This window comes from Drosophila elegans, unplaced genomic scaffold, assembly GCF_018152505.1.
Source record: "Drosophila elegans isolate 14027-0461.03 unplaced genomic scaffold, ASM1815250v1 contig_183, whole genome shotgun sequence".
Classification (NCBI taxonomy): domain Eukaryota; kingdom Metazoa; phylum Arthropoda; class Insecta; order Diptera; family Drosophilidae; genus Drosophila; species Drosophila elegans.
In genome coordinates, this window is record NW_024545550.1 from 2,481,739 (window position 1) to 2,603,634 (window position 121,896).

Genomic DNA, 121,896 nt, shown 5'->3' on the forward strand with positions numbered 1-121,896 from the left:
AGGCTACACACTTTGAGGGGAGCTCAGCAGGCAGTTACCGAGAAGGGCGAGGTGCGGAAGTCAGGGAGGTCGCCCGCATCCCTTGGGCCGACCTCCAGTCTCTGATTGAAGGTGAGGCAATAACGATGTTCGGCGGCCGTGTCGTCCATTCAAAAACATTCTTTGCCGCGGTAAATGGTCGGAGTGGAGAAATCCGCACGGCACAGCCCGTCATGTTGTCTGCACCTTTGGTTTTAGACGGAAGCGCACCTGACGATGAAACGCGTGCTGTTTTGGAAACCATAGAGAACGGGAGCTATCGTTCCGAACTCCATGCTCCCGTGAGAGAACCGGCCTTTGAACGTCTTGTTGCAGAAGTTAAATCTTCTGGCAGCACACCTGCGTCAATTGAAGCAAAATTTCCGCTCATTGCTCAGGTGACAATCGGGTTGTCCGTGGAGGCAATACCGGGGAATGACAATACCCTGATAAACTTCCCATCGCGGCGGCCGGAAGAAGAAAAGACACCGTTTACGCTCATGCTCCGTGATGCGGCCATGAACCCGAAGCCTGGGTACGAGAAAATACCTTCTCCCCGTCCGCCCCTTGATGGTGTTCTGCTTGGAACATTGGACGCGATTGAACGCGCAGTTGATCCCAGACCAGGCATTGGCCGTAAGCAGGCACTTCTGCTGCTTGGGGTACGCGATCGTGTGATTGACGCGCAAAAGCGCTACGAGGATGATATTTCCTCACAGATGGATCACAAGGAACTGGCACGTCAGATACATAAGCTTTCGAAAAGGCTCGTTGCATGAATGATATTGTTGTCCTCCCCGGAGGAGAAAAACTGTCATTGGAGTGGAAACTATCCGATCCAGAGCGGTTTCAGCGACGGCTCAAGGCAAAGCATGCTGACAATGGCAAAGCAGGCCCGGGGGAAAAAGCACATTGCCTCTGTGTCCACCAGGGACGTTATCTGGAGCTCCAGATCAGGGAGCTAAAAGAGAGTTACTATTTTGCCTGCATGGCAAATACAACACCATACCACAGACCAACCTGCCCATTTTACAAACCTAACCCCGAAAAAAGTGGACAGGCCGCCTATGTGGATGGTGTCATCAAGGAAGACACAGAGCGCGACGAAGTTACTGTCAAACTAATTACCTCTTTAAACCGAAATAGCCCTACGAGTTCGGAAACTTCCGCTCTTTCGTCTGCTGGGACACGGTCAGGCGGAAAAACCCAGAGACGCATGACCACTCTTGGTTTGCTGCACCTCATATGGGAGCGTGCCGGTTTGCACTACTGGCGGCCACAGTTTGCTGGACACCGTACTGATCCAAAAGCGCTCAGGCGGGCTTACGCAGCATCTCGCAACATCAAGGTCCAGCGTGGCATCAAGCTGAATCAGGTGCTCTGTCCAGTCGTCTCCGGTAATCAGGATATTCTGTCCTCTACCCGCCAAAAAATCAAAAACCATTCAGAGAAATTAAGACTGTATGTGATTGGGCGTTTAAGTAGCGTTCAGGTCCATCCTTATGGAAAAGGATACAATATCGAACTGTCTGGAATACGAGATGGATACCGAATGTTCATGTCGATTTCACAGGCCAAATGGGAGCGATTGGAAAAATCGTATTCAAGAGAACTGGCAGAGTTTTCTCGGAATGAGGAAGGGCTTTCAGTTTTTGGGTTATTCCTTGTCACCATAGATCCAATAAAAAAAGGAAAGTATAGTAATTTTAGTACCATTCAAATAGAAGATGCTGCTCTCATGACAACGACTGAGCAACTTATTCCAGTCGAAAGCCGCTATGAAGCAAAAATTGTGGAATTATTAGTTCAAAAGGATAGGACCTTTATAAAGCCGCTCCGCTTTGATGCAGCACGAGAGCTTGTCCGGCCTGACTTTATCTTGACTGATATGAGCAAAAAAGAAGGCTACCCAATGGAAGTATTTGGGCTGACGGACGAAAAATATCTCGCACGCAAAGCAGAAAAAGAAAGATACTACGCGCGTGTTTTTGGAGTTGACGGATGGTGGTCATGGGACGCATCCCATAACGCACCCATTCCGCCTTTACCTGAGGTTTCTCTTACTCAGGCTGCCGACCCGATCAGCTGATCGAATAGCATTGAGACGTTGCAGGTTTACCGGACATGTTTTCTACTTCGCATCGATAACGGCCTTGAGGCGTCTCAATGATATAAAAGCCTCCAGATGCATCCATCATAGCAGCCTCCACATGACCGTCTTTCAGGAGATCTGACATGGGAGTTGAGACCGGTTCGTTTTTTGTTGGAACTTTTGGTGCTTCCGTTGTTGGCTGGTCAGCCATTGCGTTAGGTATCGTGGCGCAAATTAATGACGCCAAAGACAATGCTACAAGAAGACTTTTTCTCATCATGAACAAAACTTTCGTTTACTGTAGGCCTATAAATTTTATTATATTACAATGTATCGCCAGTTAATAGTCACATATATGAAAACATGATAAAAAATTAGATACTTACAAGATCTATTGCAATAAGAAAAAATTACTCGTTGTAAATACACTTAGACTTCTTTAGCGCCAGGGAATAGGATTGAGTGCTTTGGCCAGGGTATCCAAAAAACGGCCGGTCCGGGCCGCACGAGCCTGATGACCAGATCCAAGCAGTACGGTTACAGGTGCTTCCGGCAATGAGTACTGCGAAAGAATTCTAACCAACCGTCCACTACGTATATCTTCAACAACATCCCATTCTGATCGAACAATAATACCACGCCCTGAAATGGCCAAATTCCGAATAACATCTCCATCATTACTCGTAAGATTGGGATGGATGCGGATCCTATACTTTTGCCCATCCAGACCTTTGAACTTTAACAAAGTAACATCTTCTTCATTTTCTCGTAAAGTAATCCACGAATGCCTCAGTAAATCATTAGGCACTACTGGCGTGCCATATGTTTCAAGATAATCTGGTGAAGCACATACGAAGCGCGTATTAGCCGCGAGATTACGCATAAAAAAACTAGAAGGTGTATTGTTCAGTTCTTCAACCTGAACTGCTAAATCCCAACTACTAGAAGGCACGCCCGTGAGACGATCTGTTAACGTCAGGTCGATTTTGACGTTCGGATATTCCTGTTGAAATGCAGCCACAACAGGAGCAACGTAACGGCGCCCAAAACCAAGTGGAGCAATAATTCGTAATAGTCCTGTTACGTGCCCTCGCCGTTCAGCGAGTTGCTCATCTAACTCGCTTAATGCTATCAACACCCCTCGCCCACGCTCTACCAGCAGCTCTCCGTCGTTGGTTAAAGTCAGTTGGCGTCCAACACGGTCAATCAGATGAACTCCTAAACGTTCTTCAAGGGCTCGCAATCGCTGCGTAACAGCTGGAGCTGAAACATTTAGGGCACGTGCTGCAGCAGCCAACGATGGCGCATTGGAAATTGCTATAAAAAATCGTATATCATCCGGTCCAATCATTAACATACGTCTTAACCTAGAAAGCAAAAATAGTTAATAGATTTTGTCAACGTGCCAAGGAACTTCTATAATTCCCTTAGATGCATACACTATCGATAAAAAGTATGTAATCAAATGCATGCGATAATTTTCATTTATATAAATAAACAAATTTTATAATAATGTTAATATAAAATTATTTTGGGCTTTTAATCGAGGTATATTTGTAAAATATTTTGCGTTGAATGCATATTATTTATCCCCCTCACCATTAAGTCCGATCTTAATCTAGAAATTAGAAGTCATTAATATGAAAGCACTTCTTCTAGTGCTTATTGTAGACAATGTAATTAGGAGAATAATTCCGGTGATTGCTTCTACTCCCGAATTTTTTCGAAAATTCCCATCAGTAAGTTTGGACTCAGATAAGTTACAAACGCCCTGCCTCCTGCTTGATGAGGGTAAACTTCGCGCTAATGTTAAAGCTATGAAGACACATCTTGATGTCGTCTTTCGTCCTCATCTGAAAACTGCAAAATCAATTGATGTCGCCCGCATCGCCATGACAACGCCACAGGGCCCCGCAATGGTCTCCACACTTCGTGAAGCAGAGTATTTCGGTCGTAATGGTGTGCTGGATTTAATCTATGGGGTGGGTATTACACCCAATAAGCTGCCGCGCGTTGCTGCCATCCGTACAGAGGGAATTGATCTGGCGATCATTCTCGACAGCCTTGAACAAGCGGACGCCATTGCGACTTACGTAAGCCGTTTTAATGATCCTCTTCCTGTATTTATTGAGGTTGATGCTGACGGTCATCGCTCCGGCGTAAATCCACATGATAGCAGCACTCTTATCGCCATTGGGAAGCATCTCCTAAGTAATGGAGCAGAGCTACGTGGAGTAGTGCTTCATGCCGGTGAAAGCTATGCTCTTAGTAATCCCACTGACATCGTTGCTGCGGCAGAAGCGGAACGAATAGCTGCCGTTACTGCTGCACAAACCCTTCGAACCGCAGGACTGCCCTGCCCTATTGTCAGCGTCGGATCCACGCCTACAGCGCGTTACGCAAAAGATCTGAGCGGCGTAACTGAGGTACGAGCTGGTGTTTTCATGTTCGGGGATCTATATCAGGCTGGCGTTGGAACAGTCGCTGTAAACGAAATCGCATTGACAGTTCTTTCCAGTGTCATCGGTCATCAGAGATCAAAGGGATGGATTCTTATCGATGCCGGGTGGATGGCTATGTCGCGTGATCGCGGTACGGCAAAACAGAAGATCGATCAAGGCTACGGCATCGTTTGTGACCTGAACGGCCAGCCTTATGCCGATCTTATTCTTGTCGATGCCAATCAGGAGCACGGTGTTGTAGCGCTTCGTAAAGGCTCGAGCGCATCATTGCCGGAATTGCCAGTCGGTGCACGAGTTCGGATTTTACCAAATCATGCCTGCGCTACTGCAGCCCAGTACGACAGTTACCATGTGCTCAACAGTTCGAATGAGATACGGACAGTCTGGCCACGAATTAATGGGTGGTAAGAAAACTTATGACAGAGATTATTGAACACATCATTGCAGCAGATCTCATGCCGCCCGCAGGGCATTATTGTCATGCGACAACTTACAAAGATCTTGTCTTTGTTTCTGGCCAACTTCCTGTACAAGCTGACGGGACGCATATGTTTGAGTTGTCGTTTGAAGAACAGGTCCAGCAGGCGTTGTCTAACGTCTTTTCTGTCCTCAAAGCAGCTGGAAGTAAACCAGAACATGTGTTGAAAATCACAGCTTATATTGTTGGTGTTGAGAATTGGACCGCTTTCAATAAGATTTATTCTACAACCTTTAATCAAATACGCCCTGCTCGTTCAGTCGTCCCTGTTTCTGAACTACATTTCGGTTATTTAGTAGAACTGGAAGCAATTGCTGTTCGCGCGTTGGCAGCAGACTAAATGCTTAGAACTGGTTGATCGTCCAATTCTCAAATTTCCCCGTTCATAACAGCATAAACCTGTGAACTGCTTTACCAATATTTAGGAATAAACGATGAATCTCCCTACTGCCATTATTTTTGACCTTCTAACGGCCTTACTAGATAGTTGGTCCGTATGGAACAAGGCCGCGGGCAGCGATGAAGATGGACGTCGCTGGCGCAGTCGTTATCTTGAACTGACTTATGGCTGTGGAAAGTATCGACCATATGAAACTCTTGTAGCGGAAGCTGCCCGTGATGTCGGCCTCTCTGCTGAAGCATCTACAACACTTCATAAAATTTGGAATACACTTCAGCCATGGCCTGAGGTTCCCGACGTTTTACGTAAACTCAAAGCTCGGGGCATATTACTTGGTGTCGCCACAAATTGTTCTAAGGTGCTAGGACATCAAGCCGCAGCCCGCTGCGGTGTCGCCTTTGATGCAGTTATTACCGCTGAAGAGGCCGGTTACTATAAACCTCGTCCCGAACCTTATCTTGCAGTATTGCATGCGCTAAATGTTACTCCTGAAGAGAGTATTTTTGTTGCAGGAAGTAGTGCTGACGTTCCAGGGGCATCTGCTGTTGGTATGCGAGTAATCTGGCATAATCGGATAGGACTAAGCGCTCGTCCTGGGGCGTCTCCGCTTTTAGAGGCACGATCCCTCACCGCATGTATGGCAAATTTTGTATAGTCGATAAATCTCAGACTTAAGAGATGAAGTCTCGCAATGAATATGCCTCACCGGTGCTCTGGATCAAGGCCAGAGACCGTCGGATTGAAGGTTTTCTAGTAATTTTAAGCTTCAAGTCTGTACATTATTTACTAAACTAGTATAACGACCAAAGTCTCACTCCATAATCACAAGTTACGCTACATCAGATTGTCGTTTTGGCTCGAGAGTTCTTCCCATAATCAATTCTTATAAATGGAAGAACTCGCTACCTGAATTGCATTTATGAGGCTTTCACGTGTAGCTGCATTAGCTTTAATATTTGCTGTAACTTCAGCATGATCTTTTCTTCAGGCGTCATATCTTGATGAGGAAACACTGTCTCACGCACAGCTGAGCGAAGAGGTGACTGCGATACAGATGATACAGGATCATCAAGGCGTGCAAATCTAGCTAACAGACCAATCAACAGTCCCAGAGCAATCATAAAACTAACCAGCACCAGAAAAAGCATTATGTCGGCCCTTCGTCACCGCGTGTTCTAAAAGAGGATTTATCTCACATTGAGAAAGAAGCAAGTTTCAGGGCGTTGCCCTCGGAGAGCCAGTCTGTGATGTCCTGATCTTCGCATATCTCTGACGCAGTTCCAGCTCCTTTTGGCTCATCACCTCTGGAGCTGTATCCAGTATCTTCTTAAGTTCCGCATTCAGACGACCAATGACATTAGCATATGCAGTGTTAATCTGACGACCTCGGAGAGCCATCTGGTTCTCACGTCCAATATCCCGGCCCTCAAGACGGGCCTTCTCTACTTTACGGCCGATCTCAATGAGTTCACGGACTCTTTGATCCCGATCCTTTTTCTTCCGATAAGGCAAATCCATACCCAGAGCCTTATACGGCTTATGCGCCATCTTTTTAGCAACATAATCCCACAACTGGTCACTCGTGATTGGTTCTTGATCTCCCAGAGCGCGGCCGTTGCGAACCGCTTCAAAAGTCGCCCCATCTGAAATCATCGTCCAGGTTGTCCCTCGTGCACGACTTTCCGCCACATAAGTTGTAAACCCCGTCGCCAGATCGGCACCACGCGGCATGGCATTGATATGCTCATCAGAGGTCAACCCCTGGGCAGCATCAATTGTCATGGCATGACCAAATCCCAACAGAACACGATTTGAGCGAAGATCTGATAGCCTGCGCCATTCCACTTCCGCTTCCTGCCCATCCGCGAGCCTCAATTTCAGCCCTTTGTCAGATGCACTGAGAACCTCACAGATATCTCCGTTATTCCCTACCCAGGTGCGCTTATCTCCAACAAGACCCCATACCCGACGATACAGTCGCACCTTGTCTCCAACAGCAAGAGCCATGTCATACTCTTCGCCACGCTGATCAATGGCTTTGATGATCTTCTGATCTGCACCAATATCTCCGCGTTTTTGTAACACCTGACGTACCGCAAGACTGAGATCCGCAGCATCCTTGTTCGTCAGCGCTGACATGGTGATCGTCTTGAATGATCCATCCGGCTTCGGGCCTTCAGCCTTCAGGGCATCTTTGCGGGATACATAATGTTGAGCGATGGCCTCCAGAACATTCTGATGGTCTCCTGCAACCAGACTGATGCTGCCGTCCTGGCGCTTCATCTCGATAGCCTGCCTGACCTCCTCGGTATGGAAACGATTCCTCACGTCATCATCGCGATCCGCGTCTGTCTCTGCTGCAACTGCTTTGCCCTTGGTCTCAAGGGCCTTGAGCTGATTTTCGCTAGGTTCTTCTCCACGAAAAAGAGCGGCGATGTCACGATTGCGCTTCGTTTTCTGGCGTACTGTTGACAGCAGCTCAGCCTGATCATTCGGCTCCAGCACTCTCTTGATTATTTCAAGGGCATCACCAGCCTCGATAGCCTGAGCCTGCTCTCTGTCACCCATCATACGCAGGGTCAGTCCCGTATCACGCTGTAGCTCAAGCAGTCGTAGCATCTGACGCGGTGCGACCTGGCCGACTTCGTCAAGAGCTATGACGGTATGCTCATCCAACTTGAGGTCGCCCCGATCAATACGGGCCAAAAATGGGGAAAGCGCGTAGGTTTCATCAATACCAGCATCTTTCATGGCATCAGCCTGTCGCCACGCATTGGCCACACCAATGATGCGCCGTCCTGATGGGTTGGCCTCTGTATCATTGCGCCATGCGTCTACAAGAGGCTTGAGAAGTGTGGTCTTGCCGGCACCGGCCACCCCCGTAAGCATCGCTATCCTGCCGCTCTGCCCCAAGGTATGAACGGCTTTACGCTGCGCCTGCCCATGCTCCGATGTAAAATCCAGACCTGAGCGGGCAATCGCATCCTCAATGGCTTCTTTTCCGAGAGCCCCGCTCCGATCAGATGAAGCACGAGCAATATGTATGGCGAGATCTTCTTCCAGTCTGATTTGCTCAGTATGTGTGACCCTCTCACGCTCTCCTTTCATCTCAATAATGAGCTGTACTTTCTGACCGCGCACCTCAATGCCCCGTTTTTCCGTCAACTCAACAACGGCATCTATGTCAGATATTCCGCCCTCAATACCCGTAGCAATCAGGCCTCGTGCAGCATAAGTCCGCAGTTTCTGGTGATCGATGACAGCGGTTGTTTCAAACTCCTGACCAAGATGCTTGGCAACGAAACGCCACGCTTGATCAAGCCGCTGATGGCGATCCAAGCCGGTATCAATCTCCGGCCCCATAAGGCTTTGATCTACCCAACCCAACTCCTTAGCCTGACGCTTCCAAATATCGTGGTCGTCAGCGTCCAGATCCTTACCCAATCGGGCGGCCAACCCCGCCATTGAAAGCATTTTCTGCTTTCGTTCGATTGACAATCCCTCCCACTCCAGACCTTGTTCCGAGGCGTAGGACTGAGCAGCTTTCAGGACGTTGCGGCGACCTTTGCTGAAAAAATCTGAAATCTCCTGTGGCACGGCAGAGATGACGGTTGCCTGTTCATTGGCGTCATACGTCTGGGCAATGCCAATTTTACGCAATTCCTGAGCAAGGATGGCCTGAAAGTAAGCGCCAAACTCGTGAACACGCGATCGAAGCTGTTTTGTATCCAAAGACCCGACATGACCATCATCTGTGACAACCATGTTGAACATCGTGTTGTGAAAATGGGCATGAGGATCACCACCAGCCGGCGTGTCAATCAGGTACGTCTGATTGCTCTCAGGATCTAACGCCTCGACCGTTGGCCGCGCTGTCGTGTGGCGGTATGTTACCCATGCAACATGCCCTTCTTCAGCACCATCCTTCCCACCCCGGCCGCGTCTCGCTAGTCCCAGTTCACGGGCCACATACCGCATAGTTTCGTCGTTAGCGACCTGCATTGCATGCCAGATAGCGGCGCGTTCTGCGTCAGTTTCGGCAAACTCTGCCGCCAGTGTGACGGACTTATGAGGGGCCAGTGTCAGATCATAGGCGCTGATTTTGCGCTGGTGCGCTGACCATTCCTCGCCATTGTCAGCCCGTTTAGCTTCATAGAGGCGGGCAAGCTGCTCTCGGGTGGGAGGCTTGAAACGGTCAATGCCTAATGCCTCAGCAGCTCGCCACGGCATATCTGGACGCCAGGACGCACGACCGTCGCGCCCGGTATAATAATTTGTCAAACGTGCGCCGTCGCTATCGGGCGTCTTTGACGGATCCAAACGGCAGTCACTCTCCGGATCAGGAATATCCTGTAGGTAATAATTAGAGATTATCTGTCCTCTGCAGGCCGCAGAGATTTTCCGAAAGGTCATCATTCCTCTGCACCGTCCTCTCCCGCTGAATCCGGGTGAGAACGTGGCGTACGTCCTTCAAGAAGATCCAGCGATGCGCCCGTGGTATGGTCAATGCGGCGAAGAACAGGTCTTTGGTCAGCTATGAGGGTGACAATGCGTGCCAGCAGATCATCCAGCGAGGGCCCCTCTCGTTCTTCTGGGGTCAGCAGTTCGAGTATGAGTGTCTGGCGTTGATGCAGAGCACGCAGTGATTCATGGATCGCATCAAACTGCTCATCAACGTGAGCACGCCATTCTGCTGTTGTTGGTTCTGAAGGCTTTGTCATCACTTTCTATCCTGTAGGCCCAAAATGATGCCTCAGGATCATGAAAGATGATGCGACGAGAAAGGGCTCACGGAGAAAAGAGCGCTTTCTTCGTGTATAGAAAGCGCTCTCACGTTTACCAGCAAATACGTGTTGGCGCCATAAATTTGGAACCAATACTCTTCCTTCTCATGGAAGCAGATTAGGCCCCTTCAGGTGATATAGCTGTAACGGGCTCAAAGTAAGGGCCAGTGCCAAGTTTATCATCCAGCAGCCGCATAACCGTGGATAGACGGCACATATACTGGCGCATTTGATCCGACCGCTCACTATTTTGCCCGAAAGCAAACCAACTGATTTGCACGAGCTTCACCAGATGAATGAGTTCTAGAATATCCAGATCATAAGACCACGGACGTTTTGCTTCGCTTAACGCTCTTTCGACAGAGAATTTTCCGTTCATGCGAGTCACCAGATGACGGGTTGATTGATAGATATCTCCCTCTTTCAGCTCCTCTAGAAGACGTAGATCTTCCTTAGTGAGACTAGCCCGAAGGTCAACGTCATCTTGGCCTTTATCAGGCCGATATTCTCCAGTGCGACGTATCTGGGGCAGAACTTCTTCCGTAACCCAGCGACGCACCCTCTTCGCTACCGGCTTACGAGAAATGAATGTCAAATGGTAAAGACCACTTTCGTTCACCACTAGGACTTCTTGAGGCCCACCAATAGTTTGAATGTAAACGCGCCTCCATTCATCTTCATCAAGCCTAGAAACAGCATCTCGGTAGTTCCTCAGAGAAAGCATATTACAAATTTCTTTCGCTACTACCCATTGCTGGCTATCAATAACGACTACTCCCAATTTTTCACTCTCAAACGAGAGACCATTTTTTTCAATTTCAACGCAATTACTTATTTGCGACCGTTCATCCACTCGCATTTCTTTAGTCATCGCTCTGGTCCTTAACGGGTTAAGTAGACCTCTCGACCATGCGAAATGATGATGCGACGAAAACCAAAAAAATAAAACAGGGAATTTTTTCCCGAGAGTGACCTACTTTGCGTCTCAGCCAGATGGAGGCGGTAGGAGGATTTTGACCTCGCGCCTGCCTGACGGCTTTAACGTATTCATGCACCGGCTCACTCATATAGTCATCTCCGTGAGAAACTCATCCCCCCATTCAAATTTCCCGATCCTCCTATGAAACCACCCGTCGGTAATGCCGACACCCTTTCTCCGTTTGCCCAATCCTGGCGGCGTAGCCGCCGCACTGAGGGTGCAATGGTGTATGAAGGGCCTAAATTTGGTGGAACGGACGTGGGACGCATATGGGGCGGAAACGGAACGGAAACCCCACAGATATGGGACGCCATGAGGAACGGAACCCCCACGGAAATGGAACAGAAAGCCCCACAATCGTGGAACGGAAAAGCGGATATCGTTTTCGGTCGCATCTTGGAAGCGCACCCTCAGAGGACACTGAGGCCAAGAGAGAGACCCATGAAGTTCGCAAAGCTGAAAGAACGACTCAAAACGCAACCGCGCAAGCGCACGACAGGAAAACTCTATCAGTGGCTGTTTGAAAACCACGCAGAACTGTTGGAAATGCGGCTACCTGGTGAAATGTGGTTGCCTTACATAGAACTCGCCATTGAGGACGGCGTGCCTATCAAGACTGATACCAGGTCGATACAGCGTGTGCGCAAAACATGGCACCTCGTTTGTCGAGCCAAAGCCAAACGGGCTCAAGCCCTTGCCACCTCAGACATGGAAAAGCCAAAGAATGATGAGAATAACGACAGGCCCATCATGCCCAGCCGCTTGCCCGCCGACTGGACACCAGAGTTTGTTGATATCCCACAACCTGCCCCGCCATCTGTTCAGCCAGTGCCTCAAAGCTCCTCTCTGACGCTCAAAACCGAGACGGTTCCTGCAGGTGCCCCCATGACGATGGAGAAAAAAATAGACAAAGCTCGTTTCACCCTTGGTCAGGCCAAGTTCGATCTTACGTTGGCCAAGGAACAGATCAGGCGAAATGACAGTCAGGGTGCGCCGATGCTCGTCAAGGAAGTAGAGGCAAAGCTCCCAGAACTAAGAGAGATCATCAAGCAAAGGCGCGCCCTCTATGATCGTCTTCTGGCAGGCGAGGATGTTCCAGAGGAAGAATTGGAATTCAAATCGCCACGCGAGAGGGAAGAAGAGCAGTATTCTGGCTGAAGAGGCTTTTTCATTTTTTTTCTGTGGAATTCCTATCTGGTCGCATGATGAAGCGGTGAAATCCTTCTGAACGGCACTCTCATGATTGCGCGGTACCGCACCAGAAAAGGATGATTCAATGACTGCAACCAGAACGGATCCAGCAAAGGCCCAACCTGCCAAGCCAGCCCGCACAAAACCCCCTGTGCTCCTGACAGCAGTCGGTCGGCAACGCACAGGCAAGACTGTTTTTCTGAATGCTCTGACTGAGACAGTAACCCGTCAAGGCGGCGATGTAGAAGTCTGGAATACAGACCTTTTGAACGTCTCCCATTCCATCGCGCACTTCCACCCCAATACAAGGAAACCCGCAACCGGCAATCTCAAGGAGCAGAAATCCTGGCTGGAACAGCAGATCGAAGGCATGGTGAAACGCCAGAAAGACGTGATACTTGATATCGGCGGGGGCTGGACTGCCTTCCACGAAATCATCAATAGCACCCCTCTTGTGCCGCAACTCGCCAAGCTGGGGATCAAGGTTGTCGTGGTCTATATGCTCGGCACGGAACTGGCCGATGCTGACTACCTGCAGGATCTGCAAGAGAAACGGCGCTTCCTGCCCGGCCACAGCATCATCGTGATGAACCGTGGCTTACTGCCGCTTGGTTACTCAAACAACAGCCATTTCGACAAAATCCGTCAGACACCGGCCGTCATGAACGCCACGGTAGATGCGTCAGATGACAATGGCGGAATTTACTTCCTGCCGGAATTGGACGGTATGGACGAAATCACGGATCGTCGGATGTCTTACGCAGACTTCATTGATGACAAGAATGTCGAGGGCCATCCACCCAGCGGTCTTTTTGACCGGATGCGCGCAGAAGTCTGGTTTCACCGCTCTTTCCCCGAGTTTCTTGCACAGATTGACCCTAGCTGATTTGAGCTTGGTATTAATTAGGTAAGTAATGGATACACACTATTAAAAAAAATTAAATATGTAAACTGTTACGTCCTTGTACTAACTCTTTTAAGCTCGTTATGTAAGTGCAACTGACTTAAAAAACAAGCGTATTTTTATAAAAAACGTACTGTAAAATTAAAACCAAAAAGTGTTAATTTGAAAGGCAAATTAATGGGGCATATTAATGACTTGTGTTTTTAACCTTAAACCTAAACTACTTCTAGTACTCTCCAAAATTTTATTTTAAGTTTAAACTAAATAGATAACTTAATGACAAGAGGTTTATTAATTGATGAAATCGAGCTGCTTATAAAAAAATTAAATAATTAAATAATAAAAAAATAATTAAATATTTTTCAAATGTAAAATAAATAACAATAAGGTAATACAAATAATTACAAAAATGATGTAACTTTATTCCAATTTTCGTCTTGTCAAGGGGTCTAGTCTGCAATCTATTCTAAAATCAGAAACTTGATTAATTCTAGCTGCTCATAAATAAAACCAGAGCAGCGCCGAGCACTTTAAACGCTGAATCTGAATTCCGCTTAATTGATCACTACTCTGGGCAATTAAAGTCAGCGGGGAGGCATTAAGTAGATCAGATTAATTGTTTGACGTGTTTGTGGTTTCATTACACGCAAAGATTCCCGAGAGTTGAGCATGCATACATATATATGGACGGATATGTGTGCTTGTTCTGTGGTGTGGATGGTCAAGTGTTTGCTGGCCAGTGTGTTTGAACATGCCACCTGTCGTATGCGTAATGTGCCAACGAGCTCTTCAAGGGCTGGGTGAGCACATGTCGTTGCCAAACAGGTTTCAAGTGCCCTGAACACACTCATTGAAGTCCCTGGATTACTGAAGGATTGGGGACTGGGAGTTTGGGGCTTGCATTTGAGGGATTAAATGGTTCGAATGGGTTGTGATGATATTTGTGGCATTTCTGCAAGAATCTGACCCATTGAAGAGCACTTGTTTCGGATTTATGTTTTTCACAGATTTCAAAGTGCGGCGGCGGGAACTTCACGTTTTGGGTCAAGGACACGACGGGTTATATAGTCGCAGATGTCACCCACCGGACATATATCCAAATCAAAGACGCCCACGCCACACGATAACGATAACAATAGCATAAGCGACGACCGCGAAACATGGAGCGGCAAAGTGGATTTTTTATTATCGGTTATTGGATTCGCCGTCGATTTAGCAAACGTCTGGAGATTTCCCTATTTGTGCTACAAAAATGGCGGTGGTAAGTACTTCTCTTCTATATTAATGCAAATATTATATGCAAAAAAAACTTAACAAAAAAGAAAGTACATACCTCTGAATGTATCTGAAATATTTATTTTTAAATGTGAAACGAAATGTGTTTAATTTAATTATGGTAAAATATGATTGTTGTTAGAAGATTTAAATCTCTGAAAAATAAAACGTTGTTATATGTTTAAACAAAAACTTTTTAAACAAGTTGTTAGCCATAAACAACAAAAGTTGGGACCTAATTTTAATATTTATATAAATCATATTAAGGAGGTTTATGCAGAACATTTCTTTAGAAGCTACTTAGGAAAAAGACGTATTACAATACCAAAGTCAATAATTGAGATGACCAATGTAGGTGATTTTTTCTCCGTGTGAGCTGGCCAATTAGGGGATAAAGACATTTCGTGAACCGCTTCGGCTGAGTGAAAATAATTTATATGGCTTTACACATCATTGGGCTCGCCACGGAACCCGTCGCTTTCCGCCTTCTGCATTTCCCTTTCGGCCTTGTTAACACTTTGTCAAAGTGGTGCGAAGTGCTGCCATTGGGGGCGGAGTGGGGCGGTGGTGGAGCAGCTTTCTTTTGTCAAATGGCAGGGTTTTCCCTCGCTGAAAGAGCGGCAAAGGACATACACTTGAACACTTACTTCGCTTCCTGATCCTCGTCGACAACGACGCCATCATTCAAAACAATTCCAAAAGTTAAGTGCTTCTGTATGACAACTAAATCTGGCAGTCATAATCGCATTTGGCCTGCTTACCCTCATTCACTCTCTTTCACCCCATTTCAGGGCAATATGTCAGCCTGCTTTTGTGGAGTTCTCTAGGCTTTTGTTGCTGGAGCACTTTCCACCATCGCATTGTGGGAAATTCATGTGCGAAACATGTCTCCATCTCCACCTCCAGTACCCCCATTTTCCCCTGATTGCGGCACATTCCCACTGATGCGTTGTGAATGGATGTGGCTCACGGGGCCGTCGATATAGTTATTGCTATTTTATGAGTTTCTGTTTTTTTTTTTGCTGCTCTCCTCCAGCTTGCTGTTGCCTTTAAAATCATAATAATAAATTGTTATATTTATACGCTTCATTGCGTTCAATCAGTGGCTCCGGCTCCAGCTCCAGCTTAAGTTCCACTTTATGTCCGTTGCCAGGGCAGGCTGCGATTATTACCGCAGCTTAGTCGGTATTATTTATTCTGTTTCCCATTTTCCTGCTGCCTGCAACGCGAAAGTAGAAGCTTTTGTGGCAGCAACAGGCTGTGCCCTCCACATTGTCCTGGATTATGGCTAAAACCCAAGGAGCAGGCCCTTGTCTCAGTCCGAGATCGCGCATATGTACCACAGGTGTTCGCACACAGCTTAAATGTGCATTTAAATGGTATATTCCAGCATTTCTAGTTCTATTAACGATTTAAACATCATATTACAATTAAAAGTTATACATTTCAAAAGAAAGAGAATACGATATTATAAAGATTTAGGATTTATGTATTTTCTTATATTTTATCAAAACCTCTAATTTTTGCAGTAAAGTAAAGATAGCTATGTGATTAAGACACTTTGCAAATACAATTTTTTAAATTATCGTTGAGGTCATTTAACAAATAAATAAACAATATATCTCAAGTGCCAAAGTGCCTGGCGAACAATTTGTTTTAAGAGGATGATTCAGAAATAAGATTTATTTTCAATTTTTATTATAAATAAATATTTTGTTTTCGATAAGTTTCGAAATTGAATGAAAACTTATCACAAAAGCTTTTTTACGCAAAAAAAATGTGTATGTACATAAACAAAACAGAAGTTTTTTTTGTTTTGAACTTTCTGAAGCCAAGTTTATAATTTATAAAAATATATAACCAAATTTTTAAAACAAATTTAATGGAAAATCAATCTGATAGACCATAACCAGCATGAAATGTCCGTAAAATAATGGGCAAGCTAGGACCGAAATATGACCAGGGAATCGAATTAGAGACACATATTTCCACAGTGTCCCCGACAAGCTGCTGGAAAATGGGGGAAATGCACTTGAAGCAACGGAAATTATGGCTTCAACAACAGTGACGGGCGTCATAGATGCCTCGACTTTATTTTAGACGGTTTTGTTTCCAACATTTTCAACATAATTGACACGACAGAAGGAAGCGTCGGAGCTGGCATTGCCTTTGTAGCTACCTACATATAAAATGCCCCTGCATATATATGTAGTAGACTATGTATGTATGTAATGGCCCTAGACGACTTTGTCGGCCACTTTGCCTGCTAATAGACATAATCAAATCATAAAAACATCATCCCCTGCCACTCGACAAAGTATCGATGGCACTCTACCAATTGTCAGAGCCAAAAGGGGGTGTAACGTTGACTTGGGTTTTCCGGAGGTGACGGAGATGACGGAGATGACTGCAGGAGACAGCCGAGCCACGCTTTCCCCCGCCTTTCCCCCGCCTTTCTCTCGCCTTTCTCTCGCCAGGCTGCTGTTAATGTTTTTAAAATGTCCTTAGAGTGGCACTTGTAGAACAATTTGATTTTGTGTACCATCGAACATACATAAAAGTCGGGTGTCTATGTCGGAAATATGTGTGTAATTATGTTTGTCGACAAGGGCAGAGCGAACAATGCAGAGATTGTGACACGGGTCAGTCTTTATATATGACGGTTATGCAATCATTATCATTAAAAAGTTAGTGACTGTGCCTGCACCTAAAAAGGGTAGTTATGGTAAGGGAAAAGTAAATGTGATTTGTTCAACGTTCACAAACATTTCCTTTGCATTTTAGGAAGTGATTTAAATTATTTTAACCTATTAAATCTACTTAAAAGTCCAAAGATATTTTGAAAACCAATTGTAGTTACTTACTTATTAGATATCTTTAGTTTTAAGAAATAAAAAATATGGCTTGAGTAACATAATTGTCGAATTCCAGGCGCTTTTCTTGTGCCCTACGGCATTATGTTGGTGGTCGGTGGTATTCCTCTATTCTACATGGAATTGGCCCTGGGGCAGCACAATCGTAAGGGAGCCATTACGTGCTGGGGTCGCCTAGTGCCACTCTTCAAAGGTAAGACCATAAAACTATCCCCATGAACCCACGAGTGAGCATTGTGTTTTTCTAGGAATCGGCTATGCCGTGGTGTTGATAGCCTTCTATGTGGACTTCTACTATAATGTGATTATTGCCTGGTCGTTGCGTTTCTTTTTTGCATCCTTCACCAACTCGTTGCCTTGGACGTCATGCAATAATGTTTGGAACACACCAAATTGTAGACCGGTAAGTGCATTTCGAACTAAGTATTGATAACTTGATAACTTCATCTTTTCTATCAGTTCGAGAGCCAAAATATTTCTCGTCTTCCGCTGATAGGCAACTACAGTGACTACTATGTGTTGGGCAACCAAACCCTGCTCTACAATGAGTCGTATGTAAATGGTTCAATAACAAGTTTGGAGTCACCTTCGGGTGGTCACATGGAGGGTTTTCAGTCTGCTGCTTCAGAGTATTTTAAGTGAGTACGATTAATGTTTTCTTTTCTCAATACAGCATGCATTTGTTTCCAAATATAGCCGCTACATTTTGGAGCTCAACCAGAGCGAGGGAATCCACGATTTGGGGGCCATTAAATGGGACATGGCGCTGTGCCTTCTGATTGTCTACTTAATCTGTTACTTCTCCCTGTGGAAGGGCATCAGCACTTCGGGGAAGGTGGTCTGGTTTACGGCCCTCTTTCCCTATGCGGTGCTACTAATTCTACTGATCAGGGGCCTCACACTGCCCGGATCTTTTCTGGGCATTCAGTATTATCTGACGCCCAATTTTAGTGCCATCTATAAGGCTGAGGTGTGGGTGGATGCTGCCACCCAGGTGTTTTTCTCCTTGGGTCCAGGATTCGGAGTGCTCTTAGCATATGCATCCTACAATAAATATCACAATAATGTGTACAAGTAGGTTTTGGTCTTAGTAGCAATTTGATTATATACGATAACTTTATAATTGTTCCACAGAGATGCCTTGTTAACCAGTTTCATCAATTCGGCAACCAGTTTTATAGCAGGCTTTGTGATATTCTCCGTGCTGGGCTATATGGCTCACACTTTGGGTGTGAGAATTGAGGATGTGGCCACTGAAGGACCTGGTCTGGTTTTTGTGGTATATCCAGCTGCCATTGCCACCATGCCGGCCAGCACTTTCTGGGCACTCATATTCTTCATGATGCTGCTCACTTTAGGTTTGGATAGTTCGGTAAGTCTTTTTGTTTTTTTTTTTATTAATCATTTTTTATTTTTTAAATATTTCATTCCATTTTAGTTTGGTGGCTCCGAGGCTATCATCACCGCCTTGAGCGACGAGTTCCCAAAGATCAAGAGGAACCGGGAGCTGTTCGTTGCCGGCCTGTTCTCATTGTACTTTGTGGTTGGACTGGCCAGCTGCACCCAAGGTGGCTTCTACTTCTTCCACCTGCTGGATCGCTATGCTGCCGGCTACTCGATCCTGGTGGCCGTATTCTTCGAGGCCATCGCCGTTTCCTGGATCTATGGAACGAATCGTTTTAGCGAGGACATCAGAGATATGATTGGTTTTCCACCAGGAAGATACTGGGTGGTGTGCTGGCGCTTCGTGGCTCCGATTTTCCTGCTCTTCATCACGGTTTACGGCTTGATTGGCTACGAACCATTGACATATGGCGACTACGTGTACCCACGATGGGCCAACGCTCTAGGATGGTGCATAGCCGGTTCGTCAGTGGTAATGATTCCGGCGATAGCTATATTCAAATTACTTTCGACGCCGGGCAGTCTGCGACAGAGACTCACCATTTTGACCACACCGTGGCGGGATCAGCAATCAATGGCAATGGTGCTGAACGGGGTCACCACCGAGGTCACCGTGGTGCGATTAACCGACACGGAAACCGCCAAGGAACCCGTCGATGTCTGAGCTCGACCAATGGCTCGTTTTCAAATTTACTACGTTTAGATTTGGAAATTTACCAACAACTCACGTTCACGTACTTGTGGCATTGCAGGAAAGTTAGTGTTTTTCGTTCGACATTAGGAGCAGGTCCTGCAGGATCGGCAATTTTCGCAAACAACGTACTTAGGTTTCGGCACCGAAAGTGAAAACCAGCAAGCGAGAGTAGCTTCAAACCAATAGTAGTCCTAGGTTTAAAATTAGCTTGTAGTTCGTATGGTTAATGCCAGCTATAGCATACACATATATATATACAATGCTGTGTAGATAATACCAAATCCGAAAGTACGAAACACTCGTCAGATAGTCTTCAAGTGGAATTCTCGAAGGGAAAGTTTGCATATGCCAATGGAATTAACGACACGATCACGGCTCAAATCGGGCATAGAATTTGTACATACACAAGTAAAGGTGATGTAAAAGCTTTAAACACGTTGTAGGACATCTCATGGAACTGAAGCAAAAGCTGCCACAGTTGAACCACAAAATGCCCTCAAACAGCCATGAGGGCATTTTGTCATATGCAGAGGTTTGTTCTAGACTAATTTCACCCCCGTCCAAGCAACTGCGATTGTTTGCTTAAAACAGCCATTTTAAGCAATCAATTGGGAGTTATCAAACATTCCCAATTCAAAAATCGTTTCTGTATATAGATTTTTGATATTTTAGAATTGTTTTAAGAGTTTTTACACGCTGAAGCAGAACTAACAGCCATGAGTTCTGTTTCAAATTGTTAAAATAAATTATTATACTTTCAGTTACTGAAAATGGAGTGTGGTTTTTGGACTTGGGGGTTGGTTGAACACCCAAATCTATCAGTAAGCTGTGATATTTCCTGAAAATTAAAAATATCAAATCAAAGTCTTTAGTGTACTCTTGATTATATATTCGGGGTTTTTATTCCAATTTGTTCGCTTTTGTTTTCTTGTACAATAATTTCAATTAGTAACGTATAAAATTAAAGAGGGAACCGTAACGAAACCAACTCAAATGGTTTCCAAATCGATGACTTGTATCAAGTAGCGCAGTTCTAGATAAATATTGAACTCTCTCACAGAATCGCAGCTTTTGAGTAGTATTCTTAGTTCGGGGTACATATGGCATATACGATATATTTGTATGTCGTGTACTTCATACAGCACTATGTAAGCTTTGCATTAAAAATATATATGTTATGTGTGATTAGTTCGGATGGTGGAGGTCTAACTCCCTGGTAATTGATACTCGTATAACATGTTGCGGTGTATGCAGATTACGTATGTTGGTCGGGTTTTTGGGCTAAGGTTGCGATTAGGGTGCGTCTAGTTGGGTTTGTTTTGTGAGCAAATATGCAAATATTATTAGTTCGGTTATGGTATGGCTATAGAGCGGATTCTAACCCAATAGAGCTAAGCATATGTACAGTAAATATTTTTGATTCTGATCTTTTTGCTATGGTATACGGGCTATGTATCGTATATATATTTGCTCAAAGTTTTAGAGATATTCTGTTGATGCGGTTACAACTTTTTGCGGGTAAAGGGAAGTTTTGCGATTGCGCCAACTTGAAATTTTGTGTGTTTACATATGTGGTTTTTTGTGCTCGTCGATGATTCGCTAACTAAGTCGTTAATATGTAGATGTATGTTGTGCAATAACGCCTAAAATCAATACATACAATGTAATATGCAATATGCAATAAGCAACAAATACAATCTTGCCACTGAAAGACACTTTCTGAATTGACAAATGACCTAAGTGAGTGTCTGATGGAATCACTTAACTGGCTCTGATTAGATGTATAACAGTTATAAAATCTAGTTCATATTACGTCCGTGCATTGAGATTTTTTCGGTGGATGTTATATATAATATATATTTTTATAAGGTATATATCTATTATTATGACATCAGCTATTACTTCAGTAGAAAATAACAGTTAATCCGACCTTAAAGCATTCGTTTTTGTTCGAAAATTAAATTTTCATTCGAGCGCACACAAAACATGTTTTATATTTAGATTCAATTTTCGTTAAACTTTCGGAGAAATATTTCTAGAGGATACAGCACGGAATAAAGCCTTTGAGGCCCACCATTGGAACCCTTTCGGTTCATTGCAAAAGCGATAAGTTTTATCGTTCCGTAAGTAAGGTAAGTGTAAGTAATTCAACTATAAAGGCTACATTGGGAAACAATCGATTATAAACAATACGAATTTGTTGTCAATTATTATAAGTACCAAGTCTACGTAATAGGAAAAATGCCTAAAGTAATTGCCTTATGTATGCTTAAAATTTACTGTAATGCACCAAGAGATTTCACTTTCAGTTTTGTCAGCGCCATAAATATATCCATATATCAGTATCCAATTACAATCATTCAGATCAACATACATATATACGCGTACTTGTTTATAATAAGTACAAGCAGACATCATGTTTGAGATACCTAGTCCAACATTCATATTCGAATTATTTGCTATGCACTTTACGAATATCATATATATATCATTTCAGAGTGAGTCCGGAAATCCTTGTCCTTATTTTGATTTACTTAGGTCTGTTGGATTGAGCTCAAAAATGCTGGATCCACTGAGGCCACTTTTGCCGTGAGAAAAGCATGCATGCAGAAAAGCAGACTTTGCAGGACCTGGCATTCCAGTTCCTAAAGGAAAATAAAGATAATAATTGGAAGTATTAGTAAGTGGATTCATAACTATTCTTTAACCTTCAAAATTTCTAAACTTTAAATATTGCTTAAATTAGCTTGTAAAGTTCAAAATGCCATAAGATTTCTCAGCTTACAATCAACTCTTATTTTATCATAAGTATACAAAAATTTAAGTTCTTAAGTTATTTTAAGTTAAATATATACCCTGCTGATCTCATCTGATTTTCCGTGTTTAAATTTTGAATTTTTAAGTAAACTTACCTTTGTTTCGATTGCTCGGCTATCGTGATCCTGAAAATGCAACTTCAGCTTGGATTTGCCATCATCGCTGGAGCCTCTCAGCTGGGAGAATTTATACTGCCAGACTGTGGCGGAATCGGCGCCTTCGGTTAGTGAAAAACCAGCTTGCCAATCCAAGGTGAGTCCACCACTTTTTCCATGATGCGAAACGGCAAAGGTTTTACGCTGAGGAAAATACAAATTTATTCCAAGTGTAGGCATGAGAAGCAAGTGTATAACTTACCCCCAACTTAATCACACTGGTCACAATGGCAGCATTCCAGCTGTTCTCGATCCTCAAAAGCTCCTGTCGCGTTTCCACGCTCAAATAGCGGGGTTCGTGACCCGAACTTTGCAGCAGGAAACAATGCTGGCGACTGTCCACTGTCTCCGACTCCTTGACAATTCGGAACATGGTCTGATAGACCTTGTAGACCACCAAAGCCTTGCTGATGCCAGTCACATTCAACTACGAATAAATCGAAATAATATATTAGTTACTTGCAATCAAAACTAAACATGACTAGCTGACTCACTGGTGGCGTTTCGAAAAGCATCACTTCAGTGCCTTTGAGCAGTAGAAATCTGGGCTTATAACTCTGCCACGATATATTGTTGTTTATGACACCCTCATTCACCCAACCCATATACTCGATGCGCTCGCCCACGGCAAAGTTTCTATTATATAGCTTCATCTGTTCGGGAAAATAAATATTTAGCAAGCAAATATCTATGTAATTGACTATTTTCTTACCTGTAACTGCGTCAGGCCCACCACATTATCCGTGATCAATTTTAGCCATTGACTAAGTATGGCCAGTTCATCACAGTGTATGACACCAGTTGTGATTCCATTCAGACCACGTACTTCGAAGGCGTTTTGGCGCAGCTTATCGGTGCCATAAATATATCTCGTTACATAGGCCATCATTAAAGGTACTACGGGTTACAAGGGATATTATATTGTTTTAAATAGATCGGGTTATAAAATAAATTAGATTTATTAAAATTATTTAAAGAATGAAAAGATTTCTAGTGATATCATAGCAACATTCAGTGAAAAGCAGTTTTGAGAAGGGTACAATTTAAAAACTATTATCGTCTTTGACTCTAAGCTAGAACCAGTGATTACTGTTATTGAAATTTGTGTTTTTTTGTTTGTTTAATGATAACAATGGTAAAAAGTAGGTACTTTTACTATACACAGTGAGTCTAAACACTATTTCCAATATTTTTCGAAAGAAACCAGTTGGTTATCAAGCCATAAATGATTAATTACTTTGTGTTTTATTTTCAATCTGTTAGTAAAGTAAATATATTTTGGTTTTCTTTGTTTTTAATGCTAGAAACCTACCTGCCACCACATCGGTCCATCGTTTTTCGGGCTCCGAGCAAATGGACATGGGGCGACTGCAGCTGCGACTGATGGTGCCACTGTTGACGGAGGACTTGTAGCCCTCGTCGGCCTTCAGTTCGGCACAAGTGACATCGTTGTCAGAGTCGGGCGTGTCCTTGGTTACTAGGATGTTGAAAAATGGTTCAATTGATAATTACTGAGGTATACAAACACACTACTCACATTGCTTTTGAAGGAATGGCGTGGCAGCGCGATAGTGCTTCACAGTGAGCACTACTATATCCCCAGCGTTTCTCAATATATTGACCGCATCGTCGTGGGGACATGCGGTGATGTATTCCCCGTTCACCTTGATGATGGCATCGCCCACAAACAGCTGACCCGTAATGTCCGCCGCTTGATCTTTATAGATGCGCGATATCAAGATGGGCAGCTTGTGCTCGGCTCCACCTTTTATGCTCAGTCCTAGGCCGCCTTGTTTTTGGCGCGTAATTTGAACCATGCGCTCCTGATAGGTTAGTTCTTTAACATCTGAACAGGTCACATATTTAACTACCAAATCTCACCTTCGATTCCATGGGCGGTCCATTGGGATGACAACTACTGGGGGTAACCACTTCCAGCTTTTGCAGCGAAAGTAATTCCATTGTAAGATTTAGTCGCAGGGGTTCTGGTCTGCTCTTGCCATCGCTCACATGGACCATGCCAGTTCGCACCTGTAAAATATAGAATCTTGTAGAGATCCATACCATTAAATAATATTTTTGGGGTTACCTTCAGGTTTTGATCGATTTTTTCTTCTATTGGCGTCGCCATGGTGTCAGAGAGCTTCATAGTTCCTAAAATCATAAAGAGAAGAGTGATTTTCAATGTGATTTATGAACTAAAACAAGAATGTTGTGGGCTTTAAGATTTATAAAAAATGATTTATTACCCATTTACATCGAGAACACATACAAACATATATTAATACTATTGTTAAGTGACTCTTAAGATTAAAAAGCCATAATCATAATGCCAAAAACCCCAAATATTTCCATTTTTAGACACGAATTAAATTATGTAAAAGGTCAAAAGTGACATGTCAATCTTTTTAGAACTTTCAGATTAGTTGGCTTGATTGATTTGCGGGAATAATGAGTTCACTGCGAAGGGTTTGCAAAAGGTTGAGCTGTTGCCTGACTTGTGGCAATAATAGGACGGCTCTACCCTTGTTAACCGATCCGCTGGCCGCCAACCAAGTTGGCCCAGACAAAAAGGCCATTTCTAAGAACTTGTCGACGTTTGCGTTAACATAATCGTGTCCATGGCAATGGATTGTGAAACAATTGCAATCAAATCGGGAATCCGGCTCCAGTGGCCTTTATCGATTGCCATTTTACACGTAACAGACACCAAGTAAAACAAAGCAACGCAGTTGCAATCATCGCATATTGAATTACGTTTACCCACTGGGCCACTGATGAGCCGATAGTTCAAGGTGAACCATGCAATTGCCTTAATTTAATTACACATGCAATTAGAAACAATTAAGCGCAATCAGTCAGCGGCGAAATGTAATAGAACGCATCTAGCTTGCAGCCTGATGATGGGATCCATGGCAATACCTATGCCAAGTGCGTGTTCTGGCGAAAGGCATGCATGCGTCGGCATATGTTTTCCATTAAAGTGGAAAATAAATATGCTACCGGAAAACTAGATATGAGTGAAAACACATTGAAGTGTGCCCCATCTGCAGAGGTTGTTATTGTTACTGTTCTTGTTGGCGGTGCTGAGTGCCGAAGTGTGGCCGCAACTGTTCGTCAGGAATGGGAAGCCAGAATAAGTATTTCGGATAACCACTTGTGCTCCATAAATAGGTGTTTCGCTGGCGGGGGGTGATGGTCTTTTTTGGGGGGCGGTGAAGCGATTTGAGCGCCAAATATGTGCGTGCATATGGTGCCAGCCGCAATGCCATCTGAGATTGAGAAATTTGAAATTCGTGGGGGTTTCCCCTTTCACTTTAACAGCAAACTGCTTTGGGATTAAAATAAATTTTATTGCTAAATTTAATTAATTTTTGCAAGCTATCTAAAAAGTAAATAAATAATTAGGATAGTTTCTAAAAAGTAATAGAAATCTTTATAAGAACCGAAATAAGTAATAAGTAAATATGGCTTGGTTCAATGACAGACTATTAATATAGAAATAGAAAAAAATGTATTGAATTATTTTTCTTTACAGTTTTTACTATACATAGCGCGACAAAATAAAATTAGGAATAAAGGAATATTTGCGCATAGTTTCTGTGGCCATTTACTGGCAAAATTTAATAATAAAGCTTAGAATTATTTTCAAAACATAATTCAAAATAGTTTTATATTAAAACTGTTCTCCCTAAGTCGACTTGTTTCTACTAAAAAGAAAGAATATAAACTACTGTATAAAATACGTTTTTTTTGCCCGAAATGCCGACAACGGCTGACTAATTTCTCAAAGTGCATAAGCAGTCAAGTAGTCGTGGTATTAATCTCCCTGAATTTTTGTCATTCCGTGTTTCGTAGCGACGAGCTGGTGGTCAGGCCACCGACCTAGGGGAACACGCATACGCTCCGTTGTCCCGGGTTACCTTTGATTATGGCTTTATTATTACGTGTGCACGCTGCGCTGCCCATTGCCTGCGTGCTCCAGAACCATAAAACCGTGAAGCCAGTCCCAGGGAACGGAGTTTTGGGCTGCGAGGCGGTGCAGGACCTGAGCTTCAAACCAAACAAGCCAACATGTTCGCCACGCCGAGAAGAGGGCTTTGAAAATCAGCTGTGCTTCGGAAAAAAAAGAGCAGCCCTTTCGGGCTGTTTTCCTGAAGTTTCAGCGATTGAACTTTTTTTGCAGCTCTGTCAGAGAGGTAAAATAAACACACGCACACCCTCGCATAACCGATACTTTTTGCCCGAGGCCCAAAGCGTTGATTATTAATTTATGTGTGTTTGCTAAACAACTCCACCGCACCCACATTATTGGCATGGGGATTACCTCCTTGTATTGACAGATGTACTTGTGCTCGTCCACGCATATATATGTGCACTTTATGTGTAGCTGCGACCCGTTTTCGCTTTTTCAATTGGGTCACATTTTCCCATCTTCGATTTTCCGGAATGAGGGGCTTGAACTCGCGATTTGGCCAAATCACCACTCACAAAAGTATGCTAACTTTCCGTTCTGTTTGTCACACTTTTGCCCACTTCAGGACAAATGTATATATATATATATATAAACTGGCTGGCTGTACTCCCAGCGTGGCGCTGGTCCTTCGGCGGTCCAGAGCACAACGTTCCCAGAGCCTGAGCGCGAGCGAACTGAGAAGTTCCGTTATAAACACATCGCCAGCGGACGGAGCGGTACGCTCTCAGCAGCGCAGCTTTGTGCAGCCTGCTGGGCCATATGTTTGGGGTCGTAGAGTTGCCCCGATTTAGCGCTTTAGCCGGTACTTCAACATTCAAAGTTATCTACTTTAGCTTTGGAGAACTTTTTTGTGGTTAAAAGCTTTGCTTCCCATTGCAATCACAAGTTCCAAGTGGCGCCATCAAAATTGTTGTATAGTTCTAACAATAAACGTATACTTGATGTGTGGCGTTAAGTTAATGTAGAATTTTTGTAAAATTACCTACATTATTATTATGACATTTTCAATATTAAAAGCCAACAATATTACAAAAACTATGAACTATCTTAAATAGGTTTTGGATGACAAATATTCTTACAACTAAATAAATTAAGATATAAATTAGGTATTTTATTAGGTAGCTAATGTTTTTATTAATAAGTAAATTAATTTAGATATTAATAAAGTAGTTTATACGGTAGTAAATGTTTTTATTTATAAGTAATTAAACTTAGCTATAAATCAGGTAGTAGTATTTCGTAATTTTTGAGTATTTAAATCATATATAAAATCCATTTCGCAAATATGGTCGAATTTCGATGACTAGAACTTCTATAACTGGGAATGTTTTATCTTACTTTTAACAAGTAACTAATTTACTATATTTTTGTTTTAAAATGTTTTTAAAATGGTCTCAAATGAACAACTTGTGTTACTAAGGAATACTTTCACAGGAAGAAATGAATAATAATAATAAATAATAATTTAGCCAACAAAAATTTAATAAATTTCAGTAAATAGATGCCGGAATTGAATAAATCCCAGAAGGGCCACATTCAGCACCGGAATCTGTTGCTCCACCTGCAAATAATATGCCGTAAGGTCCGCATATTGATTCCTAGATTCCTGTGTAAGTTGGACGAAGTGCTCGTTAAATGTTAATTAGAACGCTGAATCAGCGGCGTTAGCTCATTAAAAGTTTTGCGCTCCCATTTTCGTTGTGATTGTTAACCAGAATAGGGCCAGGGCAACATTTGTGTATTTGTTTTGGGCCCCGACCATTCGCCCCGACTCAATGATAAGCCCTCGAATAAGTGGCATTCGAATACAATGGTCGGGGCAAAGTTAATTAATGTATTAGCCAAGGTGAAGCCCTGTGGCTCATACTTTGGCAGGTCAGCAGGCAACCTGACTTATTCTTCAAAACAGTTAGCCTGGCCAATATCCTTCAATTTGCATTTGTTTCTTAAACAGTAGGCTTGAAACAGTCGGGTTGGTTCACTTAATTGAATGTATTGTATTAAATGCAATACAACTAAGAATCTTCCGTGCAAATGGGCCAACGATCGCGCTGAGATATCTCAAACATTTCTTTGCTTTTGGACAAAGTAAATAGCAATTGTATAGTAGAAATAAGTATAGATTGCAAAACATTTGTTGTTATTATACCATTACATGTTTTAGATGTGCTATAATATAAAGTTAGATAAACAAACAAAAATAAATTGATCTTTTAATACAAAAAAGTAACAGCTATGAGAATAGTTAAATACTGTTAAGAAAAATTAAGTTCTTATGGGTGTGTCTTGAATAAAACTACAGTCATAATAAAAGTATTAAATTTAATTTATTACTGATTAATATAATCCCTACAATTCACAGTTTAATCTAAGGCCACATTAGTTTCATTATGATATTAATTTTTTCTACCCAACAGCTTAAAATTCGTGTAACAATACTTTAGTTTCTATCACAATTTTTTTTTGTGTGTAATTTACTAGTGAAGTTAACTATTTTATAAAACCAAGATTTATACTTTTTTTTGAAGAGAATAATATTTTTATTTATTTCTTTAATTCTTTTATTTTTTTAGTTTTATATTTTTTGCCTTATTAACATTATAAAATCTTGTAAAGCAAATTTTCTTTACCCTATCACAATAACCTTTCCCTTGGCTTTGGTTTTGTATATTTCTTGCTTGTGCTTACAGTCTGAGAAGTTGATTGCGCTGCTGTTTTCATCGTGGAAAGGTGGGGCAGGTGCAACGGATCATTCGCATTTGGCCAGGAATGGTCTTAACCCTCGACCACCGAACACCTCCCCCTATTGTCACTGCCACTCAACGCAATCAGTTGGGATTTAAGACATTGGCGGCGTTGGCAACTACAATAAGAAAAGCAGCCACGATAACAACAACAAGAAGAACAGAAGCCACAACAACATCGTCGGCATTATTGACAAAAGTTTTCCGTTTGTTTTCGGCGCTTTTCCTCACTCTCCATCTCAGTCGCTCTGCGGTTGCGGGAAAAGGGCAGCAAGCACATTTTTGTTAGCTGATTGAAATTAGTTGATGCATAAAAAAGTTTGTTTGCTAACAATTTCGTTCGAAAATATTTCGGTTCTAAAGTAAAATTATGACTGCTTTGCATATTTTTCGGTTACCAATGTAAAACTTTAGACCCCGGCCCCAACTTATTGGCATTGGCGAATGTTGGGAATTTATGGCCTGTGCAAATGTTGGTCTACCATTCACAATTTCGCCAAGAGTTTGCCGCTTCCGCCCCCCCTCACATCCGCATATCCGCATATCCGCCTGGATTCCTGTAATTGCATTAGCCGTTCGCTTGTTGATTTCGGTCGAAGCGATTACGGTCTTAGACTTTGTGGTGGAATTTTTTAACCCAAGTTAAATCAACAAGCAACATCGTGTAATTGAATAATTATGTTATTGTGTGGCTGAATGAACTTGCGAGATTTCCGTCTGACAGCTGCCACGACTGGCCAGATTTAGCTTCGCATCTGCAAGATACAAGATACAAGATACAGATACAAGATGTGTGCGTTTGCCAGTGCCTCAAGGATACACACTCACACACACCAGAGACGAGATGCTTCTCTCCCGGCAGCAACACAAAAACTTAATTAAGCCTGATTCTGGTCTTAGCACCTCCGGAACATTAGCAAATCAATTGAGTTAGAGCTCAGGCGAAGTCTCATTCCCATCATATTTGCACTGAAAAGAAAAAGTTACTCAAAGTGGTGATTAATGCATTAAAATTTATTTTTTATTTTTTTTTCAAGATATTGATTGTGCAATTTAAAATAAGAAGTTTTTTTTAATACCTAATTAAGCACGTATGGTGTTAGTTAAAATGTGAAGAAACAGAAATTTTCTGTTAACCAAATTAAATAAATAAGCACCCTTACGGATGAGTTAAATTACAATTTTTTGTAAAGAATTTTTAAGTCTTATAATTTATTGTAATTTTTAAGCTTAGCAACTGGTTGGTATATGTTGGATGGAATCTTTATGATTGCTGATTGCTTACAATTTTACAAAAAAGGGGTAAATCCATTTTAATGGTACACAGTTGTCTTTGAAACTGATTTAAGTGAAATAAAGCTATTGTTGTCCAAATTTGCTACGTGTATGTAGAAATGGCATGTATATTCCGATTGATTGGATGGTTGTCACCTACAGGATAACCAATTTTAATGCACTTTCACACGCTGCACAGCGATGGGGGGATGAGCTGAGCAAGCAAACAAATCGCACGGCCTGCTGGCGGTAAGGAAACGGAGGCTGAGGATCTGGAGAGGGGATGGAAAAGGGGGCGTGGCAGTGTCACTGAGGATGCAGACCACGCATGCAACACGCCAGCGACAACTTCCGTTCTTTCTCCGGTTTCTGCGAATATGTATTATTTTTTTTTTTGCTACCAACCGAGATTCACGGCACGGAAAATGCTTTCAATTTAGCAACGAGCACGATTCGGTCGAATGCATGGCAATCAAAATGCGGTTAGTTGCGTGTGGCAGCAGCAACATCATCGAGCGGGTTGGGAAAAGCCGGAGGAAAAGCGGCAAAATACGGCAGTGGGCGGTTGTGCCACAACAACCGCGGTAACAACGCTGACAACACAATGACAACAACAGCAAGGCAATGAAAAAAAAAAATGACAATTGTCAACAATTTTAATTTTCATATGCACGCAAACGCAACAAGGACATCTACAACTACAACTACAACGACAGCGACAGGAGCAACAAGGATTAAAATGCAGCTGCACCCACTCATACACACGGGCACGAATAGAGTGGTGTTTGGTGCAGTTTGTTTGCATTTGTATTGCTAATAAAGAGTGGACAGCCTATGCCGCGCCCCCCACACAGTGGCGGTCGAAATATTGGCAAAACTGGCACACGGAAGGTATTCGAATTTTGTTTACATTAATAAACCATTAATGAGGCCGTTACCCCTCGTTGCATAAAAATATAAAAATACTGCAAAATTATCAAACTTAGAAATAATAACATATAAGATGGGTCAGCCCATATATATTTTATGATAGATTACCAAAAAATTTAAAAAATATCCTTACGTAAATTGAGGAAATTATTACCAAATATTTGAAAACTTTGTGAACTTTTTCTAAGGCAATGCCTTCCAAATAAAAATGTCTCTTAATATCTCATTTATTTACTTAAAAACTGAATTTAAAAGTTATGTTTTTTTGAACGTATATATAATTAATCGTTAACAATTTTTTGTAAGACAACAATATATCTATAGTCTAAGCCATTTTAATCCTGTAATCATTTTAAATACAACTATTGCAGCATCCATCATAATAAGTCAAAAGAGTGGTAATTAAATTACTTGTCCAGCTTAATGCATTTATCTTGCGACGTACTAATTTAATATGCCCACTTACAAAGCCACTTGCTCTGATTTACGATCTATAGAAATAGTTGCTGTAATAAGCAATGAAAAAGGTTATCATTGCAGCAGGCATCCATCGCATCGCCAATTGATTTACGCACTTTGCCATTAAATAGCATTTTGGGCTTCCCGCCACTCCAGAGCAAAGCTTATAAATTAATTAAAAAATCAGTATAAATACATAAATCAATTACCCGCCTCAATGAGAAGCGCTGCACTCTTGGGCGCTGGGAAAATTACTTGGCAGCTGCAATGACAAGAGGTCCTGGGGGGCGAAGTGGGTGGGGCAAAGGACGAAGAAGGATGAGAAGGAGCAGAGCGATAAAAACGGCAACATGGCGTTCAAAGTGCACAAAATGGCGGTAATTCGCGCTTTGTTGCTGCGCTTCAATGGCTGAATTTACAGTGAAAAAACTTTGTTTTATCATAGATAACTTTCTAAATTAGGCAGGCAGCCTTTTATTCACTTTAAAAAATCTATAAATGTTCTAGTATTTTATATACACAGTTTTTAGCCTTAAAGCAAATGTTTTGTTTATTTTAAAAGTATGTTTTGTATGGCTTAACTGTCTTTTCTTAAGGGATATTTTTGTATACAAAATATTAAATTGAGAAATGCATATAGTTTTTTTTTATCTGTGTAGTCGGCAGCAAAACCAAGCATAACCACAACAAGAGCGCGAAAAAGAACCTAGCAAAAAATGCGAAAAGGCAAACAAGAACGCTGCTAATAAGAGCGGTGGCGAGGGGCGAGGGGGAGGGGGAGGGGGAGGGGCGGATGCAGGCGCTGCACTTGCCGAAGAAAATATATTGTTCAGCTTAATTTCTTCCTCGCAGTTGCACCTCCACCCGGCTAAACTTTGTTCGTCGCCTTGGCAGGAAAAGCATGAATTGTTCATAAAATGCGGGGCAAGGATGACTTGCCGCCCATTTTCACCAGCCCCTCGACCACCGTGGCGGTATGTCATTAATGATTTCCTTTCATGCGGCCAATGCAATTACGTACTTTTCCCCATCGCACCGATGAATGGATGGCATGCCCGAGAGTTTGTTAAAGTTAGCATAGAGTTCGTTCCATTTATTGTCCGGGATTCCCTCATTATCCAACTTCCTCATAAGTTTAGCGCTTGGAATTATGTTGCCGCAATCCTTGGGACATATGTGTGTCTAAGTCTAACTATGACAATTTCATTAAATATTACTAATCAAATAATGTAAGCAAAGGCAAGCAAGCACCAGTCAGTCGTCTAAGTGCGTAAAAACTCTGACAAATATAAGTTCACTTCACCATATTTTATAGCAGGGAAGTTTTTCCACTGACCGCAGGAAAAGTGGACGTGTGTGTGTGTGTGTGCGTGTGTGCGGAGATGGAAAATAAACTTTTTCGTTGGACTATCGAAATTATGAAGTACCAAAAGTACCATATGCCCGGAGATGTACGGACATCGTTTGGGAAATTGCAACATTTACGGGGGCGGAGGCACCAGCTGCCCAAAGGGGCGTGGCAGGCAGTGAGCGATCCTTTTGGACGACGCACTCGTACATCAACCTGAGTGTCGACTATTTGCCGCATTCGTAATAACTGAAAGTGCGAGATAGCACAGACACTTCACCACAGTGTTTTAAGTGTCCAGAGGAAAAAAACACATATATTAAAAGGTGTTTGGTAATATTTTGGTTGATTTTTCAAAAATTTTAAGGGTAAGCTATTTGTTAAGTATTAAAATTGAATGCAAATCTAAATAATATTTTAAAACCCAATGTAAGTAAACTACAAAGATATAAGACTACCCTTTGTTTTGTATTGCCCAAAAACATTTAAATCAGCCTTAAAGAAGTCAAAAAAGGAATAAAAAACAAATTTTAAATATTAAAGATTTATCACCTATATACACTATCTGCATAAAAAGATTTATAACTTGTGAGGTGCACTGCTTTTCAAATGAGATGATTTTCTAAATTAAACACTACTAAATCCGAATTTCAATTTAGATTTATGGAAGAAGTGCATAAGTTGCACAGAAGGAAAACATGATGAAAATCACATTAACTGTACTAATTTCCAGCTTCCTGATTGCTGACACTATATCGTAAACTGGCCGACTAAAGGCCTAATAGCAATCCACAAATCAGCTTTTTGCAACGAGATTCCCTTACCTAGAATTACCGGAGCCTGCAACTGAAAAAGCAAACATGGGGTCCTTTGGATTTTGGCCTCCTTTTTCCGAGTGGCTCCTACCAACTTTTCAATTACTGCTGCCCGGGCGAAAGTAATGGCTGGAACTGAAACTGAAACAGGGGCGAGCAAGAACAACTGCCAGCTGGCAAATGGCACATTTTGTGCTTAATTTCATTTCCGTTTAGGTGCCGCTCCAAATGCCATTTCTCTCCACGGGCGGGAAAGGGGAAATCAGGGAAGGACAGAGCCGGGAAACGCGGTCCATACTGCGCTGCGCAACAATGAAGCGCTTGGGTAACGCTAAATTTCATTTTAAAAGCATTTTCATTTACATTTTGTCCATTTGATTTTGCCATTGAAATTTCGAAGCGAAAAACTTTTTCGCCAGCGAAATTTTATTGTTTCGCCATTATTACAGGTGAGAGTGTCTGTGTGCGGGCCGGAAAACAGTTTTATGACCCCAACGGTAAGGCACTCCGACCAGGATCTCCATCTCCGGATCCTGATGGCCTTCCTAATCCGTTTGTGCTTTTAGTGGCGGCCAAATTTTAACGACGCATCTTCGGAATTTGTTTAAGAAATCTATAAGAGCGCGCAGCACATTTCGTTATTGCTGTTGGGATCTCCTTTTCGGCCATTCGACTGCACTCGGAAAAATAAGTAATCGGAGATTTTTACAGTATATTAAACATTGCCAGAGGAAAGATACTATAATCCTTAATGCAATTTAATCCTTAAATTGGTTAAATATTTTACATAACAAACAAAAAATTACATTACTTCCTCTGATTTTATTTATTTTGCACTTTGTAAATCTTAGTTACTTTTGGTTAAATATGTCTTTAAAATATATTTTAGCTAGTTAACTTAGAAATAATAATAATATAATTTACTGAGTATATTTAGGTTCAGAAAATTTGTATGTAGGTACATATACTCTTCGATTTTTAAGAGTGTTTAGAAGTCAATTTCCACAACGTGAAAAGAGATTACTGAAAATAATTTATTAAACCTAAAATTAAAATACTTACAATTTCAAGATTTTTTTTGTTAGAAAATGAATAATGAGCATTTAATCTTAGCAATTTTTTTGTAAATAGAAATGGTGTGAAGTATTTAGTTCATCGCCTGGACCTCATATTTTTTGTCAGTACATGATTTTTCACTTTGTCTGCTTTGGGCTGCAGCCATTGTTTGTATGTCTTGTTGCCCGTTTGTTTGGTGTTTCTTTTTGGTTTTTATGCGCGACGCTGGTTGAACGCTTCGCTGCTTTGATTTGCTTTGCTTGGCCCGGCTAAGACTCCCCTGACCGCCTGGAACGGCAGCCCCTGACCTTTATCTCGGCCATTGCAGGATACTCCGGCCAAAGCCAAAGTCCTTGGACGGGACAGAGAGCAAACTGAAACTGAAACAGAAACAGGAGCAGAAACAGGAGCAGCACTCGTGCGCACTTCGTGCTACAAAGCAACAAATCGAGTTTGCGAATAAATGAAATTACTTTTCGGTCTAATGACCATCATCTGCTGATTTTATTAGATTTGTTTCCTTTTGCCCTGTGTTTGTTTACGGCTTTTGCTGCTGCTGCTGCTGCTACTGTTTCTCGAGCATTTTCCTGCTACTGTTGCAGCATCGAACTGTTCAGTCAACTTTAAATGACTTTTGTGCCCAATCGCTGTGAGCAAAATGTTTGATAAGAGACGTGTTACCTTTTGAAAGGGACAGGACCTCATAACCTTTATATAAGAAAAAGCCGGAGCAAGTTTTGTACCATCACCACAGAGTAGCTCATTTTTATTTTTAAAATTTCTTATTTTGGTTGCACTGAAGTAAAAAGTACTATACAATACACAGAAGGTATGAATTTTAGATGGAAATGTGTAGAAGCTGCTTAACAATTGGTAATATTTAGTACTCCCGAAAGTCAGGTAAATATTTATGTTCTTTCATCATAGGTAGCTCTTTATCATAAAAAAAGCTAAGGAAGCTATTATTTATAATTGTAATGTTTGGTTTTTTTTCTAATCATATTCAAATTTCAAATATTATTTTTTCAAGTGTCCAATTTAAATACGGCATATTTGTGTGGGTTTTGCCAACCTGTCACCTGTTGTTTTGCTACTTTTGCCTGCTGTGCCTCGGTTTTTCCCTGTCTTATTTTTCCTTAGCTTCCCCCAAAACTGACATTTCATTTTTATGAAACATCTTATTTTTCTAATTTGCAACAGCAGGTGTCGCCATTTTCTGCAATTTTGTGTTTATATGAGAAAAGTGCTGCTGCTTTTCCGTCCCGGCTTTTCCGCACCACCCATGGCCTGATGTTGAGCGGGTGTAAATTCAGTTTACTGTAAAATTTAATAGAAAGCGAATTTTCCCCCAAAGCAGCTGCGTGTGTGTGTTTTTGGGGGCAACAGTGCGTATGTGTGTGCGTGCAAATTGGGGTCTTTTGTTTATAGTGTTTCACATGTTTGCATATAAAGTGAGAATTCCTGTAAAGCATGCTGTAAAAATACGTTTAATAAGCTACAAGACGGCTTGTATTATCCCACTCGCATAATGGTTTTTTTTTTGCAGTTTGGAGGTCTAAGGAGTAGAGCGATGTGGAGACTTCCAACCGACCTGACGTTCTTATTAATTCATAAAACGACAAGCGCCAGGTGTCGTTGACGATATGTCTGAGCTCGGGATTTTTTTATGTTCTTAAAAGTCAAACAACGAAAATTTGGAATTTTTGCCCAAATTACCAATAAAAACAATAGCAGACAGTACACACACACACAATAATATATACAAATCAACTTGCATATGTATGCAGGGGAAAAATCATTTCCCCAAGATGCCTTCACCTAATATAATACGTTATCTCTGGGGCGTATCAAAATCACGCTTGATTAACTTTTTCGAGCCATTTAACAAATAAGCAATAAAATCCGTGCATTTCCTTAGTCCGTGTCCAACTTATCCGTTTAACCCCCTGCCGCCAATGGGGGCAGCCTTTTCTGTGTTGTCTTGAGCAAATTGCCATTTTGTGTTCAAATGAGACGTTTATGTTTTTTAATTTTTTTCTTGCTCTTGGTAATGGCCAATGTCAATGGGTTCAGCTAAGGGCAATCGGGGCATCTGGGATTTGGGATGTGGAGAGCTGTAAATGGTTTTTTGTGTTATAGGATGTTAGAATGTACTTTTATTAGCCTAAAGTGGGTGTTCTAATTGAAGACAAATTAAGCATACACATACAGGGGGATTAGTTTTTTGTTTGACATTTGACGTAATTTGTAGAAGCTAATATTACAACTTAATTAGAAATTAATTAATGAATCGCATTAAAATTATTAAAAGTGTGGGGTTCATTGAAACTTTGATTTGTCGAAAAGGGCCTATCGAATGTCAATTGTTTTGTGTGTTTTATTATTAAAAAGCTTATGTATACAAAAATTAAAAATTTTTCGAAACACCGAAATTAAAAATACTTTAAAAAGTAGTTCCTTAGAAAGCTGAATAATGGTTTTTATATACTGATTGCATTTATTGGTACTTTTTAAGCAAATCGTAAAATCTATTAAAATATTGAAAAGAGATAAATTGATTTGGTATTTAATAAATTTATAAAATATCTGCCAACTTAACTGCCAATGAATTGCAAAGTCATTTCCGAAATACATATGAACCACAACACAATCAGCACTTCAAACACAAACCGAGGCATAAATAAACAAGCAGAGGAAATTGCAAATCCCCAAATTAGCATTAGCAAATCAAGGTAACAAATGGCAGAAGGGACAAGAGGGGCAAGTGGGCGGAAAATCTTTAGGCAAATAGGGCATTGTGCGCAGCTGTGTGCGTTAAGTGCAATGTTAAGGGCCCGAATCGAGGTCCCAGGGGCTGTGTGTATAATATATAATCGAGAAATATGCCATTTCGCATTCGAAGGCGAAATTAAATTTGACTGACCAAACGCCCGCAAACAAACGGAGTCAAAAGCGCACACAAGCAGCGTTTTGCCAACATTTGCCAACTGCAGCAGCTACAAACACACATGGCTTGCAGTCAAATGCCAGGACCGAAGGACCAAAAGGATCCAGTATGCGGTCGGGCGGACTGAGCACCTGAACCTGGCAGGAACCAATTAAATATTGAGAGAGACATTTGCCATTTCGTGCTCCGTTTGCAATTAGCCGTAACATTCTGCCGGATAGCTGCTCCTCGCACGCCAGTACAAACATATGTATGAATAAGTATATGGGGACAATCAAGTCAACCTCATAATACCATTTGCCGAATTCCATTGACTGGCAGCCCCCTCCGACCTCAGACTTCAAAGCAATTTTCCCGTCACTCCAGCCAAAAGGTAAATATTTTATAGTCAACATAATCACATCACACATCAAAGCCCCGAAATCCGCAACGCTGCCATCAATCGAGTTGCTAAATCAGGCCATATTTATACGATTGGAAATCAAATTTTGATTTGCCAGGTGGCTTTCTAAGGTGGCGTCTCGAAACTGATGTAAAATTACTCAAGCTTGAGTTGGAGTGTTGGTCTTAGCTCAGCTTGATTGAATACTATCAAAGGTTCAATTGGGTAATTTTAATTTTTTATTTACTTTCCTTTGCCGTTCAGGAAGAGGAAGTAATAGATCAACTAGTCAAAGTAGGCATGGTAAATTTTTATAACAAATTGTGGACATTTTAATTTGGTTATGAATCTCTTAAGTGTGTTTTGTAGCAATATCCTAACATATAATAACAAATGAACCCCAATTTTATTAGGGAGCGCTTCGTTTGAGCTCATTTTATACCGAAAGTAATAAGATTAACTAGCCAAACAAGACTTGGCATATTAAAATATAAAATTGTAGATATTTAAAAGTAATAATTGCCAAAGTCAAAATTTAATTAGGAATGTAATTTCCCTAAGCAACAACATATCCCCAAATGATCCATATAATATATACATTATCCCCATAATTTGTACAATTTATTGTTAACGATATAAGAGCGCACATTTACTTTCACTGCTTTCCCAGGCCAAGCCAGAGGTTCTTCGTCTGTGCAAACAACGTACCAAAAGAGTCAAATATCGAATAAATGGGCCATACGACGCAGGCCCACAAATAAGGGATCCAAACAATGGATCCAAATGCGGGAAGAACTACTGTCCGGCACAGGCCATCTGGTACATGAACTGGATAACTGTGCGTGTCGGACGTCCGGTCATCGAGTCCTTCAGCAGATAGGGCCTTGGGTTGATCTTGGTGGTCATGCCGGTGCCGCGGATGTCCAGATGGGCCCAGTCCACGCAGGGCACCAGCGAGTGCAGGATGGCGGCGGCCAGGCAGGAGCTGGCCGGTCCGCGTCCCGTGTTGCACAGGTCGTAGGTGATGTTCTTGTTCACAATCTGCTTGTAGTACTTGAACAGCGGGAAGCGCCAGATGCGGTCACCGGTGAGGCCGCCAGACTTGCGGAAGTTCTTCCACACCGACTTGGAGGTGGTCCACAGGCCGCTGGCACCGCCGCCCACGGCATAGTTCACGCCCATGGCCACAGTTCCGATGTCGATCACCAGCTTGGGCTTGAAGGTGGCCTGGGCGTAGAGCAGGGGATCGGCCAACAGCACCACCGGTGCCTTGTCCACGTTCTTGATGCCCATGGTGGTGCCGTTGAGCAGGGTCACCACATCGCCGCACTTGACGGCCATGCCGGAGGGCATGTGCTCGCACAGCGGCATCACGGCCGTGATGTTCATGGGCAGCGATAGGGCGGCTGCGGCACGCAACACGCCCACACAGACGGCGGCACCGGCCATGGCGCCGCGGTACTGGTCCATGCCCTTCTTGGGCTTCAGGCACAGACCGCCGCTGTGGAAGGTCAGACCCTGGCCGAGCAGCAGGACGGGACGGTCCTCGGGCGAGGTGCCGCAGTAGCTGCACTCGAGCAGCAGTGGCGGCTCGCACGACCCCTTGGCGATCATCAGGAAGGAGTTGAGGTTCATGTCCTCGATCCAGTCCATCGAGCGCACCTCCACGGAGACGCCGCACGGGCACAGGGCATCGACGGCGGCCTGGGCGAAGATGGACGGTGTCATCATGTTGGCCGGCGTGTCGGACAAACGACGGGCCAGATTCTGGGATTCGGCCTTGAAGAGACCCCGCACCCAGGCATCACGATCGCCCTTGCCGTACATGTCCAGCTTGGGCGTGTGCAGACGGTTCTTCTTCCTCTTGTTGGCATTGTAGCGCCAGACGGCCAGGGCGGCACCCTCGGCCGCCTGCTCCGGATACTCCATGGCGTCCACATGCACCTCGTACATGCCCTGGAGCTGGAGAGCACGGGCTCCGGTGCCCGCCGCCACGCGCACATTTTCCATGCCCTCGTCCAGTTCCTCGTTCTCGTTGTAGGAGGCGTCCTGCCTGCCCACGCCCACGACGGCCACCGCCTGGTATTCGCCCTCGAAGCCGCTGAAGAGCAGTCCTTTGCCAGGCGTGCCGTCCATTCCACGCTCCCGGATGAGGGTCAGCAGCTTGCCGCCCAGGGCATCGTCCAGGGCAACGGCATTCACGGTGGTCTTGGCCGGCTTGTCGCCATCCTGGCTGTACACGCCTACCACCACGCCCTTGGGATCCTTGCAGCTGGTCGCATAGCATCGCAAAGCGGGAACCACAGGCCTCCCCATATTGAGACCATTTCCACCCATCAACCGCAGGCTGGCGCGCAGCAAAGACACATCCTTAAACGACGGCATTTTTGGTACAATTTAACTTAATCGCAACACTTCAAATTTTGAACAAAATATCAATAAGTTGGTCAATGAGCTTTGTAACACAAAAATTTCTTATTTTTAAACTTAACACTGGGAATTTTGTATTGTATTTTTATCGACAGCTCATCTGTGACCCGTACGACAATCTAAAATCAACTGAACTTTCTCAGGGCACGAGCCAGTGATTCGACTTGACAGCTCTCTATATGGATATCATGGATTCCTAGGATCAGGTTTTTTGTGCTTAGAACTTAAAAAGTCTTCCTAAGTATTATATACATAAGTAAAAATATATATACCTATATGGAGTTTGATTAAAGTTATCAAAAACTTTGTGTTATAGAATGTTTAATGCTTTACTTTTAATAAACATAAATCTATATTTTTCCAATGCAGAGAAACTAATTTAGTTAAAAAGCTACAATTTATATGACTCAATTTTTTTCGTTTGAAAAAATTTAAAAAAATAAAAAATAATATTTTTAGGAATTTTATTATTTTTAACTTTTTGATATGAAAAAATGTATAAAAGTGCATTAAAACCAAAAAAAAAGTCTTTCTAAAAGGAATTTATTTTTGTAGTTATCTATTGGTTGTAAAATAGTTCAAAAGTTACTCCTTTTTATACCCTTGCAGAGGGTATTATAATTTCAGTCAGAAGTTTGCAACGCAGTGAAGGAGACATCTCCGACCCTATAAAGTATATATATTCTTGATCAGCATCACTAGTAGAGTCGATCTAGCCATGTCCGTCTGTCCGTCCGTCTGCCCGTCTGTCCGTCCGTCTGTCAGTCTGTCCGTCTGTCCGTCTGTCCGTCCGTTTATATGCAAACTAGTCTCTCAGTTTTAAAGCTATCTGCATGAAACTTTCCCAAAAGTTGTCTTTCTATTGCAGGTAGTATATAAGTCGGAACGAGCCGGATCGGACGACTATAGCATATAGATCCCATAGGAACAATCGGAAAAATAAATGAAAAAAAATTATAACTTTGCTGTTTTTTAATTTTTTGTTTAGTTCTTCGACATTTAGTTATGGTAAAATATTTCCGATTTACGGTTTAAATTTCATCATAATCGGACGACTATAGCATATAGCTCCCATAGGAACAATCGGAAAAATAAATGAAAAAAAATTATAACTTTGCTGTTTTTTAATTTTTTGTTTAGTTCTTCGACGTTTAGTAATGGTAAAATATTTCCGATTTACGGTTTAAATTATATCAAAGTCGGACGACTATAGCATATAGCTCCCATAGGAACAATCGGAAAAATAAATGAAAAAAATTATAACTTTTTGTTTTTTAATTTTTGTTCAGTTCTTCGACATATAGCAATGGTTAAATATTTCAGAATTATGGTTTAGATTTTATCAAAATCGGACGTCTATATCATATAGCTCCCATAGAAATAATAAAAATATATAAAATAACTATCAAATAATTGAGTTGCTAATCATCATAGCTTCAATGTTTTTAAACATATACGCAGTAAATCATAATTTTAATGTTTTCAAAAATGTTAAATTCTTGCAATAGCTGCAAGGGTATATGAACTTCGGCTTGCCGAAGTTTGCTTTCTTTCTTGTTGTACTTCCTTTCGGCCTAGTCAATACAGCTTGGTTAAATATTTATACATTTACCAACTTTGCAGTTATTAATTTGAAAGCAAAGCTAGTTGCGCACTAATATCATTATTTCCATTTGAGAAACAGTCCCAAAGCTGCGAAATTGAGCTTTGGACGGGATTCTGTCAACGAGCGACTCCCTGACCAGGATTATAATGCCCTCATCCATGCTATTTAAATGATAATGACAAAAGCGGAGAGTGCAAAGGAAAAAAATCATATGAATTTCAATTAAGTAGTCAACAAGCGGGTCCGGAAGCTGGGCCCTGATGCTCCGGCCAAGTGCACAGCGATAATTATAACGGCGAGTGGAAATAATTAATTTTCCAAACCAGTGACTCAACGCTAATTAAGCTTAATTTTTGGTGTTGCATAACTAATTAAGGTGGGAACAGTCAGCGGCAGCAGGCGCCATTTTACAAGCAAGAAGAGCCTCGAATTATGCAAAAATGCTGCACTTTAATTCTATTTGTCTGCGGGTAGACAATCTATAATTGGAAAGTATGCTCCTGCTTATCTCTCGACTATTTGAATATGGAATTCAATTTAATGTCGCCCGAGCGCCGAAATATGCAAATATTTCGCCTCACAATACACACAACACACACACACAGCTCAAATGTTTGCCTTTTGGCTTTGAACAAGGTGAAACCGAAGGGTCGACAGGGGGCGGGATCCAAAAAATCACAGGCAACCCGAAAACTAAATTGGAAATTTGGTTATTTCTCGCCTTTGCGCTTGACCTGGCCGAAAAGCCGAGTCCCGAACACAACGACAAACGACAAACTTTGTCTCCAACAACCTGGCTAACACCCACATCCCCCACACACACCCACACACCATTGCAGAATAGGGGGTGGCTAACTTTACTTGGGTTTCCTTGTTATAAAATATTTGCCCAAGTTGAATAGTTCAAAGTGCTTGATTTAAAATTAACATTTGTCTTTGCGCACTCGGCTGGAATTGTGCAATGTGTTCAGAGATAAGCAGAGTTGCAATGTAATTGAAATTATTAGTATTTGGATAGGATTTTACACACCCAATTTACCTTCGGTTTATGTTAAATGTTTCCATTGTTTTTGCCAACCATCAAGCACCAATGGTTAAAGCTTAAATAAGCATTCAAACTTAATAAGTTTCGCTTTTTAACTTTTAACTTTTTACTAGATTCAATTGCAAATAGCCATTTAAAAAGTAAACCAATAAAATTACCAGTCAAGTTGTATTTAATTTTAGATATTTTTTATTAAAATGTTTTTTGTCTCACTTTATTATAACTAAACGCTTAAGAACTAAAGATTTTTGCAAATTACCTTAAGTACATTAAGTCTGAAGAGAGTGCAAGACACTGAAAATCATAATCGAAATACTTTCTACTAAATTGTTCTGTGGGCAAGATGGGAATGGGGATTACAAAATAAACTGGATTTTGAAGTACACATACATAATACATACTTAACACGCTGAATGCACATTTGTTTTAGATATCGTGTAGTATATAAGCTATGGACCGATTCGAGTTAATTAGATGCACGTTAGGCGAGTATTGCTTGTGATTGAGGTTTATCTAAGGATCGCTCCCATAAGTTTAGAATTGTATTCGATTAGGGCTGTTCTATATATCCACTTCATGTGCTGCATGTGTACAAACTCGATTTATGTGTCGTTATAGTACATTTATATTGTGTTGATCGCGATTATGTAGTTAGGCTGTTAATAAATTTATCAAAACTTAACATCACATTGCTTCCTCGATTACATTTAGTTTTACCATATTCATAATTAAGCCTTGAAAGATCAAAGTTGGAATATATGTCTAAATATGTTGTTAGGCTGAAACTGATCGAAGTCTAGATTCAAATAACGATATGAATGTGCGGTTCTGCGGCAGTTTTATATGTGTCTCCATTGTTCAATTGTCGTAACTAACTATGGTTGGTGGCGTATCTATAGCATTACATGTAAGTCGATTTTAAGTGGATGAAATGCACCATTATGGGAGGAGCTGTGTCATGCGATAATACCCTAAAGTCTAAGTCTAAGTCGATGAATGCTTGCATTGTAAATGCCTCGGTAAATGCATAATCCTTTAGGAAGAGTTCTCTGTTCATTTCTGAAGAAAGTATGTCTATGATGATGTCGATGATAATAATGATTAATGATGAGTTCTTGTCCGTTCTCCTTGCTGGGTTGCTGAATTCTGCGCTGGCCCTATTTTGCATTTGCATTTGATTTACTAAAACTGATTGGACGTTGACGGCATATTGAGGGCGAAACTCTGTTCGTGATATCAGACATTGGGCTTGCGGAAAATCTCATTCGGATGCTGATTGCTGCTAAAGTTTTGCCGTGTCGAGCATTGCTGTAAACGAGAAGGCAAAAAGAAGGCAAGAAACACACAATTAGTAAATACGACTGTGGTGGTACACATACAAGCCCTAAAGTGATTGCATTTTAATTACATTTCCATTGCATCTCCCACCCTGGCGGGCAATTACCTTGCATTTGGGTCACACCACAGGTGGGGTGCCTGGATAATGACAACTTAACTACCTTACACCGCTTTTATTATTATTTTCCCTTTGATTTGACGTTGCGGTGTCAGTTTGGACAGCCGCCCGGCTCGAAGGCTATTAAAATAATTGCCCGTCAAATCGTTTATTATGGTGTGTGTCTGCTTTCGACCCACCAGAACCACCAGAGCCACCACCAACACCACCATTCCGCCAAATGAGGTTGCCCACCACAAATCCACCCCCGGGGGTTTGGTCCTCATTATCACTTACCGCTTGCTTCTTTTCCCAGGACTTCATTGCTGTTTTGTACTTCTCGAACTCGTGGCACCAGTCCGAGTAGATTTTCTGATAGTCATTACTCTTGTTCGGGGGAGTGCATCTGTTTCAAAATAAACAGTGTTTTGGAAAGATTATTATCTGTGCATAATTGAATATAACTTAGTTTATGTTTAATAAGGAAAACAATGTTGTAATGTTAAGTTCAGATATATTAAAGTTACTAGTTAAAATTGTAGAAGTTTTTCAAAGTTCTAAACTGCCTGTTAATTTCTATCTAACTACGAATCTTTGTTAGATTTAATATGTCTTTTATTACACTTTTTAATCTGGTTTCTGAAAGAAACTATTAGCTTACCTGTGGGCATCCACTGTGATGTTGTAGCTGCACAAAAGCGAACCACCCAAATGGCAATCGTAACGACCACCGTCAGCTTCGTTCACTGAAACCACAACCAGGCCACGTTCAGTGGTCTCAATGTATTTGGTTGGCGAGTAACGAATTTCGTAGCTGTGAAAGAAACCCATGCAATTGGTTATCTGTCCTTCGAACCAAATAAATCCGACACTCACCGTCCCTTGTCCTTGGAGTGATGATACCAGGTCACCTGCTCGTTCTTCAGCACTTCGGGGATTTTGACGAAACAACCCAGATGAACGCTCTGGCCGTAGGTCACAACAATTTTCTTTTTCAGCACACTCGAATCGCAAATGTCACTCGTCTCGTTGGCCACATCCTTAGAGAGCAAAATAGCACAAAACATTCAGTTTTATCTTTGATTTTAGGCAAATTTACTTAATTAAAAAAAAAGTTGGCTTTGGGAAAGGGTCACATGTTTTAGGTTTAAACTTCTTTGGTTAACCCAAGTCAACATTGGTTACGTAACCCACCTGCAGCAAGTCCAGTTCGTATGGTCGGCACGTATTGGCCTCCTTATCCCAGCCGCAGTAGGGATCACGGACACAGCGGAAGCAGTTGTCGTAGCGGCGATTGCACATGGCCAGGTCGATTTGCTTGATGCGATGATCGGTGCCAATGTAGAGGCTCTTACGTGTCTGGCTGATTTCCATCACCTGGATGGCCTCGTTTGGAGCCACCTCGAAGATGTCCAGCAGCTTGGACAGCGACTCGCCGTTGCGGTAGTACTGCACGATTTTGTAAATGCGACCCAAGTTGGTTCCCACGTAGTACACAATGTATTCCTGATTGAGGATGTCAATGCGGATTCTGAAAACAAATGTATAAATATGTATTTGAGTAACTTTGAAGGCACATTTCCATCTTCTACTTTTCAAGCCGTAAATTTATGCATTCAGAATTATGAATTAAGCATTTAAATAGTTAATAAAATACTTAATAAGCCTTTAGATGTATTTATTTTATTTAATTTAAGCTACCCAGTTTCAAATATAGTTTTATAAAACTAAAAAAAGGCAAGGCTTTTTTAAAATAGGAATTTCTTTGGAAAAATAAACATCATCCTATTTTTCTTTATTTACATTTTACGGATATCCGAAAAGGTCAAATATCACAACTGCAAATAGAAAATAAATATTTTGTTCAACTCACTTGTCAACGACGAGCTTGGTGAAGACCAAATCCCTCTTATAATAGACTGGATTGTTGTGCTCGTGATTTACGGCTTTGTCCATAAGTGGATGGGATCTGATGAAATTCAGGACGGTATCGGGCAGGTTTGACGTATCGTTGACACATGTACCCGGCCGTGGTTCCGGCACCCGGGAGTTGAGCACCGGCAGCCATGCGGAATTCGATGAAGATTGCTCCTTGAATTTACCTGTGAGCGAGATAAAAAGCAAAAGAGCAAAAAAACAATTGCTGATATGAGATGGGCGGAAACGAACGGATGAAAAGTTTATCAGGCTCTGGGTGTTGAGCTGCAATTGAAGATTTAAATGTACGACCGGAGGTGTCAGCTGGTTCTCCTCTAAGCTGTCAACCGGTTGCGAATGAAAATACCCTCCATGTGTGTGGCCATAATCCATTCAAATGGATTTTCTAATACGATTTATGTTGCGCACGGCAACGAGTCTACTCTGAACTGAACTGAACTGAACTACTGAAATTACAAAACACTCAGCACACAGTTGAGGGGAGTGCTATCGAATGGATAAAACAAATGTGTAGATTGCAAATAAAACATGCCAATAAGTTGCATGTGCCATTTCCATTTCCATTTCCACATCCACTTCCACTTCCATTTCTGTTTCCAATTTCAAGTTCCCACCACCCATTCCCAAATCCACTTGGGGGACAATGGACAAGCGGAGAAAATTGCATGTCAACGCGATGGGCGGATCGCTCGAAAGGCGGCGGGCTTACCGTTGAAGGCAGCCTGAATCTCGTTAATGTGGAAACTGCATACGGCAGATCCAATCAGGCCATTAGTGCTCGTCGTGAAAGTAGCGAAGAATCGGGTCTTGTCGGAGGGCAGCTGGTACACCGACTGGATCTCGTTGAAATAGAACGGAAATTCGCCGGAGATGCTGCAGTTGAGGCGTGCCTTGAGGTACGTGGCCCAATTGTGGGCCAGCAGGTTCTTGCCACCCACATCCTTCTTGCACACGCGGGCGATGCGCGAATAGACGGCCTTGCCACAGTTGATATATTCCACGGCTGTTTCGCGGAAGAAGAAGTACACGTACTCCCCGATGTCGAAGGACCCAACAAAGTTTGGCTCTGAAAGTAAGAGAAAAATAACGAAAAACGTGATAATTATACTTCAAAATAATCTTTTGTGAATTATAACCAATTTAAGCACACTTCAAATAACTATATTTGTTTTATTTTCTTGTGCAGTTGCTTACTTACTAATGGTTAATAAAGTGTGTTAGAAAGGTAAAATAATAAACTTTTTGCAAAAGACTTAAGCCATTACATTTTACTTCATATGATTTGTGCTTATTACCCCTAGTTGATACTTACTGTCCAACCACTTGGAGTCGTATTTCAGAGTCCTTTTGAATTTATATTCCAAGCGTTTGGCCGAAGTGTTATACAGATCAGTGCGGAAAATAACCGTGTCCGCTTTGGTGAACTCCGCATTGGTGCCCGAGTACTGGAGGAAAGCAATTTACAGCCTCAGTTAGAGAACGCCCGAGAAAGTTTTAGTTTATGCGAGCAATTTGCTTACCAGGCCGGGCAGGCCACCCGGATTGCCGTTCTCCACATAAATCGCCGTCGAGTTGTCCAGGGGATCGTAGGGGCACTTGGCGATGCCCAGACCCACGCCAATCACATACTCCGAGCGCGGCAGGTGAGTCAGATTCGCCTGCAGTTGCAGATGGGAAAAGGGTGAGTAAGCGAAATGTGGCACAAAAGATTTGCCTTCGAGTGTTTGACTTTAGTTTAGTTGCTTTATCTGCGAACAAATGCCAAAGGCTGAGTGAGCAACTGTTGATTGCCATCTAAAGTCAACTGTCGGTGGCAATCTTTTCATTCAAGGCACCATGAATGGAAGATGGCGAATGGTGAATGGCTTCCCAATCTAGGGGGGCGACTTACATAGATAACATAATCCTTGGGATTGTGGGCGTTGGTGCCGCACACATAGAGCCTATCGCCCTGCTCCATTGACTGGATGACACGCACATGGTTCTTGCAGTCGAAGATCTGCAAAATACATATCGATTATTGCGATACATAAACACAAAGGACCAAACTAAGAGGCAATGACAATGTTGTGGGGCGCATTTTCCAATTTACTGTGGGGACGGGGCATCATCTGTGTTGTCACACAATCGCGACGATATCGAAATAGTTTCGAGTGTGCTCCGTTCCGTAATGCAGCAGCGAATTTGTGGCAGAAATGTGGACAAATTGCAATAGCACGCGTCGCTGCCGAAGCTAAATCAATTGGCAACAATGCAACGAAACGCTGCAAAAATTACTACCAGCGCCACTGGCACACAAGCAGCTTTATGATGACTTAAGCAGGATGCCCATGTGGCTTCATGTTGCTCGTGTGCGTGTGTGTGTGTGTGTGCAAAATGCAACTGCTGCTGCTGCTGCTCTTGCCACGAATAACTTGAAATTGATTTCGAATGAAAGGATTTGCTGTCACATTATAAACGAGTTGCAACAGAAGCGTCTGCCACATTGCCAGTAGATGGGATTTCCTGGGCTTTAAACTGCAATCGAGTTACTGAAATACCTCCGCAGGGATGTGATTTATTTGTGACTATACATATATATGAATATACAGAAAGAAGGTGCAGCGCACAAGAATTTACGAGAAAAGGTAAAACAATTGTGGTTTGCATTTTAAAGGAAAAAAAATATCCAAATCTTATGAATTCGAATGCAGCTTAAAATCAGGACAAATAACGGGTTGTAATGGATTATATTTCGATTTGAAATTTTTATTTTTATACATTGTCTGCATTTTTCAATTCAAACAAATAGCGGCTATGGATATGTACAACATTTTTAAGATGTGCTATTCACTGTAAACATTTATGAATTTAAAGGAAAGCAGTTAAAAGCATAACATGGCTTGTTCATTTTACTCACCTGACTTTTTCCTTTGGAAACACAGCTAACCACATCATCGCGTGTTGGTTCCAAGTTGATCACATCCCGCTGAAACGAGAAGTAAACCAAAGATAAATTAGCTGAATATATGCACAAATCGAATCGAGTTCAGCAGGTTCAACGACTGTGGCCATTAACTATTAGGTTAAAAGCTCACGTGCCGTGTTAGTTCTATCAATTCAAAAATTCAATTTACTCAAAAAAGCCGAAACACAAAAAAATTTTATATTGCAAATGTTAAGGGGCGGCTGCGTCTGCCACATGCGGCATAAACTACAACTAGCAGCCGTCCGTGGCACCTTCAGAATGCTTTCAACTAAATTTATTTATAAATCACGTAATGTTACCCAAGCACACACGAAATATTTTCACGCACCAACCTCCATTTCCGACGCAGCAGCCACCCACCCACAGGGCAACCCAACCAACCATCGCCCTTCCACCGACCTTCCAACCAACCACCTTACCACCCATCCACCCACTTGGGAGGCAGGCAGTCGCAGCAGAGCGTTCATATAAAACCAAAATCATGTATTATTTAGTTGAATTTGCATTTGGCGCATAAAGCAGCGGGAGCAGTGTGTTGTGGAGCAAGGGAACCAGAGGAGAAACAGGTGCAGGAGCTGAGATAGGTACACTCAAAAAGGTTTTAACAGCATCTTCAAAAATTTAAAAACTATTTCTTAAATTTCAAGAAAGTTGCATATTTGAACATATAGTGTGTAAAGTTTGTTTTAAAAAAACAAACAATTTAATTATAGGCTGGCTAATAACTTGTGTGTGTTGTTTCTAGCAAAAAATACGAATTTAAATAAAAAATTATGAATTAAAATGAATGAAACAAGCTTTAGGTCAAAATATAAATCATATATATATTATTATACCACAATGTATTATGAAATTGTTGAACAACTAATTAAGCTAGCTACCAAATACTTCTTGGGTATGACAAAAAAAATTAAATGCATTACCATTTTTTAAGTCAAAATCATATTCCTAAGTTTCATCGTTAGGTTCTCCACTTTTCCTCAGTGTAACTCCCTGTGTATAGGCCAAAACCAAATGATGCCCACGGCGAATGTATTCGCACTTAACCGCATAAAATATATTGACGTATCCTGGCTGGCGAACATGCTACAAGGAAATATAACCTCTTAGACTTTTACGATTCGGCTTGGAGATGCGTCGTAGCGCTTGGAATGGTATGAAATGGAATGGAATAGAGTAGAGTAGAGGGACGCAGCCTGAGGAGCAGCCAGAGCAAGTCAGGTGTGCGCCGCTCATAAAACAAACTTTTGCAAGTCAAAAATTCATAAACAGCCCAAGCCCAAGCCCAAGACCAAGTGCAAGACACGGGGTAGCACTTCCTGTAATCGAATTGCCTGGCAAATGTTGTGGCAAGTTCGCGTATGTGGCCTTCCTCCCAAAAATTTCGGGGCAACGCGCATAAACCTGAGCCTGCGGAACCGAACCAGTTCGGGGAATACGCCCGGAACATAATGTCCGGACAAGAGAGTGCATATTAAATATGTTTTTTGGTCCTTTTTTTTTTTTGGTGGGGAACGAGCGCCTTTGGGTTAACTAAAATAAACATTTTTTTTTCTGATGCTGCGCTTGGGGAATCGAAGATTTGTGGCTGTCGACGTTGTCGTTGTTGCCATTTGAAGTGCGCCTAAAAGGCTGCTAAGCCGGTGTATTGTGCTGACAACGTTTAGATGGCGCTTTATGGCCACAAAAAGCAGCAAGAAGCTTAGCGGCCATTTGGAAACTATGGCAAACACACACAAACACCGTCCGCCCGACCTACACCCCACTGCCAACATGGCGTATAATGAATTTTTAACAATATGCCACAGAGCAGCAACAGCCGCAAGCAAAGTTGCTTTGCCCAAAAGCTTTTCACGATTTTTCTCCACCGCTGTCAGTTAGATTTGTGGTCCGACCCTGGACAACCTGCCACATCCCCTTTCGGCGACCTTTGGCGACAAGGGGACTTAGCCTAAAAGCGTTCTCTAGGATTATCATATTTGAGGCATTTAGTATTATCAGAGGCGAAGTCATGGCAGCGGTACTTACATTACAATTGGACGAGGAGATGTTCTGCAGGTTCACACGGAATACGCGATCCCTGAAAGAGAAAAACATATATATTTAATTGTACTTCGTTGGAGGAGTATATGCGTTTTATGGCTAAGAGAATAGGCTTACAACTGCCATAAACAAGAATTACTTTATAAATTAAATTTTTTATTAGCCGAGAATGAATCGAAAACTGTCCTTTACTTTAATGATTTTTCTAATTAAAAACATTTTTAAATATAAATATAACTGTGTACTTACATAGCTCCCACATAGAGCGTATCCCGATCTTCGTTCATATGGAATGTCCGATAGTAAAGCTTGCCGCAGTTGAACTCCCGCACATGATCTGGAAAAAAGGGAGAAAAGGGAAGTATTTTCGTTAAGTAAGCTCAATATTTGCTCAAGAAATTTTCCCTAAGTGAACCGGACATAGCGTCTAGATAGTGTCAACAAAGTTTTCATTCCCGGACAGAACGGCGAACAGCACTGCCCACAGACAAACGGGAGCAGGAATCCCCGGCTGGGGGCCAAAGATACAGATAGATATCCCATTTCAATCAAATGACATTTTCGTGAACAGAAAGAAAGCTTGAAAATGGTCTTGTTTATTTACATTGAAGTTTTCCGCAGAGCAAAGCAGAAAATATGCACAGTTAGGGCGCAAATTCAAAATCAAAATGCCCTTCCAAAACTGCCGGCAAACAACAGCCATTAATTATAAGTATTGTATTATGTTAATTTCTGTGACGTCGCTTTGTCTGCAAATTGTTTGCCCATCGGGATGATGTGTATATGTGTGGTTATGTGGTTATTGCTAAATGCTGAGCACACAGTTCTTTAATTAAACTAATTTGTATTTGCCCGCCTGTCACTCATCGCTACTTCAATATCATCAGCAATTAATTTTGCCGCCAAGGAGCTGATGGGAGTTATGAGAGTGGCAAGGGGCAAGGGGCAATGCCAACGGGGCGACGGGATGCTGCGGCAGCCAAAAGTGTCAAATGTCGTTCAAGTAATATGGATGACCGAGGCATTATCCCCCTCAGCGGACGCCGGACAATGGCCAAGAGTATGACAGAGGTCAGCAAAGGAGCAAACAAAGGGCAGGACCCCAGCCAACGCAACTAAACCAAACACAACCCAAACAGGCATCCGATTTATGCTCATGCTCAACAATGGAATATGTAAATACGGAAAGGAAACACACAAGACCCCACCGGCAGAAATGTAGCTATTTTTGATTTCCGATTTCGAGTGAATATTTTTGGGGCAAGGGGAGAACAACGAGCAACCCATTGGCCAACTACAATAGAAGTGCGCACATATACGTTCACTCGCATGCTTGTTTGCATGCACAATTCGGATAGAATGTCCTTGCCAAACAGGAAGTCGACTTGTGTACGCTTGAAATGCTTTTGTACATATTTTTATTGTGAAAGCCTGTCGAACTTTCCTGCTTTTTCTTCGAGTTTTTCCCTTTGCCTTTTTTTTTTTGCGTACTCCTTTTTCTGAGTTTTATTTTCGCATCTTAAAGCCAGCAAAACGTCGAACGACTTAAAGGCCAGCAAAGGAAGCATAAATAAACTAATAAATAATTTGCATTTACGCAACTTAATTGACCGCATTGAGTTGCGAGCTCTGGAGTCCATTTCGTGTTTGGCCTTTGAGCCAGAAAACTATAAATGTTTCATGGAGACTGCGGAAATGGTTAAATCTCTCTGGCGCACAACGATTTGCGAAATTGTTTATGGGGGCCAATTGTCATCGGCAGCCAGTAAAAACATATTGCGACGATTTCATGACTGGATTAAGCCAATAAAAATATGGCAAATATTAACATAAAATTGATGGCACTAAAGAACGTGAACTCCAGCGAATTGAGGTTATCCAATCGGTTTATGGCACTTTATGTGTGAGTAAAAAAGGGCTTTCCAATATAGACTATGAGCAAATGGCTGACAATAGTTTAAGCACGCTTCATTTTCTTGTATTTGGAAAAAATTCTTCACACGCTTCGGTATTTTTATTTCTTTTAAAATTGTATTAAAGTTCATTGATTTATTTGTATTAACTCCGTTATAAAATCTTTTCCAAAACAAAACAAAAAAAACGTTTATCATTAATAAATTTAACAAAAGTTTTCAGTATGTTTATATTAAAAAGTTTCTGTTTCCCACTGCGTCGTTTTAAAATATCTTTTAGCTTATCGGCGTTATGGCCCCCTTTAAAAATCCAATCCAAATTCCCCTAAGTGCCTCTAAAGTTTGCCCAAAGGCAACTGTAAAAATCCTTTCAAAATTTGACATTTAAGATGTGAACTTTATTTGCTTTTAATCCAAGTCCAATCAAAATCAAATTGCATTTACGAGCTGCCTTTGAGTTACGTTAAAAAAAAAGAAAAAGAAACAAACGCCGAATTTTATATTCCTATTTTTTTTGGCTTGGCAATTTTCTTTTGGGATTTTCATTGGAAGGAGTAGGGGAGTGCTTATGTGTATGAGCATTTATGACTCCGCCATACATGTCAATAATTTTTATGCTCTTCATAAATATGCGTTTGCCTTTTACGACCAACCCCACGTGGCAAAACGGAGCGAAAAGAGCCAAGATGAGGCAGTCAAATCAATTTCTGGAAGGGAGAAAATGACATTTCCGAAAACGTTATTATCAAATCAAATGCGAGTGGTGGTCAGAAGGGAAGCAGAGGGGATCGCAATGAGCATATTGTAAATTTAATGTTGTGCCACCCACTCAATCCGCCCATTTGACCGTGCCTTAAGGCAGATGTAGGTACTACACACATATATGCATATAAACGCAAACGCCCATGTCAGTTGCAGGTGCACGAACCCCGGCTGACATTTACCTTTGAGATGTTAGGGTAAATTCCAAACTTGTCGCAAAAGATGACACACAAACTGTAGTCGGTACTCAAGGCTTTTATGTCGAATCAATACCCTGGAGCAACTTTTTAGTTTATTCTTACTCGCTATGCCGGAAATAATCTTTAAGGTAGGAAAACCAAAATTTTCCTTTGATAATTTTCTGTTATTTTTCAGCTCAACATTCCAAGTGAAAAGTCTAGCAATAAAGAGATTATGAAAAAAGAGAAAAGCGGGTTAGGCTAATCGACAGAAAAGGAACACAAACATTTTTTTTTTACCAGAGCAAGCGAGCGACTGTTAATTTAAAAAAAAATTGTCAATGATTATTTTTAAAAACTTAAAGTATAAAATATTATACAATTCAGAAAAGCCAAGAAATTTCATGCTCAACAATTTCTTATCAATCATTCAAAAAAAAAATGTCTATAGGATTCTATTCTACAGAATTAAATTAAAAAATGTATTTGAACTTATACACTTAGAATTTTAGATTCAGTTTGTAAAATGACAACACATTGTTCTGTTAAATAAACCATTTATTTTATTTCCCTGTTTTGATATGCCAAGCCAGAATATCCCTGGTGAAAATTCCCCCTTATTTCAGTGCTTTTGCTAATTATGAGAAATTCACGTCGGCTCTAAGCACTCGAAAAGCCGTCTAGACGTCTGCACCTGTGGTGCAAACTGAAACTGAAAAGGGGCGGAAGAGGTGTGGTTGAGAAAAGCTAAAGAAGAATAGGATTTTCTGGGCAGGAGGACGGGGAGTAAACCGAAATGCTTACCCAAAGTGGTTGCCATTTCATTTGCACACAACAACATGGGCCCAGGAGCCCAAACTCCTGCGTTGTCTCCTTTTGATTGTCTGTGTATATAATTAAAACGCATATGCATGGTAAATATACTTATTGTCAGCACTGTGCGCTGTCTGAATGCCCAAAGGCTTCGGGCTGCAGCTTTAATACTGCATGCACTATACTGCAGCCATGAAAAAAGTTAGGGGGTCAGGAAGTTTTGTGGGGAGGTTTGTGAAACATTTTCAACTCAATTTAGTTCATTTTATGGCAGCAGCAGCAATGCGCAGCGCAAGTTCATTTTGTTGCAAAATAGCAAAAATGCAAAAAACCCGGAGAGCGCACTCATAAAAAAGCATCAAAAGAGCAGTCAAAACACCACTAGACACAGACTAGCAGCAACAGCAACAGCACCAGCACCAGCACCAGCGGAAACAGCAGAAACTGCAATGGCAATGGCAACAGCATCCTAGTATCCTAGTATATGGCCTGGACATCGCCCAAAAGCTGCCAACAAAAAGGCAACAAAATACGGATGCGGTAACTGTTTCATTTTTGGTTAAAACGAGGTAGAAGTAGAGGTAGTTTGCCAGTGCAACTTCATTTGATGAGCTCCATGTGCGAGTGCGCCACATAAACGGTTTAAATAGTTTTTAAACCCGTGTTTTGTATACCCTTGCGAAGGGTATGTTAACATTTGAATGAAACTTCATGCGTCCAATTTTTAGACTCCAAACACACAAAAAAAAATAAATTCAATAAATTGTTTTGTCTTTTGCATTTTGAAATTTTATTATTTTGAAGTAGAAAGTCATAGTTTTCATCGAAAGTTTAGACTTTCACACAGTAACTGACTTTTAAATAAATAAGCCAAACTATTTAGGTTGGATGTTAAATGTTTTTAAGCCGGGCAATTTAAACTTACACAAGGGTAAAATTAAGTTTAAGCTTTATATATCATTTTGAACAATTACTAGCCCCTTAAAATAGAAAGTGTAATCCCAACTTCGTTAGCACCAAGTTATTTTTTCATTGATGTTATTTTTTGTAGTTTTTGGCCCCGGCACCTTTATGGCAAATTTGCTCGACAACTAAAACATTCTGCGGCTCGCTTAATTTGCTATGAATTCAGAACGTCCAGCTGCAAGTCTTGTTGCCACTTAAGTGCGCACAAAGCCGCAAGTTGCTTGCCATATGCAACATATTTTGGCCAGACAAAAGAGAATGCAAATTCTGGTCTGCAGCATGTTTAGGCTAAGTCAATTAAGCAAGCAGCAGCATTGCCCACACACACGCAGGCAAACTGGCAGTGAATGAAAATTTAATTAAATTTCACCTTAAAATGATGGGCAAAGTGAAATTAACGTTAAGCGAGTTGTTTGCATCAATTTAAGGTGATTGAATTATGGCAAACGACAAAATCTGTGGCCTAACTGCATTTTCAGTTGATTGATTGCATTTGGCCTGTTGCCTGTGCTAATTGCTTTTGCAACATTTTGCGACACTTTGCTATCGGCCACCGCTTCCTCTCCACTTCCCTCTTTCTGTTCTCTGTTTTCTCGCATTTTTTCCTTCACCCTCCGAGCGATAAGCGGACTTCCTCTGCTGTAATCAGCAGCGCCTACATTAAGTGGGACCTATCAATCGAATGTTACATAACTTCACATTGGCAAAGGGCACTGGAAAATAAAATACAGGCCAACATGATGAAAATTTGTTTTAATTAGGATAAGCATAACATAGTTTCAAGAAAAATTGTTTTAATTAGTATAAGGATGAAAATATTTTCAAACCTACGAACAACTGTAAATGAAAATATCACAAAAATGTGTGTTAATTGTTGTGAAAATTATATTCAATGAAATATTTATAGTGCTAGAAGTAAATAAGGTTTTATAAAGATTATTACTTGCAGATTATAAATATTTTTAAAATAAACAACATGAACTTGCAAAAGATCTAGAAAGTAAAACGAAAAACAATAACAATCGTCAGTGCCAGAGCAATCATTCTGATTCCTTTGCTGACTTTTAAAACTATTTTTTTTCAGATTCAATTCTAGAAATCTGTTTTCTCCAAGTGAACTTAGCAAAGTTGTCCGAGGCGAAACGTGATTTTCCTTCCTTTCGCGCTGGCCAACTAAAACTTGGGCAAAGGGTCCGTTTTAAACACACTTTTAATGATGTTGCAGCCGCTTGTTGCTTGTTGCTCGGCACTTGTTCGTTCCGATTCGCAGCCAAGCAATATTAAGCCCCACTTGCAGCTGTAGGTGTCGGGCATTGCATTGAAATTCAATTTCGCGGCAAACTTTCCATTGTGAGCAGCTCCATGCAGCTCCGTGCTGACATGCTTTGGGTGGTTCCCCGGTTCTGGGCCCGATTCCAGGCTAACAGCCAGGTAAATCCGCTCCCTGGGCACCCAGCTCAACAGCAAAGGGGTGGGCTCAATAAGAGCTACTGTGTGAACAGCTTTTGACAGTGCCATGATGAAGTGCAACCCACAGCTGAAGCCCCACCCCAGCTACCCCCTCTAAAAAAAATATATATAAAAGCCCCGGGGCAAGAACTCTGCTATCCCTTTATCGCTTTTGTCGTTTTAATGGGTCAGCAGTGCGCCTTCAGTTTGACAAAGACCACAGACAGTCTTTAAGTTGTTGCGTTAAGAAGGAAATCAGACAGCTTGAAGCTACTAATCCCAAGCTCTAACTTTATTTGTGGCAATATACAAAAATTAAAAATAAATGAGTAACGACTGTTATGAAAATTTATTTAATCTCGATTTTTTTTTTAGAATAATAGCTAAGAGAGTAAAGTTTATTAAACTCGACTAAAGAATTCGTTTGAACAAGTCCGCATTAGCAGTTTATAATTTTTTTAAGACTTAAAAACAAAAACAAAATATTATTTTGTGAACTTCCAGCATTGGTAATAATTGGGTTTGAGATGTGTGAAATACTATAAGTTCATTACTTCTCACATCTTTTTTGCTCAGCGGGGTTCCTGCAGTTCCTGTTAAAAACCTACAAAACCTTTGCTACCTGCCGATCCAATGAGTCAATAATCATGGGTTTGGCCTTTATAATGAAGTCATTACACCTTATGTTAGACACCAGGCTGACTTTATATCTCATGTGAGAGCCCAAAGAAGAAAAAATAAAGGAAAGAGCAGTCTGGCAGACACAAAGCCATATAAAAATAGAACCTAGGGAAAAGAGTCGAAGAAACATCTGTCAAACCGCTGAGTCAACCAATTGAAGTGGTGGAGGTGGTGAAAGATGAGGGCGAGGCAATGAGAATGGGGAATACCATGAGAGACATAAATTTAGTATTTCCCGAAAATAAAGTGCAATTAATTTCATTTAAATCAATAAAAATAGTGCTTTTTCATTTACAGACGGAAAAAAAAACATGTAATAAATTTTCCGCATCAACGGGGGAATTTATAGTTGACATTTTAGAGTTTTGTTGTTATTCAGTTCGGTGGCTTTTGTGGTTTAACCGTTTTAATTTATGGCTAGGCGATCGGTTTATATGGTGCATCTGGTGCAGTGTTTAGCATTCCCGTCTGTTTAGCTCTTTCTGTATATATTTTTTCGATTTTTCTATATGTATTTTCCTGTATAATTCTTGAAAAAGTATGCGCAAGCAGCTTGAACGATTCTCTAATCGCCTCACGTTTTCCTTTGGGGCAAGTGCTTAGCTATTGACTTTACAGCGCAGCATGCGGCAAGGACCAAAAGTTGTTGTCGGCACGTGAAGTTTTATGCTGCACTTATAGCTTATAGTTAAAGATATAGAGACCAGGGGGTACATGACCGGCATTCCGGAACGTGAACTATTAGAAAATGTTTACTGGTCTTGACCCGAACCGAAGTTGTTGTTCGCCGGTCAAAATGAGATTTTAATTTTTTATACTACGTTTTCTACGCTCTCTTCTGATGGCTTTTTGCTGTTCTAATACCAACCCAACACATTCTTTGAACTCTGGGGAACTTTTCAATCAACTTCAAGATGATAAATTAATGCTGCCCAAAATTATTAAGCAAAATCCAACATGCTTCCAAAACCTGTTTCTTAGATCTCATAGTTGAATTTTTTTAATAACATTAAGGCCTTAATGACTCAATAAAACTGGACAAACTTCGAAACGAACAAAGCTTGGCAAAGAAATCTATAGGGAAATCGACTTTGATTTCGCATTTAAATGGAAAAGTATTAACGTTCTTTCGGGGGCGGGTATTAAGGGGTCCCAGTAAATTATATATCATACAGGATTTATCTCAGTGGATTATGAGACTGCATATGGTAAAAATATGATTACATTATTGGTATTTGTTTAAACATGAAATATGCATATGAATAGCCACAATTCACAATTGCACGGACCAGCAATATTCACTATGAATGCAACGCATTAAAATGCAAATTATAAATAACAACAACAATAACAATGCTCCAAGCCAGCAATGCAAAATGTCCCAAACCGACATTAAAAAAGAGGTGCAATTGAAATCGAACCAAACGAGATAAATAATAAAGGCACAAAGAACATGTGCGAATATTATGGCAAATAAATTACAAATTTGTTGTTGCCTGAAAGATTGAAAAATAATATTGGCAAATGTTAAAAAACGGATGAAATGGAAAATGATCGGGAACCGAGGCTTCAAATACCCTCTAAAAACTTAAATGATTTAAAGAAACATAACAATCAAAAAAGTCTGTTGATTTATTATTTACCTTAAATTCAAGTATTATTGTCTAAGAATTGAGACACTTTGTTCTGATTTTTTTTATTGTTATTTTTATTGTGCTTAAAAAAACATAAACTTTAAAAAGTGACCATTAAGAAGGTAATTTTTTTTTTATTGTATTTTTTTTTGACAAGATTTAAGATGTTATTTTTGTCAAATATTTTTATAGACTTTATTGAGATCATCGACAATAAGTCTCGGAGACAAAAATTTAAATTAGTACTTTTGTAAAAGTTTCATGGGATTGGAAATGCTCGAACTATTGATAATTTTAACAGGAAATTAAAGTACCCTTTACAAGAGCTTATAAAAAACCAGTGTACACGAACTTTGCATTTATTTAACAAATGTATTTTAATCCGCGTTCTTTTATTTTAGTTAGTTACCTGCGCCATGTTTTCCGTAGTTGTTGTTGCCTTGATCGTTTCCAGTGCAACAAGGACGCTCGTAGTAGAAGTTCCAGGTGTTTTCGTAGTCCGCAGCCGTCTCGCTCACACTGCAGGATAGCAGTAGCAGGAGTGCGAGGAGAGGCGATAGGAGAAGTAGCGGCATTACGGGGGCGTTGGAAGAGTAAGAGGAAGGGAGGGGGCGAAAACGGCCCTTAAACCTCAACTGGATTTCAGACCGGGTGGGAGCGAGAGGGGGCGATTGCTTGTTGATTTTAACCGTTGTGCTATGAAAAACCGAAGCGTTTTTTCCCACGAATAACTGTTAACACATTTAACTTGTATTATTTTTACACACTTTTGCGGCAATTGCAATGGAATTGATTTCACTGGCAAATGGATTTTAAAATAAACTTCTTCCCACTGGCGATTTATAGCGCCCCCTTTTTTGGGGCCGTAGTGCCAATTTCGTTACGGATTAATTATGTATGCGTTGCAGGCGCATAAAGGCGTACTGCATTTTACACATTTCTGTGTTCAATTCGGGTTTCGATTCGATTTCAACGCATTTAGCACTCGCAAAGCATGTGCGATATAAAGATAAAGGCAAAAGGAAACTCAAAACTGGTTTTATATGCCCACGCTCGGGAAAACAAAAAGAAAAGGGCATACAATAAACGATTCTCAGAGAAATAGATAGGGAAAGAGCACACGCAAACTTTAACTTTTAAACAATTTAAAAGACAATGCCTCAGTAAATAAATGATTAATCTGCAAATATTTCTTTGCTTTAAATTGTGACTTTGCCTTTAGCTTCCACACAAACACTCACACACCCGCAAATAGAGATACACACTTTAGTTGTTGTTGGGAGTTTTATGCTATTGGAATTTCGAAAATCGAACTCCGAATTGAATGAACCGAATGAAGCCAATCAGTTAAATGTGAACTGTATGCATTTTGGGTGTTTTACCACTGCAATGTGAATGCCGCCCACGAAATTTAGCACTTGTAAAATGCTGCAGAATTCCGAGCGGAAACACCAAACACAAAAGAACGACCGACAACAAAAAGAAAACAACAACTGCACGATCACTTTGTCAACGCAGGTGTGAGAAATACACTAAGGCGTTTTCCTCGGGGAAATATCGCACAGCGATTTTGGTATATACCAAATGTGAAGATCTAACGCGTTCATCGTAAAATGAAAATAGTTTGGCGGTCAAAATCAAACATATTTATTTTTTTGAATTAAATGAATAATGGTAAATAAATGTATACAGATTTGTATTAAGTTGATATAATATATTCGTATTTTTTGCAGAAGATCTTAATGCAAATTTGCATAATTTTATTATTTTTACAACGTACCAGTTCTCTTAGTAATTATAATTAATAATAAAAAGTATTTTTATAACCTTGCACTCTTAAATAGAGCTTATTTTAAAACTTTATAAAACGTTATTTTCGTACAACTGTAAAAACAAATAGAAAGGAATTGTACAAGTGATATTAACTTTTGACAAACTGTAGTTTAATATCTTGGTCTTGCGTTTCCAGTTGTCAAAATAATCCTTGCTCTTCGCCGCAAAGTCGCGTTGCAAGATGGCGGCATTCAATTTTCGTATTTTGCCGTGCGGAAGCGTCGAAGTGATTTTTAGCAAGGACAACGACAATTTTGGCAATGAGCAAACATTTGCCGAGCCAGACAAACAAACGGATGGATGGATGGATGGCAGGATCAGGATGGCAGGTATGCAGGCAAACTCTTGCATTTAGCCGCCTCGGGCGGCAATTAAACACAGTTTTGGCAGTGTCTCTGGCATTTGAGTGTCTGCTTGGCAAAATATTTAATTAAAAAGCAAGTCGGTTATGTTTCGTTTATCCTTGATATTTTCAATTGTGTGTGTGGGTGTCACCTGTGCGTGTGTTTGCTCCTTTTGCATTGTCTGTCTATCCCATTCGCTCTGTTTGCCTGCTAATGAGTTTTCGCAACATCATCACACTAGCCGCTCCCGTCGCACTCCCCCAAAAGAGCACTTGCATCATGATACTGTTGAAAATTTTTGACACATGTTCACCCACTCTATCCCCCACTCTCCCTCTCTTTCTCTTCCTTTCTATCCCGCATTGTTGTTGCTGCCTTTGTAATTGCTTTGATGTTGGGTGCCATTTTTGGGGGTTTTTTCTTCTTTTTTTCGGGGGATAGCCTTTCAAGTGCAGCAGCAACAACGTCGCCATTGTCATTTGTTTTCGCAAACGTTTCTTTCACACAATGTCAACTTTCAACAAAGGACTTTAATTAAGTCCTTAATGACAGCTTAATTTAGCGCACTTTGCGCAACGCGTATGCCCCAACACGTACACAAACAAAGGGGCAACGCACACACACGCTCTCCGTCCCGGTCTAACTTACACACTTGGAGAGTGGGTGTAAGTTGTGTTTAGTTTTTCTCGCTCTTTCCTTGGAACTTTCAGTTGCTGTCAGGTGAATAGGAACGGAAAATCTAAGAGAAAATTTAGTTCCACAAAAATAGTAACAGTAATTACAATTTTCAATTAATTTTGCAAATAATACAAAAACATACATATGTATGTGTGAAAAAAGATTACCAATTATCCAAAACATTTTTTTTTTAATTTTTAACCGTGTACACAGTCGAAACCATAAACACACTAAGGTAATACACCTGCTTATAATAAGGTTAATTTAGGGCAAAACGAAAGGAATTCAAAGAAAAAATGTCGTTTTAGGCGTAGACCATACATATTGGCGATATTACTTATGCGGACCGTTGCCGTTTATAGAATTGTTTATTTTGATATTTTAAAAAAACTTAGAATTTCTTAATTTTTGACTACTTTTATTGCACATTTAAATCTACCATACCTAATAATGAGAAAATAATAAAACACTAAAACTATCATTTAACACTAAAACTATAACATATGTTTATTTAAACCAGATTTGCATAAAGCTTAAATCATGTAAGTAAAATCCTGGATACGAAGTAGTCACCCATATCCATTGCGCTATTAATTTGACCGCATTCGTAATTGCTATTTAATACCTTGATTGCAAAAAGGAGGGGAAGACAGCGTGGGAGAGTGCTTAGATAGCATTTTGATTATGCCAAATAAAACATGAAAACTTGTCTCGCCAAACATTGTTGGTCGCTCAGCTTGTCAGCGGCCAGCAACTCTCCATGCATTATATAAAAAGTTAGCCAAATAACCAGCAGCAAACTACACACACAAGCACACACACACACAGTTTGGTAAAGCGATAAAAACCATTTGTTGTGGATGTCCTGTTTTGTTATTTGTTGTTTTGCTGCCTCTCCTTTGTTGTTTTGTTGTTGTCCCAAGTTGGCTTACTCAAGTTACTTACAAAGATTTCAATGCACTTTCTTCCTACCAACTTGTTCGCGCAGAAAGCCAAAAAGCAAAAAGAAAAGAAAAAGAAAAGCCGGACTGACCGACAAGAAAAACAACAACAACTACAGTAGAACACGCCTACCCAAAATTGTCCTTATCTTACGTATCGAAGCTAATTAACACTCTTACTTTAAGCTTACTATTTTTTTTTGAAACAATGGTTCGTTCTTTATTATTTTAAAGATGAATAAATTATTAATAATTAGTGTACGGCTAGACTCAAGTATAAATATCAACTTCATTTTGTATTTCGGGTATAAACGGAAAAATGTTGTAACTATATTTATCGAATTTTGACCAATAAAAAACTGAATGTGAAACACCGACTAAAATATTTTTGCTAATATTTATTTTAAAAACGTTTCTGTTTGTTTGTTAAAAGAAAAAAGGCTACCTGGTTAATGTTATAGAGTTTTGACTGTACAAAAGCAGTGGCATCAGCGGCGAACAAGAACAAGAACGATTTGACTTCTGGAAACTGTCAGAGCAAGCAAATGGCACTAAATATTAAGTTTGCCGTTGGAACTTGACCAGAAAAAGAAAACTACGACGAAAACTTGGCCGGTCAGAACTAATGAAAGCTTTCTGCAAGTGTGAGGAGTGTGTGAGAGTGAGTGAGTGTGTATGTGTGTGTGTGTGTGTGTGCTAAAAGTTTTTGCCTTTTGGCTCGACCACAGAATTTCTCATGAGTTGGCGCTGCGGCTGCGGCTGCACTTGTTTCAAGTTCAATTAATTTTAAGTGCGGCAGCAATTGTGTTGCACATTGTTGTTACTCCACTCGTTTGTTTACAACGACTCTGTGTGTTTTTCCAGCCCAAGTTGCAGTTTTTGCCTTTTTACAGGATTCAACTTTTGGCCTGACATGCAATGTCAGCGCCTGTGTTTATGCTATAAATAATGCAGCATATTTTGCATAATGACAAGTTATCGCACACAAAACATAATTGTATGTATTTGTAATGCATACTTGATGACGTCACCTTAAGTATGGAGGGTTTTCCTCTTACCCTTTTCGAAATTGAGGTTTCTTTGACCACCTCAGTACTTTAAAAATGTTCCGACTTTGAGTTTAGGTAGTGAAAAATAGAATGAATGTCTCTGTTCATAATAATTTAGGATTATCAATAAACTAACCTTATCCTTGCTATAATATGATTTTTTTTTTAAATTTGTACTAATAAGAATTCATTACATTTTTAAAATAAATAAACTTTTCGCTCATATCAATTGTAAAATTGTAATTTTTTTTTTTATTGTTTATATTTGAAATGTTTAAAGTATTTCTCGAGCTCTTTCTAATTAGGAAAAGTTCCTTGAGTGATAGAGTTTTGATTGACTGAACTTAAATGTGGATCAGATCAGGTCCTATAGCCATAGCTAGTATTTGTCGCCGATGTCAGATCGTAACAGTGTAGCCGGGATTAGTGTCACATCAAGCTGACAGATTGCGGAAAAACTGGAACTACGCAGCGCAGCGATAACAACAAGAGTCGCAAAACACGCGGCGAAAGAGCCAGATAAACAAATCTTGTCTAGCCGGCAAAAAGCAAAAGAGGGTTGGGGAATTCACTCGGATGGAGGACGAGACCCAGAGACAGACTTCAGACTTCAGACTAGTCAGGAAGTTGGCTTGGCAGCTTCAAAGTCTAACTCGTCGGCAAACAAAACTTGCCGGCAGTTTTTCCTCCTTCGCTTTGTTTTGTCTCCCTTCCATGTGCATAATTAAAAAAGCATTTTGGACGCCAGCGAGACGGGGTTCAACTACTTTCGGATTTATATTGTGTCACTCAATGCGACTGCGAAATACGACTGCGAAATGCAAATGCGAATGCAGCAGACGGTGCAGAATTCGTTGCATTTTGAATTGGAGGAACAAAGCGGACGGCGTGTTTGCAGCAGAAACCTTTTGAACGCGTGCAACAGACTAGAAGAAGTGCTCACTAAACTGGGTACAAAATTAAGCACTTTAAAGTGTGGCCACACCGACAATTTGACCCAGCCCATACTCAGTGCACTACAACAAAAACTAATGAAGAAGATTTAAACTCAAAAAACAACTCAAACATTTAAAATTGTTTCCAACTATTAAATCGTTCGTAGTGTTCAAATAACTAAATAATGTTTGCAAATAAGTTGTTTAATTATAAATTAATAATAACAATAATTATAATTTTATTATAAAATTGTAACTTACTTATAAAATTAAAATGTTTAATAAAAGGTAATATATATATTTAACATACGATTAAAACAAGCCAAATCAAGTCAATTAACATCTACCTAATTAATTTAATCGAAATGCTTGTATGATGGTTTAGTTGAACAACGTCAAACAACTTTTTTTTGTTAAGTGCCCAACGTTGTCACTTGCCATTCGCCGGGGTAAATGTTTAAAAAAGGTGGATAATTTTATCGCTTAGCTTTGGTGAGACCGCAGCAAAGCTGAGTTTTCTGATGGGTCAGAAGCCGCAACTTCAAGCCGCATGTCAGCAAAGTCTGGGAAAATCCGGCTCAAAGTTTTCCCCGGCACCGCAACGCAACGCACTCGCTGTCAACTCTTTTGGCCCAGAATTTGCAACAGCCCTTTTACGTTTGGCGACATCAGGTGCAGAACCACACAACAATTAACAGACTTTCGGCTGGGGAACTGGCTTTTGATTCGGCAGGAGCAGATTTTCGCCTTGTTTCAAAGGATCCGGGGGCATAAATCGTTGCGGCTCGTTGGGGAAGAATTTTAATTCCAACTGTCAGGCGGAAACATCACAAAGCCCTGTCGATGGCACACAGACGTATGAATCGCCGGTTATGGAAACATTTTTCCGATTGCCACTCGTTTGTCATGGGGCTTTCTTCGTTTTTTTTTTGTTTGTTGATTTGGTTTGTCTTTTAGGCTGACCTCAGGAAAATGCTGGGCAAATGTGCTTGTCAGGATCGGGATAATTGAATTTTAAAAGTTGCATCTGCCGGAGCAGAAGCCGAAACATTGGGAAACAACTGGAAAATGTCAGATTAATAATTTATCAATGTCGCAAGTTTATTGAAATAGATTTCCGCCCTTGTGAGACATTTGCATTTCCTGTTTCCGCTCAGCATTTGTTGTTGATGTTTGACTGGCTTCCATGTGCAATAGTTACATTTATGCAAATATATGCGAAATACATATTCCAGCATGCATACTTAAGTTTATTACATTTTCAGTACACTGGGAAAAAGCGATGTGGTGATCAGTTATATTTCAGTTACAGTTTGTGAGCATAACATAAAATGAAAATGCATAATTTAATGTAATTTAATTTAATTCTGGCGAAATTCGTTTCTCTAATAAATTTCAAAAATTAAAGAGCTGCCATTATTTTTTTCTGTGCAATACACCCATGCCTGATCCCTAATTGATTGAGATGAATTTACCATTTCTACATAGTCTTCTCCTGTTTGAAATCCCTCACCCACTTCATTTTCATTATGTCAGATTAGAGCAAAAGTTAAACATTTTCAGCTACGAGCTGCATATTTGTATTAGCCAAGAATTGAATTTAGTTCTGCATATTTGAGATGCTCTCAACGAGATAACTGACCATTGTCTGAGGTTGTTTTGGCCGCCTGCAATATTTCCCCCATCTCATTAGGAAAAAGTCGGAAAATTATGAAATGACTTCGCATTCTTATAAGGGGCAGAGGCGGTGGCTTTTCCTTTCAGACTTTGCATTATTAATTGCACAAACACAAATACAAAGTACAAACAGATATTCCGATTCAGACTCACAGTCGGAGGAGTTTTCTTCCAGCGATTGTTATTATTACCGTTGGACTGACTGCCACGCCCCAACGCCCCCTTTCCCTGTCTGATTGCGCCTTTGAACAAACAAAGGATTGTTCCTTTGTTGCCATTAAGTAAGTAGGCTTACTAAGTTGCAGCCGCTACCATCTCGCAGCAGTTGGTTCTTTGTTCAAAAATTAAGCGCATTAAAATTGGTTCGATGTGAAGGTGGGAATTTGGCTGGGAGAAGCGGAAACGCATTTTCAGCCCCAAGTTTCACATAAAAGCAAATTGGATACATAGTTTTATTATTTCTTCCTTTTAAATCTGATACTATGCACTCAACTTTGCTGAGTATTAAACCATGCTAAAATTGATCAATAATTTGCTTAAAGATATGGGATTTTATTTGATTTCAAAAAATTTAATTGTTTGATTTTCAAATTTATCTTTGTTATCACATTTTGACTGCCATATTTTTGAAAAGGCTTCAATAGATTTTACTATTGTACGAGATGGCTCTTAATAAAAGCCAAATATCAGTAAAAAAAACATTCACAGATTGGTAATCTAAGAAAAAGGAGTTAAAAGGACGATTCATGTAGTTCCTTTCATTAAGTAAAAAATGCAATTTTAAACGATGTTGCGTGCTTGAAGTGACTGCTCTGCTTGACACTACTTGGTACTGCCAGCCCGGAAATGCACTCTCCAAAGTCAAGTGCAAATAAGCATGTGGAAGGTGGTAAAAAGTCACTGGCATGAGGAAGAAATGTGCTGCACGTTAAGTATTATCAATTTACAGCTAACATCGCCTGATTGCCTAACAGCACAAGGTAAGCTAAAACCCGAATCGAAAAGGGAACTCAACTCCCTGGGAAGGACACACTTGGTCCAATTGGCCACTTGAGTTGCCGTTTGCCAGGAGCTTTTTTATGGCTCATTGCATTCGCATGTACGTATATGACCAACGTCGGTTTGTTCAGTTGTTTGGCTGTGTGCTGTGCATTTTTCATACAATTCCAGCTTCCAGAAGCACGGAAAAAAATATAATAATGTAATAAAAAAATAAACAGAATGATGTCAGTGGAAAATTTCAATTGCCCAGAAAACATTTATTAATGATTGGTATTTCAGTGTCATTAATAAATATTGGTTTTGTATATGAGCTTTAAGAAATACCTTGCAATTACAAACTATAATTTAGAAACTTCTGTTCATTTTAATACTTATAATAAAGGAGGAAATAGAGTACAAAGGTATTAATAGCCATTTTGTGTTATTTTATTTTCTGTGCATGATTTCCAAGCTTCAAGTTGAAGTTCGAGCCCGGGTTTTTGGCTTTTCCTTTTCCGGCTGGCAAGGCCACTTGGGAGCGTACATCCACATGCCACATGCCTCATGCAATTGACGTGCTAAGTAACTGTGTCTATGCCACCCAGTTGCCACCTCCTTTCATTGTATCCCGAATATCCTTTACGTGTCCCTGGCTCATTTGCCTTCGCTCTCTCTGCTCCTCTAATTTTGCAAAGCTATAGTACATGCTACTTCCCTTTTTCGGATGTCTCTCAAACGAAAAGACATATGCACTTGTCGGCTGTATCTGTGTGTTGTTTGCTTTGGTGTTGATTCCCAAAAGTATTTTGTATTTTCCATTGTTGCTGGCTTGTTCTTGCCTAACAATTTCCATCAAACTGTCCGTGTTGTGTCTCTTTCCTTTTCCCCTTTCCCCTTTTCCCCTTTCCTCCTTATTTTCCCCTTCCCGAGTGGCTTTCACTGGCTTTTGTTTATTTGGAGTATTTGTTACCAGCAAAGAACATTTTTTGGGAAAAGGGCATACTTCTGTTTCAGTTTTCTAAAGCTCAAAAGAAAAATGTGTCCGGCCAATGGAATTTGATTTTAAATAATTTTTGTCTAAAATAGTCTTTAGGAAAATTTAATTTGTTTTAGGCTTGTGGTCCAAGCATATTTGATCTATAACTATATATATGATCTATATAATAAAACCCGGCTCATTACTTTGATAACATATAGTTAAGCACTTATGTCAAATCTACCGCACATGTAGTGACGATGCGCCCCAAGAATATGAAATCCGCATAACTTAAAATCCTTTGTGATGGTCCGATCATAACGAGTAATACACCAATCAAGTATGGAACCATTTTAAAAGGGTATTTATAAGGGCGAATGTTTAATCACTTCTTCATCACAAAATTAGACATTCGAAATTTTATTTGAAGTTGCGATCGTCAAAACTTTTTTTTTACCAAGTTATGAGGGGTTTTTGTTTGATATTATATTATTATATTATTTTTCCTGAAATACTAGAATTTAAAAAAGAACTGGGGATAAAAGGTCAGCGTTTATAAAACCAATAACGAATCTTTACCTAGTCTTAGTTTATATAGAACACTGCATATAACCGTTCATTATCAACTATGCATAATTATGAGCCCGCAATGAGGAGAAACCAAAATCAAAATAATTATTATTTCGGCCCGGCCTGGAGCATTTTGGAAGTTCAAATTGAAACCCAGCCACGGTTTGCTTTGAAGTGCGAGGCAAAAGCCTGAGGTGCTGGGAAAAAGTTTTCACTCGCTCGTTTCTACCGGAAATTTCAGGCCGCCGGGCGTTGCTCAAATGACTCATTAAATTCTTGTTTTAGCTCTCCTTATATTTTTTTTCGGCAAATTTTTACCGAAACACTTTGCTCTATGCAAAAATGTTCACTTTACTTCGCTTTCAATTTATTTCCCTACACGGGACAGATGCCAGCGACAATTTACAGGACTGTGGGCACCGGAAAAGCCGTCGGGGGTGAGGGGGGGATGGTTAAAGCCAGAGGAAGGGGCGGGGTCAGGGGGCGTTACGCTGGTCCAGGGACTGTGTGCCATAATAAAACGCTCACTAACACAATTAAACGGGCTTTGCCGGGGTAAAAATGAATGTTAAGCAAACATGACAAGGCTTTTAAGTTTATGGAGCTACCCACCAAAGTCCCCTACCATATTCATCTGTGGGGTAGACTAACATGCTCTCGTTTTTCCTGGGGAAAACTGCTGCACTTACTGTCACTTTTCATATGCAAAGCACTGTACGTCTGCCGTTAATTTAATAACATGTAGCATTTTGCCAGGATCAGGTCCTGAGTTGGGCTACAAAGTGCCCAATTAGAGGGCGGAGTTTGGGGCTCTGTTGGTTGACAGTTTTCCCAGACTGCTTTCCTCCACCCTCCCCACTCCCCACTCCCCCCTCCCTTGGCTTTTTCACAGTCACTGCATTTTGCAATAAATATCCAAAATTGCAATTGCCAAACACACATACACGGATGCGAACGATTTGGCAAGCATTTTTGGCTTTTGCGGAAGTTCGGCGAAAAATCGTTGACAAGCGGCAAAACACTTGACAGCGTCAGCAGTGCCAACAAAAAAAAAAAGTGTGGTTGAAAATGGGGGAAAAAAGGTTGAAAATTTGGGGAAAAGGTGGGCTAGAAAATGCCAAAAACAAATAAAATCACAGCTTCCAGCAGCAAGAACACCAAAAGATGTTAAAACGAAACAAAAGTTAAACAAGCCAAGAAAGTTTCTGCTGATCAAAACTTTGATACCCCCTCAAAAAGAATTTATGGCTAATACGTTAAAAATTCTTCAAGAACTTTAAGAAATGTAGAGCACGTGATGGTTTCTTTTCTATGTATGCCTCTACAAAAATAAATAAGAAATAAATGATAATATTGATAAGTCTTAGAACTTACCAAACAAATATTGCATTGTAAATAGTCAAAAAGCAATGCAAAACGAATATTGTTCATCTGGTCTTAATGCAAGACAAGTCATGATATTAAAATTGTTTTTTGATACGAAATTAGTTATGGTAACACTTTTGGAGATATTTGATTAGTCTTTATTCTTTAATTTAGGTATTTAACATTAATCCTTATATACCCTGTATAGCAACAGGGTATCGACACGTTCGAAATTTTGTGGTGCAAGCAAAGCTGAGTGCAAAAAGTGGGAGAAGCTGGACCGATGGCAAATGTAAAAGCAAACAACAAAAATGTGTAAATGTGCAATCAAATGAAAGAAAACCAATAATCGAAAAATGCCAATGCAGCGTACACACACAAAGCGCAAACAAAAAAAAAATGGTGAAAGAGCGGATAGCCTGGGAATTATTGGCTCAGATGGAGGGGTAAAGGTGTAAAAAGGGGGGCTGGCATCGGAAAATGCACTAAATAAAACATGAAATTGCAAAAAAATTCGACCATGTGAGCGGCACAAGGATGTCAGGTGTCCCCACCGCCCAACGCTCATCGCCCACCGCCCCCACACTTTTCACCCTCTCAATCTTGCTCGCAAAGAATTTGCAGCTATAAATTTTTGTCGCAAAATAAAGGAAGGGAAGTGTATAGAAGACTTCCTCCCGGGAATAATTGTGCACACAATAAATCAACTTGAGCAGCGGCAACTGGCGGACAAAAGGATTTTTTCAATTTGCTAACGAAACAACACACACAAAATAAATGATAATAGCTCGCCCGCCCTTGCGGCCACTATTGTTGGCCAAGTGTTTTTGCGGCAGCGAAAGCCGCAAGCTCAAGCCAAAATGTCAAAATGCTAAATATTAATCATCATTATTTCAATCAACATTTATTAACATGGACTTTGCATTAGCACATAATGTGTTTTTGACCTTTTGTCATTCTGCTCCAGAGGGTTATATCCTTTGAACAGCCCAGTCCACAGGCAGAGAGGACCACAATTTCAATTTTGCCATCAGGGTCAGAAGTAAAAGGAGCCAAGGAAGAGTCACAAAGGCCAGGACCCATTTCGTTTGTCTTTGCGGCCTGTCCCCGTGAGGGTGTGTGTGTGTGTGTGTGTGTGGGTGTGTGTGTGAATCCCCCTTTGGCACCCCTCAAAAACCATAGCCATAACCACCCAGCCAACCCAAAAACCCCCCTCCTCGTAGTAAACCATTCCAGAGTCATTTCAAACTCGATTTCAGTCATTTGTCTTTTGTCATATTAATAATTCCCTTTTATTATTGCCACCATGATAATAAGCTGTCTGCTATGACCATTCCACTCGAACATCCCCATCATCCCGAAACATTTTCCATTATCCCCGACTTTTATAATTTCCCATCGCAGCAAAAAGGTGCGCGTTCACCTTTTTTGCTCCGCTCATTAATAATAATATAAGGCAACTGGCTGGGGGATGCGTACCCTTCCCCAATTGCGAGATGTTCGAGTGCTGCATTGTCCACTGGAACAAAACCATCTTTTCCGTTTTTTTAACACTGTGAAAAATGTATTTGTTTCGGTAGACATCCTCACCTTTGTTTGCTTACAATTTATATTTTAAAATTGAAACTTTTAAAGTTTGCTTCAGGATATACTCGCAAGGCTGAATGAAAAACATAAAAGTTTTTAAAAATGCTGAGCTTTTCAACAACCAAAGATACAATTTTAAAAGGAATTTGCTTAAATATAAAAATAAGAGATAAAAAGTGTGTGTTTACTCATTTTTAAGGTAATTTTTTTAAATATAAGATCTAGGCCTATTTTTCAGGCTTTTATTCCTTATTTGTTTGGCCATTTTGGCACTTTAACAATAATTGTTTATTGTGTTCTCAGTGTACTTTCTCCGAAATGAACAAGAAACGTTAATGGATTAAAATTAAAAAAAAAACTATCCCAGAAAAGTATACTATATGCTTTTTGTTTTTTAAAACCTAACTTGATGAAAACTATTAATATATACAAAAACTTGAACTCTTGTGATAATATATGCAGTAGGACTATAGGCTAACTGGAGTGATAGATAATCTTTCATTAAACCGTTTAGCTGGGGTTATCTAGCATAATGATAGCTTTATTTTAAGAAAAAAATTCACTATCATTAATCAATTAGGTAATTTCTTAAAAGTAATCTTTTTTCACAGTGCATGGCCCTCCACTTGCTCTCTTTAAGTCATTAATTTTCATCTGTTGTTTCTGGTGTTGCTGTAAGCTGTGTGCATCCCTCTTTTTGCAGGCAAATAATCTTAAGTATTTGCTCGTTGCGGTTCGCTTTGTAATAGATCATTAATAAGGAGTAAAAAATTCTTCAAATGCTGGCAAAGTAATATTAATGCAGTCAAGTGAGTTATTTACTAATTTGATAGATAACCGCAAAACTTCTGAGCCAAAGAAGCGCTTGGCTTGGCTTGGCTTGCCTGCGAAGGCGACTGAAACTTTTAAAGCAACTTTCATTGTTCAATTTCTTGTGGAGTGTGTGGGTTTTTGGCTGTGAGCTGAAGACAAAGGTGGAACTTGAAATTGTCAGCTTGTTAAGGAGAGTTCTCAGCCTTTGCTGGCGAAGGCAAAAAGTGCTTGTCGAAAACCTAAACAAAATGCAAAAGTTCAGAGTTTAGTGCGTGCATGTGCGTGTGTGTGCCAGTGATTCGATTAGCTTTGGGGTTAGAACAAGTTGGCTCCATTCAAATCAAAACCAAAAACCACAAAATATCAAGTGCCAGACGAGAAGAAACCTAACTTGATTTGCAATTATTATTGTTTAACAAGAAGCATAAGCCGACACTTATCCCCACTCACATACAGCCGCCCAAGCTGAGTGTTGTTATTGTTGATACAGACACATATACAGATACAGAGGAGAAGCCCTGTGAGTAAGGAAAATTTTGCAAATATTTGAAAGCCTTCATCTGCATCTCCAGATCCAGATTCAGATCCACACAATTGTTGCTCTACCCGGGAATTGGAAGAAATCTGGAGAGGTTGGGCAACATAAATCCAATGACAGAGCCAGACCAATGTCATCTTATTTTAGGCAAATGATAAATTGACAAATTTATTTGGGTCACAGCCAGGGCACATTCATCATCATTTGCAGGAGGATTTCCATCGGGCCACGGGGAAATTGAAAATTTCTCTCTGTCGTTCGTTTATTATTTTTTTTTATTTTTGGTTTGTGTCCTTTTGTTGTTTTTGTTTTTTTTTTCGGCAATCCCTCCACTCATAATGGAGTTGCTGGCCAACAACAACTGACACTTTTGCCTAATGCTAATGCAGTTATAATGAGCTCTAAGCCAATTGGATTGGATGTCCCTGATTTGGGTTGGGCCAAAGACGAAGTCAAAGTCAGGAGACGAGGCATCGGACATTTGCATAATTAAAATTGATGTTCAAGCAGCCAGGGCCGACCGTACTTGTGTACTAGCCGGTACAGTTCAGTTCCAGTTCGAAAGGGCCGCCTGTCTTGCCCATTGTTTATTTATAATCCCAGCAACTAGTACGCGCTGATTGAGTTGCCCGAGTTGAGGAGCGCATAAATTTGCATTATAGATCGACACACAGGAATGAAGGGCTACACTGATGGAAAAACATGTTCCCAAATCAGGAGTAAACTTGTTGATTCAGACATGTAAATCAAAATAAATAAAGCTTATACGTTTTACGTATAAATCTGAAAATCTTTTTTTAACAAATTTGGATTTGTTTTTATTTTATGTATGCTAGTTTTTAAATGTCTTAAAATTGAACAGTAAACTGAAATGTTTTCAATATTTAAATGATATTATATATTTTACAAAAACAAACTCCTAATTTTATAAACTATTTTTTATTGTGTAAAGTATATTGAACAGGTTCTGTTGTTTTGACCTACTGTACATCTGCATGCAACATTCGTGCTGCAATTTCTTTTTGCATAATGCAAGAGACTGTTCAACTTGTGCCCAGACGGAAAAGCTGGTTCAATCAGCTCCTCAGGTAAACGGAAAAAATGGAAAATTCTTCTTTCCGTGGGTAAGCTCACCTGGTGAAAGTTCTTCGGTAACTGCCTGCGTTTGTGAAATTAGCATGAGGCAACTGCTTAGCAGCAGCCATTGTACTCTGCTCATTGTGAGAACAGTCCTTTCGAGTTAAGCCCTTTCTTCAAATTGGATCTGGAATGGTTACAAAAAAAATAAATATTAAATTAATAATGAGCTTTTGATTTGTTAAGTGAGAGCAATCCGATTGAACACGGATGGCTTAGACAAGAAATAACCCACTGGCCTGACAGATAAGTTAAGTAATTCCAGGTTTGCTTTATAAATACTTAATTGTTCAGTTATTAGCTACTTATAAAAGATGATAATGATTAATAATTAACTTAGTACTTATAACGTGATCAAAATTTATAATAATACCCTTAAACAATATGAATACTTTGTGTCACTGAATTTATTAATTTGAGCATAAGCACAGCTCAGATAAATCATATTTTTATACCCTTGCAGAGGGTATTATAATTTCAGTCAGAAGTTTGCAACGCAGTGAAGGAGACATCTCCGACCCTATAAAGTATATATATTCTTGATCAGCATCACTAGGCGAGTCGATCTAGCCATGTCCGTCTGTCCGTCCGTCCGTCTGTCCGTCTGTCCGTCCGTTTATATGCAAACTAGTCTCTTAGTTTTAAAGCTATCTGCATGAAACTTTCCCAAAAGTTGTCTTTCTATTGCAGGTAGTATATAAGTCGGAACGAGCCGGATCGGACGACAGTAGCATATAGCTCCCATAGGAACAATCGGAAAAATAAATGAAAAAAAATTATAACTTTGCTGTTTTTTTAATTTTTTGTTTAGTTCTTCGACATTTAGTAATGGTTAAATATTTCCGACTTACGGTTTAAATATCATCAAAGTCGGACGACTATATCATATAGCTCCCATAGGAACAATCGGAAAAATAAATGAAAAAAAATTATAACTTTTCTGTTTTTTAATTTTTTGTTTAGTAATGGTTAAATATTTCCATTTTACGGTTTAAATTTCATCAAAGTCGGACGACTATATCATATAGCTCCAATAGGAACCATCGGAAAAATAAATGAAAAAAAATTATAACTTTTCTGTTTTTTAATTTTTTGTTTAGTTCTTCGACATATAGCAATGGTTAAATATTTCAGAAATATGGTTTAAATTTTATCAAAATCGGACGTCTATATCATATAGCTCCCATAGAAATATTAAAAATATATAAAATAACTATCAAATAATTGAGCTGCAAATCATCATAGCTTCAATGTTTTTAAAAATATACGCAAGTAAATTATAATTTTAATGTTTTCAAAAATGTTTAATTCTTGCAATAGCTGCAAGGGTATATGAACTTCGGCTTGCCGAAGTTTGCTTTCTTTCTTGTTCAACATATTTTACTTTATTAAACTTTTTCATTAGACTCTTTTTTAATGGCTCGTAACTCGTAAAAATTTATAAATGTCTTTGTTTCCTAGCCCAAGACTACTGATTTAATTTAAATCAAGCAAAGAACTTTTTGGTTTACTTTTTTCATTGATAAAAGCAAGAATTGAGTGATTAATTATAACATTTGTGCTCTGTGTAATTACTTGTATAGCAGGTGGCAAATGTAGATACATCTGCGCAATTTGCCATTAAGATTTCCACCATCGACAGGCGGTATTTCCGACGCACATTATTCACTGGGCGCTCGCGCCGCAAAGTATGCAACGTCATGCGGTGTGGCAGTGAGATGACGATGACGACGACGGAGCTTGGAAAGTGGGTGGAAACTATGGAGTACGGACTACGGACTACGGACTACGGATGCGAAAGGGCACCGCTGAAGGCGAAGGCCTCCGATTGAGGGCGTGCCCTGAGCCACACGTCAAACACATTCATCACGAGTGCCAGAGTGACAGATGGCAAATGCGCCAACGGCCTCGTTTGTCCGCCGCTTCTGGCCAGGAATCCTTGGTCCAGTTTGGCCATGACATCCGACGGGGATAGCAAGGGCAAAAAGGACAAATGGAAATTTTTCCAATTATTGCCGCCGGCAACAGCAACAGCAGCCACGGCATCGGCATCGGCATCGTCAACAAAAAAGGAACATTTAACGCTTTAAAGTGCGACATTGGCCATATTTCATTCATGATGCTCGGGCGCTCCGAGATTCTCCGAATCATCAATAACTAATTGCAAAATTTTGAGTGACGTCGTCAGTTGATCAAAAACTCATTCTGTCAGTCGCATGTGGACACGAATCCAATAAAGAACGCCAACGTAAGGGCAAAAATATATATATATATATATTCTAAGTAGTGCAATATGTAATGTGGTCACATCTGGGGCTGACATGATTTTGGCATTAAAACGAAAGTCATTTTTGGATGGCTTCGGTAAAGGACCTTTCAGTTTTCGGCTTACTTTGAGTCTGAACAATTTTAGGTTGGCGAAATTCACTTTTATTTTAGACTGACAGCAGCTGCTGAATAATTACGTATACACAAAAGGTCGCGGACAGGATAGGGTTAGGTGTACAGTCGGGAATATAAGTTTAGCAAGGGTGTAATTCAGATCATGAACACTTTTTAGCATTCGACAGTGTAACTCTTTCAAATTTCAAAGTATTTGGTTTCTAAGGAATATATATATATACCAAGCCAATAAAAACTATTTTTTAAACTCGGGAGTTCAACAGCAGAGTGTTGCTGACATTTTTCAAAAATATTTTTAAAACATTTTCCAGATGAGTTATTTATTCCTGTGGTCTTACAGTTTCGAAACGGACTGTGCATAGGCACCATATGCTAGCATATGACCCAAGAAGCGGCTCAGTGGTTTCCATCAACACTTTCAATTTCAAAAGGAAACTTTTGGGCCACCGACCGCACACACTCACCCACACACACACACACACACACACACCCAAAACAAAAGGGGGTTTAGTGGGTGGAGTTTTTTGGGAATGGGACTGGCGGATTGGCGAGGTTTTACGAGGTCCTGTTAACCGCGGGTATTTACACTAAGTCTAATGAAATGTTTAACAAGCACTTTGCTCTGCGCAAATCCCAATGACCCATAATATTAGCATAAAATCACTTGGCACAGTGGAAAAGGGGGAAGAACCTAACCTACACCGTTGCAAAGCCCCCCTCCAGCACCTCCATAAATAAGTAGTTTTGGGTGTGTTCGGGCGTGTGTAACTACTTGCTAGTCAGCCTGCGTGGCTTGACACGCTCTACGGAAAATGCGGGCCTTAGCTCGGCAAAATTTTCATTTAAATTGCACACTTTAAAAGTTTGGCCAGGGGATAGGGAAGCCGAAAGTAGAAGAAGGGCTTAACAAAGCACCGACATGGCCTATGGCAGGCTGTATATACATATATATTTTGCCATTACGCTGCATATAAATTTTTATGTTGGTCCATACTTTATTTGTTTCTGGCCTCCGTTTGGTTTTCTGCCTTCTACACATTTTCCCACAACCCCTTTACTACCAAAAATAAATTACATTAAAATTCTAAGCCATCAGCCAGCGAGCTTTGAAAATTTATTTTTCCACATTATTCGCCGCTTGCCGCAAAACTCTATTTTCTTCGAGGGTTTAAGAGTTGGGATCCGGGCTTAGCCCCGGCAAAGTTGTAAAGTATCATTCGAGTCAATTAGTTCATTTGCAGAATTTCATTTCGGTTCGAGAGAATTTTGATGAGTTTCATTAAGTTTTGAAATAAACTTGAGCCGTAAAGTGGGTAAATGTTACTATGACCACTATGGGGCGAAGCTATTATTTTGGGCCTAATTTATTTATGTAATTACTTTTTTTGTGAACTTGAGTTGGGAGGTTCAAATTTTGTCCGCCCTTGATGACAAACCCGATTATTTGAATTTGCCTACCTTTTTGATTTGTTTTTGATTTTAGTATATGTTAGGGAATTTTAAAACTGTTGTCATCAATATAAGAAAATATTGTTTTTGTGAAAATGATGTCATTTTATTATATCCTTTCAGAGAGTATTATAATTTCAGTCAGAAGTTTGCAACGCAGTGAAGGAGACATTTCCGACCCTATAAAGTATATATATTCTTGATCAGCATCACTAGACGAGTCGATCTAGCCATGTCCGTCTGTCAGTCTGTCCGTCTATCCGTCCGTTTGTCCGTCCGTTTCTACGCAAACTAGTCTCTCAGTTTTAAAGCTATCTGCATGAAACTTTCCCAAAAGTTGTCTTTCTATTGCAGGTAGTATATAAGTCGGATCGAGCCGGATCGGACGACTATAGCATATAGCTCTTAGTTCTTCGAGATATAGTAATGGTTAAATATTTCAGAATAACGGTTTAAATTTCATCAAAATCGGACGACTATAGCATATAGCTCCCATAGGAACAATCGTATAGCTGCCAGGAACTATCGAATATTTAAGCTGCAAATCATCATAGCTTCAATGTTTTTAAACATACGCAAGTAAATCATAATTTTAATGTTTTCAAGAATATTTAGTTTTTGCAATAGCTGCAAGGGTATATGAGCTTCGGTTTGCCGAAGTTTGCTTCCTTTCTTGTTTTATTTAATAAATATACATTGCTTCTGATTTTAAATATAATTTATTTTTGTTAAAGTAGGTTCATAAATTTGTTTCTTACCCTTTTTCAAATTACTCAAATGAAATTGTGTATAAAACTAGATAATGCTAATCAATGTTAGTAAATGATAATAAATTTTAAATATCAAACTAGTTAATTTAAAATAGTGAAATGGAAATTAAATTAATATTTTAACTCTGCGTTATTCTTATTAAATTCCGCTCGTTCTTTTTTTTTCCCTCATCTTATTCAGGGCAGCCCACATGAAATCCTTGGGCCAGCTTGCACAGGTATGTCCTTTTTACCACATACTTACATGCATGCGATTGTGTACACATACACACGCAAGCAATCACATATACAACGAACCTTTTAATATATATTTTATTGGAAATTGATAACAAATTAAATGTTGTATACAACTACACACTTACTTTGTTTTATAATGTGCTTATCTTTAATCTTTGTTAAACCTTGGATTATATTGTTTATTTTTTGGTTAGGATGAATTGAAAAAATGTAAACACACTTTTGTATGGTACACACAAACACGCGAAAAGGAACACAGACCCAGATAAGGTGTTTTTGGGTTTATTTGGGGTTTTTAAAGGATTCCAACACAATCACAACCATGGCTCACTATTAAGATAGTTAAAAGTTTACTTTCACTTGAGTTTTAAATGTTTTTAAGGGCTAAAAAACACAAAAATAGGCGAAAACATTTACAGACGCTCGAAATGTGCTGACAAACGGAGCAGACAAACTCTCGCTCTCTCTCTCACTGTTTCTCTTCCATTTCGTTTCGTCCTGCGGGAGAGAGGCAGCTGTTCGAGTCCTTTGGCGAAAGGACCTCTCCAGGGGGTGAGAGGGTATTCGCAACTGTCAAACTGACAGAAAAGGATTTATAGAGCGCATGCGCTTGTTTCGTTCCTTTGCCATTTTGTTTCAAGGAGCACATCCTGGGATTTTAGCAGGGGTTGCTATTCGCACACCCTTCCTCTCCAAAAAGAGAAATATAGAGGAAGAGAGGGGGTGTAAGAGAGAGAAAGAGAGAGAGCAGCCGAGAATTACCTGGGGAATTGGCATTAGCCCATTTTCGTTGCGTTATAAATTGCGTTTGTCACTTTGGAGCATTCTCAGACTTCAGGACCCAAACACACACGCATATCCAAGGGTGTGATTTTACATTTCCACCCATGTGGCACACCACCCTCCCTCCTCCACCCGTGCAATTACATTTAACTTTCCTTGAGCAGTCTGCTCGCTTGGAATTAATTTTCGATTTTATTGTCAGTTAGTCAAACCCACTTGCTTAGCTGTCGCTGCGCCTGACTCTGATTTAATTGAAACTGCATGAATATGCAATTTCAAGCTATAAATTGAAATCTCGATTTCTCCGTCCCCCTTTTTTTATAGCCTTTTTGGAATTTTCACTTTTAATGGCTCTCAGTTGGCTCCTTCAGAGTTTTCAACGAACAACACACACACACACACATTATTATTTTCGTATAAGTTATAGAACAGACTGAAGGCCAATGTAAACACTTGCCCATACATATATAAATATCAAAGTATATAGACAAGAAAGACTGCCAACGAAATCGAAGAATGTGGGAAAAGCTGGTGAACTGCATCAAGGGTGGTGGCGCCAAAAATAAAAGCTGCCAGGTTGTTCAACTGGTCGATTTGGTGAAACAGGTGCCACCAAACCAACTGAAGATGTTCCAAATATTTACCAAGAAGCACGAGGAGTACAAGGAGTAAGATGGGGAATAGGGATCTTTTTTACAAAAAGTAGTATATTTAGTTTATATTTCTTTAAAAACCATTTTTTTACTTTGCCGTATTTCTGCATTTAAATGGGACCAAGTTTTTAGAAATTGGTATCAGCATTAAAACTTTTTCTAGCTTTAAATTGTAAGGGATCCCATAAAATATTTTAATTAAGCTCTTCCTTCTAATAATATGGTAAGAAATTGTTACAGATTTCTTTGCTTTGATAAATGACAGTAGCTTTTATTTTTTGTAATAACAAGACTTGTTTTTATTAATAGCTATATATTTTTTAAGTTTGCCAATCTAGTTTAAACAAACTACTCATGAGTAACCAGAGTTTTACATTTTGAATTGTGGCACCTCTTTTGAATACATTATTATTGTTACCAATGTAATTTAACAAACGTATCTTCGCCAGCCGCGTTCGCAAGTATCCAGAATCGATGCCGACAATCGACTGGGAGTATTATCGACAGAATGTTCGCGAGGAGTTTGTCGAATGGGTGAAGGGTTACGAGACCAAATATGATAAGCTGCACTCCCTGTTCGAGAATCGGCATGCAATTGTGGATCACAAGCGCTATTTCGACATAGTGGATGCCGAGGCGGAGGAGGTGAAGAAGGCTATCAGTGCCTACAAGGCTGAGTCCAACGAACGGATCAAGAAGCTCAACGAACAGTTGGAATTCTTGAAGGCAATGCAGCCTTACGAGAACATGACCATGGAGGAATTCTGCATTGCCCGTCCACATTTGGCACCGGATTTCCTCAACAAACCAACTTTCTGGCCGCACACTCCCGAAGAGCAAGTGCCAGGACCTGCGGATCCGGAAGCAGCAGCTGCACTACATGAAGACCACAAGCCTGAGCCGCCAAAGAAGCCCATGCCGCCGCCAGAGAAACCTCCAGAAAAGGGTTCTGGAGATGCAAAACCCTCGGCTGCTGCGGCTCCCAAGGAACCAGCAGAGCCCCTTGTGGACACCACTCAGCTGGCCGAAAAAGCTACTGTACTGGCCAAAGATTTGGTGGCCAGGGCTATAGTTTTATTCAACATTCTAAAGGTGAAGGTGTCGGGCCTGGCCAAGAATGTGCAGAAGAAGGCAGATGCCGCCAAGGCAGCGCGTGCCGAAGCTGCCGGAAAATCCAAACCTGTTGAGTCCACATCCACACCCGCCAAGTCACTAGACAGCATTACCGAACGTGAGTCCGGACCAAATATCTGCAACCAAACCATTATTCGTAGCGAAGAGGGAGAAGCCAATCCGGAGGTGAAGGCCAGACATGCTAACCTATCCATTGAGGCAGATCCTTGTGATGCCCTGGAGGAGCGAACCAGGGAGATAGCCAGGGCACTGGAGCGCAAACGTCAACTGAGGGAGGCCGAGGAATGGGCCTGCAGGCCAAAGGAGGATCCCTGCAAGCCCAAAGTGGAGGAAGACGTCTGCGAGGAGGAGAAAGACACTTGCAAGCCCGATCCCTGTGAACTTAAAGAGGAGGAAGAGGCCTGTGAGCCTGATCCTTGCAAGCCCGATCCTTGCAAGCCCGATCCTTGCAAACCAAAAGACGAAGAGCCCATATGCGAGGATGAAGATCCCTGCAAGAAAAATCCGAAGGAGGAAAACGAATGCAAATTCGATACGAAAAACCCCAAGGAACAAGAGCAGATCTTTATAAACATAGCCGAGTGCAGCAAGGATCTGGTCAAGAAGGAAGAAGACTCTGGTAAACCCAAGGAAAAGGCTTCCCTGATGCAGACAGTCGAGGGCATTGATCAAAAACCCATAATCGGACTGCAGCTTACAGAATCCAAGGAGGCCAAGAAAGATGAGAAGGGCAGCATTGATGGTACTGTGTATACAGATCCCAATCAGATTGTGGAACTGCTCGAGCAGGAAAAGCAAGCCAAGGAATTAAAGGCGAAAGAGTCACTGGCTGAAGTCAAGATGCCCGAAGATGGGAAACCAGTTACTATTTATCCCAAGCTAGAGATATCGGCCAAACCAAAATTGGAGCCCACAGACGATGCCAAAAATTCGCCCAAGGATATGGCCAAGCAGGTGTTTAACATGGCCACAGGAGCTGCTTCTCTGTTGACCGAGGCCACCAACACACTGGAGGACTTGAAGAAAAAGAAGGAGGATCGTCTGGAGGCCCTGGAGCAGGCTTACACGTCCGCCCAGAGACAGGCCCAAGGAGCTCTAGCCGAGGCCTCCAGGGCGGTGGATGCCGCCAAAAAATTGGCCCAGAGATCGGTCGAAAAAACCGGCGAAATAAGCAGCAGCGATCAGGAGGCCTTGGACATGGCCCAAAAGCATGCTGCTTTGGCCAAAATGCTGGCCAGTCGTGCGGTGGCCCTAAAGGACGAAATCGCCCGTGTTCTTAACGACCTGAAAAAGAAAGAATAATCCCCAGATCACTTTCACTCTATTTTGAAACGATTTTGTACCTCATTTTGTTAGTTTGTTGTTCGTATTAAATTTTCTGTTTAATTTTTCCCGTTGAAAGTTTCGCTTTCATTTGATTTCGAATCGTTACGTTTGTTTCTATGCAAATTTTCGCAGCCAGCTCAGCTGACCAAAAGTTGGCATTGGGCAATAAATTTTTTTCTTTTCTACCAGCTTTGCTTTGCCGTTGCCGCTGAAAAGTTTTCTGTTTGGAATTAGCTGGCAAAATGTTTGTGTATGTGTGTGTGTGTGTGAGGCGCTCGTAGATTGCATAATTATGCTAATTTTGTTGTTTTTCCACCCGCTACTTGGCAAGTGTTAAAGGGTATTATGTGTGGAAATGGGTATTGAATTGAATGGATTTGTTAAACATTTTTATAAATTTGTTTACGATTTAAATTTAAAGACAAGTTTATTTTCAATTTAACAAAGATCTAATTTACCAGGACAAACAAACTATTGAACCCTGATTACTTACTGACCAAATGTCTGCCCTTCTGCATTGTTTCTATGATAAAATAGGGTATAACTCAGTCAAGCAAGTTCAGTTTAAAGTTTCTCCTTTTTTGGGTTGGCATTCAAAGCAGCCTTTCGAAAAGTGGTGCCTACTTTTTGGCGCACCATTTTCGCAATCAAACACATTTGCATAATTAGCTAGTCCTGCGTGTGCGTGTGCTCCAGGGCAAGCGTGTTAAATTCCAGTTTGATAGTTTGTTATAAGCTTTAAGCTGAAACATTCCTTTTGTTCGCACATAACAATGATTCGGTCTGCTTTTTGGCGGACAATGTAAACATTGCCGTTGAAATCCGGCTTTAATTTATGTGTATTCATCGGTCTACAGTACACTCTACATATACCTATATAAATGTATTTGTATATATAGTATATTTGTTAACTTAAGCGGCGTTAAACAAGCCATATAAATTCAATTTAAAAGCGCTTTGTCTGCCGCTCTTTGTGAGTCCTCATTGTATCCACCTTATCGCTTAATCGATTACGTAGGTGACAAAAACATTTTGCAGAGAGAAAGCGGCGGGCGGGTGGCATTTTCCGGCTCTAATGTACCTTTTGGGACACCTTTTCTGGCCCCTTGCGGAATTTGCATATTTATTTGGATTTTCAAACTGATTTTAAGCCCCTGGTAAGGTTAGTCGATTAGGCTGAAAAGGATTATTCATGAGCTACAAAGTGCCGGCCCGAGCATTGCTTAAAGCCAAAGCCAAAGCCAAAGTGAAAGCCAAAGCCAAAGCCCAGCCAAGTTCAATGGAATTGGCCATTTGGCAGGGTCTGGACATTTTGCAACCCATCCTGCTTAACTTTTACTGACTAGTTTCATGTGCTCGTCGACAATTTCCCGCTGTTTCTTGTTGCGGAAATATAAAATATTGCGATTATGTTTATTGTTTTCTGTCTCTGGCAATTTCAAAATCGAAATAGATTCTTTTGGCAAGCATGCTCGCATGCAAGTTCAACTGGCACTGACCCAAACACAATTAGAAACCCCGCGCCCACTCGCGATTTTTCCCGCCCAAAGCCGGCCAATAACTTTGCCTTACGGGCATTACGAGTGTTTTTATTGCCCAACCCCCCCATGTTTTGGTATGTGCAGCTGATTAACGGTTGGCTTTTATGGTTAGCTCAGTTTTTAATAGCCCGGCAAGGAATGTGCACAAGGGGTCCTAATTAGCGGCATTTAACTAAGCCTCATGTTTGGCGACGTGATCCTGACTCGACGCCGGTTCTCTATAAACGACCCAAAGCCCAAAGCCCAAACTCCACCTGAGTGCCCACGAACGGGGACATTGAAAATGTAAATTTTCTGCTAGCTGCCGCACAGCGGGAATGCTTTAGCTGGCGAGCTTGATTAGTGAACGCCACCGACTCCGGCTCCGATTCCTCTCCATTCCGGCACTCCTACTCCTCCACTCCGGCACCTCGTGTCCGTCGTATTCGTATCCGTACTCGTATCCGTGTCCCTCCACGAAACACTGAGAAACGCACCAGCCCTCATACCCCCACTTAACGACGTAGTTAGCGTTAGTTAACGTATGTACGTGATATCGTTAAACTTGGTCTAACGTTACCAGACCGCCATCGCATAATAAGTGTCTTATTAGTTATGCCGGTGTACACTGTACAGTGCAACCAAAGATTTTCATTTCCAAGAATAAGGTAGACTCTTTAGAAATAAGTTGAAAGGTAGAATTCATTACAATATTGATTAATCTGGGCTTTGCATAATGGTAAAAACAACTGCATTTCTTAAACTACTTAAAGTAGTACATAATGAAAAGTCCATAAAAACGTTTTAAACAATTTAAAATTTGGACCAGGATTGTTAACGATTTTTTTTGGTTTATTATATGTTTAGTCCATTTGAAATTATCATTTTGGACAGTCATTAAAAATCTCTTTAATAATTCTAAAAACTTTAAGTTGAATTTCTAAATCCTCGAAGTCAAAGGTATAATCGAATAAAAATAATTTCAAATCAACGACTTAAGAAACCCGTTATATATCTTTGCTAAATAGTGAGGGAAATGATATCTTTTATGAATTCTTAGTACTATTAAGGATCAAACTATTATTGTTTTAATATGACCATTATAAATTAAAATCATGAAAGTGTAAATTAAAATCATTGAATAAGATTTAGTGTATATACCTCTTTACAATAAACTGAAAATTAATTCTTTGCGCATCTTTTCTCTTAGAATTGTATATTTCAACCAGTTCTTTTTCCTATTGTTTTTTCCCAGTGTAGCTGCGGGATCTTGGGCAGGCAACCCAAAGCCAAAGGCGAACCCAGTTCTGGGACACGCACCACTAAACTAGGAGACACTTTCCATGGCCAGGGGCAAGTCGAAACTTTGTCTCCCGACTGGCGTCTCATCAATGGCCAAATTCTGTTTGCTTGGCTCAACTGTTGCCCTGAATTTCAATTTGTTGTTTGGCCACCGCGTGTGTGTGCACTGATATGTTTATACGATTGTATGGCAGTGGCTGAGGAATTTTCCTCATGCTGGCTATTCGCTTCAATTAGCCAATTGTCGGTTGGCTGTTCTGCTTGTAGTACGGCTGCTGCCAATTGGTGGGCATCGATGGGTTTTAATTAATTCAAGGCAAATACTGAGGCCAGTCGGCAGTTGTAAAGTTTTCCTCGGCCGCTCGGAATTCTTACGCAAGCAGGTCCTAAAATAACAAACAACCTGAAAATCTATTTGCAAGATAAAATTAACGCTTTTGTCGACGGGGGTTGGGGGGAAATGAAAATTAAATTCCAAACAGCCGGTGGGCCTCTTTCGGCAAAAAAGCGGTGGTTGTTTCGGTGGGTGAGGCTGTCGCTTTTGCTGTCCAGGTAATCGCCAGCGAGTACTATTTGCTTTTGGCGCTGCTTGTTTATTTTTTAATTTCCTTCCAATTAAGCAACAAACAAGATACCGAAAGCGAAACTGAGACTCAGTCGGTCCCTCGCACTGTCGCTGCGATAAAAACGCGCACGAATCAGCAATGAAAAAAGGAGAGGAAGACACCAGAGGTAAAATTAAATCAATTCCAAAGACCATGCTGGAAAATTCATTAAAAAAGCTATTCTATTTGTGGTGGCTTTTTTTTGTATTTTATGTAATTCGGGAAGGCCATTTTATCAGATAAAAAACATACTGACATTTGCTAGACATTTGATATTAAAATGTTGGTGTACTTATTGGCTTGATAAATACCTGTATATAATTTAAAAGGCACGACTACTTTAAGATTTATTATTTTGCATAATTAATAGCACATTTGCATCTATAAAATTTGTTAAGCCCCAACATAAATAAGTTTAGCTTTGCATATCTATGGACAGTTTTTATAAATAAGCGCTGCTGGCATTGAAAACTTTGAAGCGAATATATTAGCTTGCCATGATGTGCGGAATATGGAGGGAAAACCTTCGTCACGCACACATATATTTGACTCTGAAAAGAACTGAAAGTTGTCCCCGTGCAGGAGGTCATTACCTATGCAAAACATGTGCGCATTAATAAGGAATGTGCGCTGGGCCTCACATCTCCTTTCAGCACGTACACATTCAGCGTTTTCTTGGAGCAATTAGGCGGGCCCAGTACCGAAATACCCGAATATGTTTTCCTTTCTTTTCTGGCACTAATTGGGCATATGTAAACGAGTCCTGCGCTGGTCAGCACTTAGTCCTGGCTAATGGAGGCCTATAAAGGTGGCTTAAAAGGCGGGTCACGAGAAACTTAAGTTACAGTAGCTGTTTCTAAGTTCTCTTTAATGGAATTTAGGTACTTAATATATAGAGCATAATATTCCATTATTTCATAATTTATGTTTTCGAAAGATCAAATTATTTTCACAAATTTTATTTTCTTAAACAAGATTTCCTTAAGATCTTAAAATCCTCCAATTTGTAATTATTTTCACATATATTGACAATTTATTTCAGTTTACATCGATACTGACCACAGAATCAAATCTCTTTTTGAGTAGAGGCTTAACGAATTAACCCAAAACTTGGGACGTCATATGGATAATAAGTAACAAGTGACACACATTAAGGACACTGAATTTACAGACACGTATGTCGGGATCCCTGGGACCGCTCGTCAAGTAACCGAAAGAGGTCGAAGATGCATCACTTGCAGGCCATCTGGTAGAGGAACTGGATGATGGACCGCGTGGGACGTCCCGTCATGCAGTCCTTGAGCAAATACGGAGGCACTCCGTGCTGGGCCAGCATTCCGGTGCCGTGGGTGTCCAGGTGGACCCAGTCGGAGCAGGGCACCAGTTCGAACAGAATGGCAGCCGCCAGGCAGGATGTGGCATGCCCCTTGCCCCGGTTGCAGATGTCGTAGGCGGAGAGTGGGGCGACTAGGTTGCGGAAATACCTCCACAGGGGCATGCGCCACAGTCGATCGCCGGTGAGAGCTCCGGCCTTCTGGAAATTCTTCCACAGGAAGGAGTTGTTGGTCCACAGGCCGGTGGCCGAGGCACCCAGACCTTTGCGAATGCCGCTGGCCATCGAGCCCACCTCCACCACCAGTTTGGGCTTGAATGTGGACTGGGCGTAGAGCAGGGGATCGGCCAGAAGGACGGTTCCGGCCAGGGACATGTCCTTGATGCGCATGGTCTTGCCATTGAGCAGGGTGACCACATCGCCCGGCTTGGTGGCCATTCCCGAGGGCATGTTCTCGCAAAGGGGCAGCACAGCCGATACATTGATGGGCAGCGAAAGGGCAGCGGCGGCTCGAATGGCAGCCACACAGACTGCGGCCCCGGACACGGCGCCCCGGTACTCGTCCATGCCCTTCTTGGGGTGCAGGCACAGGCCGCCGCTGTTGAAGGTCAGACCCTTGCCCAGCATCAGGATGGGCCGCTCCTCCGGCGAAGTGCCGCAATAGCTGACCTCCAGGATAATGGGCGGCTCGCACGAGCCCTTCGCCACCATGAGAAAGGAGTTGAGGTTCTGCGCCTCGATCCAGTCCATCGAGCGCACCTCCACAGAGACGCCACACGGGCACAGGGCATCCACGGTGGCCTGGGCAAAAATGGATGGGGTCATCTGGTTGGCCGGCGTGTCGGCCAGGCGGCGGGCCAGATTCTGGGACTCGGCCTTGAACAGGCCCCTGGTCCACGCATCCTGATCGGTGGAGCCATAAAGCTCCAGTTTCGGTATAGCCACACGGTTCTTCTTGCGCTTGTTCACATTGTACCGCCACACGGCCATGGCAGCTCCTTCGGCGGCCTGCTCCGGATACTCCATGCCGTCCACATGGCATGTGGTGCAGCCCTGTATCTGGAGGGCTCGGGCGCCCACGGCGGCACACACGCGCACGTTCTCCATGCCCTCGTCGAGGACCTCCTCGGCATTGAAGCCGGCCCCCTCTTTGCCCAGGCCAACCACCGCCACGGCCCAGAACTCCTTGTCCACATTCTGATACAGCCGGCCCACTCCCAGCTCCCCGTTCAGTCCCGACTCCTTGATCAACTCGGTGATCTTGCCGCTCACACGATCGTCGAACTTCTCGCCGCCGGGCGACAGTTTCAGTCCCTTATCACCGTCCTTGGCATACAGACCGATCACCACGCCCTGCAGGTTGCAGGTGTTGCAGCCGCCATCCTCGCTCTTGCACCTCACCTGAATTTTGAAAACATTGGGGCTTATAAATAAATTTAAATTTTAAATTCATTCCTACCTACATTGGCTTTGTAAGCATTTCCTATTTATAATGCCTTTAAACTAAGATTTTTAATTATATTCATTACATAAAATATGTAATTAAAAAATTTTAACAATGCTTTAAGAACTAAGAGAAGTAGATTGTTTGTTGTATTATATTTAAAAAATTTAACAATGCTTTATAAAATTACTTCAAAGACTAGATTTTCTGGATATCAATGTCAAATTGTTTGGCAAAATTACCTGTTGAAAGCTTGGTCCTTTGGCGAATATAGTTGTCTTCTGGCACCTGAATAATCCCAGTGTGGTTCGGCGCAGACAGGAGGCCACTTGCGATCGAGTCATTTTCAGTTGCAATTTGGATAAACTTCGCTGAAGATTTGCACGAATTACAGAGAGTGTTGGGCAGTACTATACAACAATTTAGTATCGCGACCGAGTGGGGGGAAGCTAACCAGAACAACTGCTAAACACTGGAATAATGAAAAAAAAAAAATTAAAAAATCGAGTTTTTTAATAAAAAAAAGTGAACGCAGTGTAGGCTCCGTTGAACTGGAATCGAGAAACTGAACTGACCAGAACAACTGCCCCCATGACATATTGTCGATTTCGACCCACAGTTTACTAGGATCACAAAAATATTAGCTTGCATCACCGATCTACGGCACTCGACCAAACGTGATAATACTATTGAGTTGTTGTCAAAGGAATTTATTTAACCATAACACCCGCGAACAACCTGGCCGCACTTGAAACTTTATGTGATGATTAAATTTGCAATTATCTGCAACAACAGTGGCCGCGATGGCAAGTGCATTTCTGCATGCGACATAATGAAAAAGCGAATTTCCGGAGTGGGATAAATATATAAAAATTGCAACCAAGCCGCAGACGAAACACGTAAAAGCAATAAAGCAATAAATTGCCCAATTTGAAGCACTATTGTAGCCAATAATTTGCACAGCCACTTGGCCGGTTTCTGGTGCAGAAATCCTTTTGCCAACCAGCCCAGTTCAGCCCAGTCCATCCCCATCATGCCACCAAAAAGCCAACCATCCTCCATCCTCCCACCCACTGCATATAATTTTCAACAAAAATATTCACATTTGTCAATGTCGCGTGATTGATGTGGTCGAACGCATTTCCGCCGAGCTGAGCGGGCCAACCAACGTGCTGATGGGGCCAAATAAAAAACAGTCAACCCACAGTCACAGATGAAGAAATACACTCTGGAAAAAAATCACTAATTATTAGGGTTTTGAAATAGAGTGGAACTTTAATAGCTTGCATTTCCCTAACTTGAAGTCTTTATAAGAAGAGAATGGAGGTCATAAAGAGTATATATATAATCGATTCATCATTTCCCACCCAATAAAGTTCAAGTTGTGGTGGCAACGAGCTATAAAAAACTATAATCTACATATATTTACAGCTTTAAACAACAGTCAAACTTCTGAACCTCCCCAACTCAAAGTCTCTATAAGAGAAATTTTTTTTTAAGTATCTTTTTTATCCCCAACTCGAAGTCTCTAAAGATAATGGCTTGAGTTACAAAATGTTGAACGTATTTTAATATTTATCTCAGTTAATACCACATTATCAAATTCTAAATTCCTAGATTCAATATACATACTGAAATTGAAATAGTAGTTTATAGAAAATTATAAAGAATTTGCGTTTGTAGCAATATTCCTGTTTGACCTCGATTGTCAAAGAGATTCGTATTTGCTATACATTTTAAATCTACATGAAATTTTAATCATTATTGCAGTAACTTTCATGATTTTATTTTTATTAAGCCGGTAATTAAATAACCATTTTTTTTTTGTTCAGTGCCCGAACATGAACACACACACATGGAAACACAGGCAAGTAGGCGGTGCATAAAAATAAGCAAAAACATTCATTTTTTGTATACAAATGAGTGTGCAAGAAGGATGTTGAGGCCAGGGACATGGACATTGCCATGGTAATATGTAGCCATGGCGGTGAATGCGAATGTGAATGTGAATGTGAATGTGAATCTGGAACTGGGGATGTGGGTCTGGGTCTGGGTCTGGGTCTGGGCGTGTTGGCGACATTACGCGATTTCACGCATGATTTCAAATTAATGACAGCCGAGCACACAGAGCGAGCACCTTTAAGCCCAGACACTGGGGTAGTGGAATTTAAAATGTCCACCCGCACAGGATGTTTAATTTCCTAAATGCATAAATCTCACTAATACGCACAACAAACGCCAAATCTAAATCTAATGCGGTTAACGCTTTTTTGTGCGGGGTGCGTGCAGCATCCGAAAATCATAAACAAACTTCAAAGAGGACAATGGCCAAAAAAGGCAGGACGAAAAGCGTTTTGCAGCTTATTACGCACGGTAGCCAGTAAACTGGATAACCTGGCAGTCGAGGACTTCCCGGCAACCGCAACAATTCAGAGGTCCTGAATCTGATGGCTCTGTGGGTGGTGCGATGGGTTACGGACTACGAACGGAGGCCTAGTTGGCTCGTTTCGGAACCCCACCCACCAGCACACACGTAACGCGTTCGTTTCCATTTCCGTTTTTTGTCCCCAACAACACCAAATGCCCCACATAGCACATCTAACTTGGCTGGCTCTTTGGCAAAATGGCTGGGCGACGGAAGATCCCTTCACAATCGCACCCACACCTTCTGCTCGGCTATTTGTTTGCTTTTGCCACCGAATATTGCCAATTGTTGCAACATTGATGCAAATTTATTGCCTGCCGTCTGCCTTTTGTGCGGTTTTTCAGATTAAAAGAGATCCCATAACTGATTTGAGGCTTAAACATTCATTCAGAGTATGAATTGAGTTTGGCATACATTTTTTACAAAGCTCATGGTTAAATAATATAACTATTAGCTTGGAATAGGTAAATTTTATTTATTTTTATAAATTAAATGTTGTCTTTGTGTCTCTTTTAACATAATACTGATTTCTTGGTTTTTAAATCTTGGGTTTCGTATATTGTACCATTTTTTTTAGCTAAAGTTAGCAATTGAAACAATATGAATTAAATAGTATTTTTTTTTTTTTTTTAATATGACAAATAACAAACACCTTACCATCATTAGGATTCGATTCAATTCAGCATCCCTGCTACCTGTTATTTGATTTTGGATTTGCGTCCAGTAATGGGACGATCCTTGAAAATGTTGGTTTCAAAAATCAAAATAGCAAGTAGGCCTGTGCATGTACTTCATCATCAAGCTCTGAAACAGAAATGACCACCGCTTATCGGTTTTTGCAAAGTTATTCGCTTCATACTTATCAGCTCAAGTGACCCCAACCATTAAATGATTCGTTATCAATTTGAGCAAACCAAATTCTTGGAATAATAATGAATATTAAAACATATAAAGAAAACATGTAAATATATATGTATATTATTTGTTTGTATGCCATATTTCTTATTAAAAACTCTTATTCGTAACAATGGTGTGATTAATCCAATTCGCATAACTCAAGACATTCGTGAATACTGAGACGCCATAGAAGGGGTGTCGAAGATGGCTGACTATTCCGAACTGAACAAATGCCCTATATAGACCAAAGTTAACCATTGCTCCCAAAGGACCGCCAGAGTCGCCCTTGCCCACGTAGTGACCACCATCGCCGGCACAAATATGGGTCCGGTCAACGTTATATCCAAATCTGGAGCGACAAGTCAAGCGGTCAACCTGAGGAAGCTTAGCAAGCTGCAGTTTGTCGCTTTTTTCAGTGATATATTTTGCGCCCCAACCGGTTACCATGAGGTTTTGAATGGAGTCAACGTATCCCTGCCATCGCCAGTCCAATATCACGCAAACCGGCTGGATGTTTTCTGTGTAAGATATCATAATTGTTTATTAAGTTGACCGAATTCAGGTATCTAATTTTATTACTTGAGTATTTAACAAACTGGTTAAGTTTCACCAGTGCCACATCATAATAGTGTGCTGTTTTAAAGTAGGGGTACAGAAACTTTTTCACCACCCAAAATTCTGAATGAAGTGGAGCACATTCAAATTCATCGCAATCAAAAAATTGACTCGCATCATTCTCGCCCAATCGAACATATCTTCAATGATAAATCATTAATACAATCTTTCGAACTGAAATATTACTCACATTGTAAAATCATTCTGCTTAAAGCAATGCGCAGCCGTCAAGACAAACCCTACAAAAGAGTTCAGAACTTAATAAATATATAATAATAAATAGGTAAAACAAATATGCAACAACTTGAAAAATTTGTATTACTTAAAAAAATAACCACAAGTTAATATTTCACTTAAACTTGAAATTAAAAACTAAATCAATTAAACACTTTGTATACTTAAGCTGGTACTAACAATGGTTTACAAGCGAGCCGCCACAGAAAAACTTTCCGTTCGCATGAAAATATGCCATCCAAGGAACCGCATTCAAATCAGCATTAATGCCTCCACTTATTCGGTTTGTATACTTCGATTGTCCGCAGTTATTGTCCAGAAGATAAGATAATCCCGTAAAATCACGGCTTCCAAGAATCAAAAAAACTAGTAGAACAACACTCGAAGTCTGCTTCATCTTGAAGCTTTCAAATGCAACTGAAAATGTGTTTATTTCTGTAAATAATATTCTGTAATAAGAATAATGTACTTATCAGGAAAATACTTGTGTATGAGCACAGATTGTGAGTCAAAGGTTTTATAGAATCAGAGTGAGTTTTTACTTTTGAAGAACATCGTTTTTTACGGATTAAAGTTTTTACTTTTTATATTATTTTCTTTTCCTTTTTGAAATCTTTATTTTCAGCTTTCTTGAAATGCCAACTCTGATTTATTCATAATCTACAATGGCTTTGTCTTTAATAAAATGTGTGCAATTGCAAATGTTTCGTGGTTTGTTGAATGAAGTGCAGATTTCTTCGGTTCGAGGTGGTGGGTGTATAGGCATGGAATTCTCAGAAGGCTCGTAAATTGCCAAATGCATAAATCACGCAATTGAATTCTAATTTTTCGGCTTCTGCAGACAACAGAACAATGTAGCTCGGCTTGTCTGGGACTGGGACTGGGAAAGGAAATGCATTGCGAGTCTGAATCAATCATTATTTTTAATGCACAAATGGGAGCAATTACAGTCAGTTTGGCCAGACAAAAGAATGTCTCACTTGATTTATTGAGGTTTGGCAAATGTTTGTTGACCATGCATCTTGTTTATCATGTGCGAAGTCGCTGCTTTGAATATTGGCCCTTTAATTTATTCCCACTACTGGTGAAAGCGAAAGTTTACAGTGTAAAAATTTTACAATTATTTTTATTGGTGTTTAAATATTATGTTTATTAGAAATGATTTAATATTTTCTTAGAATATATAGGTATGAATCTTCTATTAAAGATTTTGATTTAAAAATTTGTATAATCAAGTTAACTGAAATGCATACCTTTTTATTTTTTTTTAACTCTTTGTTTAAAAAAAATTTAACATAAATATTTTATTATTTGTGAATTTTATAAAGGGATTAGTTTGCAATAAAATTATAAAAAAGAAAAATATAGCTGACATTCACTTAAGTTTCTTTGATTTAAAGCTACATTTTTCGCGGCAGTGTAATAGTTTGTACGGTCTAAATAGCTGATGAGGCTGGTAATGACAGTATTCAATTAACACCTGGCACACCCCCCAACGTAAAAGACAAAGACAAATATTGTACCCAAAGCACTATATAAGCATAATTTGCTTTCAAAAGTCTTATAGTCTCATAATGGCTTTCTCCACCTCCGTGTCGCTTTTTCTACTGATTTCAGCGATCAGCTGTTGGACCTTAGTTTATGGAGACTTGCGAGCAGATCTGAAGGATTTTGTGGCTCTAGTTCCACGCCGACGAATTGGTTTTATAGCGGCCAGATACTATATCTTCGATCACAAATTCCGACAGGCAGTCGACTTTATTCGCAGCGATGAGTTCCTAACTACCTGGCAGCAAGTTCGGGCCGCTCCAGATTTTGTGAATATCATTAACTATCTAAGCGACTACGGCTCGGGCTATGATATCACTACTCTTGTGGACAGTTTGCCAACTCGATTGCGTGCCTATCAGCTGTCGCGCACTGTACCCGTGGAACTGATGTTAAGGCGTGACTTAACAACATTTCTGTGGGATGTTCTTCATAGTCTACCCCGAACCAGAATCTATTCGTTAATTTCACAAAAAAATCGACAGAGTAGCGAGTTTGCCAAGCTCTACAAGGCTCTCAGGGATAAGGAGTTCAAGGAGCTGGTGCAGCGTGCCCGGGTAATTTATTCTGAATTTATTTCTTATAATTTAAAAAACTCTTATTTATTTTAGCGTTCGGAACCACTGCAAGCTCCTCTAAAAAAGTTGAACCAAAAAAGCATTAATGTCGATGAACTGCTCCAAATAATGTTTGAGGTTATCAGTTGGGGTCCCCAGATTTCTTAACTGATATTAAGGTGCAAAAGGTTATCCCTATCTTATTTATTTATTTATTTCATAACAAAATGAAAACTCAGCACTAGCTTAATTGTAAGAACAGCATTTTATTTATGTATTTATGAAAAATAAAATAATGTTTGTGGCTAAAGTAAACAAATGCATTGATGAGACAGACACATTTTGTTTGCTTAACCAATTTTGGTTTAGTTTTTTAATAGTTCAATTTCAAGTATTTCTAGTATTCTGCCAATAAATTTTCAAAATGCTTTTATATAAATTTTTTAATTTATATTAATTATATTTACGCCGGAAGTCCGTAAACAAGAAGGAAAAACGGAAAAATATTTTCTTAAATTTCATTTATTATTCAGCGCATTTTCACCTTCCCCAGTATTTGTTTCAATAAACAAACACTTTGGCCCATGTCTATTGTATCATTCAATAAAGCATTTTATAAAATTTTATATTTTTACTTAAACTATTAGGCAAAAGTAAAAAGTTAAATGATGATTTTATTAATTTCTATATAGTCGCATTACTTCGAGGATCCAGGGTGTGTGATGAAAAACATCAGTGTAAATACCATAACCAAGGCAACTTGTCACTGTGCTGGCTACTCCGAATTGGGCAAAGATTTTGGTGAAGTTGTACATCACATGGGCTCCCAAGGGACTTCCCGAGTCCCCCGAGCAAGCGAACTTTGAGGGATTGCTGGCACAGATTTTTTCTACTTGGTTGTAGCATAAGGGGTAGTTATACCTGGTGACGCTCATATGTTGAAGCCTCGTAGGCATTACAGGGTAAAATGGGGACGTCTGACCCCAGCCAGTCAAAACAAATTCCTGAATTCTGTTTATCGTTGCTCTTAGGTTGGGGTTCAATAGTATACAGATTGGCCTGATATTAGCTGAAATAATAAATGTTGCTTTATAAATTATTTTAAATGTCATACTATGTTACCTTTATATTGCACAATTCGGTCCAACTTAAGCATTGCAATATCATTGTTGTATCTTTGAGTTTCGTAATTTGCATGGCGAAAGATTAGAATGGCTCGGAATTCTTCTGTAGGGCCATCCCATGTCGTCGATGCATCATATTCACCCAGTCTTACAATTCTGCAAGAAAAATATACTTAACTTAATTAAGATAAAAGGTGAGGATGTATAACATACAAATTGTCGTTTAATTGTGTACAATGAGCAGCGGTGAGAACAAAGCCTGAAATAGTATTTGGTAAGCCAACAAAATCAACTAGATTATTTAAAAATTGTGTAAAATTAAAGCAGCTACGAACGGTGAGTAATTAGTGAGCCACCGCATGCGAAAGCATTGTTTCGAATTAAGTACGCCATCCATGGAGATCGGGCAGCATCTTGACCTCCGACCACTCTCGTTCCATATGCTGGTGGTATGCATCCCCGGTCCAGCAATTGTGTGGATCCCAGTTGCACAGACGCCATCCCACTTGGAACTGAAGAATCAAACTGTTTGCGGCTTTTATTAATAATCAGAGAGTAAATGAAATCTGGTTGCAAAACGTAGTTGTAACATATTGCTCGACATGCATTACAATTTCTTGAAAAATGAGTTCTGTTTTGTTTTCATGATAAGGGAATTCCAATTAAGATTAAGTTGCAAATACCTATACTCAAGTCCGCTGAAGAGAAATCACAAAATATTTTTGTAAAATATTTAAATCCACAAACAAAATTTAAAAAAAAAACTTAACTTAAGAAAACAAAAAAGGTATATTTTTTTGTATTTGGCGGATGTTACTAAAAATCATTAAAATATTTAATAATTTGAACATGACACAAAGTTTAAGTTTATTTATACTATTGCATTTTTTTATCGTTCTCCATTGCCACAATCCTTACTAAATTGATTAGAAGGCCAGATTGATTTTTTTAACATTCTAAATTTTTACTGTTGTTTAGTACAGGTTGAAGGATTTCTCATTGTGTAATCAAACAATTGCATGTGCATCCTAAAGGTATGACATTTGGGGCTTGGTTGCCATCTTTTCGCCTGATGTGCTGGCAGTACAATGTGGAAAATCAGCAAAAAGGAAAGTCCACATCGGCATAAGCTGGCACACACGCACAATATGCCATCATTAGTGCAACACGAAACCAGGTCGTTTTGCGATGACAAAAACTGGGGGACGGGCAATGGATCTTGCTGACGCAATTTCGCAGAATGCTTCATTGATTCGGCTTTGGGGTTCCAGTTCATATAGAGCTATATCGGGTGCCTAAAAGTCATTCCGACAAGTCGGTGCTAAATGTCAGTCGCATGAAGGACTTTATTCTGTCGAGCTCGGTGCATAATTTGTCGACATCGACATAGTTTTTATGGCTGGCAGTTGCAAGTTTATTTGCCACAAAATGCGGCCATATAAGCGTTGCCAAGTTTATTTCGAATGTTGCTGCTGTTGCTGCTGTTGTTGCTGCTGCTGCTGCGATGTTGCAGTCATTGCTGCTGAATATGCAACAAAAGTTGTTGCACTCGCAACGCCCACAACACACATGGCTAGTTGGAAAGCCAAGCCAAGCCAAGCGAAACCAAGCCAAGCCGATCCAGCCCGGCCCACATCATTTTGCTGCAGTTTTTGGCTGACAGAGATGCAGAGGCGGCGAATGGGAACGAATCGGATGCCTCTGCTGGCAGTGTGGCCCCCTGCGGCTCCTTTTCATGCTACTGCTGCTGCTGCTGCTGCTGCTGCTGTTGCCGCTGCCTTTGCTGTTTCCCCATTTTGCTTGACATTAATTTTATGCCATGTTGCTGGCGTGCCAGCGGGCCAAAACGCGCTTAAATTGTCGCATTTGTCTTGCCGTTTTAAGTTGGCTCTGTTGCTGTTGCTGGTGCTGCTGCTCCTGCTGCATTGCATAAACTTTTGTGTAATCCTTTCAATTTGTTGCATACTTTTAGGCGGAAATTAAAATAACAAGCACTACGTGGTGGCTGCTGCACTCGCAGAAAAGAACGTATTTTGCGCATAAGAATTTTTTGTAGATTCAGTAAATAATAACGAATGGAGAAAACTTGATTAGTTTTCTGAAACTCCTAACTAACTAATACTTTGTTTATATTGACCATTTACAATATAACTTGATACCAAATATAAGGGGTTTGGAGAACCAATTGGATTTCCTTTCAGATACTTTTAAAAGTAATTTCAAAATACTAGTAATTTCTGTTGCACTTATGCCCTAAAATTACCAATTGCTCAGGAGCACCAAAGCTAGGTTCTCTGCTCGTACTGACCCATAAATTTGGTGAGTGTACTTACTGTCTTAGTTACTGCGCTAACATTTGTTGGGAAAGTTGTTCTACACGTGTTTTACCGTACACTCTAGTTCATCAATTAGTAACCCAGACAACGTTGCTCCATTTCTGCTTTTGGTTCTTGGCTTTTTGAGAGCCTCTGATTTGCAACCCTTCGTCGTTTTCCTTGGAGTGCATTCATACATCTGGAATTTATGCTACGAATTTGGGTAATGAATTTTGCAAAATAGTTAAATTGAATTTTATGCCATGAAGGCACTTGTTATGAAAACACCCATGTTTCTGTTGTTGCTGCTACTACTGCTGCTGCCGCTGTTGTTGTCATTCGGCATCAAGTAAAAGTAAATAATTGCTGCTTAAAATGCTCGTCAGGAGTTTGACCATGCACTCGTACTGGTACCTCATTCGTATTTTATTTTCATGCTTGGCCAGCAGCCCCTTGGCCTTTTTTTTCGGGTGGCCTGAATTTTGAGTGGCTGTGGCAGCAGCAGCAGCAGCAGCAGGAGCTTCGTTCAGTTGGGTCGATTTGTTTTTTTGCTCCTTGGGCGGCAGACTCGTTACCGCCTTAACTGCAATATCAGTTACAGGAGTGACTGCTGCCGCTCTCTATTTCAAAGCATCCTTTTTGGTCACCCCCGTTGCCCCGATGCCACGATTCCATCCTGTTCACTGGCTGCCGGTTATATTTCGACCAGATTGTCTGTATTTGCGGTTTGTGCGTACGTGACATGGATGTTCGTTCGACTGGCTTGCCTGCTTGCTTAACAATTAGTTTTAAAATGCTCCAGGACACAACCATTTCTTGTACTCGAACTCGTCCTCTCGTACTCATTAGAGTTGGGGTGTTTTTCTTGCCAAACCCACTGCGTAATCCTTCGGCCAAATACAGCTTCCACTTCCACTTCCACGGTCGAAAACCCAATGAAAAAACATGCAGCCAAATCGAAAAAAAGGCGAATAAAAATCAACAACAACAATCAATGTTGTCCCGTAATCAATTAACGATTTAACGTTCGTCTAGGGCTGGTCAACTGGACACTGTGCGCCGTCAGCATTTGGCGCCGCATCTCCCACCCCCTTTTCCTATCATTCCCACACCCCGCCAGAGGGTTTTTGTTTGTGTATGCGTTTGGGGTCGAAGGTCGGGGGTCATGTTGACAAGGGCTGCATGGACACGTCATCGTGGCTGCGTTTTTGGGAAAGCGCGATTGTCTTTGTGTGTGCAACTGCACTGAAAAAAAAACTATTCGGACTTTAAGTGCTTTTATCAGTTTAAAACTGGTCAATCCAAATTGATTTTATAAAAGACAAAATTCATTCAAAACTGATGATGGTTGTTTTACTTGAATATTTTGTTACTTACATATTGTGATTGAGTATTTCTTTTTATTTCTAATTAAATCATACATAATTTGTTAGTTTTCCAACATTTCACATAACTTCTTTAGTGCAACACTATAATTGCCAACTGCTTTTTCTTAGTGTTTGATATTTTTATTTGAAAATCATAATTTATTTGAAATGAATATAATTAATAAACGTTTTCTTGATTTAAAAATAATACTTTCATGTATTCGCTGTGCAAGCACTGACAGGGCTGTCATCTCACTGGCAGATCCTCTTAGCTCTCTCCATTTTTGGCGTCGGACGAAGTGAGCGAAACCCCAAGCGAAATTCGATAATCTGCAAATGGCAATCTCATTCTTGATTGCCTGTGAACCACTTCCATTTGAAACAATTATTCGGGGGCGATGGCAACCCTGCAACAGCCGCCTGCAAACGTATTTGTTGGGGGCTAATGTGATTGCTCCTGTCATTATTTCGTCGCTACATCCGTCTCTTCAATGGATCCGTACCCCCGTGAAACCCCAACCTCTGCCCGCTGCCATTAAATTGACCACCGACTGGTTGCCTCCCCTGCCCCTTTACCAATATAAATGTATACAGATATATATATATGTACGTATGCGTGTCTGTGTGCATTTAACTGCACGTTTTCAAACTTTGACCCCGCGCGCCATTCCGAGACTTGGGTTTACGGAGTTCGGGGTTCGGGGTTTGATTGGTTATTGACTTTTAACAGAAAAATTGATGTAATGCAATTAGTTTTACAGCTAAACCGTTTGATGATTGTACAACAAAAACAAAAACATCAGCGCTGTGCTAAACGAGCACTTTACGGCCAACAAGAGCTGTTTAATGGTACTGGTTGATGGAGGTTTAAGTTGCGATGTCTGGGATGTGTGTGGATATCGCTTATACAGGAGATATTCCGCACTTTGCTGTGCATGCCCACGATGAATCACAAATGTTCGGTACGACTATTTATTTTGGCTTTCCAACCTAATGATATCAAGGAGGTCCTATGAAGATTATAATTAACAAAGAGTTCCTCAATTCCCCCGTTTATTATTTCTGAATATAAAATGGGTAATGCAAATTTTAAATAGAAGCTGTGAATGTTATCCTTCTACCATTCACCATTATTTTATGCATAAATACTGCATTATCTTATAAATAAATAAAAACCCCAGAATATTCAATACCATTAATTAAGGCTAATTAAGGCTAATCAAAATACAATCGATCATCATTTAAGAGCCATGTTCTTACTGTGTGTGCTGTTAACCGAATCAATTTCCATTTCCACCTCGCCAGCCAACTGCCATCCAATCAAACTTTCAGAGCTGAAATCAGCTAAATGCTTTACCATTTCCTAAAACTGCAACTTCCCCATAGAGTCATTGTCGAATTTATGAAATTATTAATTATGCCGAGGGCGGCTATCAATTACACGCGTGCTCCGAAATTAAACCATAACGCGAAATTTTGCAGTTACAATAAGAACAAGATGAAAAGCTGCGAAATAACTACGGCTACAATGGCAACAAAAACTCGAATCGAAATGCCAGTACATATGCGGCCAAATGAAGTGAAACATGAGCAAAAAGGGAGGCAATAAGGGTAGTTGAAATTTATTACAGTTGTACGAAACAAAGCGTAAAATTTTTGCTGCTTAATTGAAAAATATAAATTGTTGGCACACACACTCTACTACATACATATATGCGTTGGTAAATGAGTGTATGTGTATGTGTGTGGGTATGTGTGTGTGTGCAGAAGCCGGAAGTAAAGTCAAAAGCAGAACAACAACATTAATAACGCTGCCAACGGAAATAATAAAACCCATTTTAACGATGACGCCAAAAATGAAATAAAGAGGAATTGTACGAAAAATATACATAAAATGGCTCAATATTGTGGCAGTGCCAGTCATAACTGTAACTGTTAAATGGTCTTAATGGGCTAACGAACTTCGACCGTAGCCAATTACTTTCTTTTTAGTCGGAAAAGTGAAAGTCTGTGCTGAAATAACTTATTGTTAACTAATTGTTATCCATTTCCACTTCTATTTCTGATTTTTTCATACAGAAAAGTAAAAGTATTTACCTGGTTATTAAGTCGCAAACTTTTACCATGTCATGTAATAGTTGTTTAAGTTAACATCTATAAATTTGATAAATCCTTACTACCTTCGCTTAAAAAAGTGAAAGTTTATCGTAAATAAATTCCTTACCTTATCCTCAACTCATCATCATCATTTATTCCTGTCTCAGTTCAGTAATTTACAAGCGGAAAAACGACAATCAATGCGGGTCAATATTTGCCAGTTGTACACAGAAACACCACCAGAAAAAAAGATGGTACAAAATCACACATACCCAGGGCCAAAAGGCAAAAAAAACCGGCAAAAAGTCAAGTGCAAACAACAGGAAAAAAATAATCTGGAAAATCGAGCGACAGGGAGTCCAAGAAAATGCGACATGCAGGTAGCATAAATGGGTAAAAAAAAATACAAACACAAGCACAATTATCACGACGTCCGCTGGGAGGCCCTTTGATGATGAGCTTCCTGCACATCAAAAGCCAAAAATAGAGCAACGAAAGTGCCCGGAAAAGACCAGCAGGTCGAACAGGTGGGAATGGGAAATGGGCGGTCCCAAAAAAGGATTCAAAATGGGTAAAAACGTAACGAACAAACAACGTGCCCCGATGTCAGCCACACAAATTCCATCTCTCTGCGAGTGGGTGCTGATGTGGATGGGGGTTTGATTGAAGCTGCGCCTCTGATGGACGCCACCAGACATTTGGGCACCCACAAAATCCAACCCAAACCCCAAAAAAAAAAGCACAGAACACACATCCCAATGGACATAGGTAGAAAGGCAAACACGCCTTGACTCTCGGTCAGATATTCTGATTTGTTTGAGTTTCTACTTTTCGAGCTTAACAAATTAAGCGCTCAATCTGTAGGCCACGAAATGCAGGGGGTAAAAATCCAGGTAAAAAGAAAATCAAGGAGAAAACTAAAGGCAAAGTTATCAGTCGATGGAAAAGAACACACCGAAGTAGCTGTGTAAAAGGCTAACAAGAGAAACTATACTAACAGCAATACTAATCACCCCCATCTGCACTACACACTGCACAATAACAAACTGTTGGCAAATCCATAAAGAAATACAGCAGCACTCAGAGAAAAGAAGGCAATCTGTGATTTACCTTTTATGTGTGTAAATAATGTAGATAAAAATAAAAATAGTTATAATAATAATAAATAATAATATGAAATATAAGTGGATATTATTTAAAGCTATGTAATATACATTTTATACTTAATAATTAACTAAACTTATTTTTAAAAATTTCCATACTTATATTAAATGCTTTACAATAATTATCATTTTGGGATTTCAGGGATATCAAATAGTTAGTAAGAAAATTATGTTAAGCTTAGCTTTAGAAGCCTCTTAAAGCAAGAACAAAAATTGAATATATTTTTTAATTTACTTATAACTTTACTTTGATTTTGCTGATAAAAATAATCTTGTTGTTTTTGATTTTTGCTGTGCAATAATATTTATTCAAAGAAAGGCAAACGCGGAAATCGCTGCATTTTAGGTGACAGCAGCGGCGGCAGCGATTGAAGTCAACTCTTCGTTAGTTCTGTTTGTTGTGGAGCCACCCACTGCCGTTCAGCACCACCCAAGGCCACCCTCGACCTCCGACCCACCACCCAATCCACCTCACTGGGACTTGCGTGCGCCACCTGCGTGTGCTGTCGACGTTTTCCATTTGTTTGCATTCCGTATGCGATGTTGTGTGTTGTTGGCTCCTCGTTAGTCCTGTCGGTTGATTTTTCCCCAAACCACTCGTTTCGGGCGCTAGTTTTGATGAATTTATTCGCTAAACATGTTTATTATTTGCTAGCAAATCACACAGCAATTTGACAGTTTTAAAAGTTTACTTGTGTCAGTTGATGTGTGAAAAAGGAGCAAAATTCCTCGGGGAGATATGCTCGAGCGTATATTCTCGGTGTTTTTACGTTGCTCCACTGATTAATGGTTACCCACAAGTTCTGGCAGCGAAATTCGTTTGGTATTCAGTCCGCATTCGTTGTGCTGCCAAATCAATCTGCCACAGTTTTGCCCACTCACCCTCCAAAAACGCCCAAGTTTCCCTGGCAGCGATGTTAATATTTTAAGCTGCGTAATTAATTTAAAACCTTGTAATTAATAAATAACACCAGCGTGTAGTGGGCGGCGGTGGGGCGTGCCATCTGCCTCCCGAAATCGCTTTGCAGAAACAGATAAGCGGTAATCATTAACACTGCGGCCAGTTTGGAGGCTGTTAATGGATTTTACTGGCTTTGCCTGCGGGTTGTTGCTGTTGCCAGTTTCGCTGGTGTTGCTGTTGCTGATGTTGTTGCTGCTGCTGATGTTGCTGCTGGGCATCGAGTGGATGTTGCCGCGAGGTGGTAGCAATTGTGCGTGCTGCGGGGGCTTTTAGCTGTAACTAATTCAGTTCGATCGGTATTTACAGGCTTAGTTGCATGCCCAAAACATTTTTAAATGCCTCACAACGTTTCACAACTAGGTGAGAGAAATAGGGGAAATTTATATCCATGGCTACGTGTAATTTTGGTTTTATTTTTGTAAATTCAATCACCAAATGTTTTCAAATGTACTGAACAAGTGAGCAGATAATTGTATTGGACGGACTCAATTTGCTAGTAAATCAAATATGTTTTAAATGTGCAAAAACAAATGAATTACAATTTTGGTGCATCTTAATGCACTCCAACTTTATTAAAAATTAAACATTTGAATGAAGCATTTTTCCATTAAAAACTTTTGACATGACTTTTTGACATAAATGAAATAGGGAAAACTTAAGAGAACCAAATTTAATAATTAAATTGATTTTAGCCCCACATCATTTAAAGTGACTATTAGGAAAATATTATAATGGGAAAGACTTTTAAAAACTTAAAAAATTACCACTCTACTTAGCGATTCTTTTAAAAGGTCTCTCATGTTTTGTTTGGTTATTAAAAGAATTATTTTTAAAGGCTCTGGAAAAGTTGTTCCCACACCAAATATTCGTTTCGATTACATTGAAACCTAATAATCGCATTAAATAATTTAAAATTAATCCATACTTTATGCGCATAATATGAATGGGTGTTTTCATCCTTGCTATTACTTAAAATCTTATATTGTTGTCCATGCGTTTAAAGGTAATGGTAAAGATATTTATATTTAGAGTATTTTGAAACTGTTATTTAAGCCGTTATAATTTAAAATTATTTTTAAGCTTATAAGCTAGCTAGTTTAGACAGTTTCAAGTTTCGATTTACTAGCAATTTGGGTGTAGCTAAAATCCAATTATCTGTGAATTTAATTGAGGCCGGTTTCATTGTTAAATAATTCACAACTAAATTTCGATAAGCTAGCCTCTACCAAATTGGTTTTGCATGGCGAACATCATTGATATGGCAATTGCCACTTGTTCTATTAGATGGCAAACACACAAACACACACATTCGCACACACAATATCCCATTTCTATATCCTGATGATCATCAATCACTGTGGCACGCGAACCAGAAAACCCAGTCCGGCTGACAGTGCACTTTTTTCATCGAATCCCCATGGGGGGAAAGGGGGCTCAGAAATCGAACAGGGGACTGGGGACTGGGAATGTTTGGTGGGTGGACTGGTACAACTATAATTGGCAATTCATGCAGGAAACAGGCCATTATGCCGCCGTTAACTTATTAGCCGGCCATGAAAAAGGCTCTCGGTTTGATCAGCTGCTGCTGCGTCACTGCGTCCGGAGCTGTCACCTCCTCGAGTGGATTGGCCGGAAGTGTCCGTTGCTCTTTTATCGAGTATAATTTCCATACCAACTATAGTAGCCTGTAGCGTAGACCCCCTGCAATCCGCAAAGCTCCCCCGATTCGGTGTATGTCTTTCAGTGGGCCTGCGGCTGCCATTGTCTCTGTTCACGAGGTGTTCAACTGCATGATACACTGGCGCTGGAAAGTTGTCGTTAAAAATGTGGAATAATTGTATAATCTATATAATGTATTAAAGGGAAGAAATCTGGAACTTAACTTCATGTTAAAAATAGCCAATTCTTGAAAAGTGACTGTGTTAATCAATACTGGTAATTAATATTTAATTTAGTATACATACTCATTACACTATTTAATCTATTTCATTACTTTATTACAGTTTTGTTGTTATATATGTACATTAAACTCTTAATCTATTAAATAGAGCAATTTGTATAAACAAAAATATAATTTATTATTATTTATTCCCTGCTGATTCATACCAGCTAATTTATTTGTGACTATCGTATTATTCAAATCGGTTGTATTTAAATATAATATATTGATAGAACATATGTCGACAGACTTCGCTTCACCCTTTTAAAAACCTTTTAGAAAAGTGAAACTTAAACTGAAAAATTTCCAAGGTTCTCAGCTAAGGTCCTGTTCTACTAGGAAGACGAAAAGTAAGGCTTAAAACGTGTTTTAAAAAAGATTGTTTTAATAAAGATTAACTTATTTCATAAGATTCTCTGTTATAGATACCTGCATTTTTGCACACTGTAACAATAAGCAGCTTAATTGCGAGAGCAGCAACAGTAGCAGGAACAGGAGCAGGTGAAGGCCTAAGGCGCCGGCATAAATACAACATGCACTTCGATTCGCATTAGAACACGTCGTGTCGGAGGCCTGTTAATTACACTTGCAGAACGCCCTGCTTTCCCATGCCACCCGAATGCCACCCACTCCACCCATTATCACCCATCCATTTGCCTATATAATCAAAGAATGCCTTCGGGCATCACTGTTTATGGCGCCATTAAGCAGTGGAGCTGAGCAAATGCAGAATTTGCAACGTTTACTCGAGAACATAAAATTACAAAATCTTGGGCCCTGAATTAGCTCGGCCAAAAATGCCGGGACATGTGCCAATTTCTGATGTGTTCAACGCTGCCAGTTCAAACACAATAAAAATTATGCGTGTCATAAATCCAACTGATGAGATTTGCATTTTGTCCCCTATCCTATAGCGCCCTTTTGGCCAAAGTCGTTATGCCATCAAACTTGAGGAGTGACGAGGTGGTGGTATGGAATGGGATGGATGTCGATGTAGATGCTGTTTGATATCCAGCGGGTGCCATAATAATTTTCGCCTAATAATGATGCGCGTTATGGCTTGACGACAACAGGGAACCTTCCTCTCCGCCATAACTTTGCATGTCTCCCGGTGCCATGGCATTGCAGGGAAACAAATGACGCTGTTCAGCGAAGGAGTCCTCTTTACACTGAGCCAAAATTAAAGGACCTTTAGTACTTTGTAGCTTAAATAATGTGTAAATGTAAATATATTAAATAATAATAATATTTCATCCATATATGTGATAATTCAAAACCTGGTCTAAATGAAACCAAAAATGTCTCACAGACATACTTATATTATCAAACAAATACTAAACGTCTAATTTTTTATTGGACAATTATTCGTGATCTTTTGGTATCTTCGAAAATGTTCCATTAGTGAAATGGTATCCTAAATCCTTTAAAATTAAAGATTTCTTTTCCAAGTGCATTGTGTGTGCAACAAACTCAATCATAATCTGTGGCCAATGGCACTACCCCTACTTGCGAGAACGACGTTGTCATGACAACTTTCCGCTGAGGCAACGAACGCATTGCAATAACTTTTCGTTTTCTTGGATGTGGCTGGCGCTCCTTTTAGTGCTTCTTCCCGGTCTGAATCTTCATCTGGCTTGTGCAGTTGATAATCAGTGGCATTGGCATCATAAACATATCAGCAGGAAGTAGATAAGACACTTGCCACACTCCCACACCTCGGCCCTCTTCAATACACTGAATCGCACTGGCTTAGCCAGCCTCTTAATGGGCTTTTGGATGTGGATGTGGATGTGGGCGGGTGTGTGTGATTAGGTTTCATGAGCATAAAAAAACAGGGAATTTCCCACAATGTTTACTCACACACATCACAGTGGCACGAATATAAATACATGCATTTTGCCTACTTCACTGAGAAAATAGAGCTTTCTGATATCAAGATTACGTACTCCAATTTAATGAATAAACGACTTGAAAGTGTAGTTTATAGGGACGTAACACAAAAATTACAAATTTAAGTTTCCGCTAAGCTATGAAATTAAATATTTAAATAAAGCTATTTCATTTGTTGCTCGTTTCTTGGAACAGCATTCATTTAAATCTAAAATATAATACAATTGATGTTGAATGAAATGATTTGAATAGACAAGGACAAAATAAATCTCTTTTTATAATAATAGAGAAAGAAAGACTATGTATTGACATTGTCAAGAAAAATTCTTAAGAAAAAATTTCAATTAAAACAAAATAAGCGCTTAAATAAAGACAGTTTGTATTTATCAATTTCCACAGTGATATCAGCTTAGAACAACATTTGTGGTCTTCCTTCAGTGTGTTAAACTGAATGTAGGATTCATTGAAGCATTTCGTTTTGGGCTAAGCATGGCAAATTAGGCTTCTGATTGGGGACCCGAAAATGCAGCCATGAATAATTTATGGCCTTGCTTATACCTCTGTGTCCATTCCAAAACACCGCAAAAAGTTGTGAGATAGATATAGTCGGCACTCACTCTGCATAATTGCCATTAAATGTCTGGCCATTTCAAGAAGCTGAAACATTCAAGTCTTTGTTTTGGCCCACACACACACACTCACTCTCACACAAACTTTTGGCCACGTTGTGCATTTCCCGTCCAGAGCATGTTGACAAGAAATTGCATAATTATGGCTTGCCCGGACAAGCGGTCAGATCAACTCAACCGCAAGTGCTGTCTTTACACGACAAGGGCCAAATAGGGTAAAAGCTGGAGGGAAATACTGCAGGAAAATCCGGGGGAAAAGCCGGAGGAAAAGCTTGGCTAAAAGCTGGGCAAAAACCCGTTCTGACTGCAAGGGGATGCCACTATCTGAAACTGTGGCTTAGCTCCCAGTTAGGAGCCGGCAAACGGAGTTTTGGCCACAGCCAGCAGCTGGAGGCGGCGGAAGCCGAACACAGGTACGAATAGCTGGCTGTAACATGTGAACAGGTGAGCAGGTGAACAAAAAAAAAAAAAGAACAAAAACGCAGACCAGGTCGCTCTCTGCATATGCATAAGCGGGAGAGGAAAGCTTAGGCGCAGCCCTGGGAGGGCAACTTGGGCAATTGAATTGCATAACATGAATAGAAATGAATTGGCAGGCTCTGGAACCGAGAGCAGGCTTTTGCGGCTGCCCAACGGAACCAGTTCCACGAATGGATTTGCATATCCGGAGGTCAAGTGGTCGACACTGCTCAAAAATGTCTCGGTTCACCAAAATAAATTTAAAGTTTACTGTTAACCGGAGGGCATTTTTTTTTATATTCACTTAAATAATCAAAATTTTGATCTGAGTATTTCCCATTCTTATGGCACAAAATGCATAACCCTTAAAGCGTATTTAATTGCACAATTTAATCTTAAAATAGTTTAACTTACATGGAAAATATAAGATTAATAACTATTCCTTTTTGATTTACTTTTTTTTTTAATTACTTAAAATTTGTATTAATTTGAATTGTACTTTAATATTTAAAATCGATTTCAAAAATAGTCAAATATTTAAAATAACTTAAAACCGCAATAGATGAAAATAAGATCAAAAAATATTTAAATTAAATTTACAATATTTGAATTTACTACTTTTTTTACCAGAGTATTTTAACAATAGTAACTTTTCATGAAGATTTCTTTGGCACTATCAATAATTCCAATTCTGATAAGCTTAATTCCAATAAATCAGGAAATTTAAAATAAATTTAAAAATTTACTTAGTTTTAGCATTTTAGTCAGATTAATCCCTTCAGCTTTGTTTTTCATTAGCTTTCAATAAATGTAATGCAGCTGTTGTGTCACATTAAAGGCCAGATTCTGGCAACATTTTAAAGGGAAAATTCCTGGGGCAACCCATAGCAATTTTCACACTCGATTAGCTGCATTTGTGCACGTGCCAAACCGAACTCGAATAATACACAACAACGACGGCAAGCCGGGAAAAATAAAACAAAAAAGCGAAATGCGAGAGAAAAACAGAGGGAAATTACAATAAACGTTAGATTTTCATTAAAACCAAAGGGAATCCTGGCCGCATATGTGTGTGTGTGTGTTTGTGTGTGAGTGAATTTGTTGCGTTCCAAGAAAACGTTGCCTACTTTGCAGCGCACACAGCGAAATGGAAAGTTAAGCACTTGAGACGACGACAAAGGGGATTTTCCAGGGGTGAATATCCCTGGCACCCCTTTGCCAAATCATACAATACAATACTACCCCCACCCCCTTCCACTTTCACTGAGCCCTTTGTTTGGGCTCGGTTTATTCGTTTTTTCTTTTTTCTGCACTGAGCTGCACACAATAATGAAAATGTTGTTGTTTGTTAAATTCCAACAGCCGCTGCTAGAACACACTTGAGCGCCCACACACACGCAAACAGCACACACAACGCACACCCACCCAATCACACACTCACTCATACATATGCACGCGGCTACATTGCATTACTTCCGCCTCAATGGTAATAATTTTAAAATCAATACAATTCAATAAAGTTTTATTACTGACGCTGACAAGGGTGGCAAGCTGCCTCTCTTATTTTTCCGCAGAATCCAGTGAGTGTGGCACGCTCGGGGAATTGCTTGGGTTAAGTCTGCCAAGAGCTTAACCCGCAACTGCCGGCGAAAAAAAGAGGACCTTTCCACCTGCTGGTGTCGCCGCGTCGCAATTGCTGGCAATTAGAATGCGTTTTATAAGCAAATTGCCAGCGAACTTATGCGTCAAAGTCCAACGCCCATTTGTATGCAAATGACGAGCAAACACTTTTCAAAAATATTTCACTTTTGGTTTAAAATAATTATGGACAAAAAAAACATACAAAAAAAACCAACATATTTTTCAAACCAGTTTTAATTTTAGAAGTTTCCACAAAACACTACTTTTTTTAATATATTGACTTCGATATTTTATTAATGCTTTTTAGGATTAAGTGTTGACCTTTTTTTATACATTATTGATATTGTTTGTTTCGTAAGCCTATGCACCTGCTCTTTTGCACTAAGTTTAGAGAGAAAATAAAAAAAAATAAAAATAAATTAAATATACCATTAAGGCAAATAGACTTTAAAGCAACAGCCTGAGACTTTTTGATTATTTGTATTTTACAATACATTAATATTTTTAGGTGGCTTATAAGGTTATGTATATTCCTTCTAAAATTTAATTTATTTGCCTACACTAATAGTTTACTTTTTGGGCATTCTTATATCATTTTGCACGATTTCTTTAGCAGTGCAGGTCAGCGGCTGTCGCTGGCTGCCAGCCACTTTCCCTCCTGATGAATCAAAGTCATAACGTGGCTCAAACGCCCGCCACGTCCCTTCTCCTTGCCCAAAGGTTACGCATCGTTATGCACAGCGGCAGCGGATGACTGTTATTAAAATCAGTTGTTCGGGGGTACAGTCTTCTTTCGGGCAGACAGACGAGCATGCTGGCTGGCGGTTGGCGGATGGAGGATGGTGGATATGGCACAGCTGTGCCAGCTCCAACTTCATTATAGGGAGACAGTGGGGGGACAGTGCGACGCATTCGTTTAATGTCTTAATTCTGCACTCAGCCAAGTGAAAAATTAAAATGGTGTGGCTCCATTGTTCGGGATGAATCCTCATCAGTAACAGCAGCAGCGCCAGGTGAAATGAGGTCCTTTTTTTTAGGGGAGTGGGGCGCAGCGGTCATAAGTCTAATGTTTGCCTTGTTTAAATATTAATAAAGGGGCCTTAGTGGGGTGGCCTTGGCCACAAATTGTTAAATTGAAGCTAATAAAATTTGGCTATTACGCGTGGCCAGTGTCCATTTTATGGGTCCACAAATTTCATGGCGATTAACTGTGATGGCGGTGCATGCATCAAAAGCCCAACCCACCGGTTCGCCTTCATTGCGTAATTGTGGCCAAATACTTCGAAGCGAAAGAACAATGGAGCTCAAAAATATTTAAAAAGAAGTCAAAAAAAAAAGCGCCAAAAGAAATAAAGTAAAAATTAAAGCGCGCAAAATGCAAATGTGCGGTTAAAGAGGCGATGGAGGCGTGGCAGATGGGGCGGTTGGTTCAGCGAAGCGTTTGTGCAAATTATGGTTTAACACCTCATTGAACCCGCTGCCAGGATGCCAAGGGGAAAACCTAGAGCTGCGAAAATTTGAATTTGAATTTGAATATGAATTTCATATTCAAATGAGTTTTCAAAGACTTTGCGTGGCGCCAAACGGGGAATAGAGTTAATTATATAAAAATTATGGCTTATTGTTTCCATTTCAGGCTTGCCCAAAATATGTAAATTGGCCGCACAAAATGCCATTTAATTTGAGACCAGATCAAAACGATTAAAGTCGAGCTGGATGAAAAGCATTGCATAGATAAAATTAAAATCCTAAGAAAATGAAGCGAAAAAATGGGATGGGCTTCTGCTGGATAATGTTTTATAATAATCAAGAATTCTTTTTAATCTAAGAAATTGATTTAATCTTAATCTTAATCTTAATTTTGACTTGGAAAGGCTTAAAAATACGACAAACGTATAATAGGGCCAAATAATTAATGTAAAAGTCATAAGGAAGTTTATATTATTTCTTTATATTTATAATTATATATTGAGAGCCACATAAATTTATAAGCTTTGCTAACGCACAGTTAAAACATTCAAAAATGTTGAGAAACTTGTTTGCTACCAATATATATTTATTCATTGGTATTTCATTATTTGTATTTCATAATCTCCCAACTTGAGGCTGTTTTGTGTTTTAAAGTCTCTTTAAGACGTTCTATTAGGTGCAAATTAATTTCCCCCGAGATTAATCCATCGATTAATCAACAAAGCCCTGAGCTATGCTTACTCCCTTTCTGAGCAATTGTTTTGCGGTCGGTGTGCATATGTAAAACCTAATTACAACTAATTAGTATTTGCACAAGTGACAACCTTTGACCCAATGCAAACAAAGGCGGGCGAGAGCGGCAACAACACAGTGCGGCGGGCAGTCAACAAGCCAAACAAAACCAAACTAACAGCAGGAGCCGATGGAGTGGCAGCTGCCCATGACCAAATGCAAATAAACAAAACGCTTTGATTAGAAAATTTCATTACACCAAATCGAACGTTTGCCAGTGGCACACACACGCACGAATGCAAATACAATCAGTGCCAAAGCAAACAAATAAATGCACAAAGGGGCACAGGCGGCCCGAATGCTGCTGGCCAGCCCAAATGCATCAGTATCAGTTCATTAAAATGCCAATGCCCCCATGCCAAAGGACCGGCTCCTGCATCCGCTCTGTCCCATTTGAAAAACGCAATTTAATAACGACTGCAAATGAGCAACGCTTTGGCCAGCCCCTTTCGACCTCGACCTCGTCCTACTCCCATTTCGCCCTCGACACTCGGACATCGAGTGCGTCCAATGTGTGCGTCCTGCGTTTGTGTCAAATTTTATGGCCCAAAGGCGCATATCAAATGAAATCGACAGGCCTGTCCCCTGCTATTGTATGTGTGCATAGGTGCACTGAAAAAAAAAATGCCATAACGATAACTTGTCAAAAAGATTTTTAAATAAAGTTTCGTTTGGAAAACAATATAACGTCGCAAGAAAGTTGGACTTGCCAATGTTATTGTAGAATTTTGAACAGAAAAATTTTTCCCAGTTTGTTTAGGTTCAGAAATGATAAAAATCCCTATATTTAAAGTTTTTTTTTATATAAAATGAGCTAACGTAAGGAATTTTTTAGTTTACTTTAAGCTTACAGTGAATTAAAAATTTAATTTTTTAATATAACAAAATTAATTTACTATGCTTTAGGGAACGAAAGCAATAATACATTTTAAAAATACTTTAAACATTATTTTTAGCGGTGTGTGCTTAGGCCAAATCTGTTGCAGTTGCAGTTTGCAAGCTGCACTATGGGCCCAACTCAATTAATTAATGCATCTGCACAGCCGGAATCCTGATGCACAAGCCGGGGTCAATGGGATTGCAGGGGGGGAGGATAAAACGGGTTGAAATCACCATGGGAGCAAATGACGGATGATCACAGTCAAACGACTGGGCCTCCCACAGTTTTGAATCTCCTTGGAGATTTTCGCCAGAGATCACGGCTTAGATGCGTTGTGGTCCGCAGGCGATCCCATATTTCAATGGCCGCGACACCAGGTGGCCGCAAATATTTTAACACTCAATTAAAATTGCAATGCAAATAATTGCAGCACATTTAAAGGCTATCGCTGCGCTCTTCTGCACACGCATTTAATGCATTTTTGTGGTAATGGCAGCAAATTAAGCGGAAATTACATGGCCGGCGAGATATCGATACTCGTAGCCTCGCAGGCTGGCAGTTGAGCGTGCCGCTCTGCACGTTGCTCAAATTATGCTGATTTATATATAATTTCTGTGTAATTTCATTAAGAAATGCAAATTGCACATTAAATGCTATAAATATTGATAAATGAATGCGAACCAGTTGCGGGAATGCCAGCGAAAAAGAGCAGCCATAGCGCAGAATTAAGAAGTATTGAAAATGAATTGCTTAACAATTTATAAAATAAATATATTATTAATATTAAACATTTATGATTTAAGGTTGATCCATTTTAAAATTTTCATTTCAATTTTTGTTTTAATAAGATTAAATAACTACTTAAGATACTACTTTTAATATTTTTGTAAGCCTTATGTAGAAGAAAAGTTGTACAGATATAGACGGCGCTTTCTATTTCGTTTTTAAAAACTTGCCCTTGATTTCAAAACATATTTGGATAGGACGTTTCCTTTCTGTCTGTTGGCTCCACATCCCAAATAACGGTTTTGTTTCCCGAGAAGGTCACTTCGACTTCATCCATAATAAAGGTAACATTGGAATAATCGAGCATTAACACTTAACAGGCTATATATATATAATATCACCTACACACGAATTTTTAATTAGTATTACTTAATTAATTCTACTAACCAAAATGATGTAACGATTCCGGAAGTGGCACCGGATCGCAAACTGCAAATTATATGCCTCTTCTGGTTATGTAAACAAGAATCGGATAATTAAAATAAAATAAAAAATATTAGTAAAACCAGAACGCTTTAAAACAGACGAATACCTTTTATACAAATCATGACAACACTATAAAAGATTTAAAATATTTTTCCATATTCTTGAACTATATGAACTATATGAACTATATGAACTTAACCCCACCACAAGGCAATAACATTTGTGTGCCCGGCTTGATCATAGTTGCTACCAAAATTGTTACTATTCTGGTCCTATTCACGAATGATCTGAGTTTTCTGGTATTTTTTTCTGATTCAAATCCTCTGTTTTCTGATACTCCAATCATTTTTATTGCATTAAATAAGCTGTATAACTGCAGGTGAATAAATATAATATTTGAAAATATTTAAACAATTTAACTGGTACAGCATAACGATTAATTCCAAACATTTAAGTTTACAAAAAGGCAGATATATTCAGATCTTATATAAGCTACCAATTATTTCGTAGCAGACATCACCTGGACGTTTATTGGAAAATTCGTCAATTGCGAAAGCCTCAACTCGAAGGGTGTACCGCCCATTTAATGATGCCATGCCACTACCAAATATCAGGCTCGAAGTATAGTTTTCCATTACGAATACGGTCTGAAAAATAAAATATTATGTGAGATTTACAGTTGTATGATGAAAGTGCTTAAAGTGCTTACGTACACCAACAACTTTAAAACAATTGTTCTCAATTTCCTTCCTATTTATTATATGCGAGGACCAGGCTTTGTACCAGAATTGGTTTTTATCATACATAACCTTGCAGAAGTCCTTTATTAACATATTCATTGTGGTCGGTTGCCAGCTTCCTCGATCAAAGTGCAGTAGGCTTCCAAGCACCTAGAAGGAATAATAACTATAAATATCGTCTTACGTCTTACATTTTCGTATGCTAAAACCTCAATGCGGTCCGATGGCTCGGCATTAAATACAGATGTTAGATTTCCCGAAATTTCAATTCCATCGGGCACCATGTTTGTACTGAAATAAGTCATATTATACAAACCATTTATATCGAGGGTTCCAGGCATTGCATTTTTGCATTTGGTAAATATCGCTTCGTCCTCCAGAACAAATTCGTATTGAGTTTGCCCTGATAACTTAAACATTCCGCATAGGATCAGTAGAGTCCACATCCGTATCACGCAGCGATTCATCTCTCATTTGGTTTCAAAATAAATTTGCGCTTTTAAAATGATTTGCTTTTATGGTAAACACTTCATTAATTAAATTACGTAACAGATTGAGGTTTTAAGATAACACGCCTTTTCGTGATTTGTCATATACAAATCTATAATTTGTAGACTGATTCGAAATCAATGCACTGTAAAAAAAGGCAATGCAATGATAATATCGATGTTTTAAATTGAAAATCATTCAGTCTCTAAAATGTTTAATATTTAGCTTTTATAAAATGTTGACTGATTGATAAATTTTAATTAATCATGGCTAAAAATGTTTAATCAGTTTGTTTTAAGCACTTATTAAAAAATTATCTTATTATCTAAATTTTAAATAATCGTTTGTAAATCTATATTTATAGTAACATAAAAACTAAATATAAATATAATGTAAATGAAAGCTAATTATACTTGAACGTTTTTTTTTTACCTAGCCTAGCGCTGTTAGCTATTTAATAAATGAAAATTGTTAAAAATGAATTACAGGTTTTTTCTCTTATAAAATGTAAACCTAACTTCACATGAAAGTTTTATTTTTAAACAAGCACAGCCCGGTGAGCTTTATTAGCTTATTTAACTATCAATAAATTATTACCGTAAAAGAATGTTGGCCACTCATCACTCCGGGGAGCCCTTGCTAACTTATGTAAGGTAATCCCGGACTGACCTCAACTACCAACCGCTGAGCTTTAGCCGGGGTGCAGAGCTTGTTAGCCTCGTTTTACACACTTCTGCATGGCAAGGCACATTTGGTGTTTTATAACTATTTGGCATTCGAGGCAGCAAGTCGCACAAGCAGTAGATAACGCCCCTTTCTCAACACTTTGAAAAAGTTTAAATATAAATTGTAGTTGTTGTTGTTGTTATTGTTGCTGCTGCAGCAAGGCTGGTGTTGTTGTTATATTTGGTATGTATTTTATGTTCATGCAAAGTGAAAAGTTTGCAGGACGACATCGAACCCAATGGGTTTGCTGGTGTTTTGGTTTTTTTGGGGAAAGGGTTTCTGGGGACCCAGTCCCTAGACTTTTGTCGACCGATCAGCTTAATGCCGCGGCAACTGTTTAGGCCATTTAATCCCCTACCAATTTCCGCACTCGTTTCGGCAATTTATGCAATTCCTTGGCCCATTGTGCGCTTCTGGAATTTGCAATACATTATTGCTGTCAGATGAAGTTGTCCTTTTGCAAAATTAATTGCATCCTTTTTGTGGACGAAGTGGGAGGAGTGGGCGGAATGGGAGAAGTGGGCGGAGATGTGGTCCCCTGACCACAAGGAGACTTCAAGGCTGCCATTGTTGTAATATTTTTGTTAGTAAAATGTGGTCAAACTTTGGCTGCCATAAAGGCGCAAACAACTCTACGAGCAGGCTGCCCTGTTTGTGTTTGCTTGTAAGTTTGCGGACTGGGGCTCGCCGCAAACATCTGACCGAAATGCAAACGCATTTGCTGCGTGCCACGCTCAAAGCCAAAGCCCATGGAACCCGAAAATGTTGACCACCCCATCGCCATTGCCACATCCTGCAGAAGGACCCCTATTCGTCCTGCCGCCCCGCTCTCTCCTCCCCCATCTCCTCATCTGTTTGCCGATCGTTAGCCAGCTTTGAAAGGCTTCGCATTTGGCTGCTTGCGGCTTGCTTGAGGCACTCAACCTTGGGCTGCAGCTCCGAGTGCACACAAAAATCACTGAGTGTGTGTACACTGGGGAAAAATATATATACTTCGTATTGCAAATTATAAAAGTCTTTTATAAAAGTCTGAAAACTGCAAGCTGCTTGGAAACAGCTATAGCAACAAACATATCTTTACTTAAAGTATGATTTTTTTTATAAAATAAAAGCCAGGGAAAATATAGCATTTTTCAAGATATAACATAAAAAATGTAAGTTAAAATAAATTTGTTACACTAATGAAGTAATAAACTAGTTAAAAATATGCCTCAAATAAATTTCTTGTGAAATTCTTCTTAATATTAATGTCTTAAAACTCAAATAACTAACTTTTTAATTTATAAAATGCAATGTCATGTGTTTAAATTGAAATAAGTTGTATAATTCTCCAATTGTGTCAAAAGAAATATGAGTTTTAATGTTTAAACAAGTTTTTTCTTCTGATTTTACCAACCATTTCTTGCAGTGTCTGCACTAAATGTAATCTTTGACTGCGGCCATATATCTCCTTTGCAGCGGCTTTTACTTTGCTTTGCTTTGGGTAGTCAAAAAAAGGAAATTAAGTTCAATAAAAGGGAGCAGCATTCGTAATTTATTAGGGCGAACCAGTTGGCAACCAGCCCCCCCCATTCGGTCCATTCAATATTAAAGTTTCGCCAGGAACCCACTTACTTAGCTGGCGAGTGCGAACAGCCATGTTTCTCATTTCAGAGCGTTTGATGGGACCGATGAAAAGTTATCATTTTGACAAGTTCTTAATGTGCAATTCCATTAAGCTGCAACCAAAGTTGAACTGCTCAGCTGTCCCACTTTGCGATGCCATTCATTCGTTCATTTATTCGCTCATTCAGCTGGCAGCGAGGGAAAGGCGGACAAAAAAAAAGGGAAGCGGGCAAGGCGAGCAAAGCATAATTGCATTTCGTGGACAATTAATTCCTTTTCTATTGCCCATTTCGTCGTAATTTAATTGCAAATTACTTCCCCTTTTCTGTGTATTTGTAGACGTAATTGTAGCTTCATTTGCCTTCAGTTTGTGCCTGGACACGCAAGGCGATCCCAACCCAGTTGGCCAAGACTTGCTCCGCCACTTGCATTCGGCACCGAATTGCAAAAGTTTTCACGCAGCAGTAAATTCTAGAAAATTGCATGTGAGCTGCTGCTGCTGCTTCTACTGCTGCTGCTGCTTCTGCTGCTGCTGCTGCTGCTGTTTCTGCAACTTTCCTCAGTGGTCACACGAAAATTTATTATTAAAATTCACTCCATTCCCGGCAAACCGGAGACGAGAGCCACTTGAGCAGAACATTGAATCTCATTTGACGATTCCGTCTTTCTATTTGTTTTGTGTTCCTTCCCCAGCCCGTTCTGTTCTGTGTTTTGCATAATTCCAAGCAAAGTAACTCCAACAGAGTGGAACGATAGAGCCTCGATGGGGCAGTTGGGGCAGATGGGGGAGCGGAAAAGGGCGTGGCGGGGCGTTGGTCAGCTGTGTGACACGAATCAAACAAAAGCGTCAACTTTGCACAGAGCAAATGAAAGCGGAAAAACGGAGCGGCGAGCGGAGTGTCGCTGCTTTGCTTACATTGCCAACAAAGTAGAAAATCCGTAAGAATAACACAAAATTCTCGGCTCCCTTTGTGTCCCTGGTACCGCGCCCTGTTCTTCGATTATCCGGCGACGTCTTTCCCGGTGATTGTGGCACCTGCGAGCGAAGAGGAAGCCGGGGTGCCATGTGGCACAGACAAAGTAAGCGCCTCAAGCTGCAGTTTGCAGCAGCCTCTGCACTGGGAGAAATTTTAACTTTTAATCAATATGCTAGAAATTGTTAACAATTCTCAAAAATTAAATTAAAGAATATAGAGTACAATATTTAAAAAAAAGAAAACTCATGGAACAAGTAAGTAGTCAGAAAGGAAATAAATAGTCTAGTTTCCTTAAAATGTGTGGTTCTTACTTAAACTTTTATTTCTTGCTAAAAATTTAATTGCAAATAAATATTTTAAAATCCGAAAACTATTAGGGCGGCACTGTTAAATATAGAAATGAATTAGAACATTATTTTGTAATTGTTTAAAATTTATTGT

The 121,896-nt window shown here is 40.2% G+C and overlaps 10 protein-coding genes across 14 annotated transcripts; 3 read left to right on the forward strand and 7 right to left on the reverse strand.

Annotated features, from left to right (window-relative positions):
* The first annotated feature begins 13,287 nt into the window (after positions 1-13,287).
* Positions 13,288-20,279, forward strand: LOC108137965 (sodium-dependent dopamine transporter). Its single transcript, XM_017259931.2, has 8 exons — positions 13,288-13,311; positions 14,316-14,569; positions 17,515-17,649; positions 17,705-17,859; positions 17,916-18,094; positions 18,153-18,530; positions 18,591-18,828; positions 18,895-20,279. Exons 2-8 carry the CDS (start codon positions 14,383-14,385, stop codon positions 19,522-19,524), a joined length of 1,902 nt encoding a protein of 633 aa, XP_017115420.1. The 5' UTR covers positions 13,288-13,311; positions 14,316-14,382; the 3' UTR covers positions 19,525-20,279.
* A 149-nt stretch (positions 20,280-20,428) lies between these two features.
* LOC108137967 (gamma-1-syntrophin) lies at positions 20,429-27,164 on the reverse strand. 3 transcript variants are annotated; one of them, XM_017259932.2, is made up of 10 exons: positions 26,854-27,164; positions 24,616-24,680; positions 24,408-24,557; positions 24,064-24,349; positions 23,839-24,003; positions 23,239-23,423; positions 23,021-23,179; positions 22,729-22,953; positions 22,467-22,670; positions 20,429-22,199 (listed from the first exon to the last, which is right to left on the reverse strand). In XM_017259932.2, the coding sequence occupies exons 1-10, from the start codon at positions 26,891-26,893 to the stop codon at positions 22,089-22,091; spliced, it is 1,590 nt and encodes a 529-aa protein (XP_017115421.1). In that variant the 5' UTR covers positions 26,894-27,164; the 3' UTR covers positions 20,429-22,088. The 3 variants fall into 3 exon arrangements, with proteins under 3 accessions (XP_017115421.1, XP_017115422.1, XP_041563451.1); XM_017259933.2 differs by lacking the exon at positions 26,854-27,164 and adding an exon at positions 24,776-24,855; XM_041707517.1 differs by lacking the exon at positions 26,854-27,164 and having other exon boundaries at positions 24,616-24,690.
* Positions 27,165-39,053: 11,889 nt separating this feature from the next.
* On the reverse strand, positions 39,054-41,024 carry LOC108137997 (cytosol aminopeptidase). Its single transcript, XM_017259972.2, has one exon. It carries the CDS (start codon positions 40,841-40,843, stop codon positions 39,254-39,256), a length of 1,590 nt encoding a protein of 529 aa, XP_017115461.1. The 5' UTR covers positions 40,844-41,024; the 3' UTR covers positions 39,054-39,253.
* Positions 41,025-43,710: 2,686 nt separating this feature from the next.
* Positions 43,711-81,056, reverse strand: LOC108137976 (semaphorin-2A). 3 transcript variants are annotated; one of them, XM_041707457.1, is made up of 15 exons: positions 80,729-81,056; positions 75,742-75,871; positions 52,173-52,260; positions 51,909-51,960; positions 49,812-49,880; positions 48,804-48,911; positions 48,433-48,570; positions 48,225-48,357; positions 47,622-47,978; positions 46,848-47,076; positions 46,169-46,505; positions 45,851-46,014; positions 45,636-45,788; positions 45,272-45,380; positions 43,711-44,847 (listed from the first exon to the last, which is right to left on the reverse strand). In XM_041707457.1, exons 2-15 carry the CDS (start codon positions 75,824-75,826, stop codon positions 44,776-44,778), a joined length of 2,094 nt encoding a protein of 697 aa, XP_041563391.1. In that variant the 5' UTR covers positions 75,827-75,871; positions 80,729-81,056; the 3' UTR covers positions 43,711-44,775. The 3 variants fall into 3 exon arrangements, with proteins under 3 accessions (XP_041563391.1, XP_017115434.1, XP_017115435.1); XM_017259945.2 differs by lacking the exons at positions 75,742-75,871; positions 80,729-81,056 and adding exons at positions 60,730-61,118; positions 61,703-61,812; XM_017259946.2 differs by lacking the exons at positions 75,742-75,871; positions 80,729-81,056 and adding exons at positions 60,730-61,051; positions 61,703-61,809.
* Positions 81,057-81,766: 710 nt separating this feature from the next.
* LOC108137895 (titin) lies at positions 81,767-84,568 on the forward strand. The gene is made up of 2 exons (XM_017259836.2): positions 81,767-82,054; positions 82,489-84,568. Exons 1-2 carry the CDS (start codon positions 81,903-81,905, stop codon positions 84,473-84,475), a joined length of 2,139 nt encoding a protein of 712 aa, XP_017115325.1. The 5' UTR covers positions 81,767-81,902; the 3' UTR covers positions 84,476-84,568.
* Positions 84,569-88,936: 4,368 nt separating this feature from the next.
* On the reverse strand, positions 88,937-91,276 carry LOC108137888 (cytosol aminopeptidase). The gene is made up of 2 exons (XM_017259826.2): positions 90,946-91,276; positions 88,937-90,660 (listed from the first exon to the last, which is right to left on the reverse strand). Exons 1-2 carry the CDS (start codon positions 91,045-91,047, stop codon positions 89,158-89,160), a joined length of 1,605 nt encoding a protein of 534 aa, XP_017115315.1. The 5' UTR covers positions 91,048-91,276; the 3' UTR covers positions 88,937-89,157.
* A 2,826-nt stretch (positions 91,277-94,102) lies between these two features.
* LOC108137892 (serine protease grass-like) lies at positions 94,103-95,296 on the reverse strand. Its single transcript, XM_017259831.2, has 4 exons — positions 95,055-95,296; positions 94,831-94,879; positions 94,605-94,780; positions 94,103-94,543 (listed from the first exon to the last, which is right to left on the reverse strand). Exons 1-4 carry the CDS (start codon positions 95,269-95,271, stop codon positions 94,134-94,136), a joined length of 852 nt encoding a protein of 283 aa, XP_017115320.1. The 5' UTR covers positions 95,272-95,296; the 3' UTR covers positions 94,103-94,133.
* Positions 95,297-96,448: 1,152 nt separating this feature from the next.
* LOC108137893 lies at positions 96,449-97,372 on the forward strand. The gene is made up of 2 exons (XM_017259832.2): positions 96,449-96,979; positions 97,034-97,372. Exons 1-2 carry the CDS (start codon positions 96,449-96,451, stop codon positions 97,145-97,147), a joined length of 645 nt encoding a protein of 214 aa, XP_017115321.1. The 3' UTR covers positions 97,148-97,372.
* A 284-nt stretch (positions 97,373-97,656) lies between these two features.
* LOC108137881 (serine protease grass) lies at positions 97,657-98,604 on the reverse strand. Its single transcript, XM_017259820.1, has 4 exons — positions 98,439-98,604; positions 98,317-98,362; positions 98,102-98,259; positions 97,657-98,048 (listed from the first exon to the last, which is right to left on the reverse strand). The coding sequence occupies exons 1-4, from the start codon at positions 98,602-98,604 to the stop codon at positions 97,657-97,659; spliced, it is 762 nt and encodes a 253-aa protein (XP_017115309.1).
* Positions 98,605-113,911: 15,307 nt separating this feature from the next.
* On the reverse strand, positions 113,912-118,104 carry LOC108137918 (the record flags this gene model as incomplete). Its single annotated transcript, XM_017259859.1, has 4 exons — positions 117,868-118,104; positions 117,632-117,808; positions 117,397-117,565; positions 113,912-113,952 (listed from the first exon to the last, which is right to left on the reverse strand). Coding segments are annotated over exons 1-4 (624 nt in total), but the record flags the coding sequence as incomplete, so codon positions are not given.
* Between the last annotated feature and the right edge of the window lie 3,792 nt (positions 118,105-121,896).

Excerpts from the sequence above, each read along its gene's own strand:
- LOC108137997 (XM_017259972.2), bottom strand. The coding sequence starts at position 40,843 with ATGCCGTCGTTTAAGGATGTGTCTTTGCTGCGCGCCAGCCTGCGGTTG.
- LOC108137976 (XM_017259945.2), bottom strand. The coding sequence starts at position 60,895 with ATGCCGCTACTTCTCCTATCGCCTCTCCTCGCACTCCTGCTACTGCTA. Across the intron at positions 48,358-48,432 it reads CGGGTGGCCTGCCCGGCCTG|TACTCGGGCACCAATGCGGA; the intron begins GTAAGCAAATTG and ends GCTTTCCTCCAG. Across the intron at positions 45,381-45,635 it reads ATCACAGTGGATGCCCACAG|ATGCACTCCCCCGAACAAGA; the intron begins GTAAGCTAATAG and ends ATTTTGAAACAG.
- LOC108137888 (XM_017259826.2), bottom strand. The coding sequence starts at position 91,047 with ATGACTCGATCGCAAGTGGCCTCCTGTCTGCGCCGAACCACACTGGGA. Across the intron at positions 90,661-90,945 it reads AAGGACCAAGCTTTCAACAG|GTGAGGTGCAAGAGCGAGGA; the intron begins GTAATTTTGCCA and ends TTCAAAATTCAG.
- LOC108137965 (XM_017259931.2), top strand. The coding sequence starts at position 14,383 with ATGTCACCCACCGGACATATATCCAAATCAAAGACGCCCACGCCACAC. Across the intron at positions 14,570-17,514 it reads GTGCTACAAAAATGGCGGTG|GCGCTTTTCTTGTGCCCTAC; the intron begins GTAAGTACTTCT and ends GTCGAATTCCAG. Across the intron at positions 18,531-18,590 it reads TATCACAATAATGTGTACAA|AGATGCCTTGTTAACCAGTT; the intron begins GTAGGTTTTGGT and ends ATTGTTCCACAG.
- LOC108137967 (XM_017259932.2), bottom strand. The coding sequence starts at position 26,893 with ATGCGTGGACGAGCACAAGTACATCTGTCAATACAAGGAG. Across the intron at positions 24,558-24,615 it reads AAATCGATCAAAACCTGAAG|GTGCGAACTGGCATGGTCCA; the intron begins GTAACCCCAAAA and ends TATATTTTACAG. Across the intron at positions 24,004-24,063 it reads GCCATTCCTTCAAAAGCAAT|TAACCAAGGACACGCCCGAC; the intron begins GTGAGTAGTGTG and ends TCAACATCCTAG.
- LOC108137892 (XM_017259831.2), bottom strand. The coding sequence starts at position 95,271 with ATGAAGCAGACTTCGAGTGTTGTTCTACTAGTTTTTTTGATTCTTGGA. Across the intron at positions 94,880-95,054 it reads CGGCTCGCTTGTAAACCATT|GGTTTGTCTTGACGGCTGCG; the intron begins GTTAGTACCAGC and ends ACTCTTTTGTAG. Across the intron at positions 94,544-94,604 it reads CCAGTTTGTTAAATACTCAA|AAAACATCCAGCCGGTTTGC; the intron begins GTAATAAAATTA and ends TATCTTACACAG.
- LOC108137893 (XM_017259832.2), top strand. The coding sequence starts at position 96,449 with ATGGCTTTCTCCACCTCCGTGTCGCTTTTTCTACTGATTTCAGCGATC. Across the intron at positions 96,980-97,033 it reads AGCTGGTGCAGCGTGCCCGG|CGTTCGGAACCACTGCAAGC; the intron begins GTAATTTATTCT and ends TATTTATTTTAG.
- LOC108137881 (XM_017259820.1), bottom strand. The coding sequence starts at position 98,604 with ATGGCGTCTGTGCAACTGGGATCCACACAATTGCTGGACCGGGGATGC. Across the intron at positions 98,363-98,438 it reads TGGCTCACTAATTACTCACC|GCTTTGTTCTCACCGCTGCT; the intron begins GTTCGTAGCTGC and ends ATACTATTTCAG. Across the intron at positions 98,049-98,101 it reads CCGAATTGTGCAATATAAAG|CTAATATCAGGCCAATCTGT; the intron begins GTAACATAGTAT and ends TTATTATTTCAG.
- LOC108137895 (XM_017259836.2), top strand. The coding sequence starts at position 81,903 with ATGTGGGAAAAGCTGGTGAACTGCATCAAGGGTGGTGGCGCCAAAAAT. Across the intron at positions 82,055-82,488 it reads AAGCACGAGGAGTACAAGGA|CCGCGTTCGCAAGTATCCAG; the intron begins GTAAGATGGGGA and ends TATCTTCGCCAG.